Below are 144,179 nucleotides of genomic sequence, written 5' to 3' on the forward strand. Positions count from 1 at the left end.
AAAAACTATAGGATCCAAACAGTGGGTTTATGTTTCTACCATTACATCAAGATCTTGTATATCTTTTGAAGTCTTGATCATTCTTGTAAGGGACAGTAGTCAATATAATCTTGATATTCCTGACATATACGTGCATTTTATTGTCTTCAAGGAGAGAAAAAGTTTGTGGCAAACAACAAAGTTGCTGCGTAAAAAAGAGTACGTCTCAATTACTGTGAGGAGTAAAGCGTATAGGTTTTGGTGATAACATAATTAGGAAAAAAGAGAGACTTGGGGGAGTTGGCAATGATGATACTAATAATATAATCATAGTAGTCATTATAAAAAGAGGCATAACCTCCAACTTGAAAGCCGCCTTATTGGTTTTGTGTCAATAATTTTTCAGGGGAAAAGTTAGATTAAAGTGTCAAGCACTTGATTAAATCCAAGTGAAAACCAGACAAAATATGATGAGAAAGATCGAAATAGTAGTATGAGAGAAGGCTTCCAAAGGCTAACTTTGCGGAGAAGAAGCCTAATATTTTAGTTGTTCTGGGGTCTTTTGACATGACAGCGTCTAACAATTTGGTCGGCCCGGATTGCATTCTGGGGGCCAATAGGCCATTATATCAGATATCAATTACTTTGGAGTATGCAGCTTTTTCCATAAGAGTTGCTGCCTGTGTTGGTTTAGGGTCCAAAACTCCATCCTAACAAAAGATTGACTTTGTGTTTATTGATTGAAGTTGGACTCCTGTAAGTGGAGGAGATTTTTCAGTTTTTCTTGTGTTCCTGATAAATTTTGTGGAAAGGAAGCAATAGAATACTTTATTCAAAGAAGTAGTTTGGAGGAACTCAAGTTTACTCTGATTTAGACTCTTCTAAGTTTCTCTTTGATTTTTTTTTGGGTTCATCCTTCCTCATACGTATCCGAACGGACAAAACTTGGGCAGAGTCGATTTTCATAGATCCAATGATCTAGATTGTGTCACATCACTTGGTGAGATGGTGTGATATAATCTGAACCATCGAGTTAATGAAAATCGAGTCTACCCGAGTGCGAGTTTTATTCGTAAAAGTGTACAATTCTGTTATTTACCTTTAAAGGGTATTTGTAATTCCTTTTAATATAGAAGTGTTACTTTATTTTGTTAACATCTAACACTACATTTGACTGTACGTAAGTCAGTGCAAATACTTCATTCACAAAAGTGGTGTGAGATGCTCGAATGTGTTCTTCTGAATTAGAGGTGATTTAATCCCCTTTAAATTCTCCTCGACCCTTTTAAATTTATCCATTTCCCATAGTGGAAGAGTAGGAATAGGTTGACAATTATTGTGTTTAAAAAGAAATAAAAAAAAACTTCATTCATAAAAAGGGTACATTTCTGTTAATCATTTTTAAAGGCTATGTGGATTTCCTTTTAATACACATCTAACACTACATTTGACCCCTATATAAGCCAGTACAAATATCATTTAGAAATCAAAATAAGTAGCCTAAATTAGCTATTCTTTATTAATTAGTTAGGCATCCAATATTACGCCATTTCACAAATTTAATATGCATTCATTAATAATTCAAGAAAGAAGAGATGGCCATGGAATTTGGTAATTGGTAAGGTTGGTGCACCTCCTCCAAGTCCAAAAAGACTAAAACTTGATCGGACAATATTATCAAACTTCAAGAAAAGAAAATTAAAGGGTAACCTTCTGAGCAAGGCATGAAGTTAAGCAGTCTATAATTCCTTCTCACATCCATCAAGTTTAATTACATTAACAGATTTCCACATAATTAAGGCTGTACGTTATACCACCAAAGACAAAACATATGGCTCCATTTGCTACATAAAAACTATTAAAATAAAGAAGCTCCCAACTGAGTGATCGACATCTTTACTGTTGGAGATTCGAAATTGCAGTCTTTTTTCAGCTTTTTATACATCCTAAATAGTAGAAATCTTGACCAAGGATCCATATCTGGATCTATCTGGCTTTTTTTTTTTATCAAGTTTACCATGCATGTTATCTTTTGTTCAAATGTACCCAATTCTTTGTTTTTGAAGTGACAATATCTAGACCTAGTTTTGCATCAATGTTAGGTTTTCTGTTCTCATGCATATTTTGTAAGGAAATTAATTGTTGCACAACATGAAGTTGCCACTTGTAAATGGGGAGAAAATCAGACTGAAGTTTATTAGGTTAGCTCCTGGAGTGAATATGACCGTCTGCAACTAAACTGATATGCTATATAAATCTTAAGCTGTCCTAAGTTGAAAATGAAAATATTCAAGATCCTAATGAATTATAGGAACTTCAAGAAGTTTCTTACCACTTAATTCCCATCCCACATTTCTATTTTTCAACATGCAAACAAGAATGTATGATCAAAATGCAGATCAGGGGCCATGCAGCAAGCCAGCTGGGGCATGAAAAGCAATTTGAAGGACTAAAACTGATTTATGACGTCCATGCCATGAAACACATATAATAATGTTATAAGGACCACCCTCTATTTTATATGTATAGTTTGGTCTTTGTTTTTCTGCTTGGACCACTCTCAATTTAGTTTTGGTAAACTGCGTTTTCATTCCTGCAGAAATTATGGCTGGCATGGGCTTATGAAACCCAAGTTGAAGGCAGATAATAGATGAAGAAATGTTCTCAACGTGGCTACGATTAATGAAGCTGTGTGTGCAGTGTGCACCACCATGTCTTCCTACATCTTGACACACAGTCACACACACCTTTCGTATTGATTGAGTGTGGGTTTCTTCCCCTCAAGAGGTACCAGGTAGCATAGATATCATTATGGGAGAAGTTGATCGTTAAAATTATACACGTAATAATTGGAGATGCTAACGAGTGAAGTAAATGGGTGCAAAGGGTTTGCTTTTTGATGTTTTTCGAACGAAATAGCAACTATGTTCAAACGTTTCAAAGCGCAAACAGAGTTTATTGTCCAAATGTTAAGTACCACTTACTTAAGCAATCTAAATGAGGACATGTTGATAACTTTCTAAACGTCTATCCAAGAAACAAAATAATTTCATTTTCACCGGATGAATTTCTTCGAGTTTTTTTTTTCTTGGGATAGAAAATCTCAAAAGCTTTTATTCTTGAATCAAATCAGCCAGCACAATTACCGAAATACAATCTCGATCCATGATCGGTGATACTGTCAGAGCAATAATCTTCTTGTGAGAGCAATATTTATCTAAATAACAATATTGTCATTCATTTAATTTGTTGAACTCATTATCTACCAATCACTCCTTTTCTTCTCTCTTTAATTAATTGAATAGCTTGCCTACTTCTTCTAACTCTTTAATTTATTTATCTATTATTTTCATAACTCATTGATTTATCTCTGTAATTGATTTATCTATTATTTTCATAACTCGTTGATGTGGTTTTGAGTTTTTTACCATATTTTTTCTTATATTGTATTTCTTTTACTCTAAAGCGCTCTTATTTTTAATTTTTGAAGCTGTATTTAAAAGTTATTTTTTTTTGCAAATACAATAGGATTTAACTCGAACAATTGACAATCTAAAATGAAAATAATCCAAAATATGTAGGCACACTTTTCCTTCAATATTCATGAGATATAGAATGTAACACAATTTAAAATAAATTTAATCCAGTCATTAGAAAATATGGACACATGTTGAAGTCAAAATTTATATAATAATTAGAAAAGTAGAAAAGATAGTGAAGTTTATAAGAATATCACAAGCAAAATTCAAAAAAAAAATGTTGCACATATTATAGGATTGAGTTCAAATGACATCATAATAACGATCACATAGTTTTCCCATGGTCTTTAATAAAAAAAAATAAGAATTAAAAAAACATAGTAGACGTTCAAGGTTCTAATTTTATAAAATGGCAAAAATGATTCTGGTATGGAGGATTAGATATGGCCTAATGACCCCCCTCTTCTATTGCTAATAAATATGAGCTTGTCCATTAAAACAACTATTGCACCGAAAAGATTTAAGATTCAACTAAAACTAGTGAAGTCATTCAACAGTAGGTAAAGTACTTGTAATAAAAAGCACTCGGAATATAGAAGAGTTATAAGCAAATTGATGAAAATTTGTAATGATGTACTAATAGTGATGGAAAACATAATGGAATAAAAGCAAAAAAAAAAATTGTAAGCAGAGATTATTTTAGAATAAAAATATAACGGAATAAGCAAAAAGGAAAAAATCAAGAAAAACTTATTGGTAGTGATGGAAAAATAGCAAGAGCGAAGCAGATAAGAGTATTTATGCAAAAAATCTTGAACTACATATATATTGCAAAAGTCTCAACAAAATGAAAAGAAATCGTAAAATAGGAAACATAGAGGGTGATTGGAAAGCAGGAATTGAAGGACGAGTGAGAGAAGCAAATTAAACGCCTCTGTGTCAATGAGAAAGAGACAAAAAAGGAGTAATTGATGGATAATGGATCCAATAAAATCAGTGAGAATATATGGATTTGAATACTTGAAGGTAACTTTGATATTTAGATAAATATTGTTCGTGGCAAGAAGATTATGGCTCTGGCATTAACGAATGTGACAAACTTCTTCTTCAAGATTATGGCAGTATCACCAGCATCCATCCATCCATGAATTTCTTCAAGATGCAAAACTGAATGTGACAAACTAGCATTAAACAATCCATCACCCCAAATTAGTTGCTTGAAGTCCCTCACGTACGTGGAATACAAACAAGCCTTCGGTTCCCTTCTGATTTCATAATTTATGCTATGGCTAATTAAATCCATGGTATCACCTATAGGTAGAGCGAATCAACAGCATGGTCATATTGATTATATTAAATTAACGGTATGGCACCCCAACCCAACTATAACCAAAATTTTCTTATATTGTAGTGGGCGTAAGTCACATATGAACATATATATGATTGACAATGTATTCTAAGCAAGTAATTATTTGAAAAGGGAGAAAAGAAGAAAATGCTAATTAATGAATCAATCAGTTTGAATGGGGCTAAAGCGGATAGAAAATAAAGGTGGTGATAACTGGTAAGGGAAGGTAATTTTTTGAAGGTAGGAAAACATTTGTACTATCATTTAAATAAAGAGTTTTTCTAGCAAATCCCTAATAATCATTGTTAATGTGTCTAAATCACACCCAACTCTAATAATTATTACCCTGCATTGCACTTGCATTTATACATATTCCTTAATTAATTTTATATTTTAAAAAATATGATACCTTAAATACATCTTAGCGAGTGTCTAATTGGCACTTGTTAAATAGACTCACAAACAAACACTAGGAAAAAAATAAAAGTATTTTTGGCGGGCTTATTAAACACCAGACTTTATCAGTCTTCTTGAACTGTGCAGCATTACATATTTACATATATTCCAGTCTATTTTTTTTTTTAATTATCTGTCTAGGCTGGTGAGAACATATATCAGACGTATGAAAGTTGTGGAAGCACCATCATCAGTGACAGAATAATCACTTATCTGATCTATGTCCTGCTTCCAGTTCTTTACATGCACCACCTTTAACTTATGTTTGAGTTGATTTCACTTTACAACTTGAACAATGGGGTAGTTTTGCTTTTCACTGAAACATGTTTGTGTGCAAAAGAACTATAGTACCACATTACCCTTAGACGAGACAATAAGTGCAGTATACAATGGAAGAGAGAAACAATTAGCAATATATAAATAGTTAATAAAAGTAGGGATTTAACTCTCTTGTTCAGGATTTCAATGATGCAACTCCTACATCTCTATTGCAAAACACATATTGAGGGGACCATGTGAGATGGCTAGCCTCATCAACAGGTATGTTCTCTATCAAATCTGCAATGAGGAGGATATTTCCTACTGGTGAAACTGTGAAGTGATATAAAATGGTGTGGGATGTTCTGAAGCTTGCTTTTACTTTATGGTTGGCTGTACAAGGAAAGCTTATGACAAAAGATAGACTGAGAAAATGGGGAACGCAGAATGTTGATCCAACGTGTGTACTTTGTGGGGGAATTGAGTCAGTAGACCACTTGTTTTTTGAGTGTACTTTTGCTAAGTTAGTTTGGCAAAAAGTACAAAAAATGTATCTTTTATATAGAGGGGATTTCTGCTGGCAGATGGAGGTGCAATGGTGAAGTGTTTTCTTGAAGGGTAAATCCTTTGCAACTCAACCTAGAAGGCTGGATCTCTCTGCAACTGTTTGGCACTTATGGCAGGAGAGGAACAGCAGAATCTTTAAGCAAACCAGTAAAACCAATGTTCAACTTGTTGCAACAATTGTAAATTTTGTCTAATCAACGTGTGTATCTTGGGAGAGTGCTCCAAGAACAAAGGAAAATCTGGGACTAATGCTCGAATGGATACTTGAATGCAAGTGTTCGATGAGCTAGATAGGTTTTATATGTATATACGAGCCATAAACTTAAGTACTTAGTTATTGTAGAGATATAGGCTTTGGAGTATATAGTGCTGACATATACAGAGAATAGAGCTATGATGTAATAGATGTAGAGCTTGTTGTACACTTCTGGTGGGTTCAATAAAAGCTCTTTTAGGAAAAAAAAATAAAAGTAGGGAAAATAAGAAAATTATTAGAAAATCCTAAAATTGATTTAGGTCAGCTTTCCGGCTTATACTTTTGGTTCTGAAAGGATCAACCTTCTATAGATTCAATTACCTCCTCTTTAGGGTACATTCATATATTGAGAACATCAAAGTGGTGGAAGTTCGGAAACTCTAAGAACTTTAGAAAGTAAATTGAGATAAAAATTTTCGTAGACTTTATAAAAAGTATAATTTTTGTTTGATTTAAATGTAAAAGATACGTTAAGAAGACGTTGCTCTACTGATTAAAGTTGAAAAATCAGGTATCTTCAGATCCCCTTTTCTTCCCTACTTCTTAAATCCTGCATCTCTCATGCTTAAAAAAGGAAAAGAAAAAAAAAGATACGTGTGTAGAAAAGCAGCATTTGTGTCACAAATTTAATGACCTCATTTTATTCTGTTACGAGATACAAATGGTGTTAGTTTCAAGGGACTAAGGGCTAAGTGGTAAATTGAAATTAACCCTTAAGTTCTATTAAGGGATAATTTCAGAAACCTCCCCTGAGGTTTCTGACACTTTCACTGGCACCCCCTGAGGTCTTCAAAACTTCATTGACCTCCCTTGATAGAAAATTGGGCCCCTTTGCTGACATCATGAAGGCCAAAATTACAAATATATCCTATGAAGTTGGGGTTTATTACTGAAGTTGGGGTTTATTTCTACCGTTTAGTTGGAGAAAAAGGCATCTAAAGTGATTAATCAAGTTTAACAACAATAACACAAATTTGATGGCTAATACATGAATTAAAGCTGGATTAGGGAGTAAGGCGCCATTTTTGTGCCTGCTGTGAATATATAAATGTGTTAAAGTAAAATTCTAAAGTGATTAATCAAGCTTAACAACAATAACACAAATTTGATGGCTAATGCATGAATTAAAGCTGGATTAGGGAGTAAGGCGCCATTTTTGTGCCTGCTGTGAATATATAAATGTTTTAAAGTAAAATTCAAAAAGTGTTACAGTAATTTCTTACAAAAAAAAAAATAGTAGGTTGTCTATGTAACATAAATTAAATATTTTTTAAAAAATAAATATCCCATAAAGTACCAACTATTTATGGTTTTTCTCTATTACATGAACCAAGTACCAGGTTTTATGGGTATTTTATTCTGAATCATTTAATTTATGTTAAATACATTAATATTTGCAAATAAAATTCAAAAGCCGTTACACAAATATTTTTACGAAAGGAAAAGTAGCATGTTTTGTATTTAATGTAAATGATGTATTTGACAGTAAAAAAAAAAAATTTCCATAACATACCAGTTCTTTACAAGTTTCTTCCATTATATGGACAAAGTACTAGCTATTTATGAGCAATTTAATTTGCATCATTTAATTTATATTAAATACATAAATGTTTATAAGTGAAATTCAAAAATTATTACACTAATATTATTATGAAAGGGAAACTAGTAGGTTTTGTATTTAACATAAATTAAATACGTGAAAGTAAAAAAAGAAATTACCCACTTTTTACTAGCTCTTTACGGGTTTCTTCTATTATATGATAAAGTACTAGCTATTTATAGGCATTTTACACTTTTTATATAATTTATGTTAAATACATAAATGTTTGTAAGTAAAATTTAAAAAGTGATACAATAATATTTTTACGAAAGGAAAACAAGTAGGTTTTCTATTTAACATAAATTAAATACGTGAAAGATGAAAACAAAAGTAATTGCCCATAACATATCAGCTCTTTATGAGTTTCCTCTATTACACGAACAAAGTAATAGCTATTTATGAGCATTTTACTCTAAATCATTTAATTTATATTAAATATACAAATGGTTGTAAGTAAAATTCAAAAAGTATTACACTCATATTTTTACGAAAAGGAAACTGGTAAGTTTTGTATTTAACATGAATTAATTATGTGAAAGTAATACTCGCAGGTAATTTAATTAGTTACTTATTTTATGTTAAATAGATAACCTACTGGTTGACTTAAGATTTATGAAAACCGGCATTTTTTCTGGCACATCTAGTGCTTACAATTTTTTGTATTGTACTTACACCTCCTCAACTTTAGTAATCATTCTAATAATTTATTCTTCTTTCAATCTTCTACTAATACAAGGAGCAAAGGGGCAGCCATGGAATAAAAATACCTTCTCACACATGAAAATAATATTGTAATCAGATTTGGGCTGATTGTTACCAAAAACTCAAAAGCACGAGAGGTCAGTGAAATTTTGAAGACCTCAGGGGGTGCCAGTGAAAGTGTCAGAAACCTCAGGGGTGGTTTCTGAAATTTTCCCTTTTATTAAAGCAACTTTCTACAGCACAGCTCCCCAGTATCAAGCATTTGCGAGGAAGAATAATTCGTTCTATTAATATACTATAAATATAATATACCTTTTTTTTTGGTTTGATAGGAGGGTTTTAGACCCATTACAAGGTAACTAATTTAGGCGTTGTAACGCCTATTACATCATATGCTAACCACTTCCTCAACCCCTCTGGTGGAGATGCCAGCTCTTGAACTCCTGGCTCCAAACTCAAGCTCCTCTTAGCTAACCAATCTGCACTCAAATTATCCTCCCTCCACCGATGTAATATCTCACATTGCCATTGCCACTCTCTTAAACTTCGGATTTTGTTGATCTGCACCATAACGGGGCTCTTTTTTGGCTCTTTGTCGATGAGCTCTAAATTCACTTTAGAGTCCGTTTCAATGATCACTCTCTTGTACCCCTTGTTCCATGCTGTCTTCATTCCAAATCAAATAGCCCATAGTTCAGCTCCAATATTGGTCCTCTGTCCTAAATTCGCCCAAAATCCGCTAATCCACATTCCATACTCATCTCTTAATAGCCCTCCAGCCCCTGCAATACCACTCCTAGAACTAAACGCCTCATCTACATTAACCTTTATCCAACCTCACTCTGGTTTATCCCACCCAATGTTTATAATTTGTCTTTTCTTGCTCTTAGTTTCCCTCTCTAGTACTCCTTGATTAGCTTCCAACACTGCAACTATCATTTTCTCTAGGCTATCAAGTTTACTGCTGTCCTCATTGATGTAAAAACTATTCCCGCCTCCCCATATTGAGTATACCACCTGTTGGAACACTGCCTGCCAGTCCAGGTGATCCTATCTGCCTATATTACCTCTCTTTAGATTCCAGTCTATCCAATCTCCTTCACTCTTGCTGTTAAATTCCTCCTAATATCTTGGATGAACTAGCTTGAACCATATCTTCCTAGCCCAAGGACAATCTCTTAGAGCATGTAGCTGCGTTTCCGGATCCTGCCTACATATTTTGCAGTAACTAATCTCCTGGAGGTACCTTCTCTTCTTTTCTGCATTAGTTAATAGTTTTTGGTGCCTAGCTAACCACAATATGAATTGCCATCTGCCCGGTCCTCTTTGCTTCCAAATTTGATTCCATCCATGTTGATGAGCAAACACTTCTTCATTACATTCTAGTTTATATGCAGTTCTTGTTGAAAACACTCCCCTAGGATCCGGAGTCCACACTGGCAAATCCTTGTTGGAGCCTTCTTCTGCTAAATGGACTTCCATTAGCTTACTTAACATTTGAGTGGACAGTAAGGGCTCCAATGCATCCATATTCCATCCCTCCCCAATAACCTGATAATCCCTGACTTTCTTATGCAGCTCTCCTATCAGAATTTCCCTTCCACTCATGTCCACTAACGGCTTTTCTAATAACCATACGTCCTTCCAAAAACTAACATCTACTCCATTTACCACTTTCCACCTCACTCCTTTCCTCACCACCTTTTGTCCCTCCTCTATACTCCTCCAGACGAAATATTTTCTCCCATACCCTCCTAATTCTTTATACTTGTTTCTAAGAACCCTTGCCCACAGCGACTCCTTCTGGTGCAAAGCTCTCCAACTCAACTTGGCAAGTATTGCTCTATTGGTCTCCCTCATTTTCCGTATCCCAAGTCCTCCTTCCATTTTGTCCCTTGTCACAGTATCCCAGTTCACATGATGAATTTTCCTGCGCTTTGCTGAGTCCCCCATAAAAAATCCCTTGCACATCTGTCTACGTCATCTAGCACTGAGCATGGTAACATAGCCGTTTGCATTGTATACAGAGGAATTGCAGTTAGCAAGAAGAAATATAATATACTAATCTGAACAGATATGCTTTCTCCCGTCAAACAAGAATAAAACAAAAAATGCACGTCTGCCTGGAAGAATTGTGGCTAAACAACTAGAGATTAAAAATCATAACATGCTTCTCTCCTGCAGTTTAGAATTCCATTTAATTCCTTAATTGTTGGAGAGTGGCCATTGCTGTCACTCACCATGATTAATTAGCATTTAGTACTGTATAATATCTTCACCCTTCAAAGAATGATCTTTTCTGATCAAGACCCTAATAAGTATGATTAATCATTGGCTTGAATTCAGAAAAAGAAAGCAACTTAGATTTAAAATAAAAAAATACCCCTCTTTTTTTGATGATCTATTAGCACTAGGAAAGGGAAAAAAGAAGTTAATAAGCAGAAAAATTTTGCCAAACATTTAGCACCCTATGTTGTTTCAGGCCGCATATTGCTGAGTTGGTTGAATTTGGTAGGAATCTCTATTTCGCTGGTTGCGAAAATTGGCCTTCATAGCCATACTTCCACCGGTCTTTCGCCTCCTACCAGTTTTTAAGCATGGGGAAAAGCTGGACTAATAATTTCGAGATATTGCTACCTACAAGAACACCAGTCTTTAAGGGCCTAGACAATTTATCAAATTCAAACATCTAAGAAAGTAGCTTATCCTAATTGCCTAATCTACCAAAATCATGTAACTGCTAAGTTGTATGGGATATGAAGTTTTCCCGGTATGCGTTGTACATTTTCACATGAGATGCACTCGATTTATAGTTCAAATCTTATCTGGCAAATCTCAACTCTCCACTTGCCCAGAATTTTCAGGATCCGAAACTCCTTTTTTTTTTTTTGTTTAATAACAATGATCGTTAGGATCATTTTTTCTTTAGTGACATCATTTCTGCCAGCAAATGTAGCATCATATTTGGAGTCTAGAATGTAGGAGTATAAAATACGGTCTAGTTTAGTGGTTTGGTTCATCCATCTCCATACTTCAGCAATGGTGGCTCCAATTGCTAGTCCTCAGCAAACTCATCACAGCATTAAAACCGTGAATCTCTCCTACAACCTATCACCAAGCTAATTTGATCAGCTGCTGAATTTGGATGCCTGGCAGGAAACTGCCAATGAAAAGACCAGGTACATTTTGAAAAATGTAAACTGTGAAGCCAAAGCGGGGGAATTAACGGCAATTGCTGGTTCTAGTGGAGCTGGGAAAACCTCGTTGTTGGAAATTCTTGCTGGAGTTATTGTCTGGTCTAGAGTTATCGGTCATGTTCTAGTGAATGGTCAGCCCCTAAATGTTGCACATTTCCGGAGAGCGTCCGGTTATGTGACACAAGATGAAGCTCTTTTCCCACTTCTCACTGTCGAAGAGACTCTGATGTATAGTGCGCATCTCAGGCTGCATGGAGGGAGTGAGGCAGCCAGAGAAAGAGTTCGAGACCTTCTGCAGGAGCTTGGACCAGACCATGTTGCTGCAGTGAGAATTGGCAGCGAGTCTAGAAGAGGAATTTCCGGGGGTGGAAGCGTAGAGTATCAATTGGAGTTTATTTAGTTCATGATCCTGCAGTTCGTTTGATTGACGAACCAACATCAGGGCTTGACTCTGCTTCAGCTCTCCATGTTTTGACTATGCTTAAATCTATGGCTAAGAACCAAGGTAAAACAATCTTGCTGAGCATCCATCAACCTCGTTTTCGAATTCTAGAGTTATTTGATAGGGTCATTCTGTTATCTGGTGGCCTTGTTGTTCATAATGGACCCCTGGATTGCCTGGAGGAAAGGCTCAAATCCACTCTCAGCATGTCAATGTGCTTGAATATGCAATTGATGTTTCACAAAGCCTGTGTATGGAAGAAAGTGATGCAGAAATTTGTGAAGCAGAACAGGATAGCACGGATCTTGTGATCAACAATTACATTTCGTCCAACATTCAAACAAAGCACATCTCTCACTACTGCAATTCTTTGTGCGAGGAAGCACTAATACTTACTCAGAGATTCTCCAAAACATCTTCAGAACCAAAGATCTTTACGGTGCAAGGACGATTGAAGCTTTACTCGCAGGAATCCTATTAGGGACGATATTCATGGATATATACAATAATTCAAAGAGACCAGACGTCCAAACTCAAATTGGATTCATGGGGTTCGTTCTGGCCTTCTTGTCGTCATCCACCACAGAAGCTCTACCAATTTTCTTGCAAGAGAGGGTAATTCTAATGAGGGAGACCTATAGAGTATCTTCATGTGTTATAGCAAACGCGATAGCGTTTCTTGCCTTCCTCTTGCTACTGGCTCTTCTATCTCTTTACTATCCCCGTTTACTGGCTAGTTGGATTGAGACGCGATATTGATGGATTTCTTTATTTCTCTCTGTGGCTTGGATTGTTGTCTAGATGGCAAATTCTTTTGTAGCATGCTTTAGCGCTCTTGCAATCTTGTAGAACCAGAAAGCACTAATAAGCTGTAGTCCTAGACCCATTGCCTGAAGAAAAAGAAAAGCTATACCTCAAAACTACAAGCTGCAACTGTATAAATAAAGACATTAAACTCACAAAATCATAAAGTTTACAATGTTATAATTAGTGAAGAGAATGCTTATTGTTCTGGAGAGATAGTGGATTCTCAGTGTCTACTAGCACATCGCTAATCAGAGAATTCACCTTCAGGAGTAGAGGAATGTCAGCAGATAGAGCTACATAAGTGAGATGAGATCCAGCTATCATCCTTGCAGATGTAAAGACTGCTGCAAACAAAATCTGCATGCCATGTACCAAAATGGACCAGAGTTTTAGTAGCAGTCTTTTGGCAAGTAGAGCCATGGATGTGTACAGTTCAAAGTTTTAGTAGCGGTATTGTAACAAGTATTGCAAAATTGATCGTAATATTTGCTTTGCTGCAAGCTTTAAAACTAAAATCATTGAGTCGCATTGAGAGTTAGTATAAACCAAGAAAGAAAGTGACAGAATAGGTTGAAATTGGGGGGGCTTGAACTGACATCAACAGCCAAATTGAGGTTTGTGCCTTTATAGCCCAGCTTTTTGAGAGGAGATCTCTCAAGCGGAGGAATGGACTAGAAATCTCTGCGAGCCATAATACTGCCATCATCTCTGATCCGCCCTTCATCATTAAATCTGGTAACTTGCATGCATCCTTCCCCACTATTAATTTGAATGTATCAATCGTGGTTAATTTACTTGCTATCGACCTTGAGCATGGCTGCAGCATGACAAAAGGTATCTCGGCTAGCACAATTTATAATTTTCCTTGTTTCTAAAAAAATTATTTGCCATTTTCTTACTGGGTCTAATGATATTCCTTGTGTAAAACAGATCTGTTCCAAGTTTAATGGAAATTGGGGATCCATTTTATGAAAACAAAAATTTCCAGGGTTAGTGTAGGTAAATTACTAATCCAACCAAACCAAACTTTACGCTTAATGGTTTAGAAACATCATTTCCACTTAGATTCACGTACCAAAACAAAGATTATAGTCTCATTTCAACACACATAGATATCGTTCCACTTGATGATTTGTTTACAAAAACAAATGGGTAAAGTAACCACCGTGTGGTTTTGTATATTGTTGCGTGACTCCTCCTAATGTTTCAAAATATCCGTTTAGCACCCCATGATTATGTAAAGTAAAAAACGGATGGAAATCATCTTCAGTTATGGCAATTGATCCAAACGAGCTCCAAGAATGCGTGTAATGAAAGGTATAATACCTGCTTAATCTCCCCGTTATTTTTCATAAATTTTCACTTAATCTCCTATAATTTTTCATTTATTCACATGTCTCCCTAGCTATAATTTTTTGCTAAGTGGTCATCATTTAGCACTTAAATGAGGATGATTTGATGATTTTATGGAGCCTACGCCTTCAACTCCTTCTTCCCGGGCAGATGATGGTCCTTGATTCTCAATCTCAATAAATTAAATTAAGATGTGTAGTTTGTAATGGAAGGATTAATTGTAATCAAAATTCTACACTTCCATGGGAAAGGAGTTGAGATCTAAGTAGAATGTCCACCAGTTCTTTTCGAGGAAGTGGTTCCTCTGCAATTGCCAACATCTAGCGATGAGCAGTAAAGACTGCCAAAAGGGAAAAAAAAAAACCATATTGTATTTGAATTGAAGGGCTCAGAGGCAATTGCAGCATCCTCAGCTCCAGTTTTGAATTTAGACTCAGTTCACAAGATCTCGAGATAGTCCCAGAATATTTTGGAGATCACCTTTAATTAAAGGGTAAAAAACAAAAAAGCCCCCTGTGGTTAACCTAATATACAAAAAAGTTCCCTATGGTTTCAAAATATACAACACGACCCCTCATACTTTGAACTAAATTGTAAATGTGACGGAATGCGTTAAATTTAACGGAAATGGACGAAATGACCAAAATGCACTGATATAATTAAGCAAAAGACAGTTCAAAAAAATCATTTGTTTTATTCTCTAAGTAGAGAGAATTGAGGGTTAAGGGGTAGAATAGGTATATTTGATAAAAATTAGGCATAAAATTTTTTTTTTAGGTTCTAATAAGTCATTTCCGTTAAGTTTAACGGATTCCGTCACCTTTATAATTTAGTTCAAAGTATGAGGTGTCGTATTGTATATTTTGAAATCATAGGGGGCTTTTCTGTGTATTAGGCTTATCACAGGGAGCTTTTTTATTTTTTACCCTTAATTAAATACTAAATGTATTAATGCACATGCTTGTATGTGTGTTATTGCAGTTTTCTTCAGTTGCGCCCTGCACAAAATATAAGTGTGTTTGGATTGTAAGTTATTTGAAATATTTTTACTGTAGCACTTTTTGTGATGTGATGTATGTGAGATAAAAAGGTAATTGGGAAGATAAAAAGGTGTATTGGAAATTGTAATAGTGATGTCAGCAAATATATTTGACCAAATAATTGGCTGTCCAAACACACTATTATTTCACGAAACTAGAAAAATTGAATTTTAGTATTGGAAGATACCAAATCTATATTAATTTGGGATCCATTCTCAAATTGAAATCCTTCAATCCACATGCTGACTTAAAGGATTTTTTTTTTTTTGGAAAGCAGAAGAATTTGGTGAAATTTGTTTCTTAACCCATTAATTCCATTTCCCTCCGTATTTTTTCGTTCAAGATTTCCCTTCTTCTTCTTCTTCTTCTTCTTCTTCTTCTTCTTCTTCTTCTTCTTCTTCTTCTTCTTCTTCTTCATACTGTATATACTTTTGGAGGGCGAAACAGGAACACAAGTACCGGGACCCTTGACCACTCTTGTGGAAGCCTGTAGGATGTAATCATCAACGTTTCATAAAATTGAAGCTTGAAATTTAAATTCTGAAGTCCTAAAAATAAATGTTAAAAGTATCAAATTGCCGAATTGATAAAATTATGTCTGTTTGATAAGTAACTGAATACAAGCACAAGGATAGGAATATCACACAGATATGATAATTTTATTCTTTTTCAAAAATTATATTTATTTGTGTATTGCAAAGAATGAAAATTGTGTGTGTTTTGTGTGTGAGTGAGAGATAAAATAATGAAAAATTAAAAAGTAGTGTTTAAATTTGTGCATTTATGTGTAAGTATGTGTATGTTGAGATAAAGAAGGAAAATGTATACTTTGTGCCTGAACATGTACAAATACATTGTAACCTTGGGCCTTAGATCATGGTTTTATCTTATGAAGATCTTCAAGATATTTGTGATACATATAAGTATTCTATTGTACAAGACTTTTTTTTTAAATTTCTTTCCAAGATATTTGTGATACATATAAGAATTCTATTGTGCAAGACTTTTTTTAAAAATTTTTTTCTAACAGAGAAGGGGTGAAACTTAAAAAACGAGAGAGAAGATAAAGAAATTTGAATTTAAAAACTCTAACACTTGAAACCTCAACCTTGGCCACTAAACTAATGCCTCATTGGCACGTAGTAAACATCTCAATTACTCCGAGGAGTAAAGCTTATGCGTTGGCGTTACAGAAATTTGGCAAAAGAAGAGATTGACTTGGGGAGTCCATTATTTTATATATATATATATATATATATATACACACACACACACTAGTTAATAGCTTGCTCATATTAGTCACTATAAAAAGAAGGAAAAATTGTCCAAAACATCTCTCACATTTTGTAAAATGACTTTTTTCGTCCCTTACTTTTAAAAGTATAATTTTATGTCCCTTACATATTCACATCGATCAAATTTAGTCCCTAACTAGGTTTCAGGTCATTTTTTTGCCGGATTACACGTGATCATTTTTTAAGGGTAAATTTGTTAAATTATATTTTGCATAATCTAATTTATTGTCCCTCACATTTCATAAAATATATTTTTTCGTCCCTTACATTTTATAAAATGATTTTTTTTCATCCCTCATATTTCATAATATGAATTTCTCCATCTCTCACATCGGTCAAATTTAGTCCCTAACACACACACACACACACACATATATATATATATATATGGCTATTGTGGCGGTCAGCAACACTGGGGCAGCCGCCTGAGAGGTGGAACACAACATTTGTAACTTGCTTCCCCATCTACGGCTGGCTGGCTGGCTTGAAGGCATGCCTTTGGAAGACAGTTTGTATATAACCATTCTTACGATCTTGTATGCCCAGAAAGCACTGACAAGTTGCAGTCCAAGAGCCAGCGCCTGAATATATATACAAGGAAAATGTAAATACAAGATACCCCAACCAAAAAAAAAAAAAAAGAGCCAGAATATTAATTAATTGACAAAGTGCTACTTCAGCTTGTTTTTCTTTATAACAATGGAGCAAATACTTGAATTTAAGGACATAGTAATCATGCCTTTCTTTGATTTGGTTGTTGTTAAATCATGTAACTTACCTTCATGAGCAGCGGACTATCAGAAAAGAGAAATACATACGTGAGATATGGTCCAACTATCATCCTTGCAGCTGTGAATATGATTGCAAACAAAATCTGCAACAAATATAACACCAGCATGTTAGGAAGCTTCACCATAGTTTTCTAATTTCTATTATTGATGTTGTCCTATTTTTTATACAATTTTTTTTTTTTTGCCGGACATGATAGATTCTAATCTATATCTACTCCTACTCTATATTAGGGGGAGTGGGGATGCAAAGGGGTCAAGAGGGAATTCGAGGAAATTGAACCATCATCCATCCAGACGGGTACATACTCATCTGTTGGCAAAATTTTTTCAGAAAATCCTGAATTTAGAATGTAGGCCGGCACCCAAGTAGAGCCTTAAGGGTCCTTTTTGCCCATTATCGAAGTGGGAAGCAAATGATCAATATTGACAGATTTTGTAGATTTTTTTAATGGAAATATATATCATGAAGTTGAGTGTAGGGTTTTGAATGAACTAACATCAATGGCCAAATTTAGGTCTGTGTCTCTGTACCCCATTTCTTTAAGGAGGTCTCTTAAGTGGAGGAATGGACCAGAAATTTCTCCAAGCCATAATGCCGCCACCATTTCTGATCCATACTACATATATAGAAAAGAAAAATATGGACAAGGAACTTATATCACTGCCAAAAATAAAATTTCAGAATTCAGAGAAAATCAAATAGGAAAAGTAGAATAATTTATATACCCTTTCAGAGGCAAGGCCTGCCCAAATTCCAAGAATGCAGACTAAATGATGAAATATGGTATCCAGATTAATGTTGTCGCTGAATTGGCAACATGCTAAGTCAAAAATGAGATAAGCACCACTGATTGCTAATGTTTGGATCTGCAGCAATTTGAAATAAACAACATTCTTCTTAAAAGCGAAAGTATCAAATTTTGTAAATTTAAACACCACAACAAAAGTTGGAAAAACACACACACAAAAAAAAAAAAAAGGAAGAAAAAGAGGAAGAAGAAGATATCTGTAACTCGTTCGAAGCACCTGCATGGGAGAAGACTTTGAGGCCAATGGAAAAATTGGGCAACTCCAATCTTGAATGGAGAGAGAAGCCAATGTTACTGCTATAATTGCATGGATTGAAGAAACCACACGTAGGCTAAAATCAAATGAACGTTCTTGAAAGATCCCTTTTGTTAATAAGAATAATATTGTCCAGAAGAACACACCTGCTACAACCAACCCTACTATGTAATCTTCCATGCTGTTGCTAATTGCAGAAGAATTTGGCCATCTCAGATGGATGAGACAAAGAAGGAATGAATATTTTACAACATCAAAGTTCTGGTGAAACTAAAATGCAATGAAACTTTTTGGGTAGTATATAATGCAGAGTTAATGCTTTTTTTTTTTTTTTGTAATAATAAAGGAGTTGATTAAGGCTAATTCATTGTTGAAAGAATTATGATCATCAGCAATTTTGAACCAATAGCTGGTCCGTCTCTTTAAACAAGGTATTGGTCAATTTGTAACGGTCTTCATTATTTTTAGAAACTACTAGTTTTTATGACTTTGTATCGATCAAATTGTTATAAAATTTAGATAACTATTCAAATTGAGTAACATATATGCTATATATCACCAATTTTCTTGAAGATATTAAATTATATATTAAGTGCAAAAGGAGAAACAATTGGGGATTAATTTGACTATACCCCTTATTTCACATATAAAAAATATACATTTTTGCCTAGAAAGGTGTTTTGGTCACAAGAAAGTAAGTATGACACTACTTGTTTTTGTTATTACTAATTCTGTTAATTTGGGGAGGAGGCAAATTAAGTGTACTTATCCAGAAATTGAAGCTAATAAAGTGTAATGACCTTATATATTTAGGGGGCAATGCGTGATTATCCCAAAAAGAAATAGTCGTAGTCCTCACTAATTCCTTCAATTTCCGAGTTCCTAATATAACCCGCATATTGTTTAGGTTATGTCTCTAATCAACGCATCCACATGCTCTGTTATACCATCTCAAACCACAAAAAAAAAAAAAGCACCTTTCAAAATAGAGTAAATCTTATATACATTAAATGCATACATTATCACTGTTGGATCCATAACATATGTGCAAAAATTGAATTTTAAATTTAAATTTTATATTGTTGTCATTCATCCAACGTTGACAGTATATATGAATTATGCCGTATAATTTATAGTAATAGAATAAGCATGTAGGAAAGATTAATCTTTCAAGATAATCATTTTAAATGACGCCATGCCGTCTAATTTATAACAGAATAAGCAAACAACTTCTGTTGGGTAGGGAAGATGATTTGAATAAAATGGTGAGGACTACGTTAGTGAAACTTACATGTTTTTCTCTTCAATGTTAATATTAATCACAGCGTTAGTCATCAAACTTTTGAAAATTGAGAGGAACTTTTGTTGCAAAGAGAAATTGATTCCTACAAACTTATAATCATAGTTCTTTTATTTATTATTTGAATTGATGTCCACGTGACTTTCACGACACATAGTTAGATAACAAATAGTCCGTCGATTGTTATTTTTCTATTCAAATTAAAAATAGTGGGAATTCAGTTGTTAGAGTCACGTATATATTTTTTTGTTGCATTGGCCACTTATACATATACTTAGCAATAACTACAAAAGTAGACATTCACCAAAAATCATTTTTTAGGCAAAATTAGAACAAATATTTTCATGGGATTTCAGACTATTATAAAGTAGTGTGCACCATCTATTACATTTTTTTTTGGGTTTTGGTGGGGGCATATTCATATTCATTTTTGTTCGGTGGGCACCAAGTGTGATTACCTCGTAGGACTGCAAACGAACCGAGCGGCTCGAGTTGAAATCGAGCTCGAACTTGAGATCAAAATATTAAACTTAACTCGTGAGTTCGAGTATATATTATAAATATATATTTTTATTTTAAGTATATATATTTTTTATTTTTTATTTTAAGTATATATATTTTTTTATTTTTTTATTTTAATAGTAAAATTACATATATATCCTTAATATTTTATTATTTATTAAGAAAAAAATATTACTTTATTTATTTTTTAAAAAATAAAAATAATTATTTTTTATTTTTTTGAGTTCGAGCTCGCTCAAATCAAGCCGAATTCGAGCTCGAACTTGAAATTGTCGGCTCGTCGAGCTCGAGCTTGAGTTTACTAAAATTATGTCAAGACTCGACTCGATTAGACCAAAACTCGATTCGACTCGATTCGTTTGCAACCCTTACTCTTAGTTTAGGGGAGGGAGAGTGTGATTATCCCAAAAATAGGAAAAGGACTAATTGGGTGAAGAAAGAAGATAAGGGGCAAATTATGATGGTGGAAACATTTGAAGGACTAAATGAACTATTTTACGGGAATGCAAGTTATGCAACAGCAACACCGATCTCTTTCCCGAATCATTTTCCCAATCCCCAAATTTATTCCCCAAATTAAACGCGGCGGACGGCTGAGCGGAGCTGAGCTGAGCTAGGGTTTCACCACACCTCATCACCACCACCACCACCGATCAGGTTTACCATTATTTTTCACACACAGTCACACACAACAGAGTCTGGTTATATTGGTTGAAACGAATGAGTCCATACTAAACAGCGCGGTGCGGTTTTTTTTTTCAGGAGAAAAATGGGGGATCCCTATTGGAATAGGCAAAGTGGGATGCAACCACCAGCAGCCGTAGGAGGAATGCTTAAACGTCACCGTTCCGATTACGGTATACTTTTTACTTGAAATTCAGTAAAATTTTCTCTTTGAATTTGAAATTTCAAGCGTAAATATGAAGAAAACCAAAATAAAGAATAGTATCTAATTTTTTAAAAAGTTCTGTTGTTATAGTTTCAGTCATGTTTTGTCATTGTTAATTGCTGTAAAATGTCTAAGGAAAATAAAAATAGGTATAGAACAGAAACTCTAATTAGTGTTTGAATACTCTGTTGCTTTCAGGCCACTAAAATTTTTTAAAAAAAATGTAAATTGCAGTTTGGGAGAATTATTCAGAGTCTTTTTAGGGAAATTGGGTCGTGGGGGTGTACTGCAAGGATCCTGAACATGTGAATCAAATTGTTTTATGGATATTTACATTTGTACAACTGAAAAGAAAAACTTTGTTTTTTCTTAAATGTACTTCATGATGCCTTTTCGCTGGAAGAAACAAATATTGGGCAAGTATACTGGTCTTAGTTGTGACTTCATTTTGGTGGACTGGAAGACTTAAAATGACGACGGTGTTTTTGATGGGGGCTGTCAGAATTTAGCTAAGCTTTTTTGAATTTTGGAGGCAGAGTTTAGAATGTTAAGATTTAATATATGATTGAATTGCTGCTTGATTTCCTTTTGATGCTATATTGGTATTTGAAGGTCAGACTGAGAGGATCTTTGGGGTGAAAACTTTTACAATAAAAATGTGTTTTTTGCTTGAGTTCAAAATATGCCATCTTTGCTAAAGCAATACACTAAATAGCTTTTTCTCAGCTCAATCCACTTGACTTGTCCATTTGCTTAGTTTTACAGAAACCACTCAATTGGAATTAAGTCAATCTTAATTTGTGGTTTTTCTCTGGCAGAATTCAATTTTGATGTCTGGCAAGCTAATAAGTCATTAACCTTTTCTACTGTAAATAAACCATGGCATATTGTTACTACTATTTAACCTTTTCACTTGTCAATGAATGAAATCCCAACTATTGGAGACTTTCTGATTGTTATTTATCATATGGAATGTGGTATTCCTTATGACTTCTGATGCATGGTATCAATTAATTGTTGATCATACTTTGCACTCATCTCCATTTCTCACCTTACAGTAAACTATCTTATTTTCTTTCAACTATGTAACCTCTTTGATGAACTTCGTTTTCAATTTCTAGCCATTCATCATCAGTTCTTTTTCGGGTGTCACTTTGGGTTCAAAATGTTTACATTTTGGTCATAAATGGTTGGTATCAGCTATTTTTCTTTTAGTTTGTTCTGTAGACAAATATGCGGATTATACTTGCGTGTTTGTATCTCTTCATCTCCATCTCTCTTTACTTTGTTATTATTGTTATTTTTCTTGACTGAGTGGGAGAGGATGAATTTTGTGCATGACGCTTCTGTCTCTGATTGAATAGAAAGTGCATTGGCAAATTTATATTTCTCAACAAATACAGATGTCCCGCCATCTCGGATGACATTAGGACATGAGATGCATAACTATTTAGCTCCTGATGATGACCGAGGTGGACCTCGAATAGTAAAGGATACAAAAACCCTTGGATCAGCATATGACCGATATCTACAGAATTCGGTATTATTCAAACCTTGAAGGAAGATTTTCTTTTTTCTCATTATGCTTTTCACCAGCTGAAACATGCAAACTTTATTTTCTATAGCAACTTTCTCTTAATTCTGGAGAAGGTAATAACTATGGTGGAGCAGCTTTGAGAGCAGTTGGTAGTGGTATGCCTACACTTCCAATACGTGACCCTGTTTCATCTGGTCGTCCTGGGACTGGTGGTCCTGAACTCGCACCAAGCAGCAGAAGGGTGGGGTATAGTGGTCAACTCCCTGTGGAGGAAATACCCAGGACTCGTGAAACTCTTCCTCTTCCTCCAGATGCTTCAAGCACATTGTATATTGAAGGACTTCCTCCTGACAGCACGAAACGAGAAGTAGCTCGTATCCTGTTGGATTCTATATTTTGAAACAAATTCTATTCTTGTTTATTATGCATATTTTAATTACTATTCTTGTTCTTGTTATCTGCATTGGCCAATGTGTTACTTAACGTTGCCTGTAGATATTTTCCGTCCTTTTGTAGGTTATAAAGAAGTAAGACTTGTTACCAAGGAATCCAAACATGTATGTCGGTACTTATACTTTGTTAACCTTGTTTGCTTTTAACCATAGTTAAGCTTTCCTTTTTCTTTTCAATAGCAACTCATTTGACAATGATATTACTTGCCTTTGTAGCGCGGTGGAGATCCTCTTATTCTGTGTTTTGTTGATTTTGCTGACCCTGCATGTGCTGCTACTGCATTGAGTGCCCTGCAAGGTAATCTTTTCTCTGTTGACATGGTCATAGTTTTTAGCAGTTCATAAATCGTCTATATCTGGTGATTGAAGTTCTTATAGTGGTCAGAGTCTTTTTGTCCATGCCAGGACAAATAAAAGGTCTTTTCTTCTCTCTAACATTTTGATTTGTTTTTAGATGTAATTAGTGGATTTTGTATTTGGGTGGATAAGAATGTTCTTGTACAGGATCTTGTTGTACTATAGTAGTGTTCTATTCTTATCCTGCTGTAAAATTCTTGAGGCGGTTGAATTACCAGGTTATAAGATGGATGAACATGACCCAGACTCTTCCTACTTGCGGCTGCAATTCTCAAGGTTCCCAGGTCCAAGGTCTGGCCCTGGATTTCGTGGGAAGAGATAGAAAAGCTTCAGGCCGCTGATACCTGACTCAATGCACTCATTAAACAATGTAGTACTTTTATGTGATACTCGATTTCATGTAGTTGATCCTGAACTTAGTTGATACTTGACACACCTGCGCAGATTTGTTCCCCCTCTCCTCTTTGTGGTGGGAGTGGAAGAGGCAGGAGAGAGATTTGCAATAGTTTTAGCTTATTTGGAGCAATTAAACTTGTTGCACAGAGGGCTGAAGGTGCATCTTTTATCAATTGCAGCTGGTGTTTGTATGTTGTATCAATTATCTGTTCTTCGCAACCCTTTTTGCGCATTGGGTGCATTTCAGGTTTTAGGTTTAGAATGATCTCGATTAGTTGGTTTTCTGTCATTGCTTCTTGCTTCAAAGATTCTTCCTCTGGCATCTTTCCACAAAAAGTAAGACGCAATGGTGGGCTGGGTTTCACTTATATGCCCGTCCTGCTACTATGTTCTCTTGTGAATGTGTCATAAACTCAAGTATAAGCAGGAAATATTGGCAAGAATGGAATGGAAGTATTAGGCCCAGATCACCAGATAGTGAGCTGGTGATCAATCCTCCCTTCACGGATAATACGGTGGAGATTTGGACTGCCTAAATTAAGTCTAAAACAGTTGAAGAGTGCAGGTGGTTTCAGAGGGATACTAGGTCAACATTGCAGGTATGATGCTAGAGATTTGCTGTTTGCTCTATAGAAAAAACGTGCAAATCTTTTGAGGATGGCTTTGCTTGCACGCAGATGAATTCCACTATTGTAAAATCTACTCTTCTGGTCAAATCTTGGTAATCAATTTTTTGGCTAATTAGGATCTGCCTATTCGAAGATCTGCAGTTGGTTTCTTAAATTAGGTTCTCAAGTTTTGGCACTACAATTTTTTTTTAAAAAAAGAGCAATAAAATGGCGTTATGGTACTCTGGGTTCCGCTATCCAAATACCTCCGAATAGATGGGTTTTCTCAAGAAACATGGAGCCAGGAAAAATAAAAAAAATACATTCTATATAAAGCCTGGCAAATGGACATGAAAGATATAATCCGGGAAAAAAAAAGTCCCCCTTGGTTGAAATTTAAGAGAAGGGCAAAGACCAAGGAGAGATAATCTGCCAAATCTGAAAGCAAGAAAGTAACAACCTGAATATCTGAAGCAATAGCTTGAAATTTAAGAAATGGGAAAAATGCATTTTTCATCCTCAAAGTTTGGACCGTTGACCAATTTCATCCTCAAAATTTCACTCAAAACACATTTTATCCTCAAAGTTATGTAATTTTGGCCAATTAAGGACAATTGACGGGAAATAGAGAAATTGGCGTTAAACCCAACTGTAAACCCAACAAAAAATGGGTTAAACCGAATGAAGCCTTTTTTTAACGGAACAAAAATTGTTGCAACGGACCAAAACCAACATTCTTTTCCTTCTTCCCTCTGCCTTTCTGCAACCCCAAAATTTTTTTCCCAAAAGCCAAACCTTACACCACCTTGAAGCAATCAAATACTAAATTTTTATATTTTCAAATTCACATAAAGAGAGTTGAGAAGTGACTGAGGGGGATAGAGGGCTTCCAACGATGGAAGATGTGATAGTGGAAGCCCTTCTATCTAATGAGCGGGAAGCTCATATTTTAGCTGCCAGAGAACTTGGTAAACTTGCAACTAAACTAAGACAGAAGTTAGCAGAAAGAGGGATCATTTCTCGGCTCGTTACGATGCTTTGTAAGCAAGTATATGAAGCCACTGAAGCGGCACTCTGCTCTGCTTTGTCTAGCTTTTCACAATGAAAGGTATTGTTTGCATCAGTTAAAATTTGCAATTTTTGAAGTTGCATCCGAAGGCATTGGCTGTAGAATTGTTCCCCATCTAATTTTGCTATGATTTTTGCAGAAACAAGATCCGAATTGCAAATTCTAGTGCCATACCAGTATTGCTGGAGATCATTCAATGCCAAAAAGAGTCATTGATTGACCTTGCAGCAGCAGCCCTCTTGGTTCTTTCTTCTTGCTCCGCTAACAAGTTAGCAATCGCAGCATCTGGGGCTGTCCAAATCCTGGTTGGATCTCTGAATTCCCAATTGGCAGAAGAACACGGTTTCCAGAATCTAAGTGTGCAGGCTAAGCTCGATATCATATCCATATTTCACAATCTCTCCACCCATCCTCAGATAATCCCATCTATTGTTTTGGGGTGGGGGAGGAGGCGGTGGTGGAAATGGAGGAGCGGTGGTTGGGGAAGTGAGAGTGGAAATGGTCAACATGCAAAGGATGGGAATGTGATTGATCACCATAATGGTACGAGTTCTGGAAGTAAATGGCAATCAGGTTGCGTACTATGGAGGTAGTGGAGGAGAAGGAGGGGGTGGCGGCGGTGGCGGTGGCAGTAGAGGTGGAGGTGGAGGCGGTGGAAGTGGTAGTGGTGGAGGGAGAGGTGGTGGAAGGAGGAAAAGGAGAGGAAAACATACATGCGGTAGAAGAAGAGGTAGTGGTGGCGGAGGTGCTGGCAGTGGTGGCGGTGGAGATGGACGTGGAGGTGCGGGTAGGGGTGGAAAAGGAGGCGGTGGTGGTGGAAATAGTGGAGGCCATGGTTGGGGAAGTGGGAGTGGTGGTGGTGGCGGCGACAGTAGTGGAGGAGGAGGAGGAGGTGGTGGTGGTGGTGGAGGGGGTGAAGGAGGCGGTTGGGGATAGGGAGGTGCAGGAGGAAGAAACCAAGGTGGGTGTTAGGGATGGGGATGTGGTGGAAATCAACCTCCACCAAGTAAATGAGCCCTAAAACTGGATTTAGCATTTGCAAGCGCCTAAGAAATCCAGAGATTGGGAAAAAAATTTTGGGGTTGCAAAAAGGCAGAGGGAAGAAGGAGAAGAATGTTGGTTTTCGTCCGTTGCAATAATTTTTGTTCCGTTAAAAAATGGCTCCATTTGGTTAAATCCATTTTTTGTTGGGTTTACAGTTGGGTCTAACACCAATTTCTTCATTTCCCGTCAATTGTCCTTAATTGGTCAAAATTACGTAACTTTGAGGATGAAATGTGTTTTGGGTGAAACTTTGAGGATGAAATTAGTCAACAGCCCAAACTTTGAGAATGAAAAGTGCATTTTTCCCTTTAAGAAATGGCTTCAATTTGGATGAAACAAATCAGGCTCACATCACATGTTTAATTTTTAGGGTAAAAATGACAAGCCACCTCATTCTTAACCAGAAATGTGAGGAACTAACAGCACAAAACTGCACCAACTACATTAGCTTTTCAACCTTGAGCACTTACACCGGACTTGGCTTCAAGCACCTAGCAATCAAAACCAAATTCCACTTTCTAAAGTGGGAGCTTTTTAATTCAAGATTTTCTATTTATAATTCCTTTACACTTACCATTCAACTCAACCCTTGCCCCCGACACGCCCACTAATATGTTAAAAGTCATGAAAGTACAAACTTTGATGTATTCAAAATCTCACAAATGGACTAAACTCCTGTTAACAGAATTCGACTTATATTTGTAATCATGGTCAAAGTGATGAATTGTATTATGTACTTGGCTCTCATACAAAAAAGCTAATATCAAATCACCTATAGGCACATATATATGCCTCCTCTGACAAATCATTGGGGCAGACACATTTATTTTTAAAAATCTACTACTTAGAACGTACACCTATTTTCTCTTTTTTTTTTTCCTCAGTGAGTGTACATCTAAGGTAGAAACAATTTCTGAGGCGGAACATTTTTTTTTTTTTTTGTGAAATCTTTATACCCACAGTTAAAGTTTCGCTTTGGCCAGTGAGGCACGTGGCACTACTGGATTACATGTAATTCCACCCCTGGAATCGAAAAGCCAAAGGTTTCTGTAGGACTTAACATATCCTATTCTTGATCAACTTGGTCGTGGAAAGCCGGAAACATACTGACTCGTGACAGTGATTGGAATCGAATTTATCTAAATTTTTTCTACAAACAAATAGAAAAAAAAGACTTGGTAAGTCTAAATCATCTAGTGTTGCTTCTCTGGCCAAATTCGTTAAGATTCAGTTTGGAAGACTTGATATCCAGACATGCGAGTTGGGATTTGCAAATAAATTACTATGGTGAAGAGGAATGGTTGAAGCCCTTCTTCTTCTTCTTCTCCATCTGTCACCATCGCCAAGATTTGTTAAAATTTGCTTCTATCTCTTTTTCAAATGGAAGTCGGTAATATTTCTTCATCAAAGCATCTTCAGGAGTTGAATGTCATTTACAAATAAATATCTTATGTTATTTGTAAACTACTGAACACGAAACTTATAGTTCCTTCAACTGAAGATTCAACCTAACCTTAAAAATCTATACCCCCTTTGTGATAACAAATCCAAGAGCCTTTATGTTTCACAGTATAGATAGTAGCACCTATGGCTTTTTTTTTTTTTTTTCCTTTTTGTCTCCTGTTATTTTACGTTATTAATAATGTGACTTCAGAAGCAACTCATTTGATTTTTCTCAACACCTGTTAGAATACTCCGAAATGGATGTGCTAAAGGAGTAATTTAGCGATGTCGATAACCTAGCAGAAGAAAAAGTAGTTTAGGTGCTGACGAATGTCTAAAACACTTGAAAGAGAGAGCCCTCAAAGTCAATTGCCGGCCTGTTGCATATACACAGTTTCGATAGCAGCCATGAATACACTAAGAAAAATAACTGCAAAGATCAAAGTAAGAAAAATAAGACAAACTTTGGGAAAGAGATAAAAGTTTTGAAGCAAAAGATACTGGAAGCAAAAAAGGGGAAGTATGAGGAGAACATGGGGGTCATTGCTGAGTTGAAGTTGAAGCTAAGTCAGGCTTACAAACAGGAGGAGATATATTGGGCACAAAAGGCAAGATGCAGATGGCTGAGAGAGGGAGATAAAAATACAGCTTTTTTCCATGCAGGGATGAGAACTAGGAGGCAAAGGAATAGAATATCAGGCCTGCAAAAGGAAGATGGGAAATGGTGTGAGACAGAACAAGAGATAAAGGTGGAAATATGCAATTTTTACAAGGCAATGTACACATCTTCTAAGCCGGATGACTTTGAAGCAGTTATTGAAGGAGTCCCTTGTACAGTCACAATGGAGATGAATGAAATGCTGATTAAACCAGTGGATGAAAAGGAAGTGAAGGCTGCATTATTCTCTATGCACCCAGATAAAGCTCCAGGTCCTGATGGTATATCCCCTTTCTTCTTCCAAAGATACTAGAATACTTGCAAAAATGACATTGTGATGGCTATTCAAAATTTTCTTTCTGGGGGTTATTTACTAAAAGGTTTGAATGAAACAATAGTGACCCTGATTCTTAAGGTAGAAGCTCCTATAAACCTGTCCCAGTATAGGCCTATATCTTTATGTAACGTCATCTATAGAGTCATTGCAAAGGTGCTGGCAAACAGACTAAAAAGAGTCATCCCAAAATGCATTAGTTATGCCCAATCTACTTTCGTCCCTGGTAGGCACATCCTTGATAATGTTATCTTAGCACAGGAACTGCTGCATTTTATGAAAAATAAGAGAACAGGCAGAAATGGTTTTATGACCCTAAAACTTGATCTATCAAAGGTCTATGACCGAGTAGAATGGCAGTTCTTAGGGAGGATGATGATGAAGATGGGTTTCTGTCCCACTTGGGTAAAATGGATCCTTAACTGTGTCACCACAGTAGCTTATTCCTTTAATGTGAACGGCCAAAAGGTGGGATATGTAAAACCATCCAGGGGCATTAGACAAGAGGATCTCCTTTCCTCTTATTTGTTCCTTATCTGTGCTGAGGGACTGTCCAACTTGATGAACCAAAGACTCAATAGCAAAGCTCTAACAGGAGTCAAAGTGGAGAAGGATTGTCCAAAACTGTCTCATTTATTATTTGCTGATGACTCTCTATTTTGCTCTAAAGCTAGCACACAGGAAGCTAAACAAATGAAAGGGATGTTTGCTGCTCACGAAAAAGCTTTAGCACAGGCCATCAACTATGAGAAGTTTGCAGTTTTCTTTAGTGCAAACACAAACAAAGAGCTAAGAAAGGACATATGTGTTGAGCTGGGAAATATGAAGGAGGCTGCGAGTGGAAAATACCTAGGACTACCTATGTTGATAGGTAGATCAAAGCAACAGGTATTCGGCTATATTAAGCACAAGGTGCAAGACAAGCTATAAGGGTGGAAAAGGAACCTGTTAAGTCACACAGGAAAGGAGATTCTGATCAAGTCTGTGGCAATGGCACTTCCCACGTATACCATGTCATGTTTCAAGCTTCCAAAAGTGCTGTGTAAGGATATAAGTAAGATGATAGCTACATTCTAGTGGGGAGGTGGAGAGAATGAGAGGAAAATGCATTGGACTAGTTGGAACAAGATGTCGCAGGTAAAGGGTAAGAGGGGACTGGGATTTAGAGATTTGGAAAAGTTCAATGAAGCACTCTTAGCCAAGCAACTGTGGAGAATACTCACCAATCCAGATTTGCTTGTGAGTAAGGTAATGAAGGCAAAGTATCTAGCATAACCATAGAACTGGGAAAGAGACACCCCTAGAGCAACTTCTTGGACTTAGAAAAGCATATTTGGAACAAGAAAATTGGTGACAAGAGGGATAGGGAAGAGGGTAGGAAATGGGAAAATAGTTGATATTTGGCAGGATAATTGGATACAAGGGACTGAGGATGGAAGGATTAAAACTAGAAGAGATCCACAGTGCACACTAAGGAAAGTAGATGAACTGATAGCAGATGGAGATTCGAACCAGGAAATACTGAATCACTGGTTTATAGCAGAGGATGTCCAAAAGATCAAGGCTATTCCACTCAGTATAACAGGCTGCCAGGATAGACTGTATTGGCGATACACCAAAGCAAGTGTGTTTACGGTGAAATTTGCCTATGATGTGGCAATGGAAATAAGGCAGCATCGGCACATGGAAAGGCTGAAGGGAGATAGTGGAAGCACGAGCTATGATCAATAGAACTCAAAAATTTGAAAAAGTGTGTGGACCTTACAGATGAAACACAAACTGAAGCACTTCATATGGAGGTGCCTACATCACAGTCTGCCAGTGAATGAACAAATAAAAAGAGAACAGGTAAAGGCAGTCCAATGTGTCGCAGCTGTGGGGAAGAGGTGGAAACAATAGAACATATGCTGTTCTTTTGTGGCACTGCTGAAACCACATAGAAACTAGCACCTCTACAATGGGATGGATTGAAGGAGCTGCGAGGTAATTTTGTAAGATGGTGGGAAGGGATATTAGGAGCAAAAAAAAGGGAACAAGGACAGGAACACAGCACTAACTGTAAATATTCTTTGGCAAATATGGAAGGCAAGGAACAGGAAAGCCTTTGATGAAAAAGAATCAGACCCAAGGAAGACAGTGCAGAAAGCTATAGTAGAATGGGATGAGTATATAGAGGCCCAATAAGATATAGCTGGGGAGTTCATTCAACAAACAACAAACTCAAATAGAGGAGAGAAATGGAGACCACCAACAAGAGCATGATAAAGATAAATTCTGATGCCGCATTCTCACAAAACATGGAGAGAACGGGCATAGGTGTCGTGGCCAGAAATGCAGAAGGAGAGTTGATGAAAGCATAGGCAAGAGCTGAACTCAAACATAGCGAGCCACAGGTGGAGGAAATAGTAGCAATCAGGATGGGAATGCAAATGGTCTGGAAAGCTAACTGGAAGACAGTAGAGTTCTAGTCGGACTGCAAAGAGGTGGTGGACATGATTAACAAGGAAAATGAGCAGCAAACCAGGATAGCTATCATCCTTGAGGACGTTGCAAATATGAGATGTTTGTTTGAACAATGTACTTTCTCTTTTGTTCATAGAACTGGGAATGGCTGTGCACATAGCTTAGCAAAGTTTGCAGTAAAGACAGCAGCCATGAATGCTTATACAAGAATTCATCAAGAAATTCTAAACTTTTCCCTAATTTTAAGGTAATTGGGATTTTCTATGTTATTACTTGGTGTCAAACTCAGTGTCAATCCCATCGATCACGCGAGGGTAAAAGAAATTTAAATAAACAGCATACGACAAATTAAATAAACAGGATTTCTGACATAAATATAGAATTGACATTGAGTTGCTACTGAAATGGTGACAATTGAAAAGAAGTTCAGTTGAAGGGACTGCGGATCTGGAATTAAAGAACATCCCGGATTGTTCACTATTCAAAATATGTCAACGAGGCAGAAGTGGCATGAGTTCGGAACGCAAGGCCCGGAAAACGGCATATATAACATATTTGTCACAAAAATTTTCAATTGGAATTATGCTTGTGGTTTTCTCTTAATGAAGTATTTCGATTCCAAATGATTTCATCCATTATTCATTGCTAGATGCTACAATTTGTTTGATATGCACTGAGCTCAGCAACACTTTCAAGCGTTTTTTTTTTTAACATTTGTTGCTTGGCTTTTATAAATTCTACTGCACCCACGGTAACATACTATATTCAGGACTGTAACAAGGATTTAAATGTAATTCAAGACTAAATTTTACAAATCTCACAAAATTAAAAGAGAAAAATGCTGTATTCTTTGATGAAAAAAAATGAAACATGAAAAGAAAAAAGAAAAGGCTGAGGTAGAGAAAAAGAGAATAAAAAGAGGGGTGGCAATGTCATAGTGAGACTTTGCCTATGGATTATTCCTGCGTCCAATTAAGCCTATTTTAGTCTGGATAATAGTAAGTTAAAAGAAGATAAGTTTAGACGTCATAAAAAAAATGTTGAAGACCTGAAGTTTGAGAGAAAGGTATGTTGAGAAAGAAAAAAAAAATGTTACCACCTGGCATATTTCACTTCAGACAAGAAAAGATTACCAAATGATTGACATATTCATTAAACTTGATTGCCAAATCATCCACAATAATTTAAAATTGTGCCATTATAAAATGGCATAAATTTCCAGGCGAAGTCATTGGGTAAATTACTCATAATCCCTCTATGCTTTGCATAATATGCATGGTATAATATGACTTCCCTAAAATTTCAAATATTCACATAACCTCTTATATAAATAACCTAAAATTTTTATATAAAATGGAACATGAATGAAAAATTTTCTCCAATTCTGGTGGTTGATCTAGATGCACTCTAAAATGCATGCTATGAAATTATAATATTCACTTATTATCCTATAATTCTTTATAATTATCCATATAACTCTCCCATAGTTTTACATCAATCTACATACTCTCACTATGATTTTGTACAACCCTTATTGAATTAAGTGTTTGAATAAAGGCAATACTAACATTTAAACTTGCAATGTTACAGAAACCATTTCCTCGTCAAATTTTCGTTTTACATAAAACTACATGATTGTTATGTGATTTTTTTCAAAATCTTAGAAGAGTCATATAATCTTATGCAAAAGTACAAGAAGACCATGAGTACCTGCATAAATTCGCTACTTCACTAATGGGAAAGCATTGATGGAGCCACATGGAAGCAAGTGGGGTTAATTGACCACACTTAAATTTAAAAAAATTAATTTTTAGGTTTAGAAAATTTAGAAATTTTAAATTTGTATCTTATTTGACCACACTAAATTTTAATAGATTCTCTTTTTTATATACATCGATTCCCAAACAATTGAAAATTCATCATGTTATCATCACAAGAATTTTGAATTTATTTCAAGTTATTTATGGACGTTATTTCAAGAATAAATTCTTCCAAAGCTTCCAAAAACAAGAAATGAGCTTTCTTAAGTGGAGTGGGAAAATCGATTCTTTCAAATTTCAAAGTGTCCAAAAATAAGAAATTTTCAAGTGGATGCTAAATTTTTTTATTTATAATACAAAATTAAATTATTATGAATTTTATCTAGGTTTAGAAAATCAAGTTGATGGTAGCTTGCAAACATTCAAAAGCAAGAGCTTCAATTACTTACATTGACAAGCATGTATTCAGCAAAATTGATAATGAATTGATTTTGCAATGTTTTCGGTAGATGAGTGCTCATAGTGCACAACTATAAATATTTTACAGGTCTATTATTTCTAGTGCATGTTTAACTTGCCATTAGAGCATTAATGTAAACCAAATTGTGCTTGACGATTTCCAATAATCTATTAATGAAACTTGCTTTTATAAAAAAATAATATGTATGTAATATTAGTTGCTTTTACTTCTTTATTTTTATATTCTATTTTTTCTTTAAAATGTACTGCCAAAAAATTTTAAATTTTTCTCCAAAAAATTTTATAATTTTCGTGAACATATTTTTCATTCATTTTTTACCTCACATATGTCAAATCGTTACAATATATTTTTCTACAAAGACTCTAAAAGATAACATTCCAAATAGGCTCTAAAGTTGAGTGTACTATTATTTGATCCCACTTACTATGCTGTATTGGCTCCACCCTCAGGGGAAGCCACGTATGCTAATTGTCAAAAAAGAGTACTTATGAGCATAGTTATTAAACCCAACCCGGAAAGGAACACGACGAAAGAGGTGGGTCAACGGGTTACTGTTTGAACTAGTGGATGAGTGGTCCAACCGGTAGGTCACAAAATATACTTAAATACTATGTCTCATAATTTTTAATATGGTTGAAACTATAATAAATTATGTCATAGTAAATGCTCAATTAGTTCAATTTATTATAAAATTATTAATTCTTATAAGAATTAACGAAACCTAAATTTAATTAATAATCCACCAAACTTCAAGTATAAAATTTTATCTAAGTGTAATTATCCAGTTTATCTCCGAATTTTAAGTGCAAAAGGTTATTAAAAATGATATTTGCCTTTAAAATGAATTGTGTAATATGTTATTTTTTATATCCATTTCATAACTTATAAAATTTGAAGAATAATAAAATTTTATTAAAAGATTCCAAACGAATTTTGTTTTGAAAAAAATAAAATAAAAATAAAAATCAAATATATGATATAAGAAGGACCAAACAAGTATAAAATGGATTGTTGGTCCAGTGGTGATTGCACTTTACTTTTATATGTAAGGCCTCAGGTTCAGCCGAATTGACTGGTTGAACCGCCGGTCCGTTAGCAAGTCAACGGATTTATTGCTCAAACAATCCAATTAGTATCTCAGTCCAGTTTCACGACCGGTTCATTGGATTGATCGGTTGAACCGTTAGGCCGGATTGGGTTTAATAACGATGCTTACGAGCACTTATCTTATTGCAACTGTAGAACTGATCGCAACTACAGCTGACAATCCTAAACAACTGAGAAGATTCATTCGGTCGGCAACCGTTTGCATGTATTTGGAAGTACATGGATTTGCCGACTATCTATCCGCATGTTTACGTGCATTCGTGAATTCTTAGTTCCTGTATAAGCTTATCTTACATTCCATATTTCCACATGTGTGTCAGCATTCGGTAACTGAAGAAAAAGCCAAAGAACTCCTGACTCTCTTGTTCAAACATCTTTGCCTCTTTAGCACTCATGGCAGGAGCAACCAATGGTAATGCACAAAAGAGGTACGAGTTATAATTTAAAGAATCCTAGTAAAAGTATCCTAGTCCAGCAATGAGATCCGCCAACCTATTTATAAATAGGTAGATGGCATGTGAAAAAGGGGACTCAACTTGGAATACAACTTTCAATTCAACTTAATTTGGCAAGTCAACATACCGAAGAAGCCAATTGTCTTGTAAAATTTTCTCTCATGTTTAGTGGAGAGAGAGAGAGAAAGAGTAGTGTGCCAAACTTATTTTGTACTATAATCTCTTCATTAATAAAAGAAGAAGTTTTCTTCACAACTTTTCTTACTTTGCATCTGAGTATGCTTAGAGGTGGGAAACAAAACTAAACTGTATTGCAAAAATCTGAAACGATCCTTAAAGTAAGTCATCCTGGTGGTTGGAGACCACAACGCTCAAGTAAGAAGTTCTCCGGGAGGTAGGTAGAGTTTTGTCAAAAATCAGATTTAAGCTATGGAAGCGTGTTGGATCCTTTTCTTTTGTTAATAAAAAATTGTTACTCTAGATATGGTATGCACTATATTCTCTTGAAAAATTTAATGGAAGATATTTCAAACCTGTTTGGTACCGTATCAATAAATATTACACATCCTGATACACTTTAGAAATAAAAATATTTTTTACATCAATAATGATAAATATGAATATCTTGTTAGTCAATCCAAACTTAAACTTTTGACTTAAATTTGGGCACCGAAATGATGAATCAATATAGGATTTATCATTTATATACCTATAGAATAACCTATAAAGTTGAATACTTTGCAACATATATTGATAGTGGATCAAGAACATGCTTATGTAAATCTACATGTTTCCCACCACAATATCATGAAAGCTTACCTGATTGAACAGGTATTGATATTTCTAATAACCCTATTACTTTAAATTTTGGAATAGCTAAACCTCAAATTGCTGAGTATCTATTCGCATGTTTACGTGCATTCGTGAATTCTTAGTTCCTATATAAGCATATCTTACATTCCATATTTCCACATGTGCGTCAGCATTCGGTAACTGAAGAAAAAGCCAAAGAACTCCTGACTCTCTTGTTCAAACATCTTTGCCTCTTTAGCACTCATGGCAGGAGCAACCAATGGTAATGCACAAAAGAGGTACGAGTTATAATTTAAAGAATCCTAGTAAAAGATTGTGGAGACCATTCTTTTCGTTGTAACTTTTTTTTTCCTTTTAATGGCAGATATGCAGTTGTTACAGCAGGTGCAAACAAAGGAATAGGATTTGAAATCTGCAGGCAATTGGCTTCTCAAGGGATCATTGTACTGCTGACTGCTAGAGATAAGAAGAGGGGAGTTAATGCTGTGGAGCTCAAAGAGTCTAATGACTTTTCTGATCAGGATTTGCTCTTTCATCAGCTTGATGTGGAAGACTCTTCCAGTGTGGCCTCCCTAGCTGAATTTGTCAAGACTCAGTTTGGGAGGCTTGATATCTTGGTATTGTTAGAAAATTATAAATTGAGTTATTTTTTTATATTGTTTACTTAATTTAGCTTCTAGTAATTGTTTATCTTGTAGTTCTTTTGGTTTTGTCATTTAACAGTTTCCAATCTTTCAGCGTTACGTTATAACGATCCTACAATAAAGAAAACAAAAGTACAAACATTAGATTGCTGTCACCTTTATCTCTTTTTTTTTATTTAAAATTTTTTTTTTTGAATGGTGTCAGGTGAACAATGCAGGGATTGGTGGATCCCTTGTAGATACTGATGCTCTAAAAGCTGCAACGGCAGCAGCTGGAGGGGTAAGTATGTTGGGCTGCAATACACCTGCAACTGCAAGACAAAAATATATGCAATTTCTTGAATAATCTACTAGCAATCAAGTGAGATTCTTAATGGCCAGGAGTGTTTGAAATTCACATAATTAGTGTAAGTAATCCGACGAAAACAAGTGTTAAGGTTGCTTGCTACAAAACTCCTATTTTAAATCGATTAAAATCTCTTACATTTCAAGTTTGCCAAGCACCAATATTATCACATTCCTCTAAAGTTACAATTAAAAGGGGTTGATAATGATATATAAATACGTTCTCATGCTTGCTTTCGTAGCTTCTTGAGATGCTGCTATCGCAAGTAAATTGAAGTGTTCAGTGCCTATCAATTCATACACATGTGCTATTATATATGTCTTAATGGGCTCACAGGTAAATCAAAAGGTTTCGACATTATTATTAACGCAAAAATATATTTATGCTCTATTTTGTTAGGTTCATGGACAGATTTATTGTCCCATATGGGTTCGATAGACGAAAAAAATTCGGTGTTTAGTTCATAGATAAGGACCCATGACCTAAGGTTGAGTTTCAACTCATGTCAGACTTTTTCAATGCACTCTCCTAGGTTTGTTCCCCTAGTATCTTAGACTCTTGTATATGGGTTTTCATCGTTTTTAATTGAGTAAGGGTATTTATTTATTTTTTTACTTCTTTTAAATTTTTTTTTGGGAGGGCGATAGGGGCTGTATCTGGATTGTGTTGATCATAATAAAATTAATTCTGTATATTAGACTTGGATGTTTATTGCCTTCTTGCGTATATTTGCTCACCTGCACAGGTTGGAGGAACTCACATTAACTGGAAAGCTATATCCACTCACACATACGAGTTAACTCTAGAATGCGTGGAAACAAACTACTATGGTACAAGGAGAATGGTTGAAGCCCTTTTGCCTCTTCTCCAGCTATCCCAATCACCAAGAATTGTAAACGTTTCCTCAACCATGGGGAAATTAAAGGTACCTGAACTCATTTTTTCTGTCTTTGAACTTGGCAAACAATTTTCTTTCTTTTTTTTTTTTTTTACTTCCTGATCATTTCAGTATAAGAACATAGTTGCTTGTACATATCACTGTATTTCAGATGATTTGCAATGAATGGGCCAGCGGAATATTATGTGATGGTGAAAACCTTACGGAAGACAGAGTGGATGAGGTGGTTAATGAGTTTTTGTAAAGGATGTCAAAGCTGGTTCTCAGGAAGCCAAAGGCTGGCCTATAGCTTATTCTGTTTCGAAAGCAGCAATTATAGCATATACGAGAATTCTGGCCAAGAAGTTGCCTAATTTCAAGGTGAATTGTTTTTGTCCTGGCTCCACCAGTACAGATTTGAACTACCGTACTGGCAAACAGATCCCAGCAGAAAGCGCTGAAAGCCCTGTTATGCTAGCTCTGCTGCCTGATGATGGTCCTTCTGGCTTGTTCTTTCTCCACAAGGAAGTAAACGTCTTTCGAATGAAACTGCATCTTTGACAGACAGTTTTTGAAGTCCAAGATCATGTTGCAGTCCGCTGTGTGTGTATGTGTGTTTTTTTTTTTGGGGTAATTGTACCATCCGAATTTCATGGATGATGGCTATTAATTGCTAAATAAAGATTGAGTAAATCTTATATACACTGATAGTTTGTACGCTATCGTACTAAAGATTTTCATAAATGTTTCCTTTAGATGCTTCTTGTATATTTGCTTGTGCTCATACGCTGGCCTGGTCTCTGCACAATATTTTTCTTCCCTTCCTTTTGCACATCATCCCAGGAAGTTTTGTATGGTCAAGCTATAACTAATGAAATCCCTGTGAATTTTTACATTTTTCAATCATTTTTTTACTTCATATACGCTATCATACTAAAAATTTTCATAAAGATTTCCTTTAGATGCTTCTTGTATATTTGCTTGTGCTCATACGCTGGCCTGGTCTCTGCACAATATTTTTCTTCCCTTCCTTTTGCACATCATCCCAGGAAGTTTTGTATGGTCAAGCTATAACTAATGAAATCCCTGTGAATTTTTTCATTTCTCAATCATTTTTTTACTTCATATACATCAAATCGGTACAGTATATATATATATATTGTTAAAACTCAATAGTGTTGGTAACTAAAACTTAGGTATGGGTTTTACATTTTTTTTCTACTCATGCTTCTTGTAAATTTTTTATCACACTCTCTCAATTTATTCTAGTATTTTGTAACCCGTTTTTTTTTCTTATTTCTAACTAAAAATATGAGTTTCATGGGTGAATAAACAGTGACTTCCCACTAAAAAGTTGAGCCTATGACACCCATTAATTCATTCCGATTCACCGAACGATAGGTGTCTTTATCATTAATTTTGAAACTCATTCCTTAGTATTAAATACTTTTTTTTGTACAAGGTTTATTTATTTATTTATTTTTTGTAGTTGGTCGTTGGTCAAAACAATAAGAAGCGTCCAATGTAAACCTTCAAATCAACGATGGAAGTTATGCGTTTGAGAGATTTATACTATTTCAATGAAACCTATTAAAACTTACACCAGTGTTTTTTTTTGTTTTGGTTGTTTATGGTCTTCAGAGGCATATCTGCTGAGGCTATATATTATTACGTCATATATACTCTCAATACCGTCGAAAAGAGCAATTAAATTTGTGTTTAATGCTAAGGGATTGTTTAAAAGAAAAAACAATAACAATAAAACACCAAACACAATCCACATTTTTAATATACCATAGATATGTACAAGAAATCACTTTTTTTTTTTTGATAAAAGAAAATTTCTGAAAATTGTCCGGCACGATTTGAGTATAACCTCCGTAATGGCAGATTAAACATACGCTAGAAATTATAGATATGTAATTTAACAAATATAATAGTTCTGAGAAATTATCTAACAGATCTGAAAAATATAAGAAATTTTGTAATGGTCTTCTAATACATAAATCATTGTAACTCTCTTCTATACATCTTGATTACTAATCAACGTTTTCAATCTCCAATAATGATGGCGAGATATGTCACAATAGATTCAAGATTCAAAAAAATTCAGATCTGATAACCAAATTGGAAAGAAGTTTAGATTTAACCATTAAATAAGGAAAAAAGAAAATCTCCATAGGCGCGTCTAGGAGAATAGAAAATTGTCACTAGGAATCTCTAGAAGAAACAGAAAACTCTCTCTAAGAAAACTTAGGATAGATTTCATTAGAAAAATGAAACAAACAAAATTCATGGGAGGGAAGGCCATTAAAAAGGGGAAAAACAGTAGAGAGAAACCACACGTTTGTTAAATCCTTGGAATAAGATTGTGTACAAATCTTCTACTTTTGTGGATTCAATAGTCATACTTCTTAGAAGTACAACAAATTCCATGCATTTAACGCATGAGAATGCGTAACATCTTTCTCTTACGGACCAATTGTACGCATAATTGTTATAGTCCCTTTATCCTTGGATGACAACTGCTTCTGTATCTTCTTCCCTCATTTCGCATTGGATTCCAAATGAAGGTTGATGTATCAGCAGAATTGTCAAGACTTGTTCAAATTTGTTACACATTTCAACCTTACAATGTATTGCATAATTTTTCAAAGTAACAAGTGTCCCGCTATTTTTAAAGTTAAATTCCTATTTATTATTCAAATCATTTCATTCAAACAAATTTGCACTAACGGCAGAAAATAAATCAAACAAATATGGTACAGATACATATAGATCTGAAATCAATAGATATAACAAATTTAAAAAAAAAATGATATAAGTAAAAATAAAATTGATGCTATTATATATGCCTTTGCTTTGCTTTGTATACCTTCAATTTCCAAAAAATTTGCCACTAATTGGAATCATTATCCCTTACTTTCTTCTGGGATGGAAACTCCATCCTGTTATCAAACTCGCTCTTTTCGGCTAGCCCATGCACCGTATCTTAATCAGTTAATGGGCTTTTGTTCACTGGACTCTTATTAATTGCAGGGCCTTTTTATCTAAATCAATCTGTTTTCTAGCCCAATATAGATATCTTGGCGTTCGTGTCTCAAACATTTTTGGTCCATAAACTGACTCAAACTGTAATCTGTTATTCCGGGCTTGATTGAACCACAAATTTATCTTCCCTCAAAATTTGCTAATCCTGTCACATTTTCCCCGGCACCCGCAAGCTTTTCCATTAAAACTAAGGAGAAAAGTGGTGAATTGTGAAATAACAATTGGGTCTGTATTTGGATTGAAATTTTGTTTAAAAAAATATTAAAAAAATTTATTGCATCAGAAACATGTTTTTTAATCGCTTTTTTGTCTCACATATGTTATATTTTAAAAAGTGTCATTCTAAATATTTTTTTTTCAAATATTCCTCAATCTAAACCGACCCATATTTTTGTTTTAAGTAATCAAAAAAAGCAAGCTTCATATTGTCCCTTTTTCATGTCTGCAATTTTATCTCCCTCCCGTTTATGGAGTCACAATCTTTTTTTTTCTATTTTGTTATATTACGAACTTACCACATAGCTCATTTTATGTATTTAATTTTTGCTCAAGAAAAGAAAATTCATGCTTATATATACATATACATGCATACGAACATACATACATATACATACAAATAGCATTCTTTCTCGTTCACAAGATTCATTAGACTTTTGTATATTCCAATTTCCCAATGTGTTTCCTTATTGAATGACTACTCTTCTCAAACATGCTAACAAAATTCACAATGATTAACCCATGAGGTTGGGACAATTGGTAAGTAGGTTGTTAATACTAAAGGGAGGTCGCAAGTTTGACCTTCGCACGTGGTGCTTTGAAAATTTCTAGATCGGACCTTCACCCTCGAGTAAGAGTCGGACTGCCTGCCGACGCTTCTTAAATCGAATCTGAATTAGTCTCATTGAAGGTGGGAAAATCAAGTGCTCAAAGCAAAAAAAAAAAAAAAAAAAAATCACAATGATTTAGTCACATGCGAAGTACATTAGTTATAGTGTTATACTAACTAACCAAATCCTCATTATGGTGAATTATTCTCTGCCAAGCAGTTACTCATTAGCCACAATTGCAACCTAAATTTGGAAGTTCATCAGTTAAATTAGCTGACATCAGGACATGCACAGATATGTGGTCTGCTAGTATTTATTTCTCAATCAAATGAGTGCAATTTTACTTTTCCAACGAACTATTTCTGATTGATGGATTGAAGGGCACGTTACACTATTAATTTCAACACTTCTTAAAAGTTGAATAGAGGCAAAAAAAAAAAAAAAAAAAAGGGCTATAATCTGATCAATCCGTCCTCCAACCCCACTTCATACACTATTTTCGGTCTTTTTCAACACTTTTGCATGGCATTTTCAACGCATATGCCTGCTCACCAGTCAGTCCATGCATGATTTACACACACAGACACACAACTAACACACACACACACACACAGTGTGACAGAAAATGGATTGTATCCCTTCATCTACAGAAGAGGTCCTCTTACGATATCTATCATCTGCCTGCTCACCAGTCAGTCCATGCATGATTTACACGCACACACACAGTGTGAGTAGAAAATGGAGACAGAGGGACCAGTTGTTTAATTTTCTGAGATAAGTACTTTTTGTCGTTCCGTGTTCAGCGCTAGAAAATGTGTGCGTAGATGACATTCATGTAATCATGATTGGGAAGTTTTTTCTTTTTTTAATGCCTTTTCTTGTTTTTTCTAGGCGTGAGTTTTCTTGACTAATTGATCAGAGGATCCTCGAAATCTGCACGTCACTAAGTAGAGGAAAATGGGGAAAGAGGAAAATCGTCAAATTTTATTACATGCCTAAAAGTATGTTGCGATTATTTCACCAAAAACAAGTGGCTTATGGTGCAATAGTTGACATTATAGATTTTTCTAATTCCTAGACCCGGTTCTAAACTTGCAATCTAGTCCACCGATGACCTAACAGCACTAGCATCTCCATTTATTGTATTTTTACTTTTCTTAATACTTCAAGATTTTGTGACATTCTTTCACAGGTACAACTTTTTAATTCTGTGCTTAATACTGACCATGGAACTGGAGGAGGATAAAATTTTTAATCAAATTCTATTTTCACGGTTGGTTCTCTTTTTTTTTTTTTTTTTTTTTGAGGGGGAGAGGGGCGAGGCCTGGGTACATTAGGACACTGGATCTGCTGCTATTTGGGATTGTACGTAGAAAAGTAAGGTGGGTTGGCTGTCGGTGATTAAGTTAGTTCATTAATCATGACTTTTCTGTCCAATTGCCCCATTCACGTCATAGAAATGAGGGCAAATTAAGTTGTCGGCTCAGTGGTCAAGGAAAGGCTATTAGAATCATTCCGGCGTTGATCGTGATTAGGGAAGAGCTTTTAGAATCATCCTGATAACATAGAAACAAGAACAAAGTAATATCGGTTCAATGGTCAAGGAAACTCTATTAGAATCATCCTGTCGTGAGATTTAGGATTTAAATCTTGTGTCTAGCAGTTTTTAGGAGTGGGAAGAATGTGAAGAAGGGTGGGAGGGTTAAAAAAAAATCAAGGGCAAAGTATTTTTTTGTATAATTCGGCAAATCAAGTGAAAAAAAATTATAAACTAATATTACCAGCTGCTGCAAATCAATATTGAACTAGGCTATTTCAGACTGTAAACAGATGATAAACATCTTTTGAAATGTTTAATTGAAACTGTCAACATGTTGCTGTCTTTTGGACTTGAATTCTGTCCGAGTTCATTCTTTGGCTTAAATTTCGTTCCCGGTTTCCTGCTCCAACAAGGCAACCACAGTTCGAGGTTTATTATCAGGGGCCTATCTTTCGTCTCAAACATGATCAAACAGAATCAGAAACAAACGCATTGATTGGATCTGTCTTTTTGTTGAGGAAAAGAGAAAGGATCTTATGACATGAAAATTATTGATCATAATTGAAAGGCTAGCGTGTGTGTGTCTCTCTAGATTTGTACATTCTTTCGGTTTTCTAAGTTGTATTTTCTGTCTTTTTTTTAGCAGGAAAATTGTTTTCTCATAATATATTATTGGGTGTTAACTTAATTCTTAATACAAAAACATGTGTGCTTTCCATTCTTAAATTTGGACGGTTAAGAATTCAAATTTGGACTTCAATCACTAAGCCATACTGTAAATTTGGTTCAAACTGAAATCCACAAGTTCAAAATTTGTAAGTGGAAGCAAATATTGACGAAATAAGTATACGCAGATAAACCCTTTCGGATGTTACCTATAAATTTCTGCCTTGCGAACAAAATTATTCAAGAAGCATTGTGTTGGATCTTGATCTTTCTTGATTATATTTTGGATTTTTTTCTTCTTCTTCAAAAAAAAATCCGCTCACTTGGTTTCACAAGATTTTTTTCACCTAACATCGGCTGCTTTATGTACCAAATGGGGAATAGTTGGAGCTATATTTTAATTCACCTGCAAGATTTGGAGATTCATAGTTCACAAAATTTGAACTTTTGGACATTTCAACAAATGGTGGAGTGGACTAATGGAAGCAACAAGCAGAAATGAAGGACATCAGCACCAAGCTCTTACTGTGAACTGGCAAGTTTGGAAAGCCAGGAATGAGAAAATTTTTAACAACAGATGCCGTCATCCTTTTGACATAGTACAGAAAGCTCATCTAGAATGGATAGAGTACACAGAAGTGCAAAGTAGAGATAAACGAGTGAGCAGTCAGGAAACAACAGCAAGAGCTGAAGAGGGGCCGTATGACATTGCAGACAGCAACATGATGATAATTGTACTGGAGGTGAGCCAGCAAAAGGAAGAGAAACCTTTAGGCATTGGCATAGTGGCTAAACAAGACAACAACGTGCATGCTGCATGGGCCATAAAGGACAGAAGCACAGGAGACAAATTACTGGATTATGCTGCTGCACTCAAATTAACACTGTGCAAAATTAGAGAAAAGCCTTGGCCAGATGTTAAGCTGTTAGTTTCATCTACTCAGTTGCTGCGAGTGTTGAGAACGAACAAGACACCAGATATCAGACTTTTTGCTCAACTGGAGGATATTCACATGCTTAAAGCTTTGTTTATGAACTGCTCATTTAGCTTGGTAGGCAACTAGTGTAATCAACTAGGCAGAAGAATTAGCAAGTATGCTACTCCATTAGTGCAAGATGAGGAATATCTAAGTCTTTAATGTCAAATGATACTATTGTAAAGCTCCTTATGAGTCGTTGCTCAAGTTTATATAGCTTAGTTTGAAATCAATATATTTTCTAACGTTTCCGTAAAAAAAAAAAAAGACATGTCGCCAGCTTTAATGTAGTTAGTCCTATTTGAACCAATCCACTTTGCACTTCTGAACTTGTAACAGTTTTTTTTACACCTTAAATTTTGATTTTTGACCATTTACATTTTAAACTCTCAATTTTGGATATCTTGAATCCTAAACATTCAAGTTTGTCCCATTTAAATCCAATTAATAACAATATTAGTAAAAGTAACGGAATATAGGACTATACAAAGTAATGACAATACATTGAAAGTGGTCAAAAGAACCAAGGGACGGCAACTAGAACACCAATTTTTTTTTGGTATCTGGTCCAAGTTGTCCCATTTATAACAAATATTGTAAGCAAGATTAACAAGATAAAAAATAGTGCATATTAATAATGATATATCATTTTGTTCTTTTTGCTATCTCTTTACTCCTTTTGACTACTCTTAGCATGTGGTCATTGATTTGTGTGATCCTTTACACCATTAATTTTGCTAACATTGTTATTGATTCAATTTAATTTAAATAAGATAAATTTGAGAGTTTAGGAGGTAAAGTGTCTAAGTTGAAAATTATAGTTATAACTAGAGGGGAGTGCTCGCGCATCGCGCGAGTGTTTGGTGCCTGTAGTTAAAGAAGTGTTTTCGTTGAACTAAAAATAGTACATTATGCGACATAATTAGAGGTAGATACGATTACGAGACAAACAACATAAGAGCCATCCAATATTAGAATCAACAAGTTCCCAAAGACAAATAAGTAGATGCAGCAAATTCCAAAAAATGTACAGACAAATAGGTTTCCCATGATCCAGATAGATAATAGAGTAGTTCAAAAGGACATTATGTATATCCACTTATTTAGTGATAGTAATAGTAGTAAAATCTTTTAGATGCTGTAATAGGCAGCATTCAGATACGTTGCTTGTTAGTGGTTTCTTCATTTTGTTTTACAGGGGTTGTACCACTGGTTCCTTCACTGGACTTTGTAGATGGTGAGGGTGCCAAAGTGGTTGAACTATCTCTTTTCTTTGTCTCCACTGCTTGTATTGCAACATCCATTTGTGTTCCTTTAGAGTTGAGGTCTGGGTTGTCGACTACTTCAGTTGCGCTTATTACATTTTCGGTATTTTAGGATGCAGATGTTGTTCCGTAGTGACAAATATTAGAAAGCCACACAAATGACTTGATACCCAGAAAGCTAACCTTATTCCAGAAACCTCACCGAGAACTTTTTCTTGCTGTTATCCCGAACCTATAACATTATAAGCAAACCAGTCAAATTACAGAGGCCTTCTAAATTTGTGAAAAAATCTGTATGTTGCAGCTAAATTACAAGGGCCAAGTGTCAAATTTTAGGAATTAAGCACACATCGACGCCACACACGGTCCAAACCACCCACATAAATGACAAAATTGTGGAAAAAATCTTACCTCAAGTTGAACCACCAGAAGTAGTTGCGGCTAAAGAACATTATGAGATGCTCGGTAGAAAGGCATAAAAAATAGCCCACATCTCAGAATATTAAAAGGGTGAAACTGAAGAAAACGAAAGATGAGGTATTGAAATAAGCATAATCAATGCGCAGCCGTTTAGGCATTAACTTACAAACGCTTGGCTATTTAATTGAGGCTATAATGTCAAAGAAATGGGGTCTTTCGGACATAAGCTCGGATGAGAGGAGAAAGGAAGAGGCATGGAAAATCCCAATCCCTAAAGCTGAAAGGGGGGAAACAGACCCAATCCCAAAGGCCAGACATGGAGTCATTAATAAATCCATGTTTATGGCCGTTAAATTCAGGCATAAATGACAGCAAAATAGTGGAGTTCACACCTGAGAGAGAATGAAAAGGCAAGTTGGAAATCAGAACGATAAAGCTAACAATATCATGAGACAACATCCAAAGAATACAAAAAATAATACCCAGAAGCAAGCATGAAGCTATCCAGAAGGTTCATGAAGCATTAGGCAACAGTGGCCAAGAACATCGGGGAAAAGGCTGTTCAAGTTACAGACACAAACAGTTGTCTGTGAGAGCAACCAAGACTCATTTTAGGCAATTTCAGCCAAAGCGCGAGTCCCAAACGGCTGTCTGTGGCTCAAGAGCTGAACGTGTGTTGTGTAAAGGCCATTTCAGTAATTACACAAACCCACATGCTTATATGAGTTGTATCAAAAGCAACAAATGGTTCCAGATTAATTGCACATACCATAAATACCCAAACATGCAACCACATTTAAAGTTTTAAATGTCTATAAAGGAGGCCATTTCAGTTAATATACCCAATCACAGGCTTTCCTGACTTGTACCTTCAACTTGCAAAACACTTTATAATATAAGGAATTCCCAAAAAGTCCCTACTTATGCGGTTGAAATTCAACCTCCTCTTTGACCAAAATTCAATCTTATATAGTATAAGGATATAAACTGAAAGAGTTTTTCTAACGGGTATCTATTGGGCACCCGTTAAACTGAAAGGGTTTTTCTAACGTTCCTTATTCCTAGTTTGGTCTACAAAAAGTCAGAAAGTTATACAGACTATTTAAGTTTCATTTTTTTTCGATATTTTTAGCACCGAAGCCAATAACTCTCATATATCCTCGGATTAAGCACGAACTATCACTTCTGTCCTTTTAAGAGCAAGTCCATTGAAGTCTAATTACAGCAATTCTTAATTCAGGCTCCAGATTATGTGTTACTAATCCCATGGATATATTGATTGCATTGACATTCATACGTACTTACAACCTATATTTTGAAACAGAAAAAAAAAACTGTAAAGCTAGCGAAATATTTGGTGATGTGTGGAGAAAATCACATCTACTACAATTCATGTGACTCATTTTACAGTTTACACTTCCAGAACATAGCTCTTTTTTTGTTTTTTTGTTTTTGTTTTTTGATAGATTAACTCTAATTCTCATTTCCAAATTCCTGTAGTACACAAGTTGGATGCAGGAAAGAACAATATTACCATCCCACTCAATATTAATTGCTACCTCTCTTGCAAATTGACTTAAAACACTGTGTAACCTCATTTGCACCACCTTTTGAAGTTTACACTCAGGAGTTTATTTAAGAAGCATTTTGGCATCTTCCATCGGATTCCCGATATCAGATTCATCAGCTACCGACTCCTGTAATGCCTTATTGCAGCTTCTTATTTGCGTAGTATAGGACGTTTATCAATTTCAAAAGAATACTTCCTGAGTAGATTTTCATATCATTATATACTTTGATTTACATCTTTCTGTATCTTATTGGACGTTTATATTTTTTTCATCATTCATATTTCTATAGCCCTGTTCAGTTGAAAATTTGGATAAAATTTTGTCAGCAAATGCCTCGAGCAGAAGGTCGTCTGTCAAATTTCAAAGAGCAGACCCAAGTTAGTCTCTGCATTTTTCTAATGCTGTTAGGAAAATTAGGAAGGCCATGCAAAATGTGAAGTTGACATTCTAGTCAAAGGACAAGATCAGTAAGTAAGACCCCATCAAGAAAATACTCATGAACAAAATTAAACTAATGGTCACAGATTTTCTTCTGTTTTGGGGGGAGAAGGGTGGTCAGAGAAGGGGTAGCATTCTTCTCTAAAAGGGTCATCAAAAGTTAGGCATCCAAAGAAAAAAATTCTCAAAATTGTGGTTTCATTCCAGCAAACGAGCAGCAAAAGATTATCCCTACGACTTGTTACATGAATAGGGCTAAAACAAAAAAAGGTGCTGTTTCCACTGTTTTCTTAGTCCTTTCCGGAGTTGCATCAGCTAAAAAACAAGTCTGAGCACTTAAATTATGAGAACTCAAATCAAATTGATCCAATCACAAATGATCACGCAACCAACTCAAAATTTACAACTATTTCTAAGCTTTTATTAGGGATTACGGTGTGATCCTAGTGTTATGGATTTACCAATGATTAAATCAATTAATGACCGCTAAAGTTAGAAGGGAGATATTGAGCTATATAAAGGATTGTGAGGTTTCCCCATTGAGAGCATAAGGAAAGAACCCCTACATTGTAAGGCAAATATGGGGCAAGGGTCCGAAATGGCCTCTCTCTTTACCACTCTTCTAGTGGTACTAGTGTCCCTTAACTTGCCAGCCCAAACCTACTGTGCCTGTGGAAAAGAAGGAAAAACCACAGCAAACGAGGATTGCTTACCTTCTCCACTACCTACTCCTCCACATCATTACAAGTCTTCACCACCGAAACCTTATTTGTACAAGTCTCCTCCACCACCACCTCTTGTTCACAAGTATTCTCCTCCACCTAAGAGTCCGTACAAGTCTCCACCACCAAAACCTTATTTGTACAAGTCTCCTCCACCACCACCTCCTGTTCACAAGTATCCTCCTCCACCTAAGAGTCCATACAAGTCTTCTCCACCGAAACCTTACTTGTACAAGTCTCCTCCACCACCAGCACCTGTTCACAAGCCTCCATCTCCGCCTAACAATCCGTACAAGTCTCCACCACCGAAACCTTATTTATACAAGTCTCCTCCACCACCAGCACCTGTTCACAAGCCTCCATCTCCGCCTAACAATCCGTACAAGTCTCCACCACCGAAACCTTATTTATACAAGTCTCCTCCACCACCACCTCCTGTTCACAAGTCTCCACCTCCACCCAAGAGTCCACGCAAGTCTCCGCCACCGAAACCTTACTTGTACAAGTCTCCTCCACCACCACCTCCTGTTCATAAGTCTCCAGCTCCACCCAAGAGTCCACACAAGTCTCCTCCACCACCACCTCCTGTTCACAAATCCCCACCTTCACCTAAGAGTCCATACAAGCACAATTCTCCACCACCACCTTCACCTAACAGACCCTACAAAAACAAGTCTCCTCCATCACCACCACATAATATACCCTACAAGTACATTTCACCCCCACCACCAGTGTACAAATCACCACCATCACCGCCTCCCATCTATGAGTCTCCACCACCACCACCGAAGAGTCCCTATGTTTACAAGTCCCCACCACCACCACCACCAATGAAACCCTACAAGTACACCTCCCCACCACCACCAAAGAGTCCCTACACGTACACTTCTCCCCCTCCTCCTCATCACTACTGATCGATATCCCATTAAGGTGTTATAAAAGGTGAACCGACTAGACAAAAATCCCACATTACATTTCTCTTAAACTTCTTTCATTGCCGAGGACAAATCAGAATGGGTTTTCTTCTTCATTAGGCTATATTTTGCCAATTAAGCTTTACACCAAGAAAAAAAAAAGGCATTAACTATTAACATCTAGTTATTTTTCTTGCTACAGTATGTCTCATGCATGCATTGAGAATACTTCCTGTATCTTTGCAGGTAAGGATTTGTTGAAAAATAAAACAAGTATGGGCTAACTGCAATGTCCACGCAAAGATAATGAAAGCAACAAAACATGAGAAACGACAATGAACACAAAGGGACATGTTAAATTCTCACTATAGATCTTCATGTTTTGAGATAACAGAAGTTTGTGACTGCGTGAAAGAGGCCCATGTTAGTATGTGGCTAATTAGTACGTGTAACAGAGCAATCTTAGTAGGTGTTAAAGTTTTTATGTTGTGTGTCTTATGGTTCTTGATCTCTTGCAAATGCTGGGATTATCGATTGGCACCTAATGAAATATCAAAAAGTCTCTCTAAATCATGTTCCTCGTTGCTACAGTGATTATTTTGGCAACGATTTGCTTGATCTGCATGCTCTTGCCGCTGCATGCATGAACGTCGACGACAAAAGCTACGCTTATATAATCACAATAATTGGGAAATACATTAATACCTTACCACCTATTTGTACATACATCAAATTTTACGTCACTTTGGACAACGTAATTAGAAATCATGAAAAGTTCAACCAACTTGTTCATTGTTCTTATGCTGCGTTTGTATGGTAACGTTGGAGATGAAATGAAACAAGGACGATATTGTTACCATGAAAATAGAATTTGCGCTTCACTTGGAAAAAAAAATGCATATATTTCTGCCGCATAAAAGGGTTGTGAACTCTCCAACCTGTAATGGTAGCCTAATAATATCATTAAGTCCCCTCCCCCCCCCCTCCCAAAACAAAAAAATAAAAAGAGAAAAGAAAAGAATACCATTAATTTCTTGATAAGTTTCAATTACTTTTTCCTTTCAATGATGGCTGAGTAATTCAAGAACTCTAATGATCCATGACTACAATGTTAGAAAGAATAAATGGCCACTTACAATCTGAAAATCTTACAGATTGCTGGTTTGCACCTCGAACATCTACATTATAATCAATTTGCAGTAGAACTTTTTTTTCCTACGTAATTAATGTGCAGCCAGCATCAATTAACAATGCCATCATCACACCAGCAACCAAAAACAAGTCATACACGTTATTTACAAGTTCTTCTTGGACAAATTTTATTCAATTTTCTTAATCAACTGATAGCTAATTCCAATTGGTGACTTGATCTATATACCTAGCTCTATATCGTTCACAAAATTTGACTACAGTTGACATTATTGGAAAGTTCATGTATGTAAATTGGCAACCAAATCGAAGTTGCAAATCAAAGTATGGAGAGAAATTAAGCTGGTTGCAGATTTCGAGGATGTAAATAATGGTGTTCACCCTATAAAATTTTGAATGACACCTCTCTATGTTTAGGTACGTTTCTGAAAATTGTGACTCGTACACTCCATTATTGAATGGATCCTTTTGATTAGAAATTATAAACATATAAGATTTCACCAAACAATGTAACGGTAGAATGCATTTACCAGCTATAACCTATCTATTATTCTCCGTGGTCCCTGCCATTATTTTCAGCAATAACTAAAAGAAATGCTTTCTTTTCTTCCAAATTTTTTAAGCCCATTAACGTCAAAGGACTAACTTGTAGTAGCTACCAGTAGAGGCCACTGACCACAGTGTACAACAATGCACTTACAGGCCCAAAAGATCTAGGATTGCTTCTACGTATGATGAAACAGCCTTGAAGGAAATTGTTTTCCTTTCACTGCTGATAAAAATTGAAGAAATAAATATCACTTTGTACTTCTAATATTTCTATCAGTTTTACTCCGTAGTTCTAAATTTTATGTTCAATTCTTGCGACAAATATCATAAATCATAGGAAAATTGTTTTGAATGTTCTTGAAGGTGGTTAGAAGCCATGCGCGTAGACTCTTTCTTTTTTTATCTTGGTTTCTCTTTATCACGAATACTAATATCATCATTTTTCACTGATAAGAATGAGGAACATGGTGGTGCCCATAAGCATATCTTTCGTCTGCTTCTCTAACAATGTTTCTAGTTTGCGATGAATTAGTAAATGTACGATTAATTGGTACATTTGGAATATAAAGCATTTAAATGAATGTTTTACTTGAAAGTACGAATATGCCCTATTTGATAATTTAATTCAGTTAAATTTTAATTAATTAGGTGGTACTAAATTTTCATAATAATTAGCCAATATATTGGTTATGCAAAATGAATTAGTCATAATTAAAGGTATGTCAGTGCTGAAAAATTATTCTATTTCTTTTGTAAAGGTAAAAGTAATTACAAAAATTCTTCTCACCAGTCAATATATAACATTAATATCGTGGTGTGCTCATACAACTTTTGACAACTTTTGAGAGGCATTAGATTTCAATATGCTCCCAATATCAAAAAGTGGGGTTGATTTTTTTTTTTTTTTTTTGCTCATTTTGATTAGGATTTTATGCATTGAATCAAGCAATGATCCACTTACACTTAAAAGAGGCAAAAACTGTCTAATAAACGGAATAAACAACTAAAGTGAACACTGCAAGGAACACTTAGTAGGGTTGCTTTTAGAACTTCACCAAAATTTTGGTGCTTGTACATTTCAAAAGAAAAGAAAAAAGAAGAAGAAATTAAAATCGTTCAACCTTTAGCATTAAAGATGTAAGTGACCAGATCATGACTTTAGAATGATCCATCTGAACATGCAAGCAGTCGTCCATGACTAAAATCAGTTGATCTTTCAAAGCCTCATTTTCATGTCATTCCCAAAATCAACTAAAGCTAGCACCAGTATGACTTAATTGATAAACTGGGATCCACTACAGATATCAAAGTCTGGAATCATTATTAAAAAGTGGGCCAAAAAAGAAATTTTTTCTAGCATTAGATTGTTCGAAAGTTAATACTAGCACGCCAATGTCTATTCGTCTATTTGGATGACTCAACAAAGTCTCTGTGAAAACCGGTCCAATATGAATATTCTGTGCCTAATTCGATAAAAGAGAGGTTCCTCTTCATATTATTTTGAAGGAAAAAATGACTTTTGATGCTCAAGAGTTTTCAAATTTTGCCACTACATCAAGTTGACTAGTACCTACCCAAGTAGTTGTCGGAATGTGATTTTTGTTAAAAAGCTTAAGAAAAGGATTACTACATTATCCCTCCAAAATTCAACCCTAATTTATTTATTAATCATATTTTTCTTTTCCTAGTTTCAAACCTAATTATAGACCAATCTTATGTTATTTTGTTTAAATCTTTCTAGATTAATTTTTTTAGATGTTAGTGAAATCGTGTTTTGGTGAGCAAAATGTCACTAATTATGAGTGTATTTGCATTAAAGTGCATGGTAATTAAGCAAAATGGGCACTAAGCCAATACATTATACAACTGAAATATAAAGAAAAAATTGTACAACTGAAGTAGTAGCATTTTTCTCACAAAGTACCATTACTGTTTTCTAGTGTAGCATTTTCTCAGAAAACTCCCTTAGAGTTTAGAATAAGCAAGTGCCTCTAATTTAGTATGTCCTTGTAGTACTGGATGCATTGCATGGGAACGTCCTACTTCCCATGACTTATAAAAATCATATATACGTGAATTTTCCATCTCTTTTGCCGTCCCTCTTTCTTACACGTAAAACCAAAATCACCTAACAACATATTTTATATAACCTGGCCTCCACTTCTCATGTCAACTAATAGGAATCACAATGAAGATAAAAATTAAACTTCACCCCATATTATTGGATCACACCAACACTACTGTTAATTTTTAATTGCTTTTCCTTTTTTCCCACCATATTAAAATATACTGTCCCACTTGAGGCTAAAACATTCCACAACAATGTCGAAAATTTTCTGATTAATTTAATTGTGATGCACATTTTAATATTGGTTAGACGGCTTCTGATCAGAAGTCTATATTCTGGATTAAGGCAATCTTGAGGTAGATGTAGTGGCAATGTTCTTTGTTGATTAAATACTTTAGAAAGTCTGCACTGTAAATAAATGAAAAGTCAACTTATACTTTAGAACCATTTCCAATCTAACTAATTGTAAACAGCTCTGAGTTGTTTCTCTTTAAAAATTTTGTGAATTACTTGTATACATCAATGATTGATTTGTTGTCTACTCCCACAACCAAAAAAAAAGAAAAAGAAAAAGAAAAAGAAAAGATACAAAATGTGTAGCAAAAGTCAATAGTCAAAGTTGTAGTGTTATATACGAGTCCAAAAATCAAAAGGATTAAACTGATAAATATATCAGAGCCAAACAATATTGGACCATATGGAAGGCATTGTTACTGTTGCACTCTTGTCCTGGTCCTCGTTAGATGAGGGCGGAATCCCTTTTGTCCACCGCTAAGTTGGATGTCAACGTAGGAATAATGTTGACTTTTTCTTTCTTTCATTCTGTTCTGTTGTTTTTTTTTATCAATTGTCATCCCTACTCCTGCTTCCTACTCTAACTACGAGAAGGTTCAACTGAGCCTACAGGAGATCGATGGGGATAGAACCACCACCGGATCAGACGAATACACTACGCACCCGTCTGGATTTGAAGCAGAGCCACAAGAGTGGCATTTTGGTAGGAGGCATTTTGGTGGGAGCCTCAAGATTTGAACCCTTGCCTCCCACCCCACCAATGTTTTAAGGGTTTGGTAGTGGTCACCAACCCAAGAGCTGGATGGTTCATTCTGTCCTGTTGTTAGGAAACTCTTTTTGTAAATTTAGGGCATTGAGAAGTATGGCCCAACCAACTCTTTTAGTCTTTTAGGCGAGCAGGCTACTACAGAAAATTGTCCGGCTGTAAGTTGAGAGGTCAAAACCCTAGATTTGTTAAATCTCTGGACTTGCAGTTAATTCAAAAGATGAAGATGCTCTAATACACCTTTCTCCAACTATCTCTAGATTCTCTTGGATTAGGAGTAAGAATAGAAATAGATTAACAATTATTGTGTCGACACAAAAAAAATAAATATAAAATGATTTTGGATGTGTGCCTTGAAAATTTGCTCCTGTTGTTTCTGATTGGAAAGTCTTTTGCATCACAAAAAATAAAATAAAATCCTGAAGAAGCTTGCCTTTTGCTCTCTTTCCATTTCTTTCCGAGTTAGATAAAACATTTCAACACTCCGTTGCGGTAAGATATCTTAAGGTTCAACATTATTAGGAGGAAAAATGGACTGGGTGGTTTGGGGGAGGGAGCGTAAATAAGAGGTTTTAGATTCAAACCCTTCCACTTATACTATATATATAAAAAAAAGCTCCATATTACATTATTACTAGTGTTTTCTGCCCTAAATAAACCACTTCCTTTTCTCTTCTTTCATTGGATTCTTTCCAAATATCGGTTCCCAAACGAGTTTAGATCAATTATGATAAATATAGGCACATCTATTTTGTGAGAGTACTTTTGAAGAAATAGTTACACCTTGGAATTAACGACAGGGATGCCATTCATAATGAAAAAATAGTCTGAAATTCGAGCTAATCCATATAAAGTCAAATTGTAGTCCTCACATTAGTGGGATTTGACAACCAAAATCCTCCACTTGGAAGCTAAACTGTAGTCCTCATATTCGGCAACTTGTTGGTCATCTTTTTTTTTCTTTTTTTTTTTAAAAGGTTTTGAAAACCAATTAAAAAACAAGTAATTCATGATTTTTTTATATCTTCAATCATTTACCTATTAAAAAAACGACATCTTCAATCATTTTATAGCTTTCAACTTCCCCATGTGAACCTTTTCAAACAGAAGCCACACAATGGAGGAGGAATATTTGGATGGTACTTTTCTCCTAAAAGGAGCTGGCTGTTGTATAGTCAATGTTCTATCTGGGGAAGTATCACCATGGCAATGAATTCTTTTTTCCCTCTGTTTTTGGGTGAATATTCCCAGTTGCAGCAGGGGGCCAATATATATATATATATATATATATATATATATATCCCACATAATAAAAGTGTCATGAACTGGTCGTAATCATCGGAATCATACATTCATTGACTCGAGCTGTCATCAATGGCTCCTTCAATTCCATAAGGGCCATTCCAATTCACACTAGCTAGAGAAAAAGGTGAAAGAAGTACTTAGAAAATGTCTTTTATTGCTACGATGCTATTATCTTCAATGATCAGCTTAATAATTTTCCTTTTATAGAGCCAGTACCCGTACTCCTCACATGTTGTAGATTCTTGGTTTCATGCTTCCAGCTGTTAACACATTCTATAAATCTGAATTTTACCTTGTTTGGATTGCCATTTTTTCACTCAAAACTTTTTATGTTTTTCGTAAATATATTTTCTAATCACTTTTTTATCTCATATATATCAAATCATTATAGTACATTATTTTTACCAAAAAAAAAAAACTCAAGAAAATAGCAATCCAAATGAGCTACATCTTTCCATTTTTATTATCCAACTAACGAATATGACATCTTATGTATAGGTCAGTTAAATATTACATTCTCTACCAAATATGAATACATATCATTTTTCTGAGCAAGTACAGATTCTATCCTTTTTATTCCTGCCTAACAAATTTGTGGTTGAACATCTTCACATGTGCTATCAGATCACAAGTTATAGTAATCTTCTGAAGATAGTTTAAATTTATTCGTACAATTTAGTCAAAAGAAGCATAATAAATTCAAAATTCACCATGGTATTATTAATGAGTACTTTCAAGGTCTCTATTATGGAAGCTTCCTTGGGTTGGTCATGTATACTAATTATTTAGTGTCATGCACGCACGTCTATGTTTTTCAGAGTGCTAAAGATAATATTTTATTGACGGCAGATGAAAATTAACCTTAAGCCGGCAACTTTTTTTTTTTTTTTTTAATAAAAAATTTTCAGTAAGTTAAGACGACTCCTGAAACTATATTAAGCTACTAAAATACTACGAAATTTTTGTCTTTGTTCCAGTGACTTCAGAAGCATCAAAAGTAGGCGGGGCACACAGGCTTCTTCTACGAGGTTTAACTATGCAATTAGAGTCAAAAGAATTCCTCTCAAGATTAATTGACATGCCAATTAAGAACTAAATATTGGTATCATCATTTCATGAAATACAAGATTACTGTTTCAATATATGTAGACATTAACTTTCTATGCCTGATTTATTATAAGAAAAATCTAAATAATTGGCCTTATATGGATTGTAATTTTTCACCTAGAAATTTTATATTTTTTGTTAACACATTTTTTAATCACCTTTTTATCTCAATACAACAATTTGATACAATTTATTTTTCTACAAAAATTTAAAAAAATGGTAATCCAAACGGATTGTTAAACATTTCAGTAGCAATTTATCAATTACCGAAGACGAAAAATTGGTTGCCCCTCTATACAAGGGAATTCTTGATCATTCCACATTCTGGTCTACTATAAGGAGAAATCAACCTAAACATTTCGATAGCAAGTTTTCAATGACAGAAGATGGAAAATTGACTGCCCCTTTGTGCGAGGGGATTCATGATCTTTCCTCGTTCTAGTCTACTTGTCAATTCTTGGAAAAAAAAAAAAGAATACTCATTTCTAAAATATACAGCCTCTTCATTTGCACTATCCTGCAGTCAAATTGATAGGCATATATTCCGAAACTCAGACACAAGCAATTTTGCTAGGAAAATTCACTGTTCAATAACCAACTCGATGCATGCCTTACTGCATTATAAATTTTGTACCCTTCCAGCACAAACCCCCCCTTTTTTTTTTTATTTATTGTAGCTTTTTCATCTAGGTAAGAATCTCCCAACTCATTTCTTTAGAAACCCTGTATTTAATCCCACCTTTAAAAGTCTCCACATGTTTCTTTAACATTTAAAACTATTCACCGACTCGCAATTGACGTCAGAAATTCTAAGAGGAATTCTACTATACTCCCAGATTGGCCATGATGAGAAAATGGTGATTTTGAATTATTACATTATAACCTCCTTTTTTTTGGCATGAAAAAGTTTGGGTAGATTAGGCTTTGATGATCACCACTAGTCAAAATATACTCCCGATACCATAGAATACTTACAAGTGTTCTAATATATCGCTCACTAACACAGTTCTTATATCGACAGTAAAATTCAAACATATAATGTTTTGTAAGAAAGTAGTCCGAACTTACCAATTCAACCAACTTGTGTTGACGATGTACATGTCTTCTTGACAAGAAAAGGATGGACAAAAGATAGTCAAACAATGTCTAACACTTTTTTGGAGACAAAAAAGCATTGCTAAATCAAGCATTTACACAAAATTTCAAAGTCACCGCTATGCTAAGTTGCAAAGTTATGCAAACGCTTAATATTTTACCGTTCAGGATTTAACAATTTAGAGCATAATCCTCAAACAACGACAATTAAATAATGAATGGTCACGATTGCCAAATCAAAGTACAGTTCGACGACAACCCATTACAACGTGTACAAGATAATTAACTTTTCCAATGTTGTTTAAAGAATTTGAAGAGACTTACTACGCTTACATATTGCAAGTCCTAGGGCTTAAAAATGAAGATATGAGGGCTATATAAAGAGGGCTAGAAGCTACCTGGAAGCATATTCGCCTAAAACCAGATTTTGTTGCAATGGGGAGCAAAGCAATGCGGTCTAGGCTGGCTCCTCTTCTTACCACCGTTTTGGTGGTATTCGTCGCTCTTGGCTTGCCTTTAGAGACTGCAGCTGACTATTACAAGTATTCATCTCCTCCTCCTCACAACTATTCCTCACCACCACCTCTACTGTATTCACCACCACCTCCTATTTACAAGTCACCTCCACCACCTTACCACTATTCCTCACCGTCACCTCCAGAGCATTCACCTCCACCACCGCCTCCAGTTTACAAGTCACCCCCGCCACCTTACCACTACTCCTCACCACCACCTCCAGTGCATTCGCCTCCTCCACCACCTTACCACTATTTATCACCACCACCTCCAGTGCATTCTTCTCCACCACCACCGGTTTACAAGTCACCTCCACCACTATCTCCATTTTACAAGTCCCCACCACCACCTTACCATTATTCCTCGCCACCACCTCCAGTGCATTCACCTCCACCGCCACCAGTTTACAAGTCACCTCCACCACCTCCTCCAGTTTATAAGTCCTCGCCATCACCTTACCATTATTCCTCACCACCACCTCCAGTGCATTCACCCCCACCCCTACCTGTTTACAAGTCACCCTCACCACCTTACCATTATTCCTCACCATCACCTCCTGTGCATGCACCTCCACCACCAATTTACAAGTCACCTCCACCACCTCCTCCAGTTTACAAGTCTCCACCACCACCTTACCATTATTCCTCACCACCACCTCCAGTGCATTCACCCCCACCAGCACCAGTTTACAAGTCCCCGCCACCACCTTACCATTATTTCTCACCACCACCTCCAGTGCATTCACCTCCACCACCACCGGTTTACAAGTCACCTCCACCACCTCCTCTAGTTTACAAGTCCCCGCCACCACCTTACCATTATTTCTCACCACCACCTCCAGTGCATTCACCCCCACCACCACCAGTTTACAAGTCTCCGCCACCACCTTACCATTATTCCTCACCACCACCTCCAGTGCATTCACCCCCACCACCACCAGTTTACAAGTCTCCGCCACCACCTTACCATTATTCCTCACCACCACCTCCAGTGCATTCACCCCCACCAGCACCAGTTTACAAGTCCCCGCCACCACCTTACCATTATTTCTCACCACCACCTCCAGTGCATTCACCTCCACCACCACCGGTTTACAAGTCACCTCCACCACCTCCTCTAGTTTACAAGTCCCCGCCACCACCTTACCATTATTTCTCACCACCACCTCCAGTGCATTCACCCCCACCATCACCAGTTTACAAGTCTCCGCCACCACCTTACCATTATTTCTCACCACCACCTCCAGTGCATTCACCTCCACCACCACCGGTTTACAAGTCACCTCCACCACCTCCTCCAGTTTACAAGTCTCCACCACCACCTTACCATTATTCCTCACCACCACCTCCAGTGCATTCACCCCAACCATCACCAGTTTACAAGACACCTCCACCACCTCTTCTAGTTTACAAGTCTCCACCACCACCTTACCATTATTCCTCACCACCACCTCCAGTGCATTCACCCCCACCACCACCAGTTTACAAGTCTCCGCCACCACCTTACCATTATTCCTCACCACCACCTCCTGTGCATGCACCTCCACCACCAATTTACAAGTCACCTCCACCACCTCCTCCAGTTTACAAGTCTCCACCACCACCTTACCATTATTCCTCACCACCATCTCCAGTGCATTCACCCCCACCACCACCAGTTTACAAGTCTCCGCCACCACCTTACCATTATTCCTCACCACCACCACCAGTGCATTCGCCTCCACCACCACCGATTTATAAGTCACCTCCACCACCTCCTCTAGTTTACAAGTCCCCGCCACCACCTTACCATTATTTCTCACCACCACCTCCAGTGCATTCACCCCCACCACCACCAGTTTACAAGTCTCCGCCACCACCTTACCATTATTCCTCACCACCACCTCCAGTGCATTCACCTCCACCACCACCGGTTTACAAGTCACCGCCACCACCTCCTCCAGTTTACAAGTCCCCGCCACCACCTTACCATTATTTCTCACCACCACCTCCAGTGCATTCACCCCCACCACCACCAGTTTACAAGTCTCCACCACCACCTTACCATTATTCCTCACCACCACCTCCAGTGCATTCACCTCCACCACCACCGGTTTACAAGTCACCTCCACCACCTCCTCTAGTTTACAAGTCCCCGCCACCACCTTACCATTATTTCTCACCACCACCTCCAGTTCATTCACCCCCATCACCACCAGTTTACAAGTCTCCGCCACCACCTTACCATTATTCCTCACCACCACCTCCAGGGCATTCACCCCCACCACCACCAGTTCACAAGTCTCCGCCACCTCCAGTCTACAAGTATAAGTCACCACCACCTCCTTCCCCAATTTACAAGTCACCATCACCACCTTCTCCAGTATACAAATTACCTCCACCACCTCCTCCAGTTTACAAATCTCCACCACCATCAATTTATAAATACAAGTCTCCTCCACTACCTCCTCCAGTGTACAAGTCATCACCACCACCTGCTTACAAGTCTCCACCTCTTCCAGTTTACAGTTCCCCACCACCACCAATCTACAAGTCTCCACCTCCACCCTACCATTACTACTACAATTCTCCTCCTCCTCCTCCTCGTCACTACTAAGCAATTGTATGCAAGTTTTTGAGGTAATAACGCTTAACCAATAAACTAACTTTCGCATGATAAAACTTATCTCTATCAAGACAAACTGCCATGTGTATCATGCCAAATACGTACACCTAGATCCATGAAAATGAATGGTAGAAAATTTTCTTAAGAACTAAGGAACAGCATTAGTATTCCCTCTGCTTCCAAAAACTTGTGTATTAAATAGATTAATGAATTGTTTAACATGCTCATTTACTTGAAAATACACAATACCCATAACCTACTGAATTTTTTGCAGGAAAAGGGAAAGACAATCTGTGTTTGAGAGCTTCATGAAGATGTTGAAGAATAAGAATAAAAGCCCAATGCGAGGATGTTTCAAGTTTTTCTATGTTTCCACTTTAATTTGTAAATTGAATTTTGTGACTCAATTAATTCCCTGTTTGTGGGGTACGTGTTGTTTTACGTACCATGCCGTACAGGTTTGTAAGGATTTCTATCCTATTGGCAAAAGTCGGTTCCATACAATTAATCAATTCATTTCACTTCTATTGGCTCTACTATTTATGCATGTTACGACATTTTTTCTCTCTTTCCCTTATATTTTGCCTTTAATATTATTGAATCAATATTAATAATGGGCCTTTTTCTTAAAATTATACTATTATACATAGGTTGTTTGGTCTAACGCTAAATTCATGTTTGTCTTTCTTTTATTCCCTTTACATCTCAAAGTATACTATAGTTTGTAATCATTGTGGTGATGATATTGCCAGCTGGTACTTATAGTTTAAGGCAGAGACATGATATTAACAACTATCTCATTGAAACATAAAGAAAAATCATGACAAGTGTGAGTCTTGGTTAATGCACAATTTGTTAGTGGAATTTATATTTATAAAACTCAAAAAAAAATTTTGACAATGCTATTACTAATTAATTAAGGACTTTATTGCTATAATTTATCGCTTACTAGTTTAAACTATAAATGATCTCAATACTTTTCTCCATGATGTCGATTTCTTTAGATTACGAAAGGGAAAAATTAGTGACATATCCCTTACTGATTACAACATCAGCAAAAATTAGTTATAAATTTTTCCGGTGGTTTTAAATCCCTCGGGCACTAAGATTTTTTGCACATCGAGTGAATTGAGGAACATAGGCAATTCGTTCTGCATACCAAGTCCTTGTTTAAGATGCAAGTACTAAAATGCATCCACTTCATTAATTTGGGAAATTGCCATAGTTTTTTTTAAGCATTTTGATTTTTTACATGATTCAAAATTTTCTTATTGGATACAATCACTTTGTATCAAGAACATTTTCAATCATCCTTTTTATCTTCTCAATAAGAAAATAAAAATTTATTCATGCTTTTCTAACATATCCAATCATTGATCTGAAAAATAAAGAATTTAAAAAAAAAGACATTTTCAATCATTGCTTACAGGGCAACTTCCCCATGTGAACCTCTTCAAACAAAGCCAATAATATGAAGGAACATCTAAATACACTTTTGCCCTAAAGGCTGGTTGCCTTGGGGTCAAAATTTAACCTTCGGGAGTATAATTACCCTGCCAAATTTATTATTTTTTATGGGTATATAGTTCCAATTTTTCCTCCTGTTAAGCTTATAAATATATTATCACCCAGAAAATAAAGGAATCTTGAATACTAACATGTCCATTTACTTGAGTTGTCATCAATTTGGCTACTTCGATTCCATGAGGGCAATCCAATTCACACTTGCTAGAGAAAATGGTGATAAAGGCACAAAGAAAATTATATGTAATATTGATTGGTAGTAACCACCTTGTATTGATCCCACTATTGTGGATACTCGTGCTCTTATGAAAAAAAATTATAAAAAATTAGCAAAATTTAAAAGAACAAAGTAAATTTATTCGTACAAATCAGTCAAAGAAGTAGCATTTTAAAGACCATGATGAAATTAATACTTTCAAGGTCTCTATTAGGAAGACTTCCTTTGTTGGTGAAACTACACTAGGTACGGTTACATGCAGATGTTTACTGTTTTGGTACCTAATTTCCTTGCCTTGAGTTGGGTGCAGATGTTTATATTACAAATAGATGGTATCATAAATTTGTTGTATTAACGTCTGTTCTTTTTTTTCTTCCTTAAGTTTTTTTCTTTATTCTCGTGACTTCAAAAATACGAACTCAAGAAATTAACTGCTTCGACATTAAGGTATAACTTCACAACTAGAGCCAATAGAAATCGTCAAATGATTTTTTGACATCCAAATTAAGCAATAAATTTTGTTTTCATTTCACGGGAGATTTTATAGTTTCTTTTGGGTATCATACCTACAAGTGATAATTGTCATTGGATAGTGAAAGAAGTGTTAATGATTGTAAGATTAAATATTGAAAATTTAAACTATTTATCTTTATTGAGAGATACAACTTAAAGAATCGTATCCAAAAGAGACTATAGAATTTTCTCTGTTTTTCATCATCTGTAGACATAAACTTTCTACGGTTGATGTACTATAAGGAAATTTTGCCTATACAATGTGATACCATTTTTTCAAAAAGACAAGATGGCAAATTGCCCCCTTGAACGGAAAAAATCATGATCTTTCCTCAAACTAGTCTACTTGTCAATTCTTTGAAAAAGAATACACTGCCCCGCAGAATTCTAGAAAGTTAGGCAAAACTAGACAAGTTGACAGCTATAATCATACCCAAGATCAGGAACAAGCAGTTACACATTTCAAAATTCGCTGCTGCAACAACTAATTTGATGACTTACAACACTAAATGGTCAAACTTTGAATGGCAATGAATCTTTTGTTGTACATCATGATGTAATTTTCATGTTACATAATAGATTGATATCTATGTTCTTTAAATTATCATAATAATTAAATTTAACTGATAAAAAGAACACATATCAATACACAAAAGTGTGTAACGTGAATGTTATATTAGTGTATTGCAGAAGACCTATAGTCTCTTCACATCTCTTCCTGCATCTTTTATGTTTTATTACCTCCAAAAGCCTTTACAGGGTCTTTACCCTAAAAATCAATTCACCGACTCGCATTTGATGTCAGAAATTCTTAAGACGAATTCTACTTTACTCAAAGATTGACTGTTAATAATGAGACAACGACCATTTTGTATTATTACACCGTCCTTCTTGATAGGCAAAAGAAATAGAGAGGAAAGCGGGTCCGTATATGGTCTTTTATTCATAGATAATACAACATTACGCCATCGAGCATTCACACAATATTTCAAAGTCATTGCATGCCTAAAGCCCCGCTTGATAATCCAATTTCATACTTAAATTTAATGGATTCAAATTTTAACACATTCAAATTGTTTGATAACAAAAAATTGAACGTCTAAATTAATTAAGTAACACTAAATTTTTTAGACAAAACTTGCTCCCAAAATTAAGTGATAAGCTATATCACTTATCACTGAATGTGATATGCATTCAAATGTATTATATTTAATACTTAATAATTTAATAATTTAATGGATTCAAAATTCAGATTTTAGATTTCAGTTTTATCAAACATACCCTAAGTTGCAAAATAATACCAAAACTTGTTATTATATAGCTTGAGATTCAAAAATTTAGAGCATAATTCTCAACCTAACACAATTGAATAATGAATATTCACGATTGTCAAATCTATCAAAGTACAATTTGAGGACAACCCATTCCAACGCGTACACAATTTCTCACTTTTCTAAAGTTGTTGAGAGCTGTTAAAAGAGATTTACCATGTTTACATCTTCCAAGTCTTGGGAGTAAAAAATGAAGCCACCGAGTGCTATAAAAAGGGGGCTAGAGGCTGCCTAGAAGCATATCAGCCTAAAACAAGAATTTGTAGTAACAATGGGGAGCAAAGCAAAAGCAACGGGGTCTAGGCTGACTCCTCTTCTTACCACTGTTTTAGTGGTATTTGTCGCCCTTGGCTTGCCCTTGGAAACTGCAGCTGATTATTACAAGTATTCATCTCCTCCTCCTCCTCCTTACCACTATTCTTCACCACCACCTCCAGTGTATTCACCTCCACCAACCCCTGCTTATAAGTTACCCCCACCATCTCCTCCAGTTTACAAGTCCTCACCACCACCTTACCACTACTCACCACCTCCGGTGTATTTACCTCCACCATCTCCAGTTTACAAGTCACCACCACTACCCCCTCCGGTATACAACTCCCCGCCTCCACCAGTGTACAAATACAAGTCCCCACCACCACCTCCTCCAGTTTACAAATCTCCACCGCCACCAGTTTACAAATACAAGTCACTCCCACCACCTCCTCCGGTATACAAGTCTCCTCCGCCACCTGTTTACGAGTACAAGTCTCCTCCACCACCTCCTCCAGTGTACAAGTCCCCACCACCTCCAGTTTACAAGTACAACTCACCTCCACCTCCTCCCCCAGTTTACCTGTCTCCACCTCCACCCTATCATCACTACTACGGTTCTCCTTCTCCTCACCACTACTAAGCAAGTGCATAAGTTTTGAGGTAATAATACCTATCCAAAACTTTATCAACACAAACTGCCATGTATATCATGCTAAGGACGTACACTTGATCCATGAAAATGACTAGTAGAAGATTTTTTTTAAGAACCAAAGAAATACATTATTTTTTCGGTCTGTTTTCAAGAATTTGAGCAGTATACAGATTAAAGAGTGTTTTTTTTTTTGTAAACTTGCTTGTCAACTTAAAAATGCACATAGCTGAAAGCCAACTGAATATTTGCAGGCAAAGGAGAAGGCAATCGGTGTTTGAGACCTTCAAGAAGATGTAGAAGAATAAGAATAAAAGCCCAATGCGAGGATGATTCCAAGTTTCTACGTTACCATTTCTACATCTAAATTGACTTTAGCTCCTGAGTTCCATGTTTATGGGGTTTGTACCGTTTTACGTACCATGCAGTACATGCTTGCAAGGTTTTCTGTCCTGTTGGCAAACTGCAGGTCCATATAATAAATGAATACTATTTACATTACGACACTTTTCTCTTTTTCTCTTATATTTTGTCTTTAATATTGTTGATCATTTTTTTTTTATCAAAAGCATCAAATGCTTAGGTAATTTGGTCTAATGCTAATTGTTTTACTTTTATTTTTCACCTACACCCCTTTTCAACTCAAAGGATGCTATAGTTTGTGATAATTGTTTAAGACCGAAGCATGATACTAATAAATATCTCATTGAAAGTCAAGGAAACTAACATTAGGAAAAGTTTAAATCTTGATTTGATGAAACTATTTATTCGTGGAATTTAGAGATACAAAACTCAAATTGTGACGGTGTTGTTGCTAAATTATTAAGGACATTATCACCATTATTTTTCCCTGATCACTAGTTTCAACTGCAATGATCTCAATCTTTTTGTGACTAATTCTTTCCTTAATAATTTATAAAGACAAAACTCACAAAGAATATGTGACTAATTCTTTCCTTTCGTCTTCTAAAGAAAATGCCAACTGTTAGTTTATCAAGGGGAAAAAGGATCGACATCAGTTATTATTGAAACTAGTAAGGAATAAATAATGGTGATAATGTCCTTAATAATTTAACAACAGCACCATCAGAATTTGACTTTGAGCTTCGGTCTTAAACAATGATCACAAACTACAGCATCCTTTGAGTTGAAAAAGGAAGTAGGTGAAAAGAAAAGTAAAAAATACAATTAGCATTCCCTCAAATTGTAGAAAGTTAGGTAGCATTATAGACAAGTTGATAGCGGCAATTTTACATTTCAAACTTCACCTATTCAATAACTAATTCGATGGCTTGCTACATGGTCAATCTTTGGACCCCTTCCTGCCTCCAGATATCCCTTTCCTCAATCAGGGGCTTCTACAATTACCAGTTTCAATTGTATGGTATAGTGTAAATATCAACAAATTAGATGTAGATGCTAACATAATAAATGTGAATGCTAAGACAGCAACATACAATCGAACCTGCAATTGTATGAACCCCAATCTCGCTTCCTAGTCCACCATCTTTCTCTAGGTAATAATCTCCCTTCTAATTTATTCACAAAATGCACCTTTCATCACCTCCAATAGCGTCGACATGATCTTTACCCTAGAAGACTATTCACCGACTCTCAATTGACGTCAGAAAATCTAAGAGTAATTCTACTTTACCCTAAGATTGATATCAACAAGACAAGGACAATTTAGAATTATTACACGCCTCTTCTTAATAGGAAAAAGAAATAGAGAAGAAAGTCAGGCCAGGTCTAATTTCTTTTCAAAGGCAATACAACATTACGAAATCAAGCATTCATTCATACAAATATTTCATAGTCACCGGTTTGCTGAGTAGAAAAATTTAGACAAAAACTTAATATTATATTGTTTAAGAGTTAACAATTTAGAGCTTAATCTCCTTGTACTTTGGAGTTAACAATTTAGAGCTTAATCTCCTTGTACTTTGGACTAAACTTGAACGTGAAAGGAAATCCCAAAACCATATTGGGCATGAATTCACACTTAATATACCCAATAAAAGATGGCGACTGGTGAAAGGCAGTGGAGACTGGTGGAGAGATTTGAGGAATAGAAGCAGACGGAAAAGCAACAAATTTTTGCCGAAAAACGGTCACTTTCATGGTTAATTTTGCTACTCTCCAATTGTACTTGACCAATTACAACAATTTCATGGAGTTTGATACGTGAAAAGAATTTTTTATAAATTTTATTTTGATCCATAATGTTATCTTTACATATATAAAACATTTTACAATTTTGATTTTGGCGCAGCTAACTTTTGGTTAACAAAAATGCTCATGTTTAAAAAACCAGAAATAAAACAAAACAAGAAACAAAAGAAATAAGAGGGTAGCATAGACATTTTGGATTTTTCCGTTAATTTGGATGATTTCCACCCACGTTCTAATTTAATCCAAAACACAAAGGAATTACGTAGAGGTTTTAAATAATCAGGGAGCTTCATGATCGAACCCCAAACCACGTGATAGCATACAAGAGTTCTATTTCACTATCGGTAGACAAAGACTTTCTATGGTTGATGTACCGTAGGAAAAAATCTGCCTATACAACGTGATAGCATTTTTTCAAAAACACAAGATGGAAAATTGCCCCCTTAAACGTGGAAATTCATGATCTTTCCTCGAACAAAGAATACTCACGCCTATTCAAGATGGAAAATTGCCCCCTTAAACGTCTATTTGTCAATTCTTGAAAAAAGAATACTCACGCCTAAAACACGGCCTCTTCATCTGCAGAATTCTAAAAAGTTACGTAAACTCTATAAACAAGTTGATAGGTACAATCGTACCCAAGATCAAGTACAGATAGTTGTACATTCACTGCTGCAATAACTAATCTGATGACTTACAAACATATCATGGTCAATCGTTGAATGGTAATGAGTCTTTTGTTATGCATTAGTATTAGTGTGTACACTCTAATAGATTGATACTTATACTCTTTAAATTATCATAATAATACCCTTAATTAACTTTAACTCTTAAAAAGAATACGTGTTAATACACGAGAGTGTGTAACCTGAATTGTTACTTATACATTAGTGTGTAATAGATAGGGATGGCAGTGAGGGCGAGTGCCCGCGGGGGGCTCTCGGGGCGGGGGCGGGGGAGAATTTTTTCCCCCCGTTTAGAAACGGGGCAGGGGACGGGGGAGTATACCCCCGCCCCATCCCCCGCCCCGCCACCCGCAAAAAAAATTATATATATATAATTATATATAATATGTAATTTAATTAGTTATAAACTTATGATAATGATATTATTAGTTAGATGTATTATATAATGTATATTAGTGTATGTAATATAATTAATATTATCAATTATACGAATAATTAGACATGTCCACTAATAGAGTTTATTAATTAGTTATACTAAATTTACTAATACATTTGTACTAAATTTCTAATTACACTTAATAGAATAACACTTTTTTCTAAAAAAAAAAAGCACAAACACAATAATGAATTAGTGATTGTATTTGTACCAAAAGTGAAAACTTAACTATTTTAGTTGTATTTATTTCATCATGTTGGATTGTATTCAAATAATTTTTGTTTGATTGTTTTTATGAGTTTCAATTGTAAAATTAAAATAAATAATAACTTGATGATGTGTTGATATTTTAGTACTTGATTATTTATTAAAATTTAACTATAATAAAATTTTATTAACCAAACGAGAAAAATTTTATTAATCCCGCGGGGGCACCCACGGGGGAAGCGGGGCGGGGCGGGGGAGTGGGAGGCGGGGGACGGGGCGGGGGTGGGGGGAGTTTGTAGGTAGCGGGGCGGGGGATGGGGGAGGGGTCCCCCGCCCCAACCCCGCCATCCCCCGCCCCGTTGCCATCCCTAGTAATAGACTGGCAAGCATTGTGGTGGTCATTGAGAAACTTACTGGAGAAATAGTCCTATAAGCTGTTCAATGAGCAATCACAACTTGCTAATTGGATGACTAATATAGCTCTAGCTGTAATGTTTTAATTAAATTACATCACTAACGTTGGGATGACTTTTTAACCAAAAAAAAATGCCTTAGTTCAAGCTTTTCCCTTTATTGTGCATTTTTTAAAGCATTTGATAGGCACTGCAAATCTGTCATTTTGGACATTTTATTATTGACTAACAATGAAAGCCGTGGACGTCTACCCATAACCAACACAAGATTAAATTAATATTAGAAAAAATAATTGAGTAATTGGAAAAAAAAAAAAAAAGAAGAGACTAATTTTCATTGAAACCCACCGACAAACTATACGTGTCCATGGCTTTTGAATAGTGCATTCAACGTTTAATTGTATGGTCCAGTTCATTGCAGATTACGTGGAGCAAAGATTGTGCTCTTTCCTTTTCACCCCTTTTGGAATCGATACTGTGGAGAATTGGGTTTTTCCTTCCTTTTTTTCTTTTCTTTCCTTCTGTGCTTTGCAAAACATACGTAAAAATATGAAATCCGAAGCATTCTTTAATTGGGATTAAGTATTGTTGTTGAAATTAAAAAGAAAAAAGAAAGAACAACAAAATTCCCAATCTGGGTTGATTGTTGAGCTCTAGATTGGTTGCATCGTGCTTCCATAGAAGCTCTCTTAGTGTGATACACTGCTTTCAATCAGTTTAACACGGGAAAAAAAAAAAAAAAAAGAGATGAAAAGCAAATTTGGTGGGGATAATTTCAGAAACCTCCCCTGAAGATTTTGACTATTCTACTGGTCTCCCTTCAGATTTTAAAAATTACACTAATCTTCCTTGAAGTTAATTATCTTGTAACATTTAAATTCAATCAATAATTTAAAAAATGATATTATGAGAGAGAAAATAATGATTTTATCATTGCCCCCCCATCTTACTACATTATTTAATTAATTTAATAGCAACCCACACATTAAAGAAAAATATTAAAATTTGTTGTTTATCATTAAAGATCAAATCGCTTATAACATCAAATAATAGTATATTATTTATATTTTTCACTTAATATAATATCCAAATTACTCTTTTCAATTACATACCCATTGTTAGAGAATCAACAACAAATAACCAAAAAATTTGCAACCAAAATATTACAAAAAAAATAAACTTTAACATCATAAATATTCTTATCAACATATTAAAGTTAGTTACTGAAATTTTTATGCTGTTAAACTTCACTCTTTTTGAATACAGATTTTTTTGATTATTTGTTATTAATTATGTTTGATGATGGGTTTATAATTGAAAAGAACAATTTGAAACTTACATTAAGTAAAATATATAGAGTGATATACTATTTTTTATAACATATGTGATTCAATCCTTCTTGATAGGATTGGTAATAGAGGTAGAGGGGGGAGTCGGCTGCATCCGGTCTTCTTTTCATAGATAGTACAATATTGCGAAATCAATCGCATTCACACAATAATATTTCGAAGTCAATGCATGGCTAAGTTGCATAAAAGTACGAACACTTGTTATTATATAGCTTAAGATTCAAAACTTTCGAGCATAACCCTCCACCCAACACAATTGAATAATGAATATTCACGATTGTCAAATCTGTCAAAGCACAGTTTGAGGACAACCCATTCCAACCTGCAAAAGATTTTTTACTTTTCTAAAGTTGTTGAGAGCTGTAAAAAGACTTACCATGCTTGCATCCTCCGAGCCTTGGGAGTTAAAAATGAAGGCACTGAGTGCTATAAAAAGGGGAATAGAGGCTGCCTAGAAGCATATCAGCCTAAAACAAGAATTTGTAGTTAAGATGGGAAGCAAAGCAAAAGCAATGGGGTCTGGGCTGACTCCTCTTCTTGCCACTGTTTTAGTGGTGTTTGTTGCTCTTGGCTTGCCCTCACAAACTGCAGCTGATGATCACTACTACAAGTATTCATCTCCTCCTCCTCCTTACCACTATCCCTCACCACCACCACCAGTGCATATACCTCCACCTCATCCTGTTTACAAGTACAAATCTCCACCACCCCCACCACCACACCCAGTTTACAAGTATAAGTCACCACCACCACCTCCTCATCCGGTATACAAGTATAAGTCTCCTCCGCCACCACCACACCCAGTTTACAAGTACAAGTCACCACCACCACCTCCTCATCCGGTACCACACCCAGTTTACAAGTATAAGTCTCCTCCGCCACCAGTTTACAAATATAAGTCTCCTCCACCACCACCTCCAGTGTACAAATACAAGTCTCCACCACCACCAGTTTACCACTACAACTCTCCTCCACCACCACCTCCAGTGTACAAATACAAGTCTCCACCACCACCAGTTTACCACTACAAGTCTCCTCCACCACCACCTCCAGTGTACAAATACAAGTCTCCACCACCACCAGTTTACCACTACAAGTCTCCACCACCTCCTCCCCCAGTTTACAAATACAAGTCTCCACCACCACCAGTTTACCACTACAAGTCACCACCACCTCCTCCCCCAGTTTACAAATACAAGTCTCCACCACCTCCTCACCACTACTAAGCAATTGCTTCTGAGGTAATAACACTTGTTCAATATACCCACTTCTGCATGATAAAGCATATCTCTATCAACACAAACTGTCATGTCTATCATGCTAAGTGCCTTCACTTCATCCACCAAAATGACTGCTAGAAATTTTTTTTTATGTTACCAAAGAAAGGCATCATTTTTTCCCTCTGTTATCAAGAACTTGTACAGTATATAGATTAAAGAGTATTTTTTTAACTAGCTTATCAACTTAGAAATGCATATAGCTGATAGCCAGCTGAATATTTGCAGGCAAAGGAGAAGGAAACCAGTGTTTGAGACCTTCTTGAAGATGTAGAAGCATAAGAATAAAAGCCCAATGTGAAGATGATGATTTCAAGTTTTTCTACGTTACCATTTCTTTATCTAAATTGGTTGTAGCGCCCAAGTTCCTTTGTTTATGGGATTTGTATCGTTTTACGTACCATGCAGTACATGTCATGTTTGTAAGGTTTTCTATCCTGCCGGCAAACCGCAGGTTCCATGTGATAAATGAATACTATTTATGTTACGACACTTTTCTCTGTTTCTCTTATATTTTGTCTTTAATATTCTTAATCATATTTTTAACAAAAATATTCAAACACTTAGGCAATCTGGTCTAATGCTAATTGTATGTTTTACTTTTCTTTTTCACCTGCTCCCCTTTTCAACTCAAAAGGATGCAATAGTTTGTGATCACTGTTTAAGACGGAAGCATGATACTAATGAATATCTCATTGAAACTCAAGGAAACTAACATTGCGAAAAGTGTAAATCTTGATTTGATGCAACTATTTATTCGTGGAATCTATAGTTACAAAACTCAAATTCTGACTGCGCCATTGATAAATTATTAATGACGCTATCATCATTATTTATCCCTAACTAGTTTCGACTACAACTGAACCCAATATTTTCCCCATGATAAAAGTTTTTGACTATTTTACTGGCCTTTCTTCAAATTTTAAAAATTACACTAATCTTCATTGAGATTAATTATCTTGTAACATTTAGTTCCGATCAATAATTAAAAAATGATATTATGAGAGAGAAAATAATATAATTTTATCATTGCCCCCCATCTTGCTATATTATTTAATTAATTTAATAACAACCCACACATTAAAGAAAAATACTAAAATTTGCTGCTTTTCATTAAAGATGAAATTGCATATGCCATAAAACATAGTATATCATTCTATATGTTTCACTTAATGTAAGATCCCAATTGTTCTTTTCAATTACAAACCCATTGTCAATAACAAATAACCAAAAAATTTGCAACCAAAATAGTACAAAAAAAAAACTTCAACATCATAAATATTCTTACCACCTCTAGTGCATTCACCCTCATAAAATAATTCAAGACCCTACTGTCATAAAATGACTGATCAACTCCCGTAAACCTAATTTGACAACATTTAAATGGAGAACTTTAGCTAAAAGAATTAAGCTAAAGAAAAAACCAGTTATTTTCCAACATATGCAATCATTGATCAGGGAAAAAAAAAAGAGCAAAAAGACATCTTCAATCATTTAATAGCTTACAGGGCAAATTAACCCCTAAGCGAAAACTGGTTGCTCTAGAATCAAAATTTTACTTTAGTTACCCAGGCAACTTTTTTGTTGCTTTTTTTTTTTTTTCCTTTAGTTTTGCCCCCTCTGTCAAGCTTATAAAATTATTAAGATAATAAAAGTGCCTTGAATAGTATTAATATATCCATTGACTTGAGCTGTCGTCAGTTTGCGATTCCATGAGGCCTTTTCAAAGTACTCAGAAAATGGGGAGTCATGAAATCCATTTGTTCTATTCATTGCTAAGATGCTTTTCTCTATAAAGAGACTTCCTAACGAAAATACTTTGTAGATTTCTTTACTCCAAGTGGTGCATGGAAAATTAATATTTTCAATTATCAAATAAAATTCCCTTTTTTCGGCGTAGATTTCATCCATCCAGCTGTTAACACATTCTATAAATCCGAATTGACTAATCTTTTCGTTTCCATTTTCCAACTTGCGAATACGGCATATAGTGTCTGCTAAACACTATATATTCTCTGCCAAATATGAATACATATCACTTTTCTGAGCAAGTGCAGAGTCATTATCATTTTTATTCCCACCTAACAAATTAGGGATAAAAAAGTTAATAATCTTTACATGCTATCAGGTCACAAGTTAATAATCTTTTAAAGAACATGTTAAATTAATTTATTGGTATGAATAGTAGTCAAAGAAGTATGTTAAAGTTAGTAATCTTTAAAATAATATGTTAAAATCATTCGTACAAATTAGTCAGAGAAGTACAAATTAATACTTTCAATCTCAAGGTCTCTATTATGGAAATTTGCATCGGTCAATATACACTTGGCATAATATAATCTCCCAACTCATTTCTTTACAAATGCACCTTTAATCACCACCAAAAGGTGCCGACATGATCTTTACCCTAGAAAACTATTCACCGACAGGCAAATTGACGTCAGAAATACTAAGAGGAATTCTAGTTTCCTTCGGGTTCATGCCATGTTGTACCCTTCAACTGTAACTCGATTTCTAAGCTGTAATTTGTGACATAATAGTCCTTAAACTATGAAACCCTTCTTACTTAATTACAATGGTTAATACAATGCCCGTGACTAGACAAGTATGAAGCAACCATAACAGAAAAAAAATCCAAAATTAGAGAAAAGAAAGAAGTTTCGCGACCACCACCAGTTTACAAGTCACCTCCACCACCTCCTCCAGTTTACAAGTCACCTCCACCACCTTACCATTATTCCTCACCACCACCTCCAGTGCATTCACCCCCACCACCACCAGTTTACAAGTCTCCGTCACCACCTTACCATTATTCCTCACCACCACCTCCTGTGCATGCACCTCCACCACCAATTTACAAGTCACCTCCTCCAGTTTACAAGTCTTCACCACCACCTTACCATTATTCCTCACCACCACCTCCAGTGCATTCACCCCCACCACCACCAATTTATAAGTCTCCCCCACCGCCTCCCCCAGTATATAAGTCACCACCACCACCTCCTCCAGTGTACAAATCACCTCCACCACCTCCTCCAGTTTACAAATCTCCACCACCACCAATTTATAAATACAAGTCTCCTCCACTACCTCCTCCAGTGTACAAGTCATCACCACCACCTGCTTACAAGTCTCCACCTCCTCCAGTTTACAGTTCCCCACCACCACCAATCTACAAGTCTCCACCTCCACCCTACCATTACTACTACAATTCTCCTCCTCCTCCTCGTCACTACTAAGCAATTGTATCCAAGTTTTTGAGGTAATAACGCTTAACCAATAAATTAACTTTCGCATGATAAACCTTATCTCTATCAAGACAAACTGCCATGTGTATCATGCCAAATACGTACACCTAGATCCATGAAAATGAATGGTGAGGAGGGCCATTTAGGCTCGGAGCGCCCTAGGCCTAGTTCCCCACCATTTCCTGAAGTGCCGCCTCGGGTATTATCCTGGAAGGCGATCGCGGCCCATTTACCACCTCGGCTACAATGTCAGGTCGTAACACCGAGGTGGACATTGAATGACAACTACGAAAAGGGGAGATGTGATCTCTGACACCTGAGCAAAGGCTGCTCTGACCCGCCGCCTGAATCTGACAGAATGTCCCATCACGTCTCTTCATGGAGACCGGTCAAGTCCACCTGATCCACTGACTATCTCAGATCTTTTGGGACCCGTGCAAACATCTCCTCTCTCCTATCAGTCCCCTATAAATACACGATACTTCTACTGAAAAAGGAGATGACCAATTTCTGGTAAAACACACTCCACTCATTATTTACTTCTCTATATCCGAACTGACTTAAGCTTCGGAGTTATACCGGGGGATCCAGCCCCTTTCTTATCCAAGCAGGTGACTTCGTCCAAGAGAGTTGCCCAAGGTAAAGATATTCTTCCAATTGAGGTGACTCACTCCTGCGGGTCGAAAATCACCTCTTCAATTGGCGCCGTCTGTGGGAACCGCAAAGATATTAGAAGATGAAGCCTGCGCGTTCTAGAAGCAGAAAAGCTCTCACTATCGAGGCTGGGCAAAGCAATGCAGCTCAACAAGAAAATATTTCTGAAGGGCAGGAGTCCCCAAGGACTCAGCCCGCAAACGAAAAAGCCATAACCCGTATGGCCGAGTTTGTGACCGAGAACCCCAACATCTTTGAAGAGTTGGGAAGATACCTGAAGAGGCAAGGCAAACAAAAGGCCGAGTCCTCTAAAAGGATGTCAGATGGGTCTCTTGAGGACTCATCTGAGGAGGAGTCGGATGGAAGGCACTTAAGCCGAAGTGCCTCAAAGCGAGCATTTTCTAAGGCCACTTCTAAGGTAGCCTCCCTGACCAAGGCGTTTTCCCGAGGGCTCTTGGGCCGACGACCCGAGGAAGAACCTCGGCCCTTGGGAATACCCGGGGTGGACTGCATGAGGGCTCCACCGTTCACGGATGATATAAACGAGGAAAGGCTTCCTCCCAATTTTAAGCTCCCCGCAGTACAATCTTACGATGGCCGAGGTGATCCCGAGAATCACATCCATACCTTCATCTCGGCCTTCCAAATATACTGCATCCCAGACCCTGTCATATGTCGGGCCTTTCCAGTATTCCTCAGAGGAACTGCTCGAAAATGGTTCTGAGCTCTAGAACCTAGGAGCATTTCGACCCTGGGTGAATTAGTGGAGAAGTTTCTCCACCGATTTGTCTCCTCCCGACCTACGACTAGGACCTCGGCTTACCTGCTCACCGTGCAGCAGAACCCGGGAGAGTCACTCCGGTCGTACGTCCGGAGGTTCCATGAGGAAAGCGTTCAGATACCTGACCCCAATGAGCAGGTAACCCTCGCTGCCTTTACCCATGGACTCGTTGCCGGGGAGTTCAATACGGGGATCCATAAAAAATACCCCCGCACACTGCATGAATTGTGGTTGAAGGTTGAAAAGGGCATACAGGCCGAAGACCTCCATCGCATGAAGAAAGAGGTCCAAGCCACCCGTCCAAGGGCTGAGCCCAGAAAGGGAAAAGACGCTGGCCGAACTGAAGTAGGGTCGGGAAGTGGCTTCCGAAGTCCTGGCCGAGACCGCCGCAGCGTGTTCGACAGGATATCCAAGGGGAAGTCACCTACTCCCGAGTCCGAGTTGACTCCTTTAAATACTACCCGATCTCACGTGTTGTCCGTGATGGAACAAAACAACCTCGGCAAGGGCCCGCCGAGGATGTTTGGAAGCAGAGACAAGAGGAACTCGAACCTCTACTGCTTGTATCATCGTGACATTGGTCACGAAACTGAGGATTGCAACGATCTCAAGAAGGAGATCGAGAACCTCATTAGACGGGGACACTTGAAACAGTTCATCCGCAGAGGTGGAGGTCACCAACGTGACGAAAACCGGCATGACAAATGAGGTGACCAACGCCGAGATGAGCGGCGGAGCTCCAGAAGCAGTTGCCGACCTCCTGAGGATCCCAGGGAGACGAAAAGGCCTCCCCCAGACGGATCTTCGGGACATGGGCCAACCATTGCCGGGGTCATTAACACCATTGCCGGAGGTCCGACGGGAGGGGACAGTCAGAACTCCCGGAAGAGAACCTATAAGCAGGCTAACCCGGATCAGGCCGAGTCGAGTTCTCGCCTGTCCGAGGTGATCACCTACGGGCTCAGTGATCCCATCCCAGCTGCATCCAGCAGTCATGAAACCTTGGTGATTGAAGTCCTCACCAATAACTACATTGTGAAAAGGTCTACATAGACCCGGGAAGTTCAGTTGACGTCATGTACCTCCGTACCTTTGAGAGCCTTAAAATGGCTAAGGGGTGCATGACCCCGCTGAGAACCCCTCTTGTAGGGTTCGGGGGACACGTGGTGCACCCCGAAGGGATGGTGACTCTGACAGTGACCATAGGGCATCACTCTCGCTGTAGAACCGTCCCTGTCAATTTTGTGGTGGTTAAGGCTGACTCCCCATACAACCTACTTTTAGGTCGGCCTACGCTCAATGCCTTGCGGGCGGTCTACTCCACCTACCACCTGAGCTTCAAGTTTCCTACCCCAGCAGGGGTGGCCGAGGTCAGCAGCGACGTCTGTGCTGTCCGGGAGTGCTACCTCGCCACCCTACAAGCAGCCTCCCCGTCTACCTCCGGTGCGAGGTCCGAGAAGAGGTCAAATATCCTCTCAATAGATAGCATCGATCCTCAGTGAGCTGAGAAGGTCCCGAGGCTGGAGACTGGGGATGAGGTGGAAGAGATTCCCCTGGACCCCACGAAACCTGATCAGACAGTTCGCGTTGGTACCCGATTGCCCGGTCCTATCCGAAGAGGTATGATGGACCTCCTCAGGGAATACCGGGACGTCTTTGCTTGGGCCGCCGAAGAGGTCCAAGGAGTCCCGCACCATCTCATGATGCATGACTGAACGTCGACCCCCAAGTCCGTCCGGTCAAACAGAAGAGAAGGCACATCGGCCCTGAGCGCAGCCAAGCTGTTGGTGAGGAAGTGGACAAGCTTTTACCCGCTAAAATAATCCGAAAAGTCCAATACCCGATCTGGTTGTCTAACTCGGTCATGGTCAAGAAGGATACGGGGGCTTGGAGAATGTGCGTCGATTTTACCGACCTCAACAAAGCCTGCTCCAAGGATTGCTACCCCTTGCCCAAAGTCGATACTTTGGTAGACTCAGCAATGGGCTACGAGATCCTCTGTTTCTGGGATGCATTCAAAGGCTATCACCAAATTGGGATGAGTCAAGAAAACCAGGAGAAAACGGCCTTCTACACCGACCGCGGCACGTACTGTTATACTACCATGCCATTCGGGTTGAAGAATGCCGGAGCCACTTATCAACGCTTGGTCAACCAAGCATTCAAGTCTCAAATCGGCCGGAATGTTGAGGCCTATGTAGATGACATCCTCCTCAAAAGCCAGACGAACTCCACCTTCCTGGCCGACTTGAAGGAGGTCCTTGACATCCTGCGGAAGGTGAAAATGATGCTGAACCCCAAGAAATGTGTTTTTGGGGTCACCTCGGGGAAATTTCTAGGTTACCTCGTCTCAAGGCGAGGTATCGAAGCAAATCCGGATAAGGTGCGAGCCATCCAGGAGATGTCTCCACCCCGGTGCGTCCGCGATGTCCAAAGGCTGACAGGGCGATTAGCCGCCCTGAATCGGTTCTTATCGCAGTCGGCAGCTAAAGCACTGCCCTTTTTCAAAGTGTTGAAGAAAGCTGACCATTTCTCCTGGACGGAAGAGTGTCAACAGGCGTTTGAGCAGTTGAAGGATTACCTTCACTACCTTCCAACGCTCACCTCACCTCGTCCGGGGGACAAATTAATCTTATACCTTTCTGCTGCGGCCGAAGCGGTGAGTGCCGTGCTGATAAGGAAGGAAGGGGTCCAAATGCCCGTCTACTACGTTAGCCGAGTCCTCCGAGGTCCAGAGACCAGGTACACACAAGCAGAGAAACTTGTGCTAGCCCTGATCCACGCCGCCCGCAGACTCAAGCCCTACTTCCTAGCTCACCACGTCTGCTTGAGGACTGATCAACCACTTCGGCAGATTTTGACACGACCAGAGGTTTCGGGACGTCTTACCAAATGGGCCATTGAGCTGGGGGAGTACGACCTAACTTATGAGCCTCGCACAGCGATCAAGGCCCAGGCTCTCGCAGACTTCGTAGCCGAGCTCACCTTTGACGAGGTGCAAGGATCCGTCCCGGCTGCCACATCGGCCACAGTTGATGTGGCCACCACTGGGCTCCAGCGGTGGATCCTACACGTGGACGGTTCGTCAACAGTGAGGGTAGTGGAGCAGGCTTGCTCCTCGAAGACCCCCAAGGAGAAATATGCTAATATGCCTTAAGATTTGACTTCGCTGCTTCAAACAATGAAGCTGAATACGAAGCCGTCATTGCTGGACTGCAGCTAGCTCGCAAGCTCGGGGCCGCACACATCTTGGTTTATAGTGATTCCCAACTCGTCGTGTGCCAGATATTAGGTGAGTACGAAGCCAGGGACGAGGTGATGCATCGTTACCTCTCCAAGGTCCTCCAGTTGGCGACTCACTTCGAGTCTTTTGAAATTCAAAGAATACCGCTATCGAAAAACAGAAGGGCTGACGCCCTCTCCCGGCTTGCCTCAACCTCTTTCTCTGACCTGAACAAGACGGTTCTCGTTGAAGTTCTAGCCGAACCAGGATATGTAGCCGAGGTAGTATACCCCGTCTACCCTGGGGACACCTGGATGGGTCCCCTGACTCGATTTTTCAGCCAGGGTGAGCTCCCCGAAGACCGAGCTGAGTCACGGAAGCTCCAACGAAAAGCAGCACGGTACATTCTCCGACAAGGCCTTTTATACAAAAGGTCTTACCTCGGCCCTTAGCTGCGATGTATCACGCCCGAGGAAGGCCAGAGAATCCTCCAAGACATACATGAGGGGCTCTGTGGTGCTCACGTCGGCTACAGAATGCTGGTAAAAAAGGCTTTGTTACTTGGGTATTTTTGGCCCACTATGAGGATAGATGCCCAGGTCATGGTCCTTTGCTGCCCCTCCTGCCAGCATCACGCTCCTGAGTACCACCAGCCGACCAATTTAATGATCCCTATCACCTCGTCATGGCCGTTTGAGCAATGGGGAACGGACATAATTGGCCCCTTTCCCAGAGCTCCAGGCAATTATACCTACGTGGTGGTAGCAGTGGACTACTTCACCAAATGGGTCGAAGCTGAACCCCTAAAAAATATCACTGGTGCGGCAGTCCAGAAATTCTTCTGGAAGAATGTGGTTTGCCGCTTCGGCCTACCCCGGGTGATCATCTCGGATAATGGCCGACAGTTCGCCGATAATCCTTTCAAGGCCTGGTGTGAGAACCTCGGGGTGAAACAGCATTTCACTTCGGTGGGACACCCCCAAGCCAACGGACAAGCCGAAAACTTCAATCGCACGCTCCTCCATGGCCTCAAGACCAGGCTCCACCAGGCTGGATCGTCTTGGATGGAAGAGCTCCCCAGTGTGCTGTGGTCCTACCGAACTACGCCGAGATCAGCAACCCAGGAAACCCCGTTTTCCTTAACCTACGGGTCAGAAGCTGTTGTTCCAGCCGAATTCATCACCCCGAGTCCACGAATGGCCGCATATGCTGCCGAAGTCAATGAAGAAGAACGGCGAGTTGACCTCGACCTCGTCGAAGAGAAGCGTGATATGGCCGCGGCCAAAGTTGCTGTTTACAAAAATATCGTAGCTGGCTACTACAACGCTCGGGTTAAACATTTGCGGTTCAGTCCGGGAGACCTGGTGCTCAGGAAGAACTCAGTCAGCCGGGCTGAACCTCAGGGTAAACTAACCCCCAAGTGGGAGGGACCATACCGTGTTGTTGAGTCCAGCCAAAATGGATATTGTAAATTGGCATACCGAGATGGGTCTCTGAGTGCCCCGAACTTGGCATGCTGAAAATCTTAAGTTGTACTACCCTTGAGGGTATGTGCTTTTAATCTTGAGTTATTTCACACTTATTTTCATTTCATTATAAGTGAAAAATAAGGGGACAAAGTAGCAGTAAAGAGGAAAACCGAATTTAATTAAAAAGAAAGCAAGAATATGAACTCAATTCCATTGAATTACATAAAAGTAGAAAGCCGAGGTCACCTTTAATTAGGAAGAAAGCAAGAATATAAACTCAATTCCATTGAATTACATAAAAGTAGAAAGCCGAGGTCACCTTTGACCTCGGCCTACAATGACAAAAAAAAAAACAAGTGCCTCTAGGCACTCCCTACCCTGACATCCTGGCCCCCCGTGGTCGCGCCACCCGTTTCGGCACCCTGTCCACCCTCAGCTCCTCCACCGGCCTGGTCGTCTTCAGTACCATCTAGTTCAAACTCCTGGAGCCATTTGTTGAATTCGGCTCGGACTTCGGTTAGGTCTTTCTCAGTCCGGATGCCCTCAGCCATGCTGTCGCATAGCTCCTTGGCATCCTCGTTATAGTGCGAAGTGCTCTGAAGGGACTCCAGTTGTTCAGAGGGAAGAAAGGATGCCGCGTCATTAATAGCCGACGTGTACCCGAACATGAAGCTTGGCCGGGTGAGCTCGCCGAGGTCACGGATGAAGGACTCTGACGTCCGGAAGGCTTCCACAGCAGTGACCCCGGCCTTGTCCATGGCCTCCCTGTTTGACTGTTCTTCTTGGGCCCTCCTTTTTTTCTCCTCATCAAGAGCAGTCACCAGGGAATTGTTCGCGACCTCGGCCCTTTTGTTAGCCGCCTTGGCCTTGTCACGCTCCAACTCGGTTGCCTTCAGTTTTTCTTCCAACTCGGCAATTCTCTTCTGGAGCTCGGCAGGAGGCTCATAGTTTTCCATGAACTTTCCATACCGTTGAATCATCTCGACAAAAAAAGCCGTGGTAGAGGCCCATGACACCGAGGCGCTCTGCATCAACTCCCCTGCGGAGAGCTTCCTAGCATAAGTGCTATCTCGTGGCAGCACTGAATGCACCAAGAGCTCCTGAGCGACCAAAGGGTTCTTGCAGCGATCGTTGAAATTAATCTCCCACTCTGGACACCAGTGTGATCCGGGGTGTCTCTTGTCCTCCTCAGCTGCCTTGAAAGGCACATGATGGAGTTTGAACAAAGATGACCCCGTGACGGGGTTCTCCGGAAATATGGTCACACCCTGACCCCGGGGGGGAGTGGCAATCGTGACCCAGCGAGAAGGGATTCCCACCGGAATTGCCGAGGCTCGGGAACCTCCCGGAGTGGCCGAGGTGTGCGAGCCCTCGCCCACGATCACCACGGCAGGCTCGCGGTCGCCCGACGCCGCGGTGGTTTTCTTAGCCGGCCTGGAAGAGGACCCTGCAGTGTCCTTGCGCTTTTTGGGAGCTCTTTTGACCACCTCGACATCTCCCGAGGTTATCAGGTCGAAAATCTTCGTCACTGCAAAGTAGGAGACGAAGTCAGTTAGAATTCAAGAGGGATAAACTAAAAGGGAAGAAATGGAAAAATACAAAGTCTGTGAAGCCTAGTCGAGAGTAAGACAGGCTGGTCAGAGCTCGTCAAGGCTCAACTGATCCCGCCTTCCACGAGCACCACTTAGGGAAAATCCCAGCAGTTTATCCTGAGGCCCGACCCCGTTAACTTCTGGAAGTTACGCTCTTCTAACTTCCCTGGAGATATCTCCTTGATCGAGGTGGGAGGCCTCCACCAGAATCCGCGAGGGAAGTCATCGGCCGAGACGAAGAAGAAGTTTTGCTTCCACTCCTTTATTGAGTTCGGAGCATCAACCACCAACTTCGGAACTTTGTTTCCGAAGTAGAACCATCCTTTTTCACTTCTGCTGTTCTTGAGTGAGTAACAGCGGCGAAAGAGGTTGACCTAAGGTTGTATCTCCTGATGTCGGCAAAGTAGCTGGAAGCCAACGAGAATGCGAATAGCGTTAGGGGTGAGTTGAGTGATTCTCACCCCCCAGTACCTCAGGCAGTCCCGAAGAAACCTCGTCGTGGGCACTCTGAGTCCGGCCTCCAGCTGTTCCTGATAGATAGTCACCTTGCCCTTTGGTGGCAGTGCGGCTGACTGATGCGGTTGGGGTATGTAAATACTATAATCCCTTCTCCAGGGATACCTGCGGACCACCTCGGCTATTGAGGCTTGTCCCATACCACTACTGAAGAACGGCATCTGGCCGTAGTCGAGAGTTGCCACGTTTGGAGGAGTGGAAGGTTCTTGTACTCCCTCGTCTCTAGGGATCTCAATCCCGAGGTCATCGTTGTATAGGACCTCGGGCTGGACCTCGATCTCCTCGGGCTGCACCTCAACCGCCTCAGCTCGGCGTGATGCCTCGGCACCTCCACCCTCAGCTTGGTGAGATGCCTCAGCACCTCCGCCCTCGGACGCGGTCCTTTCCTGGGAGGGGTCAGGCCTCTCTGCCTCAGTGAGGTCAGGTCTCACTGTCTCTTTGTGCGTACGAGCTGTTCTAGCCATTGTATCAGAAGGGGAAGAAGTGAACTTACTTAGAATCTGCGACTGGAAGAAGATGCCGAAGTAGACGTGGTTTAGAAAGGTTGCCGAAGTGAAAAGAGAAAGAAACAGAGTTCTGGGGTGATTCTTGATTTTTGGTGAAGAGTAAAACGGTGAAAAAAGACCACTATTTATAGGCCACCAGGGTGAAACCCAAGAGACGGCACCCTCTCTCTTCATTAATGGGAGGACTGTTCGTCTGCCAACACAGCTGACAGCCGTCCCTTCAGTTATCACTCAGTCCCATCTATGCGGTCATGACGTGTCCGTGTTCCGTGTTTTATACGCTTCTCAGCTTCGGGAAGTAACGACCACGGCGGATGCCCATCTCGCCCTTCTCAAAGCTTGGGGGGCTTAGTGAGGAGGGCCATTTAGGCTCGGAGCGCCCGAGGCCTAGTTCCCCATCATTTCCTGAAGTGCCGCCTCGGGTATTATCCTGGAAGGCGATCGCGGCCCATTTACCACCTCGGCTACAATGTCAAGTCGTAACACCGAGGTGGACATTGAATGACAACTACGAAAAGGGGAGATGTGATCTCTGACACCTGAGCAAAGGCTGCTCTGACCCGCCGCCTGAATCTGACAGAATGTCCCATCACGTCTCTTCATGGAGACCGGTCAAGTCCACCTGATCCACTGACTATCTCAGATCTTTTGGGACCCGTGCAAACATCTCCTCTCTCCTATCGGTCCCCTATAAATACACAATATTTCTACTGAAAAAGGGGATGACCAATTTCTGGTAAAACACACTCCACTCATTACTTACTTCTCTATATCCGAACTGACTTAAGTTTCGGAGTTATACCGGGGGATCCAGCCCCTTTTCTTATTCAAGCAGGTGACTTCGTCCAAGAGAGTTGCCCAAGGTAAAGATATTCTTCGAATTGAGGTGACTCACTCCTGCGGGTCGAAAATCACCTCTTCAAATGGTAGAAAGTTTTCTTAAGAACCAAGAACAGCATTAGTATTCCCTCTGCTTCCAAAAACTTGTGTATTAAATAGATTAATGAATTGTTTAACATGCTCATCTACTTGAAAATGCACAATACCCATAACCCACTGAAATTTTTGCAGGAAAAGGGAAAGAGAATCTGTGTTTGAGAGCTTCATGAAGATGTTGAAGAATAAGAATAAAAGCCCAATGCGAGGATGTTTTCAAGTTTTTCTATGTCCACTTTAATTTGTAAATTGAATTTTACAACTCAATTAATTCCTTGTTTGTGAGGTACGTATTGTTTTACGTACCATGCCGTACATGTTTGTAAGGATTTCTATCCTATTGGCAAAAGTCGGTTCCATACAATTAATCAATTCATTTAACTTCTATTGGCTCTACTATTTATGCATGTTACGACACTCTTTCCCTTATATTTTGCCTTTAATATTATGAGTCAATAGTAATAATGGGCCTTTTTCTTAAAATTATACTATTATACATAGGTAGTTTGGTCTAACGCTAAATTCATGTTTGTCTTTCTTTTATTCCCTTTACATCTCAAAGTATACTATAGTTTGTAATCATTGTGGTGATGATATTACCAGCTGGTACTTATAGTTTAAGGCAGAGACATGATATTAACAACTATCTCATTGAAACATAAGTCAAAATCATGACAAGTGTGAGTCTTGGTTAATGCACAATTTGTTAGTGAAATTTATATTTATAAAACTCAAAAAAAATTTTTGACAACGCTATTACTAATTAATTAAGGACTTCATTGCTATAATTTATCGCTTACTAGTTTAAACTATAAATGATCTCAATACTTTTCTCCATGATGTCGATTTCTTTAGACTACGAAAGGGAAAAATTAGTGACATATCCCTTACTGATTACAACATCAGCAAAAATTAGTTATAAACTTTTCCGGTGGTTTTAAATCCCTCGGGCACTAAGGTTTTTTGCACATCGAGTGAATTAAGGAACATAGGCAATTCGTTCTGCATACCAAGTCCTTGTTTAAGATGCACGTACTAAAATGCATCCACTTCATTAATTTGGGAAATTGCCATAGTTTTTTTTAAGCATTTTGATTTTTTACATGATTCAAAATTTTCTTATTGGATACAATCACTTTGTGTCAAGAACACATTTTCAATCATCTTTTTTATCTTCTCAATAAGAAAATAAAAATTTATTCATGCTTTTCTAACATATCCAATCATTGATCTGAAAAATAAAGAATTAAAAAAAAAAGACATTTTCAATCATTGCTTACAGGGCAACTTCCCCATGTGAACCTCTTCAAACAAAGCCAATAATATGAAGGAACATCTAAATACACTTTTGCCCTAAAGGCTGGTTGCCTTGGGGTCAAAATTTAACCTTCGGGAGTATAATTACCCGCCAAATTTATTATTTTTTATGGGTATATAGTTCCAATTTTGCCTCCTGTTAAGCTTATAAATATATTACGACCCAGAAAATAAAGGAATCTTGAATAGTAACATGTCCATTGACTTGAGTTGTCATCAATTTGGCTACTTCGATTCCATGAGGCCAATCCAATTCACACTAGCTAGAGAAAATGGTGATAAAGGCACTTAGAAATTTATATGTAATATTGATTGGTAGTAACTGATAAGTATATATTTTACGTGTTTTAAATATGTTTTATTAGTTAGTTTTGGTGTGTTTTAACTACTTTTATAACTAATTAACTAGGAATCTAGTGAAAATATGCATTTTGTGGTTTGAAGTGTGAAAATTGTATTTCTATGGATTTTAATGGTGAAAACTTCATGTTTTTGTAGGTTTAATGATTCAATCATCAAATGACATGATTTGAGAAGATAATTAGATGATTGATGATGTTTTGAAGTGATAAAAAGAGAATACAAAGTGCAAGAGAGGAAATGCAATCAAGAATAAAAGAAGAAAATTTTTGTAGCTTTGACATATTGTGGTATTTTGGCAATATATTGAGCTACAATGATTGGATTAAGGTGATTCTTAAACCATTTGAAGCTAAGATATAGATCTACATTTGGTATGAAGGCATCGAAACCCATGTCAGTCATTTTCCTTGTCAAAATGTTGAAATACAGAAGTGCAACTCTGTTCTCGAAAGCTAAAACAGAGCTCTGGCTAGTCGAGGGTATTTTCATCATTTCTTAGTCCACAGAGCTCCAAATGAGATGATTCTTAAGGCATTAGAACCCTAACTCAAAGAGCTACAACTTTCATATTTTGTACAAGAGTTAGTTCGGCCTCCATCATTCAGAAAATAGTAGTTGAAGTGGTGCCAAATGCATAGAAGTGAAAACGCGAGCTATCAATACTCGACCTGAAGTCGCGTATTCCTGAGGTCATGCATTCTCTTCTATTTTCTGCAACTTGCCCTGCTTTCACATAATTTTTTCATCTCAATTCCAACTATCAATTTCGGCTATATCTGATCAAGAAAAGTGTGGAAAGTTTGAAAGACAACTCATAGGAGTTTCAAGAGTCAAAAATTACAATTAGAAACAACTCATTTGGCTCTTGAATCCTCTATAAATAGAGGCCTTTGAAGAACATTTTCACAACTTTGGAAGGTTAGAGAAACTCCACAAAAACATAGTCTTCACTAGAATTTCCTTAGTTCATTAGTTAGGGTAGTATAGTATAGTTAGTGTAGCTTTTCCTTCTTGTATTTATAGTTAGGTTTGAATGAAAATTAAGGAGCAAAGATAGAGAGGTTGATCTCGTGTGACAAGGGTGATATCTCTTCTACTACTTTCTCTTTTGTATTTGATTTCATATTTAACTATACTACAAATTTGGCTTTGTTTTTTTTTTTTTATCATGTTTAGTTAAAGTTTATGCCTAGAGTATGGATGACCTTTCTATATCTTGTTTGTGATATTTAACTGGTTATTTGATGATGTTATTTTTGAGCAAGTTATTTATCACTTTTGCTTTTCTAATCGTGATTAACTGGCCATTAGTTGTGATTATCTAAAAGTGTTAAGTTTGTAATGAGAATTGGAGTTTAACACTAGTTTAAGGAAGTTATAAATTTAGGGAGTTCACTCATGAGAGTAGAGGAACACCTTTGTGACCTAAGTGACTTGTTTCATATAATTTCATAGAAAAAATGAACTTGTAATTAATTTCATAACCACGAGAGTAAGTATGGTTTAGCTATATGTATAGTTGATTCACTACGAGAGTAGGTTTCACATACATTAGAAAATTACATCATAACTAGTCAAGATAATATCATTCATTTAATCAGTAATCTCATTTGCATGAGTAGTAAGGCATTCCATATCTCTAGGAGGTTTTTAGTATTATTTTCATTACTTTTATGTTTATGGTAGTCTAGATAATAATGGAGTTCAAAAACTACTAGTAATTGAAAATTTTCCCTGTGGGATCGACCTTTAATACCCTATACTCGCTCTCGACTCGTATACTTGCGAAAAATCACGTGTGCGGTATTTAGAATTTATAAATGTAAAACTTGACTGTAGATGAACTAATTGATATATGTATACCCCGCACTCGTCAGTAACCAGCTTGTATTGATCCCATTATTGTGGATAATTGTGCTCTTATGAAAAAAAATTATAAAAAAATTAGCAAAATTTATGATAACAAATTAAATTTATTCATACAAATCAGTGAAAGAAGTAGAATTTTAAAGACCATGATGAAATTAATACTTTCAAGGGCTCTATTAGGAAGACTTCACTTGTTGGTGAAACTACACTAGCACAGTTATATGCACATTTACTGTTTTGGTATCTAATTTCCTTGCCTTAAGTTGGGTGCAGATGTTTATATTACAAATAGATGGTATCATAAAATTGTTGTATTCACGTTTGTTCTTTTTTTTTCTTCCTTAAGTTTTTTTCTTTATTCTCGTGACTTCAAAAATACGAACTCAAGAAATTGGCTGCTTAATCAATATGTCATACAGGCTTCGCTAGTGAGGTATAACTTCACAACTAGAGTCAATAGAAATTATCAAATGATTTTTTAACATCCAAATTAAGCAATAAATTTTGTTTTCATTTTATGACATATAATAGTACTACTTCATGAGAGATTTTATAGTTTCTTTTAGGTATCATACCTACAAGTGATATTTGTCATTGGATAGTGACAGAAGTGTTAATGATTGTAAGATTAAATATTGTTAAATATTGAAATTTAAACTATTTATCTTTATTGAAAGATACAAGTTAAAGAATCGTTCAAGGGGGCAATTTTCCATCTTGTCTTTTTGAAAAAACGCTATCACATTGTATAGGCATGATAGGTTCAAATTTGTCATTAAATTTATGATTGATTTCCCTTTTATTCAAGCCAAATATTGTTTTAATTATCAAATTCTACTTATATTTGGTTAATTGTACTAATTGTAGGGCGGTAGAGCAAAAGTTGCTAAAAATAGGTGATTTTCTGCAAATTGGTTGTCAAGGCTGAAGGATTTGGGATTCGCATGTTCAAGGCCTGTTTCCAAGTTTGATTCAAACTCTGGACAGTTTTAGAGGAAGATTTGGAAGATTTGAAATTTCATTATTAGTTTTATGGTTGAATTAGGAATCTTGGAATAATTTCTTTTGTGATTTATTTTTCTATTTAGGAGACTAGTTGTTATTTAGCAGTAGACTTCAATTAGAAAACAAAGAGAAAAAGAAGGCCGGAATCCCGCTTGATTAATACCTTGGCCAGGGAACAATCTCGGTGGGGAGGACGGCCACTTAGCCTCTCAATTCATCTTGCTTTTCGTTAGTTTGAGAGGAAAACCAATTGCAACTAGATTCAATGGAGTCTGGCAGAATTTCTTCTAGGATGCGTAGCTAAATCCTCAATTTTTAGTCGAAGGTCAATTTGAAAATTCGGTTCCAAATATCTGTGAAATCGAATTATTTTACTTATTTCTTTTATTTATTGGTATTCGCACGTTTTCTGATTTAACTTTTTATGATTGTTTTGTTATTTGAATGTCAAGGGTCCGATATTCGAATTAACTTAATAATCTACTGCCAAATTAACCGGTTAAATCCGTAATTGTTTGATTGATTAATATCAGTGGCGACTAGCGTGATTGGTCCCATGTTAGGAAAACGTCTGATCTAATTTAAACAAACCGTCGTAGCGTGTTTGTTGATTAGGGTTGGACTTTTCTAATTCTTAATTCAATTGAGAAATTAAATCTCCCGGTCGTACCTAAGATTATTTTTTTGTTAGCGAAATAGTTAATGGTCGTACCTTGACTATCGAAAAAGTAAGGAAGAGTTGATTGTTTATCGCGTGTACGACAACTATAATCAATCTATTAATGAGTAATTGAATTATCTTTGCATCAGTAATCAGTTGAATGGACCGTGTCTGAAAAGTTGTACCTTTGGCTAGAGTCTTATCTGTTGTTGATTCATTCATATCTATCTTCATGCGTTGTTTTAATTTAGTTAATTAGTTATTTTTATAAAAACCCCTCATCTCTGGACTCTAAAAGAAATAAATTATTTCTAGTTCCTGTGGATTCGATCCTACTCACCGCTATATACAAAATTTGTATTTTTTTGAATAAATAATTATTATTACACAGGCTTGACACCTGTCAAGGCAAAATTTCCTTAACTTCATCATCTGTAGACGTAAACTTTCTACGGGTGATATAATATAAGGAAATTTTGCCTATACGATGTGATAGCATTTTTTCAAAAAAGACAAGATGGAAAATTGCTCCCTTGAACGGAAAAAATCATGATCTTTCCTCAAACTAGTCTACTAGTCAATTCTTTACAAAAGAATACTCGCTCCTAAACATAGCCTGTTCATCTACACTGTCCCGCAGAATTCTAGAAAGTTAGGCAAAACTAGACAAGTTGACAGGTATAATCATACCCAAGATCAGGAACAAGCAGTTGCACATTTCAAAATTCGCTGCTGCAACAGCTAATTTGATGACTTACAACACTACACGGTCAAACTTTGAATGGCAATGGATCTTTTGTTGTACGTCATGATGTAATTTTCATGTTACATACATTAATAGGTTGATATCTATATTCTTTAAATTATCATGATAATACCCTTAATTAGATTTAACTGATAAAAAGAACACGTGTTAATATACAAAAGTGTGTAACGTGAATGTTACATTACTGTATTGCAGAAGACCTATAGTCTCTTCATATCTCTTCCTGCACGTATCAATTCGTTTCCTCTAGATAATAATCTCCCAACTCGTTTCTTTACAAATGCACCTTTTATGTTTTATTACCTCCAAAAGCCTTTACAGGGTCTTTACCCTAAAAATCAATTCACCGACTCGCATTTGATGTCAGAAATTCTTAAGACGAATTCTACTTTACTCAAAGATTGACTGTTAATAATGAGACAGCGACCATTTTGTATTATTAGACCGTCCTTCTTGATAGGTAAAAGAAATAGAGAGGAAAGTGGGTCCGTATATGGTCTTTTATTCATAGATAATACAACATTACGCCATCGAGCATTCACACAATATTTCAAAGTCATAGCATGCCTAAGGCCCTGTTTGATAGCTCAATTTCGTAATTAAATTTAATAGATTCAAATTTTAACACATTTAAATCATTTGATAACAAAAAATTGAATATTTAAATTAATTAAGTAACACTGAACTTTCTAAACAAAACTTGCTTTCAAAATTAAGTGATAAGTTATTCACTTATCTTTGAATGTGATATGCACTCAAATATATTAAATTTAATAATTTAATGGATTCAGATTTCAGATTTCAGTTTTATTACACACCCTAAGTTGCAAAATAATACCAAAACTTGTTATTATATAGCTTGAGATTCAAAAATTTAGAGCATAATTCTCAACCTAACACAATCGAATAATGAATATTCACGATTGTTTCAAAGTACAATTTGAGGACAACCCATTCCAACGCGTACACGATTTTTAACTTTTCTAAAGTTGTTGAGAGCTGTTAAAAGAGATTTACCATGTTTACATCTTCCAAGTCTTGGAAGTGAAAAATGAAGCCACCGAGTGCTATAAAAAGGGGGCTAGAGGCTGCCTAGAAGCATATCAGCCTAAAACAAGAATTTGTAGTAACAATGGGGAGCAAAGCAAAAGCAACGGGGTCTAGGCTGACTCCTCTTCTTACCACTGTTTTAGTGGTATTTGTCGCCCTTGGCTTGCCCTTGGAAACTGCAGCTGATTATTACAAGTATTCATCTCCTCCTCCTCCTCCTTACCACTATTCTTCACCACCACCTCCAGTGTATTCACCTCCACCAACCCCTGCTTATAAGTTACCCCCACCATCTCCTCCAGTTTACAAGTCCTCACCACCACCTTACCACTACTCACCACCTCCGGTGTATTTACCTCCACCATCTCCAGTTTACAAGTCACCACCACTACCCCCTCCGGTATACAACTCCCCGCCTCCACCAGTGTACAAATACAAGTCCCCACCACCACCTCCTCCAGTTTACAAATCTCCACCGCCACCAGTTTACAAATACAAGTCACTCCCACCACCTCCTCCGGTATACAAGTCTCCTCCGCCACCTGTTTACGAGTACAAGTCTCCTCCACCACCTCCTCCAGTGTACAAGTCCCCACCACCTCCAGTTTACAAGTACAACTCACCTCCACCTCCTCCCCCAGTTTACCTGTCTCCACCTCCACCCTATCATCACTACTACGGTTCTCCTTCTCCTCACCACTACTAAGCAAGTGCATAAGTTTTGAGGTAATAATACCTATCCAAAACTTTATCAACACAAACTGCCATGTATATCATGCTAAGGACGTACACTTGATCCATGAAAATGACTAGTAGAAGATTTTTTTTAAGAACCAAAGAAATACATTATTTTTTCGGTCTGTTTTCAAGAATTTGAGCAGTATACAGATTAAAGAGTGTTTTTTTTTTTGTAAACTTGCTTGTCAACTTAAAAATGCACATAGCTGAAAGCCAACTGAATATTTGCAGGCAAAGGAGAAGGCAATCGGTGTTTGAGACCTTCAAGAAGATGTAGAAGAATAAGAATAAAAGCCCAATGCGAGGATGATTCCAAGTTTCTACGTTACCATTTCTACATCTAAATTGACTTTAGCTCCTGAGTTCCATGTTTATGGGGTTTGTACCGTTTTACGTACCATGCAGTACATGCTTGCAAGGTTTTCTGTCCTGTTGGCAAACTGCAGGTCCATATAATAAATGAATACTATTTACATTACGACACTTTTCTCTTTTTCTCTTATATTTTGTCTTTAATATTGTTGATCATTTTTTTTTTATCAAAAGCATCAAATGCTTAGGTAATTTGGTCTAATGCTAATTGTTTTACTTTTATTTTTCACCTACACCCCTTTTCAACTCAAAGGATGCTATAGTTTGTGATAATTGTTTAAGACCGAAGCATGATACTAATAAATATCTCATTGAAAGTCAAGGAAACTAACATTAGGAAAAGTTTAAATCTTGATTTGATGAAACTATTTATTCGTGGAATTTAGAGATACAAAACTCAAATTGTGACGGTGTTGTTGCTAAATTATTAAGGACATTATCACCATTATTTTTCCCTGATCACTAGTTTCAACTGCAATGATCTCAATCTTTTTGTGACTAATTCTTTCCTTAATAATTTATAAAGACAAAACTCACAAAGAATATGTGACTAATTCTTTCCTTTCGTCTTCTAAAGAAAATGCCAACTGTTAGTTTATCAAGGGGAAAAAGGATCGACATCAGTTATTATTGAAACTAGTAAGGAATAAATAATGGTGATAATGTCCTTAATAATTTAACAACAGCACCATCAGAATTTGACTTTGAGCTTCGGTCTTAAACAATGATCACAAACTACAGCATCCTTTGAGTTGAAAAAGGAAGTAGGTGAAAAGAAAAGTAAAAAATACAATTAGCATTCCCTCAAATTGTAGAAAGTTAGGTAGCATTATAGACAAGTTGATAGCGGCAATTTTACATTTCAAACTTCACCTATTCAATAACTAATTCGATGGCTTGCTACATGGTCAATCTTTGGACCCCTTCCTGCCTCCAGATATCCCTTTCCTCAATCAGGGGCTTCTACAATTACCAGTTTCAATTGTATGGTATAGTGTAAATATCAACAAATTAGATGTAGATGCTAACATAATAAATGTGAATGCTAAGACAGCAACATACAATCGAACCTGCAATTGTATGAACCCCAATCTCGCTTCCTAGTCCACCATCTTTCTCTAGGTAATAATCTCCCTTCTAATTTATTCACAAAATGCACCTTTCATCACCTCCAATAGCGTCGACATGATCTTTACCCTAGAAGACTATTCACCGACTCTCAATTGACGTCAGAAAATCTAAGAGTAATTCTACTTTACCCTAAGATTGATATCAACAAGACAAGGACAATTTAGAATTATTACACGCCTCTTCTTAATAGGAAAAAGAAATAGAGAAGAAAGTCAGGCCAGGTCTAATTTCTTTTCAAAGGCAATACAACATTACGAAATCAAGCATTCATTCATACAAATATTTCATAGTCACCGGTTTGCTGAGTAGAAAAATTTAGACAAAAACTTAATATTATATTGTTTAAGAGTTAACAATTTAGAGCTTAATCTCCTTGTACTTTGGAGTTAACAATTTAGAGCTTAATCTCCTTGTACTTTGGACTAAACTTGAACGTGAAAGGAAATCCCAAAACCATATTGGGCATGAATTCACACTTAATATACCCAATAAAAGATGGCGACTGGTGAAAGGCAGTGGAGACTGGTGGAGAGATTTGAGGAATAGAAGCAGACGGAAAAGCAACAAATTTTTGCCGAAAAACGGTCACTTTCATGGTTAATTTTGCTACTCTCCAATTGTACTTGACCAATTACAACAATTTCATGGAGTTTGATACGTGAAAAGAATTTTTTATAAATTTTATTTTGATCCATAATGTTATCTTTACATATATAAAACATTTTACAATTTTGATTTTGGCGCAGCTAACTTTTGGTTAACAAAAATGCTCATGTTTAAAAAACCAGAAATAAAACAAAACAAGAAACAAAAGAAATAAGAGGGTAGCATAGACATTTTGGATTTTTCCGTTAATTTGGATGATTTCCACCCACGTTCTAATTTAATCCAAAACACAAAGGAATTACGTAGAGGTTTTAAATAATGAGGGAGCTTCATGATCGAACCCCAAACCACAAGGCGATTTACTATATTTTACTCTTAAATTTTGGTTTCATCTCATAGCATACAAGAGTTCTATTTCACTATCTGTAGACAAAGACTTTCTATGGTTGATGTACCATAGGAAAAAATCTGCCTATACAACGTGATAGCATTTTTTCAAAAACACAAGATGGAAAATTGCCCCTTAAACGGGGAAATTCATGATCTTTCGTCGAACAAAGAATACTCACGCCTATTCAAGATGGAAAATTGCCCCCTTAAACGTCTATTTGTCAATTCTTGAAAAAAGAATACTCACGCCTAAAACACGGCCTCTTCATCTGCAGAATTCTAAAAAGTTAGGTAAACTCTATAAACAAGTTGATAGGTACAATCGTACCCAAGATCAAGTACAGATAGTTGTACATTAACTGCTGCAATAACTAATCTGATGACTTATAAACATATCATGGTCAATCGTTGAATGGTAATGAGTCTTTTGTTATGCATTAGTATTAGTGTGTACACTCTAATAGATTGATACTTATACTCTTTAAATTATCATAATAATACCCTTAATTAACTTTAACTCTTAAAAAGAATACATGTTAATACACGAGTGTGTGTAACCTGAATTGTTACTTATAAATTAGTGTGTAATAGATAGGGATGGCAATGGGGGCGGGTGCCCGCGGGGGGCTCTCGGGGCGGGGGTTGGGGCGGGGGGGAATTTTTTCCCCCCGTTTAGAAATGGGGCAGGGGACGGGGGAGTATACCCCCGCCCCATCCCCCGCAAAAAAAAAATTATATATAATATGTAATTTAATTAGTTATAAACTTATGATAATGATATTATTAGTTAGATGTATTATATAATGTATATTAGTGTATGTAATATAATTAATATTATCAATTATATGAATAATTAGACATGTCTACTAATAGAATTTATGAATTAGTTATACTAAATTTACTAATACATTTATACTAAATTTCTAATTACACTTAATAGAATAACACTTTTTTCTAAAACAAAAAAGCACAAACACAATAATGAATTAGTGATTGTATGATAGGGTGTAATTTTACTATTTATTTTATTATTAATTTCCCCTATCACCTGACCTGATGTGGATTAATTGCTGGATTCTGCTCACTTTTAGTACTTTGTATTTATTTCAGGGAGTAGAACGAAAATTTGATAACAGGTGCTAATTTGGCAGAAAAAGAGTCCAGATGATAGAGCTTGCCCCAAGGGCATTTTTGGAAAGGAGAACTTGTGCCCATCTTGGTAATTTGGGAGAAAAGGGAAACAGACAAAATGGGTCTAACATGGATTGGAAGCGGCCGCACAGTAGCAGGGAAGAGGGCAGACGTAAAAGCAATTGCAGGGGGGAAAAGGAGTTTTTTTAGTTTTTAGCTTAGCATCTGATTTTCCCTGGGAGACTTTTGTTAAAGATTTCCTTTTGGCTGATATTACGCATGGCAGATGGCTTTTAACTTATTCCTCCATCTTTGACTTTTCTTCTTTAGCTTGTGGCAGTGGATTGCTACTTACGAATGTCAGCACTTAGCCATTCGTGGCTTTTGATCTTTTCTTCCTTAGAAATTCTGAGTAACCTCTTTTCCTTTGTGCGCCAGACGAAGTGAAAACTATAAACTTTTGTAGTTTTTCTATTCATTCAATATATTGAGACGAGTTGGATTCTACCAAATTTCAACGGACATGGCCGCTGGTTTCTCTTCAATTTTATATGGGCTTTGTTCATCCAACATGAACTAATTTCACCACTCTAGTCAAGGAGCAACGAAGGCTCTGATTTGCCTAAAAATTGTGAGATCGTTTTAATTTAATCTTTTCCTTTTATTTATTGGTATCCGCACATTTCTTGATTGCTATGCTTATGGTTATTTAATTAATTGATTGTCTTGGATCCAGATAATTAATTGATCTGATAGCCTATTGTCAATTAGGGCATTTAAATCCGTAATTGTTTAATTGTCCTGAAATAGTGACAACTGGCACGATTAGATTCGTGCCAGGGGGGATATGCGGGCTAATCTAAAATAACCCTGGTAGTGTGTTATTTGGTTAGAATAGGGCTCCTCTAATACGTAAGGCAATTGGGGAATTAAATTCTACGGGCGTACCTAGGATTATTTCTTAATTAGAGCAGTGATTAACGGGCGTACCTTGATCACCGACACAGTAAGGAGGGGTTGACCGTCATCGCTTGTTTGGCAGTTATAACCTATTTATCAGTAAATAATTGGGATTGCCTTGCATCAATGATCAATTAGGTGAACCATTGTTGAAATTACTTCTTGGTTAGATCTTTAGTTAATATTACCTTGATTTTGGTGAATTGCCATTTGATTTTTAGTTGCCTACTTTATTTTATTTTTAATTGTTTCCTTGCTTTAATTGAGTTAGGCCTTTAATTATTGTTATTCTAAGTTTAGTGAATTGTGGTTTAATTCCTAATTAGTTATTTATTTTTACTTTCTTATTTGAATTTATTTGCTTGTTATCATTCCTACGAAATCACCCCCCTGTGTTACTTTGGATTTCTTAAGAAACAAATATACCCAATCCCTGTGGATACGACCCTACTTGCTCTGTTCACGAATTCATAATTATTTGTGAAAAGAAATAACCATTCCACTCGGGTATATCGGATCAAGCAAATTCTTCGGGAACAGGGTGAATCAAGTAACCCAATGCACACCTAGAGTCCCTGCTCCAGTACTTGGAATTGGATTTTGGTCATTTTAACTGGCAATTAGGTTTAATTTTATTATTGCACAGGCTGACGACCCTGTCAATTTTTGGCGCCGTTGCCGGGGACTGGCGTTATTATTTGTTTCTTTTTAAATTCATTCTTTGTCCTAATTTTCTGGTTTTCTTCTAGTGTATGCCTCGATCTTCTCGTACAGGTAATTTGATTTTTGACCCTGAGGTAGAGAAGACCGCATGTAGAACGAGAAAGGAAACCAGACAGCTCAGAGAAGAGCACTCCAGTGCTACATCTCAGAGACCCGAGTCAGAAGTTGAACTAACAGATTCGTTTGGTAACACTTCGAGTGACTCTGACCAGGAGGAAGACACCATGGCTAATGCACGAACATTAAGGGAGTTGGCTGCTCCTGATTTAACTCAGCAGCCTTTATGCATTACTTTCCCCACTTTAAATGATAACATTCCATTTGAACTAAAATCTGGTCTGATTCAGCTTTTACCCTCTTTTCATGGTTTACCAGGTGAAGAGCCGTATAAGCATCTGCAGGAGTTTGATGTCGTGTGTAATAGTATGAAACCCTCGGGAATCACAGAAGAGCAGATAAAAATGAGGGCATTCCTCTTCTCCTTGAAAGATTCTGCGAAGGACTGGCTGTACTACCTGTCACCAGGTAGCATCACCACGTGGGACCAATTGAAGAAAAAATTTTTGGATAAATATTTTCCTGCGTCCAGGGCTGCAAGTCTAAGGAAAGAAATTTGTGGGATCAAGCAGCATCCAGGGAAGTCACTTTATGAGTATTGGGAACGGTATAAGAACTTGTTGCGCAGGTGCCCCCAACACCAAATAAGTGAGCAATTGATCATACAGTATTTTTATGAGGGGCTCCTTTTTAGAGACAGGAGCATCATTGATGCCAGGGGGGAGGGTTGGGATGGGTGGTACGGGGGGAGGGAGTGTAAGCAAGAGGTCTCGGGTTCGAGTCCTCCCGCTTACACACAAAAAAAAAGATGCTGCAAGTGGAGGGGCACTGGTAAACAAAACCCCTCAGGAAGCACGGGAGTTAATAGAGGGGATGGCAGAGAATTCACAACAATTCAGTACAAGAGAGGATGTCCCAATACGTAAGGTGAATGAGGTAGAGACACCCTCTATGCAGCAGCAGCTAACTGAGTTGACCGCGTTTGTTAGGCAACTGGCTGTGAGAAATGCATCACAAGCCAGGGTGTGCGGGATTTGCACTGGTATGGGTCATTCTGCAGACATGTGCCCAATGATTCAGGAAGAAACTGCAGAACAGGTGAACATGGCTGACCACGCGCCCGCGCCAAGGAAGCAGTACGACCCTTACTCAAGCACCTACAACCCCGGGTGGAGAGATCATCCCAACCTCAGTTATGGAGAAAATAGGCAGCCCAACATTACACCGAACAGGCAGTCTAACTTTGTGCCAAATAGGCCACCAGGGTACCAGCAGCAATATCAACCCCGACCACCTCCGTCCCCAAGCTCTGGCCCATCTTTGGAGGAGATGATGAAACAAATGATGACAACTATGGCTCAAAATCAGCAAATGACGGAGGCAACCATTATGCAAAATCAGCAAAGGACGGACTCCGAAATGCAGGATATAAGGAATCAGATAAGTCAAATGGTCACAACAATCAACCGTTTGGATTCCCAGAACCAAGGTAAATTGCCATTTCAGCCCGAATTAAATTCGAAGAACGTGAGCGCAATGACCCTAAGGAGCGGGAAAGAAATTCAGGGGTCTGAACCTGTGATCCCTAAGGATAAGGATGAGGAAAAGATCGAAAATGAGCTTGAAAGGGAGGACAGCAATGGTGCAGATCTAAAGGTACTTCCTGACCCAATAATTACAGCTAAAACTAACCCGCCTCCTTTTCCTAGCAGGTTGGAAAAATCGAAAAAAGAGGATAAGGAGAAGGAGATCTTGGAGGTTTTTCGCAAGGTTGAGATAAATATCCCCCTCTTAGACGCAATCAGACAAGTACCAAAATATGCCAAGTTCCTAAGGGACTTGTGTGTCAACCGAAGGCAGTTGAGGGAAGATGAACGGGTTATTGTTGGGGAGAATGTGTCAGCAGTCCTGCAGAGAAAGCTCCCACCAAAGTGCGGGGACCCAGGTATGTTTACTATTCCCTGTAGGATAGGTAATACTGTGATAGAAGGGCCATGTTGGATCTGGGAGCATCAATTAATCTCATACCTAAATCTATCTATGCTTCTCTAAAATTAGGTCCATTAAAAGAAACTGGAATAATCATTCAATTAGTTGACCGAACTAATGCATATCCTGATGGGTTGGTTGAAGATGTGTTGGTAAAAGTTAATGATTTGATGTTTCCAGCTGATTTTTATGTACTTGATATGGATGATGATCACTCCCCTGATCCCTCACCTCTGTTATTGGGTAGACCCTTTATGAGCACAGCACAGACGAAAATTGATGTTAATAAGGGTATCTTGTTCATGGAGTTTGATGGGAAAATTGTGCATTTCAATATCTTTGATACTATGAAATATCCCTCAAACTCCAACTTTAGCACAGTTTTCTCTGTGAGTGCTATTGACCCTGTAGTGCAGGAAGTGTTTGAAACTGATGGCAGGGATGAGTTGGAGGTGGCTTTGACCAAGCACCTCGAGTTGGAGACAACTCCTGAGGTGGAATGGAGCGAGGACCTAAAATGCACAATAGGTGCATTACACTCATTGCAGTCCACCACGAAAAGGTATGAAGTCTTACCTATTTTTACTCCCGAACCTCACCAGAGGGTGTTGCCATCTGTGGTGCAGGCACCTGTACTAGAATTTAAACCTCTATCAGAGCACCTGAAATATGCATATCTGGGTGATAATGAGACACTCCCGGTGATTATCTCATCGACACTGTCAAAAATCCAGGAGGAGAAACTGATCCGGGTCCTTAGAGAGCATAAAGAGGCGATAGGTTGGACAATCGCAGATATTAAGGGGATCAGCTCGGCCATCTGTATGCACCGGATTAGACTAGAAGAGGATGCCAAACCTGTTAGGCAGGCTCAAAGGAGGCTCAACCCCCTAATGATGGAAGTTGTAAAGAAAGAAATTTTAAAATTGCTAGATGTGGGGATTATTTTTGCAATATCAGATAGCCCTTGGGTAAGCCCGATCCAGGTAGTCCCAAAGAAGGCAGGGGTGACGGTGGAGGCAAACCAAACGGGTGAGCTCGTGCCAGTGCGCAAACCCACTGGATGGAGGCAGTGTATAGACTACCGTAGGCTAAACGCCGTCACCAAAAAGGACCATTTCCCTCTCCCTTTCATTGACCAAATGGTTGAACGTTTAGCTTGTAGAGCTTATTATTGCTTTTTGGATGGATTTTCAGGATACTTTCAGATAGCAATTGCTCCAGAGGATCAAGAGAAGACAACCTTCACGTGCCCGTTCGGGACCTTTGCTTATAGACGAATGCCATTTGCGTTGTGCAATGCACCTGCAACATTCCAGAGGTGTATGGTAAGTATTTTTTCTGAATATGTGGAGAAAATTATTGAAGTTTTCATGGACGATTTCAGTGTGTATGGTGATAGTTTTGATACGTGTTTAGATAATCTGAAATTGATCCTGATAAGGTGTATAGAGACTAATCTTGTGCTTAATTGGGAAAAATGTCATTTTATGGTTGAGCACGGGATAGTCCTGGGTCATATTGTATCGTCTAAGGGCATAGAAGTTGACAAGGCTAAAATAGATATTATTTTTGCATTACCTTACCTCGCGAGTGTGCGGAAGGTGCGTTCTTTTCTTGGACATGCAGGTTTTTATCGAATGTTCATCAAGGATTTTTCAAAAATTGGAGCCCCGTTATTCCAACTCCTACAAAAGGATGTGACCTTCGAATTCGATGATAAGTGTGAGGAAGCCTTCAACAAGTTGAAAGAATTGTTGACCTCACCCCCAATTATCCAGCCCCCTGATTGGAGTCTACCATTTGAGATCATGTGCGATGCCAGTGATCATGCCGTAGGGGCTGTATTGGGGCAAAGAGTAGGGAAGGCAGCTCACGTCATCTACTATGCATCCCGAGCATTGAATGGAGCCCAATTGAATTACTCCACTACTGAAAAGAAGCTTCTTGCAGTTATTTTTGCTTTAGAAAAATTCAGGTCATATTTGCTAGGTGCTAAAGTAATTGTATTTTCTGACCATGCAGCATTAAGGTACCTAATGACCAAGAAAGATGCCAAACTGAGGCTCATTAGGTGGATATTGCTACTGCAGGAATTTGACCTGGAGATACGGGATAAAAGGGGCTCAGAGAATTTAGTAGCTGACCATCTGAGTCGTATACCCGTTGGAGAGGATAATGAACCATTGAGGGATGCGTTCCCTGAAGAGCACTTATTTTCTTTAAATTCTCAGTTGCCTTGGTATGCCGATCTGGTCAATTATTTGGTAACTGGTAATTTTCCTGCAGGTTGACCAAAATCGAAGAGGGATAAATTGAAGAGCGACGCCAAGTATTTTATTTGGGACGACCCGTACCTATGGAAGAGGTGTGCAGATCAAGTGATGCGGAGATGTGTAAGTGAAATGGAATTTCAATCGATTTTAGCTTTTTGTCATACTTTTGCCTGTGGAGGTCATTTGGACCCAAGAGAACTGCTCATAAGGTTTTAGAAAGTGGATTTTATTGGCCTTCATTGTTTAAGGATGCCTATGTGTTTTGTAAGTCATGTGATCGCTGTCAAAGGGTAGGTAATATACCCCGTAGAGATCAAATGCCCCAAGTCCCGTTGATTTTTATTGAAATTTTTGATGTCTGGGGTATAGATTTCATGGGGTCTTTTCCTACTTCATTTGGTTTTTTATATATTTTGCTGGCAGTTGATTATGTGTCTAAATGGGTGGAGGCTAAGGCCACTCGAACTAATGACTCGAAAGTAGTTGCAAATTTTGTCAGGTCTAATATTTTTGTGCGATTTGGAATGCCTAGTGCTATTGTCAGTGATAGGGGAACGCACTTTTGCAACAAAATCATAGCTGCGTTGTTTCGCAAGTATGGTGTACTCCAATGGGTCTCAACGTCGTACCACCCTCAGACCAATGGTCAAGCGGAGGTGTCGAATCGAGAGATCAAGTCTATCTTGGAGAAAATGGTGCGCCCCGATAGGAAAGACTCGAGTCAAAGGCTGGAGGACGCACTTTGGGCCTATCGGACGGCGTACAAGACTCCTATAGGGATGTCACCGTACAGGTTGGTATTTGGGAAGCCGTGTCACCTTCCAGTGGAGTTTGAGCACAAAGCTTTTTGGGCGATAAAGTAATGCAACATGAATTTAGAGGAAGCCGGTGCCCAACGAAAGTTGGATTTGCAAGAATTAGAAGAGATCCGGAACGAGGCTTACGAAAATGCACTAATTTATAAGGAGAGAAGCCGGATATTTCATGATCAACAAATTTCAAGAAAATCCTTTGAAGTTGGTCAGAAGGTCCTACTATACCAATCCAGGCTCAAGCTATTCCCAGGTAAACTACGTTCCCGTTGGATTGGACCTTTTCTTGTTACTCATGTTTTTCCATATGGTGCAGTTGAAATCCGGAGCGCTAAAACAGACAACAAATTTGTGGTGAATGGACACCGTCTCAAGCATTACTACGAAGGATTTTCAGGTGAAAAGGTGGAGACAATAAGTCTAGACGCGCCACCGTGTCCTAATCAGTGACATTTTACTATGTCTAGCCAAAGACATTAAAGACAGGCGCTCATTGGGAGGCAACCCAATTGTCCCTTTTAATTATTTGTTTGATTTCGTGTGATAGTTTAAATATGTTTTCCTTGAATTCGACTGATTTTGGGTTTCAGTTTTCGTTTTTGCTGAATTGTAGGTGACCTTCAGTCTTGACGCGCCCGCGTGATGACATGCAGGAAGCTCACGATCAGAATCGTCTGAAAGCTCTCTTGCCCTTTTGACGCACCCGCGTGATGACGTGCAGGAAGCTCACGATCAGAATCGTCTGAAAGCTCTCTTGCCCTCTTGACGTGCCCGCGTCACGTTCGCAGGAAAGGTACGGGTTTCAAAAATTTAAAGAAAAAATAATAATAATAATAATTTAAAATTTTGAAATTAACTTCCGTAAAAAAAAAAAAGAAGAAAAAAAATTTCACCGTGGCTTAAATAGAGCCTAAAGAAGAGAAAAAAGAAACAATTTCTTTCTTTTTTTTTTCTTTTTCTTCTTTCTTCCTTCTTTCTTTCTTTCTTCTTTCTCTTTTCCCTCTCTCTTCTCCCCTGTTTCTTCTCCCCTGTCCGTCGCCCGTGCGCCCCATCGCTGCTCCACCTCCACACGCACGCCGACGCTGCGAGCCACCTGCGACCCCAGCGCCAGATCTGGACCATCGCCGAAACCCGCAGCCTCCGCCACCTCCACCTGAGCTCTGCCTCGCGCGCAACCCAGCTGCTCTGCGCCCGAAGCTCCACCGCCGCCACAGCCTCCCCACGCAGCTCCCTGCTCACGCGGCCACAAGCCCATTGGAAACGGGACAGAGACTGCCGCCGAGCCACTTGCCCGCGTGACCGCCGCTGTTTTCCACCACCTCCCTCACGCGAGCTCTTTCCCTCTCAGCAGCAATCCACTTCACAGCGCACCCGCTGCGCGCCGTCGCAGCCCTCGCAGCTCCAGCCCGTCTGGTCTAGTCCGCCGCGCGCACCAACCACCCACGGACGCTACCCCCATCGCTAACCCACGCGGCCTCCACTCCAGTCTGTCCGCCGCCGCTGCTCGTGTCTCCCTTGCGCACCTCACGCCACCCGCTACTGTCCCCTTCCGTTTGGTTAGCATCCACGGTGGAGGTAATTGGAGGTTATTTTCTCAATTGTGTGACTTCCGCCTGTGATACTGGTTGCATTATTTTTGCTGGGAATTGCTACTTCTTTTGGGTTGGGTTCAACTGTGCAATTAATTGGCCAACTGGAGCCATTTGTTGGGATTTTGGGTGAGCTGAAATACTGCATTTGTGTGTTACATTGGGAGGTTTATTGGGTACATTCTAACCGCTGTTTTCCATTGTTACTCTCGCTGTGGTGTCTATTAAATTGCGATTGAAGTATTTTGGATATTGCATGTTGAGATTGAGGTTTCATTGAATTTGGCCTACGTTCTGCCCCCAGTGGTACTGGTGGGAATATTTTCAATTGAATTTGTTACCTCTAGTTGGTTGGCTACATTATTATGGTCGAATTCCTAAGTTGTCGTCATTGCATTTGTTGATCTTGATTTGGGGCATTAACCGGCCAACTGGAGCCATCTGTGCGTTTTTAGGCGCTATTATTGGTTTCTTCTCCCTTAACTTTGTCAACTATATTTGGTTGGGTATTTGGTTTACTGCCACGGACTTGTAACTGTGTTTTGCTTCTAATTGACCAGTTGCACAGCAGTTTTTTTTTAATTGATAGGGTGGTTATACCTCTGGATATTTGTATCCACTGGTTTGAGGACATGGTGAGACCAAAATCCTCCTCTAGGTCTAGGACCCCTAGAACCTCGCAATCCCAACCCCAAGCCTCTACTCTAGTCAATACCCCTATAAATCAACCTACTGCTCCCGGTGTCCGAACCTGGTTAGGTAGGGGTAGAGGTGCCCACGTGGCTTCCGCCACTCACTTGGGAGGGCATTTGGAATTCACTAGAGCCGCCGATCAGCGACGCTATGCTCAAGCTTGTGAGCGGCGTATCATTCCGTGCAAATGCGCGGACCACATTACTATGGTTTTTCTGGGGATCCAAGGGGAGGTTGAGCGCATGTACACCGCCATTGGATGGCGCCCCTATCTGGATATTTTCCAGCCAGCCTTTGTCGAGTTGACTAGAGAGTTTTACACCACTTTTAAGTTTGAATTACCGACTAGGTATACTGTTGCGACTCCCGATATCATTCACTTCCGTCTCATGGGCCAGGAATTCAATTTCTCTATCACCCAGTTCAATCTGGCTTTCGGTTTCATCACTCGGGAGTATGCAGAGACTAGGGAATACGGTGAGAGTGCCTGCGATTTTGTGGAACCTTTCCTTACCGCCTACCGTGAGGTGTGGGAGGACATGTCTGTGGACATGCAGCGTTACGATCCCTCTCGGTCTCGGAGCTCCTTTCTAGAGGACCCGAGTGCTCGGTATGTTCAGCGGCTTTTAGCATATAGCTACTCGGGCAGAAAGAACAGCTTCGGTATTATCTCTCGGCCGGAGCTCTTCTTCCTTTGGTGTATGAAGAATGGGTTCAAGGTCAATTTGGGTTGTTGGTTGGCGGCACAGTTCAAGACCGTCATGGCAAAGAAGAACAAGCCGTTGATTCTTGGGTCGTATATCACGTACTTGGCGGTCCAGCTAGGCGTTCTGAATCTACAGGATCACGATTTGCACTTGGCCTGCGACATGGAGTATCTCACTGCTGACCGGCTAGAGAAGATGGGGGTTCTGGAGCTTGTCGATGGCCACTACCGATTTGTGCCCCCGGGACCGCCCCGCGCCCCGCCTCGCTCTTCCTCCACCCATTCGGCCCCAGTTGGCGGTGATCCTGGCCCGTCGACATCCGCTCAGCTCCCTCCACCAGCAGGGGCTGAAGATTGGCACCAAATCAGGACGCAGATTCAGAATTTGGACGCCCGGATGATTAGCATCGAGAGCAACGTGGCGGCTATATCACAGAATCTGGCGGCATTCCTGCAGCACTCGGGTTTCCCGCCCCCAATCCCACCTCACCCTCCACTATGACCCGGTTTCAGGGAAGTTTGGTTACTTTCTCCCTCACTTTTGCTGTTTTTTGACACATTGAGGACAATGTGTCCTATAGGTGTGGGGGGGTCTATAGTCTTTCTAGTTTTTAGTAGTTGTTAGTTTTTAGTTTTTTAGTAGTTTTAGTTTTATTTCTAGTTGCGTATTTTCTTTCTTTTCTTAGTGCTTATTCCCCATGTGAAAAGAAAAAGAAAACAAAAAAAAAGAGAAAAAAATATTGGTTTATTGACTCTAACTCTACTTTTGCCAAGTTTTTTTTAAATAAAAATGTATCGGGTTAATGTGGTTGGATCCAGAATATCTCCCTGGTGAATATCGGATTGCTTGGCTCTTTTGATTTCTGTGTTAATTTCTCTAGGCATAGGGAATGACTGTTGGCATTTTAATGTGAACTGGTCCAATATTGACTCCAGTTCTCTATGTTTGGCAATAATGAGGCGAGCTGTTCCTATTTTTGGTTCTTAGTGTTGTTATTATGTGTTTTTGGCTTTGTTTGGCTGTGAATAATCTGGACTGTACTCCGCTATGAGTTACTACTGAGTAACCGAGGATCGGCACCTAAAAGTGTCGATTCTCGCGTCAAAAGGTGGTACTTTATATGAGTACGTGGTCGTATAGCAGTAGGAGCTGAGTAACCGGGCTCCTTCATCTAAAAATGTTGGAGTTCGCGTCAAAAGGCCCCGACGGCTAACGACTAAGTCTTTTTGTGTTAATTATTATTGCTTTGAAAAACAAAAAAAAAAAAGAACGAAAAAAGAGAGAATAAATAATAGGAAGGCTTGCCGGTTTATGGACTTAATATGGAGACTTGTGTGAATATTTGGACCATTAGCTAATAAATGTTGTGCGCCATTCCCTTTTCTTAGAGTAGTTAACCTGGAAATTGAAGGAATTTGCAGTTTAGGGGCTAACCGGGGGGGAGGCTTCTTGGATTTTAATCACCAATGCTCGATATATGTTTTTCTCTTGAAGATCTTGGCAATATAGGAGATTGGACAATGGCCATCATCGAATTTTGGTGTTCGTTTACTATTCTTATGCTTGAGGACAAGCATGGTTTAGGTGTAGGGGGAATTGATAGGGTGTAATTTTACTATTTATTTTATTATTAATTTCTCCTATCACCTGACCTGATGTGGATTAATTGCTGGATTCTGCTCACTTTTAGTACTTTGTATTTATTTCAGGGAGTAGAACGGAAATTTGATAACAGGTGCTAATTTGGCAGAAAAAAGTCCAGATGATAGAGCTTGCCCCAAGGGCATTTTTGGAAAGGAGAACTTGTGCCCATCTTGGTAATTTGGGAGAAAAGGGAAACAGACAAAATGGGTCTAACATGGATTGGAAGCGGCCGCACAGTAGCAGGGAAGAGGGCAGACGTAAAAGCAATTGCAGGGGGGAAAAGGAGTTTTTTTAGTTTTTAGCTTAGCATCTGATTTTCCCTGGGAGACTTTTGTTAAAGATTTCCTTTTGGCTGATATTACGCATGGCAGATGGCTTTTAACTTATTCCTCCATCTTTGACTTTTCTTCTTTAGCTTGTAGTAGTGGATTGCTACTTACGAATGTCAGCACTTAGCCATTCGTGGCTTTTGATCTTTTCTTCCTTAGAAATTCTGAGTAGCCTCTTTTCCTTTGTGCGCCAGACGAAGTGAAAACTATAAACTTTTGTAGTGTTTCTATTCATTCAATATATTGAGACGAGTTGGATTCTACCAAATTTCAATGGACATGGCCGCTGGTTTCTCTTCAATTTTATATGGGCTTTGTTCATCGAACATGAACTAATTTCACCACTCTAGTCAAGGAACAACGAAGACTCTGGTTCGCCTAAAAATTGTGAGATCGTTTTAATTTAATCTTTTCCTTTTATTTATTGGTATCCGCACATTTCTTGATTGCTATGCTTATGGTTATTTAATTAATTGATTGTCTTGGATCCAGATAATTAATTGATCTGATAGCCTATTGTCAATTAGGGCATTTAAATCCGTAATTGTTTAATTGTCCTGAAATAGTGACAACTGGCACGATTAGATTCGTGCCAGGGGGGATATGCGGGCTAATCTAAAATAACCCTGGTAGTGTGTTATTTGGTTAGAATAGGGCTCCTCTAATATGTAAGGCAATTGGGGAATTAAATTCTACGGGCGTACCTAGAATTATTTCTTAATTAGAGTAGTGATTAACGGGCGTACCTTGATCACCGACACAGTAAGGAGGGGTTGACTGCCATCGCTTGTTTGGCAGTTATAACATATTTATCAGTAAATAATTGGGATTGCCTTGCATCAATGATCAATTAGATGAACTATTGCTGAAGTTACTTCTTGGCTAGATCTTTAGTTAATATTACCTTGATTTTGGTGAATTGCCATTTGATTTTTAGTTGCCTACTTTATTTTATTTTTAATTGTTTCCTTGCTTTAATTGAGTTAGGCCTTTAATTATTGTTATTCTAAGTTTAGTGAATTGTGGTTTAATTCCTAATTAGTTATTTATTTTTACTTTCTTATTTGAATTTATTTGCTTGTTATCATTCCTACGAAATCACCCCCCTGTGTTACTTTGGATTTCTTAAGAAACAAATATACCCAGTCCCTGTGGATACGACCCTACTTGCCCTGTCCACGAATTCATAATTATTTGTGAAAAGAAATAACCATTCCACTCGGGTATATCGGATCAAGCAAACTCTTCGGGAACAGGGTGAATCAAGTAACCCATTGCACACCTAAAATCCCTGCTCCAGTACTTGGAATTGGGTTTTGGTCATTTTAACTGGCAATTAAGTTTAATTTTATTATTGCACAGGCTGACGACCCTGTCATTGTATTTGTACCAAAAGTGAAAACTTAACTATTTTAGTTGTATTTATTTCATCATGTTGGATTGTATTCAAATAATTTTTGTTTGATTGTTTTTATAAGTTTCAATTGTAAAATTAAAATGAATAATAACTTGATGATGTGTTGATATTTTAGTACTTGATTATTTATTAAAATTTAATTATAATAAAATTTTATTAACTCAACGAGAAAAATTTTATTAATCCCGTGGGGGCACCCGCGGGGAAAGCGGGGCGGGGCGAGGGGAGTGGGAGGCGGAGGACGGGGCGGGGGCGGGGGATGGGGGAGGGGTCCCCCGCCCCAACCCCGCCATCCCCCGTCCCGTTGTCATCCCTAGTAATAGACTGGCAAGCATTGTGGTGGTCATTGAGCAACTTATAGGAGAAATAGTCCTATAAGCTGTTCAATGACCAATCACAACTTGCTAATTGGATGACTAATATAGCTCTAGCTGTAATGTTTTAATTAAATTACATCACTAACGTTGGGATGACTTTTTAACCAAAAAAAAAAAGCCTTAGTTCAAGCTTTTCCCTTTATTGTGCATTTTTTAAAGCATTTGAAAGGCACTGCAAATCTGTCATTTTGGACATTTTATTATTGACTAACAATGAAAGCCGTGGACGTCTACCCATAACCAACACAAGATTAAATTAATATTAGAAAAAATAATTGAGTAATTGGAAAAAAAAAAAAAAGAAGAGTCTAATTTTCATTGAAACCCACCGACAAACTATACGTGTCCATGGCTTTTGAATAGTGCATTCAACGTTTAATTGTATGGTCCAGTTCATTGCAGATTACATGGAGTAAAGATTGCGCTCTTTCCTTTTCACCCCTTTTGGAATCGATGCTGTGGAGAATTGGGTTTTTCCCTCCTTTTTTTCTTTTCTTTCCTTCTGTGGTTTGCAAAACATACGTAAAAATATGAAATCCGAAGCATTCTTTAATTGGTATTAAGTATTGTTGTTGAAATTAAAAAGAAAAAAGAAAGAACAACAAAATTCCCAATCTGGGTTGATTGTTGAGCTCTAGATTGGTTGCATCGTGCTTCCATAGAAGCAAGATTTGTAAAATCGGAATCCTACATAGGATCGATTTTAGTTTCACAGGATCGGATTGTAAAATCGTAAGATCCTACCAAAAGCTCTCAATTGCAATTAAAGGTTGCAATTCTTTAATAAATTACAAATATACCACAAATATTTTCATTTACTTGCAAAATGGAGCTTCGTATTTCACAAATTTACAAAAAAATTGTAGGATCGTACGATCCTACCGATCCTACGATCCTACACGATCCTACCGATCCTGCTACGATTCTATGCGATCCTACAAAGATTAATATGATTTGCGACTCTGCATACGATCCGGATCGATTTTGGTTATCCGGATCGTAGGATCGTATGATCCTACGATCCGGATCGCGATTTTGACAACTATGCATAGAAGCTCTCTTAGTGTGATACACTGCTTTCAATCAGTTTAACACGGGAAAAAAAAAAAGAGATGAAAAGCAAATTTGGTGGAGATAATTTCAGAAACCTCCCCTGAAGATTTTGACTATTCTACTGGTTTCCCTTCAGATTTTAAAAATTACACTAATCTTCCTTGAAGTTAATTATCTTGTAACATTTAAATTCAATCAATAATTTAAAAAATGATATTATGAGAGAGAAAATAATATGATTTTATCATTGCCCCCCATCTTACTACATTATTTAATTAATTTAATAGCAACCCACACATTAAAGAAAAATATTAAAATTTGTTGTTTATCATTAAAGATCAAATCGCTTATAACATCAAATAATAGTATATTATTTATATTTTTCACTTAATATAATATCCAAATTACTCTTTTCAATTACATACCCATTGTTAGAGAATCAACAACAAATAACCAAAAAATTTGCAACCAAAATATTACAAAAAAAATAAACTTTAACATCATAAATATTCTTATCAACATATTAAAGTTAGTTACTGAAATTTTTATGCTGTTAAACTTCACTCTTTTTGAATACAGATTTTTTTGATTATTTGTTATTAATTATGTTTGATGATGGGTTTATAATTGAAAAGAACAATTTGAAACTTACATTAAGTAAAATATATAGAGTGATATACTATTTTTTATAACATATGTGATTCAATCCTTCTTGATAGGATTGGTAATAGAGGTAGAGGGGGGAGTCGGCTGCATCCGGTCTTCTTTTCATAGATAGTACAATATTGCGAAATCAATCGCATTCACACAATAATATTTCGAAGTCAATGCATGGCTAAGTTGCATAAAAGTACGAACACTTGTTATTATATAGCTTAAGATTCAAAACTTTCGAGCATAACCCTCCACCCAACACAATTGAATAATGAATATTCACGATTGTCAAATCTGTCAAAGCACAGTTTGAGGACAACCCATTCCAACCTGCAAAAGATTTTTTACTTTTCTAAAGTTGTTGAGAGCTGTAAAAAGACTTACCATGCTTGCATCCTCCGAGCCTTGGGAGTTAAAAATGAAGGCACTGAGTGCTATAAAAAGGGGAATAGAGGCTGCCTAGAAGCATATCAGCCTAAAACAAGAATTTGTAGTTAAGATGGGAAGCAAAGCAAAAGCAATGGGGTCTGGGCTGACTCCTCTTCTTGCCACTGTTTTAGTGGTGTTTGTTGCTCTTGGCTTGCCCTCACAAACTGCAGCTGATGATCACTACAAGTATTCATCTCCTCCTCCTCCTTACCACTATCCCTCACCACCACCACCAGTGCATATACCTCCACCTCATCCTGTTTACAAGTACAAATCTCCACCACCCCCACCACCACACCCAGTTTACAAGTATAAGTCACCACCACCACCTCCTCATCCGGTATACAAGTATAAGTCTCCTCCGCCACCACCACACCCAGTTTACAAGTACAAGTCACCACCACCACCTCCTCATCCGGTACCACACCCAGTTTACAAGTATAAGTCACCACCACCACCTCCTCATCCGGTACCACACCCAGTTTACAAGTATAAGTCTCCTCCACCACCTCCTCATCCGGTACCACACCCAGTTTACAAGTATAAGTCACCACCACCACCTCCTCATCCGGTATACAAGTATAAGTCTCCTCCGCCACCACCACACCCAGTTTACAAGTATAAGTCACCACCACCACCTCCTCATCCGGTGCCACACCCAGTTTACCACTACAAGTCACCACCACCACCTCCTCATCCGGTACCACACCCAGTTTACCACTACAAGTCACCACCACCTCCTCACCCAGTTTACAAATACGAGTCTCCACCACCACCAGTTTATAAGTACAAGTCACCACCACCTCCTCCACCAGTTTACAAGTATAAATCTCCTCCACCACCACCACCAGTTTACCACTACAAGTCTCCACCACCTCCTCCCCCAGTTTACAAATACAAGTCTCCACCACCTCCTCACCACTACTAAGCAATTGCTTCTGAGGTAATAACACTTGTTCAATATACCCACTTCTGCATGATAAAGCATATCTCTATCAACACAAACTGTCATGTCTATCATGCTAAGTGCCTTCACTTCATCCACCAAAATGACTGCTAGAAAATTTTTTTTATGTTACCAAAGAAAGGCATCATTTTTTCCCTCTGTTATCAAGAACTTGTACAGTATATAGATTAAAGAGTATTTTTTTAACTAGCTTATCAACTGAGAAATGCATATAGCTGATAGCCAGCTGAATATTTGCAGGCAAAGGAGAAGGAAACCATGTTTGAGACCTTCTTGAAGATGTAGAAGCATAAGAATAAAAGCCCAATGTGAAGATGATGATTTCAAGTTTTTCTACGTTACCATTTCTTTATCTAAATTGGTTGTAGCGCCCAAGTTCCTTTGTTTATGGGATTTGTATCGTTTTACGTACCATGCAGTACATGTCATGTTTGTAAGGTTTTCTATCCTGCCGGCAAACCGCAGGTTCCATGTGATAAATGAATACTATTTATGTTACGACACTTTTCTCTGTTTCTCTTATATTTTGTCTTTAATATTCTTAATCATATTTTTAACAAAAATATTCAAACACTTAGGCAATCTGGTCTAATGCTAATTGTATGTTTTACTTTTCTTTTTCACCTGCTCCCCTTTTCAACTCAAAAGGATGCAATAGTTTGTGATCACTGTTTAAGACGGAAGCATGATACTAATGAATATCTCATTGAAACTCAAGGAAACTAACATTGCGAAAAGTGTAAATCTTGATTTGATGCAACTATTTATTCGTGGAATCTATAGTTACAAAACTCAAATTCTGACTGCGCCATTGATAAATTATTAATGACGCTATCATCATTATTTATCCCTAACTAGTTTCGACTACAACTGAACCCAATATTTTCCCCATGATAAAAGTTTTTGACTATTTTACTGGCCTCTCTTCAAATTTTAAAAATTACACTAATCTTCATTGAGATTAATTATCTTGTAACATTTAAGTCCAATTAATAATTAAAAAATGATATTATGAGAGAGAAAATAATATAATTTTATCATTGCCCCCCATCTTGCTATATTATTTAATTAATTTAATAGCAACCCACACATTAAAGAAAAATACTAAAATTTGCTGCTTTTCATTAAAGATCAAATTGCATATGCCATAAAACATAGTATATCATTCTATATGTTTCACTTAATGTAAGATCCCAATTGTTCTTTTCAATTACAAACCCATTGTCAAACATGATCAATAACAAATAATCAAAAAATTTGCAACCAAAATATTACAAAAAAAAACTTTAACATCATAAATATTCTTACCACCTCTAGTGCATTCACCCTCATAAAATAATTCAAGACCCTACTGTCATAAAATGACTGATCAACTCCTGTAAACCTAATTTGACAACATTTAAATGGAGAACTTTAGCTAAAAGAATTATGGTCAAGCTAAAGAAAAAACCAGTTATTTTCCAACATATGCAACCATTGATCAGGGGAAAAAAAAAAGCAAAAAGACATCTTCAATCATTTAATAGCTTACAGGGCAAATTAACCCTTGAGTGAAAACTGGTTGCTCTAGAATTAAAATTTTACCTTAGTTACCCAGGCAACTTTTTTGTTGCCTTTTCTTTTTCTTTTTTGGGTATATAGCTCCAGTTTTGCCCCCTCTGTCAAGCTTATATAATTATTAAGATAATAAAAGTGCCTTTAATAGTATTAATATATCCATTGACTTGAGCTGTCATCGATCGGTTTGGGCTACTTCGATTCCATGAGAACAAATGGTAATAAAAGTACTCAGAAAATGGGGAGTCATGAAACCCTTTTGTTCTATTCATTGCTAAGATGCTTTTCTCTATAAAGAGACTTCCTAACGAAAATACTTTGTAGATTTCTTTACTCCAAGTGGTGCATGGAAAATTAATATTTTCAATTATCAAATAAAATTCCCTTTTTTCGGCGTAGATTTCATCCATCCAGCTGTTAACACATTCTATAAATCCGAATTGACTAATCTTTTCGTTTCCATTTTCCAACTTGCGAATACGGCATATAGTGTCTGCTAAACACTATATATTCTCTGCCAAATATGAATACATATCACTTTTCTGAGCAAGTGCAGAGTCATTATCATTTTTATTCCCACCTAACAAATTAGGGATAAAAAAGTTAATAATCTTTACATGCTATCAGGTCACAAGTTAATAATCTTTTAAAGAACATGTTAAATTAATTTATTGGTATGAATAGTAGTCAAAGAAGTATGTTAAAGTTAGTAATCTTTAAAATAATATGTTAAAATCATTCGTACAAATTAGTCAGAGAAGTAGCATAAACACCGCGATGCAATTAATACTTTCAATCTCAAGGTCTCTATTATGGAAATTTGCATCGGTCAATATACACTTGGCATAATATAATCTCCCAACTCATTTCTTTACAAATGCACCTTTAATCACCACCAAAAGGTGTGGACATGATCTTTACCCTAGAAAACTATTCACCGACAGGCAAATTGACGTCAGAAATACTGAGGAATTCTAGTTTCCTTCGGGTTCATGCCATGTTGTACCCTTCAACTGTAACTCGATTTCTAAGCTGTAATTTGTGACATAATAGTCCTTAAACTATGAAACCCTTCTTACTTAATTACAATGGTTAATACAATGCCCGTGACTAGACAAGTATGAAGCAACCATAACAGAAAAAAAATCCAAAATTAGAGAAAAGAAAGAAGTTTCGCGACCACCACCAGTTTACAAGTCACCTCCACCACCTCCTCCAGTTTACAAGTCACCTCCACCACCTTGCCATTATTCCTCACCACCACCTCCAGTGCATTCACCCCCACCACCACCAGTTTACAAGTCTCCGCCACCACCTTACCATTATTCCTCACCACCACCTCCTGTGCATGCACCTCCACCACCAATTTACAAGTCACCTCCTCCAGTTTACAAGTCTCCACCACCACCTTACGATTATTCCTCACCACCACCTCCAGTGCATTCACCCCCACCACCACCAATTTATAAGTCTCCCCCACCGCCTCCCCTAGTATATAAGTCACCACCACCACCTCCTCCAGTATACAAATCACCTCCACCACCTCCTCCAGTTGACAAATCTCCACCACCACCAATTTATAAATACAAGTCTCCTCCACTACCTCCTCCAGTGTACAAGTCATCACCACCACCTGCTTACAAGTCTCCACCTCCTCCAGTTTACAGTTCCCCACCACCACCAATCTACAAGTCTCCACCTCCACCCTACCATTACTACTACAATTCTCCTCCTCCTCCTCGTCACTACTAAGCAATTGTATCCAAGTTTTTGAGGTAATAACGCTTAACCAATAAATTAACTTTCGCATGATAAACCTTATCTCTATCAAGACAAACTGCCATGTGTATCATGCCAAATACGTACACCTAGATCCATGAAAATGAATGGTAGAAAGTTTTCTTAAGAACCAAGAACAGCATTAGTATTCCCTCTGCTTCCAAAAACTTGTGTATTAAATAGATTAATGAATTGTTTAACATGCTCATCTACTTGAAAATGCACAATACCCATAACCCACTGAAATTTTTGCAGGAAAAGGGAAAGAGAATCTGTGTTTGAGAGCTTCATGAAGATGTTGAAGAATAAGAATAAAAGCCCAATGCAAGGATGTTTTCAAGTTTTTCTATGTTTCCACTTTAATTTGTAAATTGAATTTTGCGACTCAATTAATTCCCTGTTTGTGAGGTACGTATTGTTTTACGTACCATGCCGTACATTTTTTTTTTCCAACAAACGGTATCATGTTATAGATATTAACACTTGACCTTACAAGGATTAGTTACAAAAAGGGGATACTACCCTCAACTCTGTCCTAGCTAAATCAGTCAGCCATATTGGGAAATTAGTTTCCCATTCAATATCATGTACAAGCTTCACAGCATATTGTGCTAATTGATGGCTGATGTGATTTTCAGTTCTAGGTATAAACACAAAAGAACATTTTTCAAAAGCTAGACTAAGTTCCTGCACATCTTCTAAGATAGTTGCAGTCGTGTAGTCATACTCCTTGCGTTTAGTAATCTGCTCTACCACTGATTTGCAGTCTGTATGGACTATAATTTGTGTCCAACCTGCTTGGGTAGCCATCAGCAGAGCATTTCTCACAGCCCGAGCTTCCACTTCACTTGCCGATCCCTTTCCCTGTGTGACAATTCCTTTTGCTTTCAAAAGCTGTCCTTTCCAATTTCTTGCTATAATCCCTTGTCCGGTCCTGACTCGTTTAGCTGATATCGCTGCATCGGTATACAGCCTTATCTCTTCCTTCCTTGGCCGCACTCTCCTGGTAGGTAAGGCATCATTCAGCTTCCCTGCGATCTCCTTCTGGTCTGTACTCCCTACCTGTTCAAACTCAAGCCATTCCTCCTGTGCTTTCCTTACTATTTTTACTGGATCCTGGTTGGCTTGTTCAAAAAATTTTTTGTTCCTGGCTTTCCAAATTTGCCAAAGGATATTGATAGTAAGACTAACTCTCTCCTGACCTTGGTTCAGTGCCAGCGATTGTGTGACTTGTTCCCACCATAACCAAAAGTTATATTGCATACCCAGTAATCCATCCCACCTGACCGGTGCTAGCTTCCACGTTTCCACAGCCTTTTCACAGAAGAAAAACAAATGCTCAATAGTTTCCATATCTTCACCACAGCAACCACATCTGCCTTCCCCTCTATGTAGCCTTTTCGACATCTGTTCATTGACTGGCAGACAATTTTGTAAGCACTTCCACATGAAGTGTTTTAGTTTGGCCTTCACCTTCAAATGCCATAGCTGCTTCCACACATTTCGTTTTCGTATCTCCCAACTTGTTTCTGCCTCTTGGCCTGTCCTTGTACCTGCTTTTCCTTCCCGTTGCCTTGCTAAAGCATAACCAGATTTCACGCTATAAATTCCAGCTTTGGAATGCCCCCATACCAACCTATCCTTTCTTCTTCCTATACTTGTTGGAATTCCCTTTATGTGCTCTGCATCTTTTGCACAAAACCACTTGAGAAGCAAATCATTTTTCCATTTCCCTTCCTCTATCAGCTCACTTACCCATTCCAACTTGCATCCCACAGGTTGTGTGGTTGATGCAAAGCCGGTATCTGAACCAACTATCCATCTGTCCCGCCACATGTTGACTGACTTGCCATCTCCAATTCTTTTCCAAAGACCATCATACAGAAAGGAGGCTGCACTATGAATACTCTTCCAACACCATGAGGCTGAAGAGACTGGCTTCTTGTCCATCCATTTTTCATCACTCATATACTTCGCCTTCATTACCTTACTTACTAACAAATTTGGAGCCATTAAGAATCTCCAAATTTGTTTTGCCAGTAATGCTGTGTTGAAGGCCTCCAAATCTCTAAAGCCTAAACCTCCTCTTCCCTTAACTTCTGAGAGCTTCTTCCAGCTTGCCCAATGTACACAGGTACCCTTTTCTCCCTTCCCCCACCAGAAACTCGCTATTTTACCTGTGATTTGTCTACACAAACCCCTTGGAAGTCTAAAGCAAGCCATCACATATGTTGGCATAGCCATAATCACTGATTTGACCAGAATTTCTTTCCCTCCTTGGCTCAACAGTTTTTGTTTCCAACCTTGCAACTTGTTACTAATTTTGTTCTGGACAAATGCAAAGACCTGTGTCTTTGATCTTCCAATTGCCATTGGGAGTCCTAGGTAGGTTCCATTCCTTGCCTCTTTAATGTTATCTAATACCTCCCTCACTCCATTCTTCCTTTGATCAGTGGTATTTTTGCTATAGAAGATAGCTGACTTTTCAAAATTCACCACCTGTCCGGATGCTTGACCATATCTTTCCAATATGCTTTTGACCTTCCTCGCCTCCTGCTTGGTTGCTTGGCAGCATAGTAGAGAATCATCTGCAAAAAATAGGTGAGAAACCATCGGACTGTCCTTGCATATTTTGATCCCTGTAATTTCCTTGTTCATCATAGCTTTATGGATCAAACATGAAAGACCTTAAGCGCATATAATAAACAAGTACGGGGATAGGGGGTCTCCTTGTCTAAGCCCTCTACTCGGTTGAACACAGCCTACCTTTTGCCCATTTAAGTTGAAGGAGTAAGTCACAGTAGATAGGCAAGACATGATCCATTTAACAAAAATTGGACAAAACCCCATTTTCATCATAACTCTCCCCACATATTTCCATTCGACTCTATCGTAAGCTTTGGACATGTCCAGTTTAAGAGCCATAAATCCTACCCTTCCCTTTCTCCTATTTTTCAAAAAATGCAGGATTTCATGTGCAACTACTACATTATCAAGAATTTGACGGCCTGGGATAAAAGCGGATTGAGAGGGACTAATACAATGATGCAAGACACCTTTCAATCTATTAGCTATGATTTTAGAAATGATTTTATACAGGACATTGCACAAGCTAATAGGTCTAAAATGCACCACAGATTCAGGAGTATCAACTTTAGGAATCAACGAAATAATAGTATCATTCACAGCTTTGAGCAAATGCCCAGTATGAAAGAAACTCTTAATAGCTGCTACCACATCATCCTTGATAATATCCCAATAGTGTTGAAAAAATAGAGGAGACATACCATCCGTTCCTGGTGCTTTATTAGGGTGCATCGAGAACAAAGCTTTCCTGATCTCACTTTCCTCCACTTGTCGTATCAGTTGTCCATTCATATGACTCGAAATAGTGCTTGGAATTTCAGCTAGAATGTCCTCAAAGCAGTCCGGGTTAGTAGTGGTAAAAAGGTCTTTATAGTACTCACAAAGTTCCTCCTCAATCTCATGTTCCTCCTTGCACCATGTCCCATCTTTTTTCTGCAATATAGTGATCTTATTTCTCCTCCTCTTTGCCATGACCGAAGAATGGAAAAAAGCTGTATTCTTGTCCCCTTCTTTGAGCCACTTGTTCCTGGATTTTTGACTCCAAAACATCTCTTCCTCTGCATAAGCTTTATTCAATTGTGCTTTTAGTTCAGCCACTTGTACTCTTTTCCCTTCATCCTTTCTTGCTTTCACTTCAGCCAATTTCTCCTTTAACACTTTAATTCTAACCTTTGAGTTTCCCTGCACCTTTTTCCTCCAATCCAGAATAGCCATGCGACATTCCTTTATTTTTGTAGCCACTCTAAACATCCTGGACCCTGACTTCACCTTTGTCCATGCTCCTTGAATCACCCTTTTTGCTTCTGGATTTAGCGTCCATCGTTGATCAAAGTAAAATCTCCGTTTTCTCCTTGTGTTTTCCGGGTTTGTATCCACAAGAAGCATTAGATGATCAGAGGCTTCAGTATCTAAATGAGTACACTGTGCCTTTTCAAATCTTTGCAGCCATTCGGTGCTGCATAAACATCTATCCAACCTCTCTTTCACTTCCCCATCCCCCTCCCAACTATTGCACCAAATCCACGGGACCCCTTGATAACCTAAGTCAACCAGGTTATTGTCTTTGATAAACCTGTTGAACTCCCTAAAACATCTTTCAGCTCTATCCCTTCCTCCCCACTTCTCCTCACTAGACCTCAAATCATTAAAATCTCCTACAATGATCCAGTCATCCCCCCAGTCCCTCATCCTGTCCTCTAAATATTTCCATTGTGCTTTTCTAATGTTACTATCTGTGCTTGCATAAACACACACTAGCCCCCAGTATCCTTTAGTATCCTTGTCCTCAACTCTAGCACTAATACACCAATCAGTACTTACAATCTGGTCTAAAATCACCTCATTGTTCCAGAATAATGCTAGACCGCCTGCTTTACCTATTGAATTCACAAAAAAGCTATTGTCATACTGAATCTTCCTTTGAACCTTGCCCATAAACCCTTCCTGATTCTTAGTTTCACAAAGGAACACCACCTTAGGAGAGTGGAAGTTAGTCACTTCCTTTAGTTGGGGACTTGTCAAGGGGCCTCCTACACCTCGACAATTCCACACCACAACCTTCATTTACACTTTGGAGGCTTTCCGGGGCTAGCCTCCATTTCCCCTATTGTACTAACATTTATTAGATCCAGTTTCATAACCTTTACCTTCGGTACATTATCATCATCCTCCTCCATCGGTTGTGTTCCCTGAAACATACCATCAGCCTTCCTTTTAGCACACGAAACCTGCGTTACTTGTCCATTTGTATCTGCCTTTAAGGATGTTTTAGCCGGCCTCCCTCTTCTTTTAAAACTGCTTCTTTTTTCAGCTTTGTTATCTTCTTCCCCTGGAGTAGCCTCCTTTCTTGGCATTCTTGCATTTGTCTCCTCCTGCTTTATTGACCCTACCCGCAAACTTTCACATTCCTGTTTTGAGCTGTCCGTTTCCATATCCTCATAATCTACTGGTGGGATTACGCTGCTCCCTCCTTTACTCCCTTCCTGTACCCTACCCTCCTTTTCACCATTTCCCTCCATTAAGACCACACCCAAACTTTCCACCCGTTGGTTTGCCTTTCCATACTGCCTGCTGTCTTTTAGAATCTCATCCCACCTCTCTTCATATTGTCTCGTCATCATTTTCTCCTTATCCCCCCTTTCCTTTCCCCCCAAGACTCTACCATTTTTTCCCCCAAGAGTTAATGTATCTCCAGCCATTTGTACTCCAGTTTGAACTTCACTACTAGGAGACCCTGCCCCCACCCTCCTTGCATCAATTTCACTTACTCCTTCCAGCCGTCCCTTTAAGGGAGATACCATTATATTTCCAGCTCTCATCCAGGCACCATATTGTTCCTCTCGCTTCTCCCCCCCACCCTTCCTACCACAGTACAAGTCCTATCACTATGCCCAATGATACCACACCTATAACAGAAATCAGGGCAGCGTTCATACCTGAACTCAACCCACACTGCCTGGTTCTTACAGTTGATCTTTGTCCCTCTAACCAGTGGTTTCGTTATATCTACCTCAGCCATAATCTTCATGTGGCGACCCTCTTTCCCACCACTTCCTGGGAGAATCACTCCCCTCACTGATTTAAAGATCCCTCCTATTTTCAAACCCACTGCTCTGCTCAACCAGTGCACCGGTAGGTTCCATAGTTGAATCCAAAGAAAGGAATGCTGGAAAAAGCTGCTGTTTGTATCATACCCCTCTACCCACTCCTTCACTATCAGCAACTGGTTGTCCATGACCCAAGGCCCTCCAGATAAGATCTTTTTCTTTTCCCCTTCATCTCCCAGATGGAAATGGAATAAGTTAGGACCTAACTCAGTCACTTTCATCTTTGAGGGGTATCCCCATGCATGATTTGTAAAGTTCTTTAACCCCGTAAAGTTGGCAATTTTTTCACCAATCAGCTTTCCTACCAGGCTTCCTTGACACTCAGAGACGCCTTCTTCCAGGTCCTCACCACTCAGATCGACACCTCCTAACTCTGTTTCAGACAAGTCAAAATTTTGAAAGGCTCTTTCTAAAGCATCCGCCATTGCTGTGACGAGAGCTCCTTGAGAAACCAAGCACTATTTCTGAGCTATGAGTGACCCACTGACAGACCTGTGAAGAATTGCAAAGACAGACAAAGCTGTGTTATCCGTACACACTAAAAACCAACCAGAAAAACAGAGAGGAACTCGACAGAAAAAGCACAGGCACAAGAAGAAACGAAAGAAAAAAGAAAAACCAACAAACCACTATCCCACTCCCGACCACATAACAGCATTAAAGAAAGGGACACAAATACGACACTCCAACTTCCGATCACATGCTCTGACTCAATGGATCATATCTTGCCCAAAGCGTTTACTCCTCCAACCGATTCCAAACCACTACAGACATTGTCTCCCATTTTGAAGCCGGAAGAAAGGTGGCTTCTGGACAGGGAACATGAAAGCAAAGGTTGAACTAAAGATTTGATTTTAGATCTGAAAATTACGCTGTAGGAAAAAGTGCTATGTGTTTGTACCTCACCCACTCTCCCACACCGAGGAGGGGAACCTCTAAAGTTAGAGAGAGAAGCTCTCAAGTTAGAGAGAAGCTTTGGAAGTTAATTACCAACGTACCATGCCGTACATGTTTGTAAGGATTTCTATCCTATTGGCAAAAGTCGGTTCCATACAATTAATCAATTCATTTCACTTCTATTGGCTCTACTATTTATGCATGTTACGACACTCTTTCCCTTATATTTTGCCTTTAATATTATGAGTCAATAGTAATAATGGGCCTTTTTCTTAAAATTATACTATTATACATAGGTAGTTTGGTCTAACGCTAAATTCATGTTTGTCTTTCTTTTATTCCCTTTACATCTCAAAGTATACTATAGTTTGTAATCATTGTGGTGATGATATTACCAGCTGGTACTTATAGTTTAAGGCAGAGACATGATATTAACAACTATCTCATTGAAACATAAGTCAAAATCATGACAAGTGTGAGTCTTGGTTAATGCACAATTTGTTAGTGGAATTTATATTTATAAAACTCAAAAAAAATTTTTGACAATGCTATTACTAATTAATTAAGGACTTCATTGCTATAATTTATCGCTTACTAATTTAAACTATAAATGATCTCAATACTTTTCTCCATGATGTCGATTTCTTTAGACTACGAAAGGGAAAAATTAGTGACATATCCCTTACTGATTACAACATCAGCAAAAATTAGTTATAAACTTTTCCGGTGGTTTTAAATCCCTCGGGCACTAAGGTTTTTTGCACATCGAGTGAATTAAGGAACATAGGCAATTCGTTCTGCATACCAAGTCCTTGTTTAAGATGCACGTACTAAAATGCATCCACTTCATTAATTTGGAAAATTGCCATAGTTTTTTTTAAGCATTTTGATTTTTTACATGATTCAAAATTTTCTTATTGGATACAATCACTTTGTGTCAAGAACACATTTTCAATCATCTTTTTTATCTTCTCAATAAGAAAATAAAAATTTATTCATGCTTTTCTAACATATCCAATCATTGATCTGAAAAATAAAGAATTAAAAAAAAAAGACATTTTCAATCATTGCTTACGGGGCAACTTCCCCATGTGAACCTCATCAAACAAAGCCAATAATATGAAGGAACATCTAAATACACTTTTGCCCTAAAGGCTGGTTGCCTTGGGGTCAAAATTTAACCTTCGGGAGTATAATTACCCGCCAAATTTATTATTTTTTTTATGGGTATATAGTTCCAATTTTGCCTCCTGTTAAGCTTATAAATATATTATGACCCAGAAAATAAAGGAATCTTGAATAGTAACATGTCCATTGACTTGAGTTGTTATCAATTTGGCTACTTCGATTCCATGAGGCCAATCCAATTCACACTAGCTAGAGAAAATGGTGATAAAGGCACTTAGAAATTTATATGTAATATTGATTGGTAGTAACTGATAAGTATATATTTTACGTGTTTTAAATATGTTTTATTAGTTAGTTTTGGTGTGTTTTAACTACTTTTATAACTAATTAACTAGGAATCTAGTGAAAATATGCATTTTGTGGTTTGAAGTGTAAAAATTGTATTTCTATGGATTTTAATGGTGAAAACTTCATGTTTTTGTAGGTTTAATGATTCAATCATCAAATGACATGATTTGAGAAGATAATTAGATGATTGATGATGTTTTGAAGTGATAAAAAGAGAATACAAAGTGCAAGAGAGGAAATGCAATCAAGAATAAAAGAAGAAAATTTTTGTAGCTTTGACATATTGTCGTATTTCGGCAATATATTGAGCTACAATGATCGGATTAAGGTGATTCTTAAACCATTTGAAGCTAAAATATAGATCTACATTTGGCATGAAGGCATCGAAACCCATGTCAGTCATTTTCCTTGTCAAAATGTTGAAATACAGAAGTGCAACTCTGTTCTCGAAAGCTAAAACAGAGCTCTGGCTAGTCGAGGGTATTTTCATCATTTCTTAGTCCACAGAGCTCCAAATGAGATGATTCTTAAGGCATTAGAACCCTAACTCAAAGAGCTACAACTTTCATATTTTGTACAAGAGTTAGTTCGGCCTCTATCATTAAGAAAATAGTAGTTGAAGTGGTGCCAAATGCATAGAAGTGAAAACGCGAGCTATCAATACTCGACCTGAAGTCGCGTATTCCTGAGGTCATGCATTCTCTTCTATTTTCTGCAACTTGCCCTGCTTTCACATAACTTTTTCATCTCAATTCCAACTATCAATTTCGGCTATATCTGATCAAGAAAAGTGTGGAAAGTTTGAAAGACAACTCATAGGAGTTTCAAGAGTCAAAAATTACAATTAGAAACAACTCATTTGGCTCTTGAATCCTCTATAAATAGAGGCCTTTGAAGAACATTTTCACAACTTTGGAAGGTTAGAGAAACTCCACAAAAACATAGTCTTCACTAGAATTTCCTTAGTTCATTAGTTAGGGTAGTATAGTATAGTTAGTGTAGCTTTTCCTTCTTGTATTTATAGTTAGGTTTGAATGAAGATTCAGGAGCAAAGATAGAGAGGTTGATCTCATGTGACAAGGGTGATATCTCTTCTACTACTTTCTCTTTTGTATTTGATTTCATATTTAACTATACTACAAATTTGGCTTTGTTTTTTTTTTTTTATCATGTTTAGTTAAAGTTTATGCCTAGAGTATGGATGACCTTTTTATATCTTGTTTGTGATATTTAACTGGTTATTTGATGATGTTATTTTTGAGCAAGTTATTTATCACTTTTGCTTTTCTAATCATGATTAACTGGCCATTAGTTGTGATTATCTAAAAGTGTTAAGTTTGTAATGAGAATTGGAGTTTAACACTAGTTCAAGGAAGTGATAAATTTAGGGAGTTCACTCATGAGAGTAGAGGAACACCTTTGTGACCTAAGTGACTTGTTTCATATAATTTCATAGAAAAAATGAACTTGTAATTAATTTCATAACCACGAGAGTAAGTATGGTTTAGCTATATGTATAGTTGATTCACTACGAGAGTAGGTTTCACATACATTAGAAAATTACATCATAACTAGTCAAGATAATATCATTCATTTAATCAGTAATCTCATTTGCATGAGTAGTAAGGCATTCCATATCTCTAGGAGGTTTTTAGTATTATTTTCATTACTTTTATGTTTATGGTAGTCTAGATAATAATGGAGTTCGAAAACTACTAGTAATTGAAAATTTTCCCTGTGGGATCGACCTTTAATACCCTATACTCGCTCTCGACTCGTATACTTGAGAAAAATCACGTGTGCGGTATTTAGAATTTATAAATGTAAAACTTGACTGTAGATGAACTAATTGATATATGTATACCCCGCACTCGTCAGTAACTAGCTTGTATTGATCCCACTATTGTGGATAATTGTGCTCTTATGAAAAAAAATTATAAAAAAATTAGCAAAATTTATGATAACAAATTAAATTTATTCATACAAATCAGTGAAAGAAGTAGAATTTTAAAGTCCATGATGAAATTAATACTTTCAAGGGCTCTATTAGGAAGACTTCACTTGTTGGTGAAACTACACTAGCACAGTTATATGCACATTTACTGTTTTGGTATCTAATTTCCTTGCCTTAAGTTGGGTGCAGATGTTTATATTACAAATAGATGGTATCATAAAATTGTTGTATTCACGTTTGTTCTTTTTTTTCTTCCTTAAGTTTTTTTCTTTATTCTCGTGACTTCAAAAATACGAACTCAAGAAATTGGCTGCTTAATCAATATGTCATACAGGCTTCGCTAGTGAGGTATAACTTCACAACTAGAGTCAATAGAAATTATCAAATGATTTTTTAACATCCAAATTAAGCAATAAATTTTGTTTTCATTTTATGACATATAATAGTACTACTTCATGAGAGATTTTATAGTTTCTTTTAGGTATCATACCTACAAGTGATATTTGTCATTGGATAGTGACAGAAGTGTTAATGATTGTAAGATTAAATATTGTTAAATATTGAAATTTAAACTATTTATCTTTATTGAAAGATACAAGTTAAAGAATCGTTCAAGGGGGCAATTTTCCATCTTGTCTTTTTGAAAAAACGCTATCACATTGTATAGGCATGATAGGTTCAAATTTGTCATTAAATTTATGATTGATTTTCCTTTTATTCAAGCCAAATATTGTTTTAATTATCAAATTCTACTTATATTTGGTTAATTGTACTAATTGTAGGGCGGTAGAGCAAAAGTTGCTAAAAATAGGCGATTTTCTGCAAATTGGTTGTCAAGGCTGAAGGATTTGGGATTCGCATGTTCAAGGCCTGTTTCCAAGTTTGATTCAAACTCTGGACAGTTTTAGAGGAAGATTTGGAAGATTTGAAATTTCATTATTAGTTTTATGGTTGAATTAGGAATCTTGGAATAATTTCTTTTGTGATTTATTTTTCTATTTAGGAGACTAGTTGTTATTTAGTAGTAGACTTCAATTAGAAAACAAAGAGAAAAAGAAGGCCGGAATCCCGCTTGATTAATACCTTGGCCAGGGAACAATCTCGGTGGGGAGGACGGCCACTTAGCCTCTCAATTCATCTTGCTTTTCGTTAGTTTGAGAGGAAAACCAATTGCAACTAGATTCAATGGAGTCTGGCAGAATTTCTTCTAGGATGCGTAGCTAAATCCTCAATTTTTAGTCGAAGGTCAATTTGAAAATTCGGTTCCAAATATCTGTGAAATCGAATTATTTTACTTATTTCTTTTATTTATTGGTATTCGCACGTTTTCTGATTTAACTTTTTATGATTGTTTTGTTATTTGAATGTCAAGGGTCCGATATTCGAATTAACTTAATAATCTACTGCCAAATTAACCGGTTAAATCCGTAATTGTTTGATTGATTAATATCAGTGGCGACTAGCGTGATTGGTCCCATGTTAGGAAAACGTCTGATCTAATTTAAACAAACCGTCGTAGCGTGTTTGTTGATTATGGTTGGGCTTTTCTAATTCTTAATTCAATTGAGAAATTAAATCCCCCGGTCGTACCTAGGATTATTTTTTTGTTAGCGAAATAGTTAATGGTCGTACCTTGACTATCGAAAAAGTAAGGAAGAGTTGATTGTTTATCGCGTGTACGACAACTATAATCAATCTATTAATGAGTAATTGAATTATCTTTGCATCAGTAATCAGTTGAATGGACCGTGTCTGAAAAGTTGTACCTTTGGCTAGAGTCTTATCTGTTGTTGATTCATTCATATCTATCTTCATGCGTTGTTTTAATTTAGTTAATTAGTTATTTTTATAAAAACCCCTCATCTCTGGACTCTAAAAGAAATAAATTATTTCTAGTTCCTGTGGATTCGATCCTACTCACCATACAATCCAACCTGCAATTGTATGAACCCCAATCTCGCTTCCTAGTCCACCATTTTTCTCTAGGTAATAATCTCCCTTCTAATTTCTTCACAAAATGCACCTTTCATCACCTCCAATAGCGTCGACATGATCTTTACCCCAGAAGACTATTCACCGACTCTCAATTGACGTTAGAAAATCTAAGAGTAATTCTACTTTACCCTAAGATTGATATCAACAAGACAAGGACAATTTAGAATTATTACACGCCTCTTCTTAATAGGAAAAAGAAATAGAGAAGAAAGTCAGGCCAGGTCTAATTTCTTTTCAAAGGCAATACAACATTACGAAATCAAGCATTCATTCATACAAATATTTCATAGTCACCGGTTTGCTGAGTAGAAAAATTTAGACAAAAACTTAATATTATATTGTTTAAGAGTTAACAATTTAGAGCTTAATCTCCTTGTACTTTGGAGTTAACAATTTAGAGCTTAATCTCCTTGTACTTTGGACTAAACTTGAACGTGAAAGGAAATCCCAAAACCATATTGGGCATGAATTCACACTTAATATACCCAATAAAAGATGGCGACTGGTGAAAGGCAGTGGAGACTGGTGGAGAGATTTGAGGAATAGTAGCAGACGGAAAAGCAACAAATTTTTGCCGAAAAACGGTCACTTTCATGGTTAATTTTGCTACTCTCCAATTGTACTTGACCAATTACAACAATTTCATGGAGTTTGATACGTGAAAAGAATTTTTTATAATTTTTATTTTGATCCATAATGTTATCTTTACATATATAAAACATTTTACAATTTTGATTTTGGCGCAGTTAACTTTTGGTAAACAAAAATGCTCATGTTTAAAAAACCGGAAATAAAACAAAACAAGAAACAAAAGAAATAAGAGGGTAGCATAGACATTTTGGATTTTTCCGTTAATTTGGATGATTTCCACCCACGTTCTAATTTAATCCAAAACACAAAGGAATTACGTAGAGGTTTTAAATAATGAGGGAGCTTCATGATCGAACCCCAAACCACAAGGCGATTTACTATATTTTACTCTTAAATTTTGGTTTCATCTCATAGCATACAAGAGTTCTATTTCACTATCTGTAGACAAAGACTTTCTATGGTTGATGTACCATAGGAAAAAATCTGCCTATACAACGTGATAGCATTTTTTCAAAAACACAAGATGGAAAATTGCCCCCTTAAACGGGGAAATTCATGATCTTTCCTCGAACAAAGAATACTCACGCCTATTCAAGATGGAAAATTGCCCCCTTAAACGTCTATTTGTCAATTCTTGAAAAAAGAATACTCACGCCTAAAACACGGCCTCTTCATCTGCAGAATTCTAAAAAGTTAGGTAAACTCTATAAACAAGTTGATAGGTACAATCGTACCCAAGATCAAGTACAGATAGTTGTACATTCACTGCTGCAATAACTAATCTGATGACTTACAAACATATCATGGTCAATCGTTGAATGGTAATGAGTCTTTTGTTATGCATTAGTATTAGTGTGTACACTCTAATAGATTGATACTTATACTCTTTAAATTATCATAATAATACCCTTAATTAACTTTAACTCTTAAAAAGAATACGTGTTAATACACGAGAGTGTGTAACCTGAATTGTTACTTATACATTAGTGTGTAATAGATAGGGATGGCAATGGGGGCGGGTGCCCGCAGGCAACCGCCCCGCGGGGGGCTCTCGGGGCGGGGAGGGGGGAATTTTTTCCCCCCGTTTAGAAACGGGGCAGGGGACGGGGGAGTATACCCCCGCCCCATCCCCCGCAAAAAAAATTATATATATATAATTATATATAATATGTAATTTAATTAGTTATAAACTTATGATAATGATATTATTAGTTAGATGTATTATATAATGTATATTAGTGTATGTAATATAATTAATATTATCAATTATACGAATAATTAGACATGTCTACTAATAGAATTTATTAATTAGTTATACTAAATTTACTAATACATTTATACTAAATTTCTAATTACACTTAATAGAATAACACTTTTTTCTAAAAAAAAAAAAAAAGCACAAACACAATAATGAATTAGTGATTGTATTTGTACCAAAAGTGAAAACTTAACTATTTTAGTTGTATTTATTTCATCATGTTGGATTGTATTCAAATAATTTTTGTTTGATTGTTTTTATGAGTTTCAATTGTAAAATTAAAATGAATAATAACTTGATGAATAATAATGTCAATCGTTGAATGGTGTGTACACTCTAATATTATGCATTAGTATTAGTGTGTACACTCTAATAGATTGATACTTATACTCTTTAAATTATCATAATAATACCCTTAATTAACTTTAACTCTTAAAAAGAATACGTGTTAATAACTCTTAACCTGAATTGTTACTTATACATTAGTGTGAAATAGAACGGCAAGCATTATGGTGGTCATTGAGCAACTTATAGGAGAAATAGTCCTATAAGCTGTTGGATGACTAATATAGCTCTAGCTGTAATGTTTTAATTAAATTACATCACTAACGTTGGGATGACTAATAGTTTAAAAATAATTGAGTAATTGGAAAAAAAAAAAAGAGACTAATTTTCATTGAAACCCACCGACAAACTAAACGTGTCCATGGCTTTTGAATAGTGCATTCAACGTTTAATTGTATAGTCCAGTTCATTGCAGATTACATGGAGTAAAGATTGTGCTCTTTCCTTTTTCACCCCTTTTGGAATCGATACTGTGGAGAATTGGGTTTTTCCCTTCTTTTTTTCTTTTCTTTCTTTCTGTGCTTTGCAAAACATAGGTAAAATTATGAAATCCGAAGCATTCTTTAATTGGGATTAAGTATTGTTCTTGAAATTAAAAAGAAGAAAGAAAGAACAACAAAATTCCCTGATTGGTTGCATCGTGCTTCCATAGAAGCTCTCTTAGTGTGATACACTGCTTTCAATCAGTTTAACATGGAAAAAAGAAAGAGATGAAAAGCAAATTTGGTGGGGATAATTTCAGAAACCTCCCCTGAAGATTTTGACTATTCTACTGGTCTCCCTTCAGATTTTAAAAATTACACTAATCTTCCTTGAAGTTATAACATTTAAATTCAATCAATAATTTAAAAAATGATATTATGAAAGAGAAAATAATATGATTTTATCATTGCCCCCCATCTTACTACATTATTTAATTAATTTAATAGCAACCCACACATTAAAGAAAAATATAAAATTTGTTATTTATCATTAAAGATCAAATCGCTTATAACATCAAATAATAGTATATTATTTATATTTTTCACTTAACATAATATCCAAATTACTCTTTTCAATTACATACTCATTGTTAGACAATCAACAACAAATAACCAAAAAATTTGCAACCAAAATATTACAAAAAAAAATAAACTTTAACATCATAAATATTCTTATCAACATATTAAAGTTAGTTACTGAAATTTTTATGGTGTTAAACTTCACTCTTTGTAATATTTTGGTTACAGATTTTTTTTGATTATTTTTTATTAATTATGTTTGATGATGGGTTTGTAATTGAAAAGAATAATTTAAAACTTACATTAAGTGAAATATATAGAGTGATATACTATTTTTTATAACATATGTGATTCAATCCTTCTTGATAGGATTGGTAATAGAGGTAGAGGGGGGAGTCGGCTGCATCCGGTCTTCTTTTCATAGATAGTACAATATTGCGAAATCAATCGCATTCACACAATAATATTTCGAAGTCAATGCATGGCTAAGTTGCATAAAAGTACGAACACTTGTTATTATATAGCTTAAGATTCAAAACTTTAGAGCATAACCCTCCACCTAACACAATTGAATAATGAATATTCACGTTTGTCAAATCTGTCAAAGCACAGTTTGAGGACAACCCATTCCAACCTGCAAAAGATTTTTTACTTTTCTAAAGTTGTTGAGAGCTGTAAAAAGACCTACCATGCTTACATCCTCCGAGCCTTGGGAGTTAAAAATGAAGGCACTGAGTGCTATAAAAAGGGGGCTAGAGGCTGCCTAGAAGCATATCAGCCTAAAACAAGAATTTGTTGTTATGATGGGAAGCAAAGCAAAAGCAATGGGGTCTGGGCTGACTCCTCTTCTTGCCACTGTTTTAGTGGTATTTGTTGCTCTTGGCTTGCCCTCAGAAACAGCAGCTGATGATCACTACAAGTATTCATCTCCTCCTCCTCCTTACCACTATCCCTCACCACCGCCTCCAGTGCATTTACCTCCACCAGTGTACAAATACAAGTCCCCACCACCACCTCATCATGTTTACAAGTACAAATCTCCACCACCCCCACCACCACACCCAGTTTACAAGTATAAGTCACCACCACCACCTCCTCATCCGGTACCACACCCAGTTTACAAGTATAAGTCACCACCACCACCTCCTCATCCGGTATACAAGTATAAGTCTCCTCCGCCACCACCACACCCAGTTTACAAGTATAAGTCACCACCACCACCTCCTCATCCGGTACCACACCCAGTTTACAAGTATAAGTCTCCTCCGCCACCAGTTTACAAATATAAGTCTCCTCCACCACCACCTCCAGTGTACAAGTACAAGTCTCCACCACCACCAGTTTACAAGTACAAATCACCACCACCTCCTCCCCCAGTTTACAAATACAAGTCTCCACCACCACCAGTTTACCACTACAAGTCACCACCACCTCCTCACCCAGTTTACAAGTACAAATCTCCTCCACCACCAATTTACCACTACAAGTCACCACCACCTCCTCCCCCAGTTTACAAATACAAGTCTCCACCTCCTCCTCACCACTACTAAGCAATTGCTTCTGAGGTAATAACACTTGTTCAATAACACTTGATAGCCAGCTGAATATTTGCAGGCAAAGGAGAAGGAAACCAGTGTTTGAGACCTTCTTGAAGATGTAGAAGCATAAGAATTAAAGCCCAATGTGAAGATGATGATTTCAAGTTTTTCTACGTTACCATTTCAATATCTAAATTGGTTGTAGCGCCTTAGTTCCTTTGTTTATGGGATTTGTATCGTTTTACGTACCATGCAGTACATGTCATGTTTGTAAGGTTTTCTATCCTGCCGGCAAACCGCAGGTTCCATGTAATAAATCAATACTATTTATATTACGACACTTTTCTCTGTTTCTCTTATATTTTGTCTTTAATATTCTTAATCATATTTTTAACAAAAATATTCAAACACTTCAGCAATGGTTCACCTAGTTGATCATCGAAGCAGAGGCAATTCCAATTATTTATCAATAAATAGGTTATAACTACCAAACAAGCGATGGCAGTCAATCCCTCCTTACTGTGTCGGTGATCAAGGTACGCCCGTTAATCACTGCTCTAATTGAGAAATAATCCTAAGTACGCCCGTAGAATTTAATTCCCCAATTGCCTTACATATTAGAGGAGCCCTATTCTAACCAAATAACGCACTATCAGGGTTATTTTAGATTAGCCCGCGTATTCCCCTGACATAAATCTAATCATGCCAGTTGTCATTATTTTGAGGTAATTAAACAATTACGGATTTAACACCTCAATTGACAATAGATTATTAAATTAATTAATTATTCGGATCCAAGACAATCAATTAATTAAACAACCATAAGCACTACAATCAGAGAATATGCAAATACCAATAAATAAATAAAAAATAAAATTAAATCGATCTCACAATTTTTAGGCGAATCAGAGCATCCGTTGTCCCTTGACTAGAGCAAGGAAATTAGTTCATATTTGATGAACTAAACCCATACAAAAGGGAAGCGAGAAATGCAGCCATTATCCTTTGAAATCTGGAAAATTCAACTTGTCCGAATATCGAATAGATAGTAATACTACAAAAGGTAATTCATAGCTTCCCTTTCGTCTGACACACAAGAAGGAAAAAAAGGGCTGCTAATAACTAAAGGAGGAAAAGTCAAAGTCCTAAGCTATGCTACAAGACGAAAAACTAAAGAAGACAAAAAGGCAGTGCTCATTCCCTGCAATCTCAATTCCTATTCTATCTAAGTGCTCTCCAATGTGCGGCGGCTCCCCTTCCGGAGAGGACGAAGTGGCACCCTTTTTTCCTGCGCAATTTTCCTATATAAAGTAGTGCTCCTTGCAGCGGCTCCTGTGCGAAAAAATGAAGACTTCGGCCCAATTTGCCTAACAAGGGCTCACGTTTTGTTGTTCTAAAAATGTCCCTAGGACAAACTCTATCATCTGAACTCTTTTCTTGCCAAATTAGTACCTGTTATTATATTTTCGTTCTACTCCCTGAAATAAATGCAAAATATCAAAAGTGAGTAGAATCTAGCAATTAATCCACATTAGGTCAGGTAATAGGGAAAATTAATAATAAAATAAATGATAAAATTGCAATCTATCACGGGACCACTGTGGTAAGGTGTGTTTCGCCTATTATAAGGAGTTCGGAGAGTTAGACGTGTTGGAGGCGGAGGCGCGGTCACTCCTGCACGCCCTCCAGCTGTGTGCAGATCGCGAGGTACGGGCGTTGACTGTAGAATCTGATTCAAAGGTGCTTGTTCAACTAGTTTGCTCGGATATGAGGTCGAAGTGGCCGGTGTGTATCGTATTGCGGGAAATAAGACATTTGATCCGGCGGATGGGTGCATCCCTTCATCATATATTCCGTGAGGCCAATTCGGTGGCGGACGCATTGGCTTCTCTGCAATTGGGAGGGCAGCAGTACTACACCTCAGGCGTGGCGCTGCCTTTCAGGCCCAGAGGAGAGGCTCTGCTGGATCGTCAAGGAGTACCTCGCATCCGTGAGGCGCTCACTAAGGTTTGATAGGCTATGTCCTCCTTTCAAAAAACTTATTTCATCTACTCCTTGTAATCATTTTTCTTATCAATAAATTGAGGCTTTTTATTTAAAAAAAAACATATAATTTAAGGCAAAAATATGATCCTAGCGAGTATCGCACTGAGACATTAGGAAACATCATTAAAAGAGTATTTCTTGAGTTAGTGCAACTATTTCTTAGGGGAATTTATAGTTACAAAATTCAAAAATTTGAGATTCTATTACTGATTAATTAAGGGCGTTATCACTATTTTTCTTATTATCACCATTATTTACCCCACATACTATAAGTTTTTTTAGGGCACAGGAAAAGAGGTGGGCCGATGTTTAGTTATGTACAAAAGTTCAAAATTTGTAGATAACTTATCATGTGCCCTTAGAGCGTAGAATACAGAAAAAATATCTTAAACTATAACTAATCCTAATATTTTTCTCTATGATAAACTAGCTCTTATCCATTTCTTTAGATGATGAAAGGAAATAGTTAGTCACCTGTCCTCTAGTGATTACAACAGCATCAAAACAAATTAGCACTCTTTTCCCGTAGTTTAAAAATCCCTCAGCCACTAAGATTTTGCATGTCGAACGAATTAAGGAACATAGAAGGTTCGTGCTGCACCACAGTGTCCTTGTTGACGATGCAAAGACAGAAATGCATCCGCGTATACTTCCTTAAGCATTTTGATTACTTTATGATTCGAACATTTCTTGTCTGACAGCTGGACTTAATTGAAAAACACAAGTAACAATATTTCAAAGTTGATTCGTCAAAGTTTACCCAATTGGTGAAACTTTCTTAATAGAGCTGACTTTGTATTAGGTGACAATGATATGGAATTGATGTCCTTCCCTTTTTCCTTTTTTTGTGTTGAAGACGCACAACGTTTTCAATGGCAAATTTATATGGGCTTTTCACGACAAAATGTGTTCTGAAAAGTTCATTCCAGAGGTTAAAATTTTGTGTGTTAAAAATTTGCTTCTCAGGACTTTGATGGGAAAGTCTTGGTGTTTCCAAAAAGTTTAAGCAGGATGCTTCTGGCTTTCTCTCCATGTATTTGTGAGTTAGATCTAAAATTATCGGGGCTCCAGAGATCTCTTGAAATCGCAGCATATATTGAAGTCTTTCCAGAAGGAGTTTTTTTTTTTTTTTTATGAATTATGATAGATAATTAATCTGACGGTGCATATATATATATATATATATGTGATTTGCAGTAGGGTGTTTGACGAAATGGTTAGGCTTCCTAAGTAATGATAGGAATGCCATTTGCAAAGAAGGGCAGGGGGCCTGTGCTGTCATATTTTATGCGATTTGATCCGTTGTTGTATAAGTTTAAACTTTTGACGTGCAATTGTGCTATAATATTATACTAAATATATGTGTGAAATATTTTGTCTATATACATCACTTTTATCATGAATACAACAGCTGAGTATAATAATATAGTATAATGTAATTGTACACCAAATAATGTAGCAAATATAACAATTGATCCGAATTACACGGAACCATAACAACAAGATCACCGCCTCCCAAATTTTACAAAATTAGGTTTTTTTTTTTCTCTTAGATTATTGAAAAATTTCAAAAATAATCTACATAATTTAAGCTTTTGTCCTACAAAAATTTGAAGAGATTTTACATTACAAGCTTAAGCTTAGATATATTAAACTTTGCCCCCAAGATTAATTTTCCGTTTTTATCTATGAACCGATCCATATAGCTAGTTAGACTGTAGTCCTCACATTTGTGGGATTTAACACCCAAGATTCTCCTTCTTGGAATGTAAAATGTAGATCTTCTATGTTAATAATTCAAGACCCTACTGTCATAAACGAAATGACTGATCAACTCCTGTAAACCTAATTTGACAACATTTAAATGGAGAACTTTAGCTAAAAGAATTATGGTCAAGCTAAAGAAAAAGCCAGTTATTTTCCAACATATGCAATCATTGATCAGGAAAAAAAAAAAAAAAAAAGCAAAAAGACATCTTCAATCATTTAATAGCTCACAGTGCAAATTAACCCCTAAGCGAAAACTGGTTGCTCTAGAATCAAAATTTTACCTTAGTTACCCAGGCAACTTTTTTGTTGCTTTTTTTTTTTTCTTTTCCTTTTTGGGTATATATATAGCTCCAGTTTTGCCCCCTCTGTCAAGCTTATATAATTATTAAGATAATAAAAGTGCCTTGAATAGTATTAATATATCCATTGACTTGAGCTGTCATCGATCGGTTTGGGCTACTTCGATTCCATGAGAACAAATGGTAATAAAAGTACTCAGAAAATAGGGAGCCATGAAACCCTTTTGTTCTATTCATTGCTAAGATGCTTTTCTCTATAAAGAGACTTCCTAACGAAAGTACTTTGTAGATTTCTTTACTCCAAGTGGTGCATGGAAAATTAAAATATTCAATTATCAAATAAAATTCCCTTTTTTCGGTGTAGATTTCATCCATCCAGCTGTTAACACATTTTATGTATCCGAATTATATATTCTCTACCAAATATTGTAACTTTTCTGAGCATCTTTACATTTTTATTCCCACCTAACAAATTAGTTGTTGAGCATCTTTACATGCTATCGGATCACAAGTTAATAATCTTTTAAAGAACATGTTAAATTAATTTATTGGTATGAATAGTCAAAGAAGTATATTAAAGTTAGTAATCTTTAAACACCACGATGCAATTAATACTTTCAAGCTCAAGGTCTTTTTTTTTTTTTTTTTTGGTACTGTACTTCCTTGCTTTATAGTATGCACGTTTATTTCTGTGGATTGCTTAAGCTTATATTGTTAATAATTGGGCATTTAACCATAAATTATAATGATTATGAAGTCATATATATATATATATATATATATAAGAAAATTACCACAATTATTCAATTTTTTTTGCAAATTCAAATTTTATTAATAAGAAATAGGCAGTAAGCTTTTACAAACGGAAAAAAAAAATCCTACAACAACTCTAGGACCTTTGAAAGAAAGAAAAAAAAAAGAAAAGAAAAGCTTAAGGACTCTACCTCATAGAAGCTAAACAATCCTACAAATAAACTGCAAAATAAATCACAATAACGCAAAATTTTTGTCTTTCTTCCGTATGAAATGAAACTACGAAGTCAAGAATTGACTCCTTTAACCGCTATTGCCAGCGGGCTCCGTCAGCAAGATACAACTTTGCAATTTGATTCAATAGAAATCCTCAAATAGCTATTTTGACAGGCAAATTAAGCATTAATTTTGGTATCCCTTCATAAAATACAAGAGTACTTTTGATTATATCTATAGATCAACTTTCTAGGCTATTTTGATGTATTATAAGAAAATCTGCCTCAACAATTTTGATAGCATTTTTCCAAAAGCAGAAGATGGAAAATTGCCCATTTGTACTGGGGAGTTCGTGATCTTTTCCTCCTTCTAGTCTACTTACAATTCTTGGAAAAAGGAATACTCACATCTCAAACAACTGCCTGTTCATCTGCAATGTCCTGCCGAATTCTAGAAAGTTAGGTGGCAATGCTAATTACATTTCAAAATTGACTGCTGCGATGACTAATTCGATGGCTTACTACATGGTCAACGTTTGGATCCCTTCCTGTCCTTTTTGGATGCACATTTTTTTTCTCTAGGCAATATATAATCTCCCAACTCATTTCTTTACAAATGCACCTTTAATCACCACCAAAAGGTGTGGACATGATCTTTACCCTAGAAAACTAATCACCGACAGGCAAATTGACGTCAGAAATACTAAGAGGAATTCTAGTTTCCTTCGGGTTAATGCCATTTTGTACCCTTCAACTGTAACTCGATTTCTAAACTATAATTTGTGACATTATAGTCCTTAAACTATGAAACCCCTCTTACTTAAGTACAATGGTTAATACAATACCCGTGACTAGACAAGCAACCATAACAAAAAAAAATCCAAAATTAGAGAAAAGAAAGAAGTTTCGCGACCAAAGTATGTATCAAGGCATAGTATAGAAATAAAAGTGTCCAAATTAAGAGTTTAGGGATAAAAGAGATCAAGATATAGTTTAGGGATTGATTTGTCTCAATTAGAGTTTTGATGTCAACTAAGAAGAGAGATATAGTTGAAGGGTAGAATATAGATATAACAGTTCAATGATTGATATCAACGAGACAATGACAACTTTGGATTATTACCAACCTCTTCTTGATGGGAAAAGGAAATAGAGAAGAAAGTCGGGCCTGGTCTAAGCCTGCTTCGGAGGCAAAACAACATTATGAAATCACCGGCATTCACACAAATATGTCAAAGTCACCGGCATGCTAAGTTGCATAATTTATACAAACACTGAATAATATATTGTTCTTAAAATTTTTGTTTAAGATTTAACAATTAGAGCACGGTACACGAATTAGCAATATTAAATAATGAATGTTCACGATTGATAAAGTTATCAAAGTACAGTTTGAGGACAACCCATTCCAACGTGTACAAGATGTTTAGCCTTTGAAAAGTTAATTAGAGAAGGTGACGAGATTTTACTAGGCTTAAATCTTCTAGGCCTCGGAAGTAAAAAATGAAGGCCTTTGAGTGCTATAAAAAGGGGGCTAGATGTTGCCTAGAAGCATATCAGCCTCAGACCACATTTTGTAGCAATGGGGAGCAAAGCAAAAGCAATGGGGTCTAGGCTGACTCCTCTTCTTACCACCGTTTTAGTGGTATTTGTTGCTCTTGGCTTGCCTTCAGAAACTGTGGCTGATTACTACAAGTATTCATCTCCTCCTCCTCCTTACCATTATTCCTCACCACCACCTCCTGTGCATTCACCTCCACCACCGCCAATTTATAAGTCACCCCCACCACCTTACCACTACTCCTCACCGCCACCTCCAGTGTATTCATCTCCACCACCACCTTCGCCAGTTTACAAGTCTCCGCCACCACCTTACCATTATTCGTCACCACCGCCTCCGGTGCATTCACCTCCACCACCACCTGTTTACAAGTCACCTCCACCACCTTCGCCAGTTTACAAGTCTCCGCCACCACCTTACTATTATTCGTCACCACCGCCTCCGGTGCATTCACCTCCACCACCACCGATTTACGAGTCACCTCCACCACCTCCTCCAGTTTACAAGTCTCCGCCACCACCTTACCATTATTCCTCACCACCACCTCCAACGCATTCACTCCCACCACCAGTTTACAAATCACCGCCACCACCTCCTCCTATGTATAAGTCCCCTCCACCACCTTATCATTATTCCTCACCACCACCTCCAGTGCATTCACCCCCACTGCCACCAATTTACAAGTCTCCGCCACCTCCAATCTACAAGTATAAGTCACCACCACCTCCTCCCCCAATTTACAAGTCACCACCACCACCTCCTCCAGTATATAAGTCCCTACCCCCACCAGTGTATAAGTACAAGTCTCCACCACCACCTCCTCCAGTATACAAATCACCTCCACCACCTCCTCCAGTTTACAAATCTCTACCACCACCAATTTATAAATACAAGTCTCCTCCACCACCTCCTCCGGTTTACAATTCCCCACCACCACCAATCTACAAGTCTCCACCTCCACCCTCCCATTACTACTACAATTCTCCTCCTCCTCCTCCTCATCACTACTAAGCAATTGTATCCAAGTTTTTGAGGTAATAATGCTAAACCAATATATTAACTTTCGCATGATAAACTTTATCTCTATCAAGACAAACTGCCATGTGCATCAAGCCAAATACGTACACTTCGATCCATGAAAATGACAAGTAGAAGGTTTTCTTAAGAACCAAGGAACAGCATTAGTATTCCCTCTGTTTCCAAAACTTGTGTATTAAATAGATTAATGAATTGTTTAACATGCTTATCTACTTGAAAATGCACAATACCCATAACCCACTGAAATTTTTGCAGGTAAAGGGGAAGAGAATCTGTGTTTGAGAGCTTCATGAAGATGTTGAAGAATAAGAATAAAAGCCCAATGCGAGGATGTTTTCAAGTTTTTCTATGTTTCCACTTTAATTTGTAAATTGAATTTTTCGACTTAATTAATTCCCTGTTTGTGGGGTACGTATTGTTTTACGTACCATGCCGTACATGTTTGTAAGGATTTCTATCCTATTGGCAAAAGTCGGTTCCATACAATTAATCAATTCATTTCACTTCTATTGGCTCTACTATTTATGCACGTTACGACATTTTTTCTCTCTTTCCCTTATATTTTGTCTTTAATATTATTGAGTCAATAGTAATACTGGGCCATTTTTTTTAAAACTTATACTAGTATACATAGGTAGTTTGGTCTAACGCCAAATTCATGTTTGTCTTTCTTTTATTCCCTTTACATTTCAAAGTATACTATAGTTTGTGATCATTGTGGTGATGATATTACCAGCTGGTACTTATAGTTTAAGGCAGAGACATGATATTAACAACTATCTCATTGAAACATAAGGAAAAATCATGACAAGTGTGAGTCTTGGTTAATGCACAATTTGTTAGTGGAATTTATATTTATAAAACTCAAAAAAAAAATTTTGACAATGCTATTACTAATTAATTAAGGACTTTATTGCTATAATTTATCGCTTGCTAGTTTAAACTATAAATGATCTCAATACTTTTCTCCATGATGTCGATTTCTTTAGATACGAAAGGGAAAAATTAGTGACATATCCCTTACTGATTACAACATCAGCAAAAATTAGTTATAAACTTTTCCGGTGGTTTTAAATCCCCGGGCCCTAAGATTTTTTGCTCATCGAGTGAATTAAGGAACATAGGCAATTCATTTTGCATACCAAGTCCTTGTTTAAGATGCAAGTACTAAAATGCATCCACTTCATTAATTTGGGAAATTGCCATAGTTTTTTTAAGCATTTTGATTTTTTACATGATTTAAAATTTTCTTATTGGATACAATCACTTTGTATCAAGAACACATTTTCAATCACCTTTTTTTATCTTCTCAATGAGAAAATAAAAATTTATTCATGCTTTTCTAACATATTCAATCATTGATCTGAAAATTAAAACATTAAGAAAAGGACATTTTCAAACATTAAGAAGTAGTATTTTAAAGACCATGATGAAATTAATACTTTCAAGGTCTCTATTAGGAAGACTTCCTTTATTAATACTCTACTAGGCAGAGTTATATGCACGTTTACTGTTTTGGCCTTAAGTTGGGTGCAGATGCTTATATTACAAATAGATGGTATCAAAAAATTGTTGTATTCACGTCTGTTCTTTTTTTCTTCCTTAAGTTTTTTTCTTTATTCTCGTGACTTCGCTAGTGAGGTATAACTTCACAACTAGAGTCAATAGAAATCGTCAAATGATTTTTTGACATCCAAATTAAGCAATAAATTTTGTTTTCATTTCATAACATATAATAGTACTACTTCATGGGAGATTTTATAGTTTCTTTAGGGTATCATACCTACAATTGATATTTATCATTGGATAGTGAAAGAAGTGTTAATGTCTCTAAGATTAAATATTGTTAAATATTGAAAATTTGAACTATTTATCTCTATTGAGAGATACAACTTAAAGAATCCTACCCAAAAGAGACTAGAATTTTCTCTGTTTTTCATCATCTGTAGACATAAACTTTCCACGGTTGATAGCATTTTTCATCATCTATAAGGAAATTTTGCCTATACAATGTGATAGCATTTTTCAAAAAGACAAGATGGAAAATTGCCCCCCTTGAACGGAAAATTGCCCCCTTGTCAATTCTTTAAAAAAGAATACCGTCCCGCAGAATTCTAGAAAGTTAGGCAAAACTAGACAAGTTGACAGGTATAATCAGACCCAAGATCAGGAACAAGCAGTTGCACATTTCAAAATTCGCTGCTGCAACAACTAATTTGATGACTTACAACACTAAATGGTCAAACTTTGAATGGCAATGAATCTTTTGTTGTACATCATGATGTAATTTTCATGTTACATAATAGATTGATATCTATGTTCTTTAAATTATCATAATAATTAAATTTAA

At 37.4% G+C, this 144,179-nt stretch overlaps 9 protein-coding genes and 2 pseudogenes across 14 annotated transcripts in view; 9 read left to right on the forward strand and 2 right to left on the reverse strand.

Moving 5' to 3' along the window:
* Positions 1–11,480: 11,480 nt before the first annotated feature.
* On the reverse strand, positions 11,481–18,815 carry LOC113714224 (uncharacterized). The gene is made up of 6 exons (XM_072068841.1): positions 18,597–18,815; positions 18,297–18,437; positions 18,068–18,187; positions 17,558–17,653; positions 17,276–17,360; positions 11,481–11,530 (listed from the first exon to the last, which is right to left on the reverse strand). Exons 1-6 carry the CDS (start codon positions 18,813–18,815, stop codon positions 11,481–11,483), a joined length of 711 nt encoding a protein of 236 aa, XP_071924942.1.
* On the forward strand, positions 11,685–13,133 carry LOC113714222 (ABC transporter G family member 10-like; annotated as a pseudogene).
* Positions 18,816–20,958: 2,143 nt separating the features above from the next.
* LOC113715095 (RNA-binding protein 2) lies at positions 20,959–24,290 on the forward strand. Of its 3 annotated transcripts, none has more exons than XM_072068366.1 (7): positions 20,959–21,114; positions 21,220–21,314; positions 22,711–22,886; positions 22,972–23,257; positions 23,379–23,448; positions 23,552–23,633; positions 23,911–24,290. In XM_072068366.1, the coding sequence occupies exons 2-6, from the start codon at positions 21,227–21,229 to the stop codon at positions 23,619–23,621; spliced, it is 690 nt and encodes a 229-aa protein (XP_071924467.1). In that variant the 5' UTR covers positions 20,959–21,114; positions 21,220–21,226; the 3' UTR covers positions 23,622–23,633; positions 23,911–24,290. The 3 variants fall into 3 exon arrangements, with proteins under 3 accessions (XP_071924467.1, XP_027095062.1, XP_027095063.1); XM_027239261.2 differs by having other exon boundaries at positions 23,379–23,440; XM_027239262.2 differs by having other exon boundaries at positions 22,750–22,886; positions 23,379–23,440.
* A 2,455-nt stretch (positions 24,291–26,745) lies between these two features.
* On the forward strand, positions 26,746–38,885 carry LOC113714226 ((+)-neomenthol dehydrogenase-like; annotated as a pseudogene).
* Positions 38,886–49,512: 10,627 nt separating this feature from the next.
* On the forward strand, positions 49,513–51,151 carry LOC113714227 (uncharacterized). The gene is made up of 2 exons (XM_072068434.1): positions 49,513–50,609; positions 50,828–51,151. The coding sequence occupies exon 1, from the start codon at positions 49,526–49,528 to the stop codon at positions 50,579–50,581; it is 1,056 nt and encodes a 351-aa protein (XP_071924535.1). The 5' UTR covers positions 49,513–49,525; the 3' UTR covers positions 50,582–50,609; positions 50,828–51,151.
* An 8,193-nt stretch (positions 51,152–59,344) lies between these two features.
* LOC113714228 (uncharacterized) lies at positions 59,345–62,559 on the forward strand. The gene is made up of 2 exons (XM_072068432.1): positions 59,345–62,048; positions 62,309–62,559. Exon 1 carries the CDS (start codon positions 59,350–59,352, stop codon positions 62,023–62,025), a length of 2,676 nt encoding a protein of 891 aa, XP_071924533.1. The 5' UTR covers positions 59,345–59,349; the 3' UTR covers positions 62,026–62,048; positions 62,309–62,559.
* A 3,302-nt stretch (positions 62,560–65,861) lies between these two features.
* Positions 65,862–67,029, forward strand: LOC113714557 (uncharacterized). The gene is made up of 2 exons (XM_027238462.2): positions 65,862–66,534; positions 66,778–67,029. The coding sequence occupies exon 1, from the start codon at positions 65,891–65,893 to the stop codon at positions 66,512–66,514; it is 624 nt and encodes a 207-aa protein (XP_027094263.1). The 5' UTR covers positions 65,862–65,890; the 3' UTR covers positions 66,515–66,534; positions 66,778–67,029.
* A 5,035-nt stretch (positions 67,030–72,064) lies between these two features.
* Positions 72,065–114,566, forward strand: LOC113713352 (uncharacterized). Of its 4 annotated transcripts, none has more exons than XM_072068435.1 (3): positions 72,065–72,659; positions 113,417–114,039; positions 114,304–114,566. In XM_072068435.1, exons 1-2 carry the CDS (start codon positions 72,278–72,280, stop codon positions 114,022–114,024), a joined length of 990 nt encoding a protein of 329 aa, XP_071924536.1. In that variant the 5' UTR covers positions 72,065–72,277; the 3' UTR covers positions 114,025–114,039; positions 114,304–114,566. The 4 variants fall into 4 exon arrangements, with proteins under 4 accessions (XP_071924536.1, XP_071924537.1, XP_027094265.2 ...); XM_072068436.1 differs by having other exon boundaries at positions 113,495–114,039; XM_072068437.1 differs by lacking the exon at positions 72,065–72,659 and having other exon boundaries at positions 112,964–113,425; positions 113,504–114,039.
* LOC113714556 (uncharacterized) lies at positions 93,073–94,240 on the forward strand. The gene is made up of 2 exons (XM_027238461.2): positions 93,073–93,745; positions 93,989–94,240. The coding sequence occupies exon 1, from the start codon at positions 93,102–93,104 to the stop codon at positions 93,723–93,725; it is 624 nt and encodes a 207-aa protein (XP_027094262.2). The 5' UTR covers positions 93,073–93,101; the 3' UTR covers positions 93,726–93,745; positions 93,989–94,240.
* Positions 114,567–116,773: 2,207 nt separating the features above from the next.
* On the reverse strand, positions 116,774–120,057 carry LOC140015997 (uncharacterized). Its single transcript, XM_072068842.1, has 2 exons — positions 117,922–120,057; positions 116,774–117,457 (listed from the first exon to the last, which is right to left on the reverse strand). The coding sequence occupies exons 1-2, from the start codon at positions 120,055–120,057 to the stop codon at positions 116,774–116,776; spliced, it is 2,820 nt and encodes a 939-aa protein (XP_071924943.1).
* Positions 120,058–133,369: 13,312 nt separating this feature from the next.
* The window catches only part of LOC113714233 (uncharacterized), a 13,253-nt gene continuing 2,443 nt past the window's right edge, over positions 133,370–144,179 (forward strand). The window contains exons 1-3 of the mRNA XM_072068843.1: positions 133,370–134,156; positions 135,777–136,154; positions 140,780–141,798. Coding sequence (XP_071924944.1) covers positions 133,410–134,156; positions 135,777–136,154; positions 140,780–141,798 — 2,144 coding nt within the window. The 5' untranslated portion in view covers positions 133,370–133,409. The remainder of the gene's footprint in view (positions 134,157–135,776; positions 136,155–140,779; positions 141,799–144,179) is intronic.

The sequence above is a fragment of the Coffea arabica genome, chromosome 10c (genome assembly GCF_036785885.1).
Source record: "Coffea arabica cultivar ET-39 chromosome 10c, Coffea Arabica ET-39 HiFi, whole genome shotgun sequence".
In the NCBI taxonomy this organism is placed as follows: Eukaryota; Viridiplantae; Streptophyta; class Magnoliopsida; order Gentianales; family Rubiaceae; genus Coffea; species Coffea arabica.

What these genes read in the sequence shown, in the direction of transcription:
- LOC113714224 (XM_072068841.1), bottom strand. Translation starts at nt 18,815, where the DNA reads ATGGAAGATTACATAGTAGGGTTGGTTGTAGCAGGTGTGTTCTTCTGG. An exon ending in ATAGTCCGCTGCTCATGAAG is followed by an intron (nt 17,361 to 17,557) that starts GTAAGTTACATG and finishes ATATATATTCAG; the next exon opens with GCGCTGGCTCTTGGACTGCA. An exon ending in ATACAAACTGTCTTCCAAAG is followed by an intron (nt 11,531 to 17,275) that starts GCATGCCTTCAA and finishes ATTAAACAAAAA; the next exon opens with AAAAAAAAGGAGTTTCGGAT.
- LOC113714228 (XM_072068432.1), top strand. Translation starts at nt 59,350, where the DNA reads ATGGGGAGCAAAGCAATGCGGTCTAGGCTGGCTCCTCTTCTTACCACC.
- LOC113714557 (XM_027238462.2), top strand. Translation starts at nt 65,891, where the DNA reads ATGGGGAGCAAAGCAAAAGCAACGGGGTCTAGGCTGACTCCTCTTCTT.
- LOC113714227 (XM_072068434.1), top strand. Translation starts at nt 49,526, where the DNA reads ATGGGGCAAGGGTCCGAAATGGCCTCTCTCTTTACCACTCTTCTAGTG.
- LOC113715095 (XM_027239261.2), top strand. Translation starts at nt 21,227, where the DNA reads ATGGGGGATCCCTATTGGAATAGGCAAAGTGGGATGCAACCACCAGCA. An exon ending in CACGAAACGAGAAGTAGCTC is followed by an intron (nt 23,258 to 23,378) that starts GTATCCTGTTGG and finishes CGTTGCCTGTAG; the next exon opens with ATATTTTCCGTCCTTTTGTA. An exon ending in TTACCAAGGAATCCAAACAT is followed by an intron (nt 23,441 to 23,551) that starts GTATGTCGGTAC and finishes TTGCCTTTGTAG; the next exon opens with CGCGGTGGAGATCCTCTTAT.
- LOC140015997 (XM_072068842.1), bottom strand. Translation starts at nt 120,057, where the DNA reads ATGAACAAGGAAATTACAGGGATCAAAATATGCAAGGACAGTCCGATG. An exon ending in TAGCTAGGACAGAGTTGAGG is followed by an intron (nt 117,458 to 117,921) that starts GTAGTATCCCCT and finishes TACACATGGCAG; the next exon opens with TTTGTCTTGATAGAGATAAG.
- LOC113714556 (XM_027238461.2), top strand. Translation starts at nt 93,102, where the DNA reads ATGGGGAGCAAAGCAAAAGCAACGGGGTCTAGGCTGACTCCTCTTCTT.
- LOC113713352 (XM_072068435.1), top strand. Translation starts at nt 72,278, where the DNA reads ATGGGAAGCAAAGCAAAAGCAATGGGGTCTGGGCTGACTCCTCTTCTT. An exon ending in AGTTTACAAGTATAAGTCTC is followed by an intron (nt 72,660 to 113,416) that starts CTCCGCCACCAG and finishes AGTATAAGTCAC; the next exon opens with CACCACCACCTCCTCATCCG.